A 142,121-nucleotide genomic window follows, 5' to 3' on the forward strand; every position below is an offset into this window, starting at 1 on the left:
GCAAAAATGTCAACTGTACATTTTGTCATCATCACTAATACAAAAGATTTCGGCCTTCATTCATTACAATAAGCAGAAAAAATAGAGCATGGTACTATGTATAGTATTTCCATATGAAATACAGAAAATGATAACAATTTTGAAGTACCAGAGAAGCATAAATATGGACGAAGTGAATGACCTATACAATAGACTCAGTTTTAACAAGAGATCTCAATTTAACATGAACCAACTACACATACACAGATTACAATATGATAAAAAATGAAGGACATGTGATAAAAAATAAGAGTTCTACCATCATTAAATTTTGGAAGTCGTATTTTTATGAATAAGTAAATTTTACTTCATAGGGTTACAAAGTGCATATACTCATAGTTGTGATATTAGTTAAAAGAGCAATCGATCTACCTTCGCAGCCACATGAACAAAAAAGTCATGCACATTTGTCATGACCTTGGGAAGAGATTGCAATAATGAGGATCCGTTACTGGAAGCATTTCTCTCAGAGTCCAAGAGAAGCAGCTGCTCCAACTCTTCAATCCACTGATGGCACTCGCCAAGATACTTCTCAAATCTTAAAATTGTTTGCTGTAAAAAAGGAGATGGTTTCTTTGGAAGACCACTGTAGAAGTCAAAAACAGGCACTATGGATGCATTTATAGGTTGGCCGCTCGAGCCAGGTGCCATAGTCACTCCAGGAGTCTGTGATGGGGCAGTGGCACTTGATGAACCCCCACTGGGATGATGGAACCTGGGGCGTAGTATCATAAAGGAACGAACAGCAACCTCTGTGTTGCGTAGCATATCCTTAACATTGGACATCAGTTCCTGTAGCAAAGTTTTCTGTCGTTCCATACCAGTGCTAATTCCACCAAGTTCCTATCAAACATCACAAGGAAGAAAAAAAAATTTGTTTCATGAATAGATTACATTAAGCAATAAGCACAATCTTGTGAGAGAAGGGACCAGTTGACCATGTCAGCATTAGTGATAATTCTTAGTTCATAGAAGAAAGTTGACTAACCATACATGAAAAGCAGATAGGAATGGAAAAATGGATTTAAAATTAACTTTAACACACATCATAAGAAGCATGCAGCATGCTTTAACATTTCTAAAAATAGGTTAGCATGTTCCTACAAAAATTGCAACTGCAACAAGACTTGACTTACCTACAATTTAAAATAACCCATTTATAAAGGTTAAAATACCTAAAACATTCACTACCTATATGTGACAAACAGAATACATGAAAAACTCCCAGATCTGGTGCTTTTGAGGTCACAATGTGACATGCTCTCATGGAAAAATAAAGCAAACCACATAATCCAAGTGTCAACAATCAACTGATTTTGCTACAACTTATTTTCACTTAATGTTGCAACTGTTAACAAATAAACCTCTTTCCCACTTTACATTGCAAACAATGTAACATGCTCTCATGGAAAAATAGAGCAAACCACATAATCCAAGCGTAATCAACTGATTTTGCCACAACTTCTTTTCACTTAATGTTGCGACTGTCAAATAAATTTCTTTCCCACCTTACTTTGCAAACAACAAACAATGAAAATTTAAATTTCTTATAGAAGTCAAGGATGGTAATGTTAGTTCTGTCTATAGGATAGTAACAGAAATTACCAGTGGCAGTAGGCCCTGCTTTTCGTAAAAACAGATAGTCCATTAATTGTCAGCTCATCACTACTAGAATATAAACTACAACAAAACCAGTCAGATGAAATCAAATATGCCTCAACTAGAAACATCAATCCACTTTTTTTTCTCTCTTGCAAGGAGGAGACTGTCATTTTACCATAAGTTCTACTACCGATGGAACAAGACTTTACTTGAAAAAAAAAAGTATTACATAACAAGAATGGAATAGATTACAGACAAATAATAACCAACAAAAGCATAAAGGGAGCACCTGAACAATATGGCCCGCGTCAAGCTCAAAGCCATCGTTGGAGACGGAAGAATCATAAAGACGACTACACTGATCTAGTCTCTGACTTTCATCTCTATACTCCAATATCCGCTCCCTAAGTAACAGATAACAACAGTTAATTAAGCAACTAAAAGTCAACAATAACCACATGGTAACCACTGAACACAAAACCTTCCTCTCTCTCTCTCATTTTTGCAGAAACATTGAGGAAAATTGGTGAAATTAAAGCATACTCAATCTGAAGGAGAATCTTCTGGGAGTCAGGATGTAGATCCGCCCAATTTGTACTATAACTAGCGGGTGTTCTATCGTTAGTGAACAAAAACAACTGCTGTTGCGCCTGCTGCGGCTGCTGCTGCTGTTGTTGTGGTTGAAACTGCTGCTGCTGCGACTGCGGAAGGAACAAACTAGTTTGTTGGGGTTGAAAAGGAGATTGCTGCGGTTGCGGTTGTTGTTGCTGCTGCGGCGTGGCGAACAACGAAAATGACATTGTTGTGTTGTGAGTGTTATTATCGGACTGAAGAAAACTCCTCCCTAAACCCTAGGCGACGACACATGCACAGGAATTTGGGGGGAATTTTAATTGAGTTTTTCTTGCGGAAGTTTCAATTTCATATTCACACACGGCTTGAATTGAATTGAATTGAACTAAGTTGTGTAGAGAGGGGTTTAGTGAAGAGAATCAGAATCTTTCTCAAGTCTCACAACACTCTCCACAACACACCTCATACCAATCGGTTTGATTGGGCATTTCTTTCTGCACCCCCATATCTCCATGTCTACCTTGTGGGGTGGTTAAGAGATTAAATTGTCCTAAATAGTCCTCCTTGCTTTTTTTCACTCTCTTGTCATCGTCCTTATCTTGTCTGTCATGAATAAAATTAAAAATGAAATTATATTGTATAATTGAAAGTTATTATTTTTTACATAAAAAAGTTGCTGAATTATGTAAGTTAGAAGGTATAAAATAAATGCATTTAAAAATTAATTACATCTATCCAATCATATAATTTGTGTATGTTGGATTAGACTAGATTAATTGTGTTTGAGATAATATAATATAATATATAATATAATGTAATAACGTAATATAATATAATGTAATATAATATTATATTATATTATATATATAATTATGTTTTAACTTAATTTTTTAATCACATGATTGAAACATTAATTTTGTTAAACTTGGGTAATATTGATGAATCATTTCCCTATATTCAAAGGCATTACATTAATTAATAATATTTGAATTATTTAGTTTATAAATATTTGATTTAAATAACAAATTTAAGTTATTGAATTTTAATTACTTTTTATATGTATAAGATAATTCAATATGAATCTCATATTTCAGCATCAAGTTTTATGGTTTAGTCATAAACATTTAAGAATTTGATTTGATTTTAATTACCAATCAAAAAATTTAAAACATCAAAACAAAACAATCCATTGGTATCTAATTTAGGATTATCAAAATTTCATAAACATTTTAAATCTCTCCAAATCTATTTATTTTCTTATGATCTCAAGCATTACTATAACTTTTCTATTCTTAAAAATATAATCCACATGTAAGCACAAAACTTAATTCATACAAACTAAAACAAAACTAAAAATAGTTACCCTAGTACTCTTCATTTTGTCATGTATTTTTTAAACCCTCGATTTTTTTAACATTTTATTGATATCAAATGGGGTTGGATCAATCACTTGACTGTATATTTAATTCTCCTTTTCTATTTCCACGGTATTACTAACAAGTAGAGTTTAAAAAATGTCTATTTGAATTTGATCAACATCTAAGTAGTAAAAAAATAATTTTTTTTTTGTTATTTAAAAAATTAAATTTTATTTTGATCTTTAATACTACTGACACTAAAAATAAAAACAGTAATTTAAACTTTGAAAACATTTTATAGAGATTAAAATTAAATTCAATTACTTATTAAAATTAAAAATTGTATCATCAAATTTTATAAAAATGAAAAAAATGGACTCATATTATGCAAACAAAAAGAAAAAGATTTTGTTAACATAATAAAAAGTAACATACTTGACAAACCAATAATATAATAATATTTTAAATTAAAAAATAAATTAAATATAATTAAAATATTAATTTACTTGTTATGGAGGATATGTTTATTACTCTGATATGAAAATATGAGCACCCAAAAAAAAAAAAGTATATTTAAAGTTATTGTTTAAAAAAAGTTCAAACTACAAGAAGAAGTTGTTGAACAAAATTGCTTTCTCGTGTCTGTAATTTCTGTCACTAAACCGTCTCTATCAACCCACAAGAAAATGAAACCATCTTTAAGCACTTGAAACGTGTAGTTTCTTTCTTTGGGCACTGCTTAATAAAGTCAAATAACAAAATCAAACTTATATATAAACAGGCCATGGGACAAAATTCATACATATTTGATTGTCTAACTTAAACAGTCAAAGACCAATGACCAACTCTTTCTTCGGAACCACACATCAATTATTTAATTAAGGAAACAAACTAGATCATGTTTGATTAGGAATTGTGCTACAATAAGAAATGACCAATACATAAGGGAATCAAAGAAAATCCTGACTAAGGCAAGAAAATGAATTAGTGTATGATCAAAGATCCATAAGTTGTCTAAGATTGATCGGAGATATGAATCTCTTGCCTCCATTAATAAGCTGTTTGGCAAGTATTACGTTGGCTGCTTCACTTGGGTGATACTGATCCCAGAAAACATGTTTTTCCCTATCTGAACACAAGCTAGATGTTGGTACACAAGGGATTATCCCTGCAACCTGACCCCCACTTCCAATGCCGCAGCAACCTCTACTTGCTGTCGTAAATCCTGCAAAAAAATATCATAAACATGCATGCATATATAGTAATTGATCTCTTGTGTAAAATGCTTTCAACACTAAATTATTACCATATTTTTTATAATTTACAATCAGTTCCGACACTAAATCGTAGACATTGGCGAGGACGAAGGTAGCTCCGGGGAGGTTGCCATTTAGCTCACCAACCAAATCCTTCAATCGAGCATTGTACTGGGTTGCAAGGTTATTAGCCAAATCCACACAATCTTCATCATCAAGCTCGTTTAAAATCCTCTGGTAAGGTATGCATCCTATTGGCCCAACGTTGCTGATGACAAACTTCCGAGCATCCAGTTGGTAAAGTCTCTAGCATACCATCATAAAATCATATTAACTTTCACGTGTTTCAAAGAGATAAAAGTTCAATAAGTTAATTTTAGATTGAGGTGTTTACGTAAAGTTGGATCCTGAAATGATTAATCATGTCATCCACAAAAGCATCTGGGTTTTGAGAAACTCTAACTCCAGTGGAAACCAAAGGAAGAAGATAGTTGTTTAAGAAATCGTTGGACCCAACAATGACGGAGAACAAGGATTTCTTCATTACGTAATCTCTCGCCTCCGATTCGCCAAGCAACTTGTTAATCTGTTTTCTTGTTATGTTGAAGTAATCAATTTGAATATCCATTCCGAGCCTATTGGTCTGAGAAAACAAATTCATGCAACGTAAGATGGAATAGTCACATACCAATCACATAAACAGCAGAGTTAAAAAATACTGACAAATAAGCTTCCTGTAGCATTTAGAATCCCTCCTCCTCCTGAAGCATAGTTCACTCCATTGAGTATGGTTTTCCCAGTTGTGTTTGGTGCCAAATATGGAACAGCATAATTTGCTTGTCCCAATTCCTCTCCTAAGAAGGTTAAAAAGCCAATAAAAAGATAGAAATCAAATGGTAAATAAAAGAAAAGGTTACAGCAGCATTTGTGACAGAAAATAAGATTTTACCTACAATATCACCAATGGTTCTTCCATTGGTGAAACGCCCAGTTGGGTTTCCTCCAGAGGCCTTGAAATCAATTCCATTGGGGGGAACGTTTGCCTTGGAAAGAGTTGAAAGATAGTTGTTGTTTCCTGCATCTGCCAGCGAGTCCCCAAAGATGAAAGAAGCTGCTAACTTACCATTCTCAGCAGCAACATTTCCTTGAAACCTCATAATGACAAGCAAAAGCAAAAGTGCAAAGCTGGTTTGATATTTCAACGCCATAGCTTAGTTTATGTTCCACCACTTCTTTTCAAGGCACAGTTGCAAAGAGGCAAAACTAAAGCTTCTAAGGAGCTTAGTTCATTATATTGTATATGGTTTGATCACTTTTATCATTTTTGTTTTAAATAATGGAAAGAAGTTGACAGAGAACAACAAATTTCATGTGGTAGGTGATCAACATATGTGGATGTGAGGATTTCTCAATATGGTGTTGATGCAATAAGCTACTCCAGCAATTCAAAGTCACAGGGGTGCCATATATGGTGATGACGTACAGAAGGTCAAGGAGTGACACTGTTGGTGAAGAAGATTGTAGGGATTAATTAGATTAGGTGTTGTTTGGTCACCATATCTAAAAGCAAGGTTACATTGAGAATTTAGAAGCAATGTGGCTATACCTTAAGTTCATGGTGTGTGGTATTTACTGTCCATCTGTATCCAACAACTTAGGACTTAAGAGACACATATTCTGCTGATAAGACAATGTATAAAATTGACGGTGTAATTTTTTTTATTACATATCATAAGTTACGTACCCCTATAGTATTGATTTTTTAAAATAGTTAATATATTTAAATAATAGTTTATTTTTAATATTGTTATTCCTTTTTAATATAACTTTATTGCACATCAAATAGACAATTCATAATATTTTTTCAATTTAACCAACCACCATACAAATATAGAGAGCCCAAACTATTTCCTAAATCACACCGGTAATTTTGCTTCTGCATCTGTCGTTGTACATTTTTTTTATTCTTGGGTGCACTCATATTCTCTGTCTTTTATTTTTTTTTATAAATTACGTTGGATAGTTTTTAATTATTTGTCTTCATACAATAACTATTTTTAATAGTACAAATGCTGTTGACACGATAAATAGAATTTTTAATTTATTATATATATATATATATATTAAACATTTGTTTCTAAATTTATTCTTAAAAAATCATTTACAATATTTAAAAATAGAAAAATTTAAGTGTGTTTTAAGAAAGTAAGTGTGTTGTTTCTTCTTTTATTCTTAAAAAATGATTTACAATATTTAAAAATAGAAAATTTTAATTGTGTTTTAAACGTGTGGGGATTTATTTCATGAACTGCATTTGATTGAATTAAATTTGATTTACAATTTTAATTTTTATATTTGAATTACCAAAAAAACTAGATCACAAAATTATGATTATAAATGGAATTTCAACTTAATTAATTTTATCAGTATATTATTCATATAGATATACTGTATAATTTTTTGAGTAAATTTTAAAATTTATATATTAAATTAACGAACAACTAAAATATTCGAGTTTAATATGAAGCTTTTATAAAAAAATAAAATAAAAAACTAAAACATTCGCAATAAACTACGTATCGATAAAACTATAATGCTACGAAAATAGAATTAGCTTTTTTTTTTTTAATTTCAGTTCTAATTATAAAAACATATTTTTAGATTCAGAATAATCTATGTTTTCCGCTTTAAATATTAAATTTTTTAGTAAAGAATTTTTTTGAAAAAACACTGACATGCCTTATGTTGTATAGAAATGGTATTCGTATTTTTTCGAAAGTATATTTATTTTAAGCATAATAAAAACAGAAAAAAAGTATAGTGAAAAAAAGAATAAGATATAACCATAGATGCCATTATAAAAGAAATGATAGATATAAAGAAACTTTTTTGAAGGATTAGTAAATGAATAAAATGCATAGAACATTTATTAAAATTTGTTTATAAAATTGTCTGAATATATTTTTCCTTTCCCCGTGTCACACATAAATTTTATGTTGACGTTAAATTAAATGATAATGGATAGATGATAATATAAGAATAAATATAATGAATAGTATAAATAATATGTTGAAATTTTGTTAAGTTGTTATTTTTATTATAGATTACATATATGATTTATTTTATGCAATATACTTTTACATTTTTAAATATTTGTATATAAAGTGGTTTTTATTGTTATTAATAAAATACCAAAACTGCTTTTGACTAATACAAATTCATAACATGGTAGCATAATTTTCTTAATAAGAAATATTAAGTACATCTTATCAAACTCCATAAATAGTTAATGTACATTCACTTACTTTCTTTTAGAAATAAATATACTAATAAGTTAAACCATAAATATTTTATACACGTTAAATATATTTTAAGATAATTTTAATTATAACTTAATGCCTCTTGTCTAAAAAAACATGCAAACTCTTGTATGAAATTTATAATTAAATTTTTTTATTTGAGAGTGACAACTCGTTTCAATTAAGTATAACCTTTTTATTTTATTTTAACTTTACCATTTGGTGAAGAGAAGCAATAATTGATATTATTATACTAGACTAAAACAACTCTTAATCCTTTATTCTATTGTTATGATTTTTATTTTATTTTTAACCTTAAATTTGAGTAAATTTTTATGTCTTCCTTGTTTGAAAAGTATATAGTTAGTATTTTATTTTCTAATACTGTTTTAAATTGCCAATAAACTAACAAAATCAAAATAACCCAATTTTAAGTGTCAGAGAACTAAAACATACTTTATAAACTTTTACTAAAACTTCCTCCATTATGACTTTTTTCAATTAAAAAATATGATTTTAATCAAATTTTAATTTTACTTTTCTAACCCATAGGCTAAGATGATAATAATAATTAATTACAATTAATAATATTATTTAATATTAAAACTCAATTATATATTTTAATTGTCAATTTAATGTTATATTTTGTCATTTCATTATGATTATTTTTCATATTTTATTATTAAAGACAGTTTTTACATATTTTATTGTTATATTTTAAATTTTTACCATGTTATCTCTATATTAAATATTTAATATCATGATAACATATTACTAAAACAATAAACAACTTCAAAATGATGATGTTTGGTAAAAAAATGTAAGAAAATTACATCTTAAAACATTCTTTGATCAACGTATAATAATTAATAATATAAAAATAAATATTTAACATTCAACATATAAAGTAAAATATTTTAGAAATAAAATTGATAAAATAAAAAACCACAGTATAAAGTATTGTGCTTAAGAGAAAGATTTAGATTTTGTCTTCAGTGATTTCCCTCTTTCTTCCCCGACCGTTGTGCTGTTTCGTGCTCTATTGTAACTCCAACTTGAATTCAAATTCTGGTAGCCATGCCCGCTCTCAGGAAGCAAACCCTAACGGCGGAATCCGACGCCGTGGCCAACGACGTCGTGTCTCACCAACCTAAGATCTCCGATTACGAGCTCTCCAGAGAGCAGAGAATCCGCGAAAACCGTGAGAGAATGGGAAAGTTGGGCATCTTCGACATTTCCCTCAGCCTCAAGAACAACAAATCCCACCGAGCTGCATCTAGATCCTATTCCTCCCGCAAACCCAAAACCCCACCTTCTCTCAAGCCTTCCGCCCCCATTCGCCGCTCTTCCAGGTTCTAATCCCAACCATCTAGCATGCAATGCATAATTTTGTTTATTTTTCCCTTAATTTTGAAACTTCTTTCCAGATTGCAGAATGTGACTCCTGTTAGTTACACTGAAGTTCCTGTCAAGAAAGCTGAGTTTGCGGAACGTAGAAGGGTGGTGATAGAAGAAGGTGCCAAGCCTGAGGTGTACACTGATGAACACCTGAAGCTCTTGGGGAACACCCAGAAACCCTGGACGCTCTTCGTTGATGGTTGTGGAAAAGATGGAAAGCGAATCTATGACTCCGTCCGTGGCAAAACTTGCCATCAGTGCAGGTTGGTTAAGTCACTAAATTAAATTGCTACTCTACTGTGTGAAGTCAATATTAAGTGGAGTGCTACCATCACATCCTCTAAGGAAGATATCACGCTCTTTATTGTTAGTTTGCATTTTTTAGAAATCACAATATCACTACAATGGTGTTCCAGAGTAAATTGGTAGTCGCATTGTATTCAAAGGAAGATATCTGCGGCTTTTACAGAAGTAAAAAAAAGAGAGAGTATATCGGTAGCATTTTTAGTTGTTCTTGAGTTGTTGGTTAAGAGGTGTACTGGCTGTCTGCCATGAATTTGTGTTTAGTATTTGTTTAAATGTTTGAATACTACTTTCCAGACATGCTTTTCAATTGCGGGTAACATGATGCTGATTTTTGCCTTAAAATAAAACACCACTATTTTTATTGTGCACTTGTGTATGATAGTGGTGGCACTTGGAACAGTAAGAGTGTGTTGTTTACTTACTGTATTTTTTCCAAACATAATCGAGTTTGAAAGACTTTTTTGATAGACTTTGCCTTTTCTCTTTTTGTATGATCTTTCTTTGCTAATAACTATTTTTGCCATGTTCTCATTTATGAGATAAATTTAATTTTAGGGTCTAGTGGTCTTCATTTTTTTTTTCTCCATGAACTTTCTCATTGGATTAAAATATTGTTTTGTAGGCAAAAAACACTTGGTTATCGGACATGTTGTAGCCAATGTAACATGGTCCAGGGGCAGTTTTGTGGAGATTGCTTGTATATGAGGTATGCCTTCTAACCTGAGTTTGTTTCCTCTAACATGGTGAGAGATGCCACAGTCTCTATCTACATTGTGCTGATTTGGTAGGATATTTATAGACAAATAAGGATAATGTTGAATGATTGATGCTGTAATATTGTATTGTAACCGATATCTTTTGCGTGATTTCTTATTAGTTAATAATGGGGTAAAATCTTTTATGACAGTGCACTGCATGCTTAATCTCTCATAATAAAGACTGAAGTTAGGTTAGATTTGGTTACAAACACAGGGTTTTCTTCTCTTAAACAGGGAGCAGATTCCCTAACATTCACAACACTAGGGTGCAGTTAGAGAGTTTTCATCCAATGGATGGATTCACTCAGGATTTTGACATGTGTCCTATTTTTTCTCTTTCATCATTTATCTATTGAGTATCACTTTCTATTAAATCCTTCATTTTTTTTAATCTTTGCCCAAGTTTTTACCATTTTCCAGGGATTATAGTCTGGAATATCCCGGAAGTCTCCTTTCATGTATCCAATTATATCTCTGATCTGATATCAATTACATCATAGCATTCTGTTCATAAATTAAAAACAACTTTATTTTAATTCAAGAAATTTCTGTGTAGACAATTTAGTGGAATTGTTGATAACAGTTTGTGATTTACGTATATATTATTGGAGATTGAATCTTGGTCAATCTAATTTAACAGAGAAAATGGCACAAGTAGTAAAACACTCATTTAGTTTTGTAGTCTAGTTGTTGATAACTAGTTGAGATTTTTCTATATGACCTTGGAGATTGAATCTTGGTAAATCTATGTAACTGTGGATAAAATGGCACAAGTAGAAAAGCACTACCGAAGAGCTTTTCTCAAGGATATCTGAATGTGGGCAGCTGCCGGAGTACATGGTGCTTTAAGCTGGTCTCTACCTTTTACCTCTGCACTGCAAGAGTTTTGCCCACTACAAACCTCAAACTACAGAACTTCCTCTTTGACGGAGTTGGCAACCTAATTCCCTTTACAAGTCTGTAACCACAACTCATATATCATTTATAACTGTTACTTATAACCAGTAACTTCCTATTCCAAAATTAGTATGTGACTGCCCGGTAACTTTGTAATATAGAATTAAATAACTGTCTAAATCAGGTGTTGGCCTATCGTTGCCCGATTTATATTATCTTCAAGATAGAGATTTGGGCTTCAGATGTTTGCGGTTGATCACTTTGTTAATTAAGCTACTGTCATAATCATTTGACAAATAATTGATAAATTGTTTTTATTGAAACATATAACTGGAGTTATGATATATCTACCAATGATTCAAGGTATTATCAAAGGCTAATCTTAAATGTGCATACATCCATACACAGTTGAAACTTTCAGGATTGATGCTACATGACTGCCCAGAATCATATCCAGGAAATTCTTCGATTATGCTTTGAATATTCTGTCTGGAATCTTTTATCCTTAAATATTCAGTAAATTATTATACTTCATATTTAAGAAACCATTCCTGGTAACCCGTTGTTATTTCTTGAAATTTATGGTTTCTCCTGATGCTCTGACCCCATTCCTTCTTTTTCATTATTCTTTTGTAGATATGGGGAGCATGTACTCGAAGCCTTACAGAATCCAACTTGGCTATGCCCTGTTTGTCGTGGAATTTGCAACTGTAGCTTATGCCGTCAAGCAAAAGGATGGGCCCCAACTGGCCCTTTATATAAAAAGGTTACTTCTAATTCTTGACCTAAATTTATATTACCATAAAGTTCTTTCTCCGGAGATTGAAATTGAAGCTAACCTCAAATTTCTCCCTATTTTAGATATCGGCATTGGAATACAAATCAGTTGCACACTACCTTATTCAAACCCGTCGAGCAGAAATTGACTTGGAGAAAAATTCAGATGCTTCCAATCCAGTTTCAGTAAAAAGATCACTACCCTTCTCTGAGGTCAATGAGAATAATTTGGGATCATTGAAGCCTCTAGCTGAAACTGAAGGTGTTGGTGCTGAGGTTTCTACAAAGAGACTGCTTTTCTCTAATGAGCAAGATCAGCTTGAAAAAATTGAGTGTTTGCATACTCCGAAACCTCTCCAGCTTGAAAAAAAGGAGTGTTCAGATACCATGAAGCCACTCGCTTCTTCCTCCAAACCCAGCTCGGACAGCATTGCCGGAAGACTTAGGTCCAGGTTCAAAAAATCATGAAGATTTTCTTTTTCTTTTTCTACCTGTAACCTGGGATATATGTGCTTTCCAGTAGAAAGCATTAATATTAAAATAGCTGGAGTTGGTAATTGGGATGGAAACCTTTTTTGTTGTTCTGGGATATATGTGCTTTCCAGTAGAAAGCATTAATATTAAAATAGCTGGAGTTGGTAATTGGGATGAAAACCTTTTTTGTTGTTGTAACACAGCGCAGATACATTACTGTAGTTTGAATTTATAACATGGTAGTTGAATGTTTTCAAATACCTCTTATGCCATAGTACACAAGTACTCTTTTATCATGGTATTTAAATTCCAAATACCTCTTATAATTTGAATTTCTTAGTTTTCTGTTTGTTGAGTTGCCTGAAAACAGATGTAGAAGATAATCCGTGTGAATGCCATTCGCTTCCTTTACTGATCTAAAAGATAATTTTTATTTAAATCATATTGTCACCAGTTTACGTCAAAAAGATAGTTTATAAACTGATAGTATTTTATTGTTTTTATGAAGTATTTTTTTCTGTTTCGTTTTTAGTGTCATTTAAGATTCTTTTCGTAAAAGAGGAACTAATATTTTCTTTTTGAACTTTTGAAAATGACATTTGAATAAGAACAAAATCTTTGAAAGATAAAGTTACTAGATAAGGTTGCTTAAGAAGACAGGAAATGTTAAATATTGTAAACATGCATTTGTTTTATTAATAAGTAATGATTTATTTCAAAAGTCATTAACAATAAATGTAAATTTAATACAATGATAATATTACTTTTAAAATTGAAAAATAGCAACTTAAGTTATTATGTTATAAATGCGTATTTTAAGGATTAAGGAGAGAAGGAAGTATAATTACTAAATTATCTTACCTTCTAGAGACCACTTGGCTTCTTTTAAAAAATGGTGGAAACACTGAATATTCTAATATTACTTTCTTCAGTGAGGCCTACGCCTAGTGCCTATCTTCTCAAATGAGAGAATAAAGACAAGATAATTAATATTTCAAAGAAAAAAAAAGTGGAAAAAAATAAAATGGAATCGATGAATACTTAAGCCAGAAGTATGCAGTAAAATGTTTATTCATATTCTGTAAAATATGCGGAACAAACTATAGTGTTTCTCACCAAATTGCTTTGAATCAGTTAGACGATTTGAACATTTCAAGACGCAGGGTCAATTTTGCTGGGAGGATCTTATCAGAAGTTTAGTGCTTGCATACTTTTAGAGTATATCATTACCAATTGAATAACAAAAAAATCAATTGAAACAAATTGTGTCATGAATTTTATAAATGGCAAATTTAAGAGCAACAAGTTATTGTGAAAAATTCCAGTACTGCAACTAAGCAGACTTCTGGAATTATTTGTTGAAGTCTAATCAGTGAAGCAGACTTTACATTAATCATGGACAAATAGTAAAAGTTTGAAACATTTGATTTCACGAACCTGATTCATCTAAGTCAAAAAGACAAATGGGGTGCACTGTTTTGCTAAGCTAAGCACAAGGAAAAAGGACATAAAACAAATTTGGGGTAGCCTACTCAACACGGTCATTGTCATGGTCATGGATGTTTAGCAGCTCCAAACACTATGCAAAGATCTGCGCTGTGCCTCAAGCAGCAGGAGCATGGCCTATTGTTGGTCATTTGCACCTCTTCCGGGTTCATCAACTTACACACAAGACACTTGGGACGATGGCTGAGAAACTATGGACCAATTTTCACAATAAAACTTGGTTCATACAAAGTTCTGGTGTTGAGTAGCTGGGAGATGGCCAAAGAGTGTTCTATGATAAAGCATTCTCCACACCTTCAACTCGGCAATGTTTGGCTCCGCTCCTCATGGACCCTATTGGCGTGAGATGAGAAAATTTGCCACTATTGAGCTTCTCTCTAACCAAAGGCTTCGATTGCTCAAGGATACAAGAACATCTGAGTTAGAGGCTGCAGCAAGGGAGGGGTTTTGGTGGACATGAAGCGGTGGTTTGGGGATTTGACGCATAATATTATTCTGAGAATGGTGGGCGGGAAGCCATATTATGGGGCTAGTAGTGATGATTGTGCTGAAGGTGAAAGAGGAAGATGTAAGAAAGCTTACTGGTGCAAAGAAAACACATACAACGACTTTCTAGGCCGGTCAAACGAGAATCACGATAAATAAAAACGTTTATATTTTTATAAATATTTGATACATATTACACCAGTTGAAGGTTCAACCAGAATAATATACTAGTCTAGGACTTAAATTTTTCTAATTTTTTTTTTAACACGATATATTACACCAGTTAATCTATCCAATTAGGTAATATATCACACTCTCACTTAAATTTTTTTAAATGTCTTTTTTAGTGGAGGATGGTGCTAGAGGGACTTTATGAGTTTGTTTGGGGTGTTTGTCTTATCCGATGCAACTCCATTTCTGGGTTGGCTGGATAACAATGGATACAAAAAGGCTATGAAGAAAACAACAAGTGAAATAGACACTTTGGTTGAAGGGTGGCTGGGGAAACACAAAAGAAAGAGAGAACTGAGTACAGATGGAAAGGAAGAACAGGGTGTCATGGGTGTTATGCAGAATGTTCTGCATGATCTTAAGGTTTCTGGTTATGATGCAGACACGATCATCAAGACTACTTGCCTGGTAAGTGTGTCCATATTTTTATATATAATAAATTCAAAAGGAACTAATTCAATACAAATCCATGACATATAGATAACATGACAGAGAACATTGGACTCACAAATTTAAAAGCCACCCCACTTGAAGTTCTTCTAATTCCACGTTTAGATACAAGTTTTACGAGGATTAGATTTTATTATGCTACTTTTCTCTAAATAAGGGCAAGAAGCCTCAACTCGAGGCTAATAAGAAGTTAAACGAAGCTACTATCTGTTGTTATAATAATTCTGCACTTGTGGTTCACATTCCTCAAGTTTTCCTTTTATATGTCATCCACAAACAGGATTATGCCAGAGAACCTAGTTTATAGCAGAAGCTTGATTGTATCGTCTATCTACTCTTGGCATTCGCAGTAAAGTTGTAATTGCAGGTTGAGTATATATGCTAACATCAGAGTACTAAAGATTTTCGATACAGATATAGATATTTTCATTCTTACCTTTCATTCTTTTCATACTTAACCTAAAGGTGGTACATGCATGCAACTGGGTCTCTAGATCTGTCCATAACTCCACGTTTAAAGGAACTCATGGATAATAGATTTTATTCTTTTAAATCTGTATAATAATAAAAAAGATAAGTAAAGGGTGATGATTAATTACATTTGCCTGTTAAAAAACATGATCCTATATTATTAGAACCACTAGTTGAATCAATGCTGATGCAAACATTGACTAAATGGTCCCTTCAAATCAGATTCGTGTATCATTTGCGAGCTTGAATTAAATCAGTAGCATGCATTTCATCCAATTCACATCCAGCAACTCTACCTCAACTGACATCCCTAGGCAGATGATAATGCACCATGAGTTAAATGGACAAATTCATTTTAATGTAATAAATTTATGTCCTTTTCTTTTAATTTAAACTATCTTTTATGTATGTTTTTTTTTGCAATCACATGTTTCTTACTCTGTATCATATTTTTCAAATTTATATTTAATTAATTATCCAATCAATACCTTGTTTTCTTTAATCAATATTAATAATAATGAAATATTTGTTCATCACTATTAGAATTATATTTTATTGATTAAATTCATTTTAAATTTTTTGAATTCAAAATTCCAATACCTGTATTTTTTATATTGTATGTTAATACCCATAAAGCAATCAACTTCCATGCATAAATAAGAGGCAATTCCTCTTTTGGGGTCATCAACATACACACAAAACACTTGGGAAGATGGCTGAGAAACATGGACCAATTTTCACAATAAAACTTGGTTCATACAAAGTGCTGGTATTGAGTAGCTGGGAGATTGCCAAGGAGTGTTTTACTGTCCATGACAAAGCTTTCTCCACCAGGCCCTGTGTTGCCGCCTCAAAGCTAATGGGCTGCAAAACTGTGCCATGTTTGGCTTGCTCCTTATGGTCCTTACTGGCGTGAGATAAGGAAATTAGCCACTATTGAGCTTCTGTCTAACCACCGACTTGAACTGCTGAAGAACACAAGAAGAACAACTGAGTTAGAAGCTGCAACAAAATATCTCTACAAGTTATGGTCAAGAAAAGGTTGTCCAAAGGAAGGGGTTTTGGTAGATATGAAGCAGTGGTTTGGGGATTTAACTCACGATATTGTTCTGAGAATGGTTAGAGGGAAGCCAAATTATGGGGCTAGTGATGATTATGCAGAAGGTGAAGCAAGAAGGTACAAGAAAACTATGAGAGACTTCATGAGTTTGTTTGGGGTATTCGTGTTATCTGATGAGATTTATACTGAAATGTTTTTATATGTTAGATCTCCAACTTTATAAGTCATAGTCTTGATAAATCTTTATTTGTTACTTAATTAAACACAACTAACTATTCTATCTAAAACGTAAAAACTTAAATACGTGTTACTTGATCAAGATCGTGGATCATGTGGTGGTAGTTTAGTATCATATAGTAGTTTCTAATTTCGGCATAAGTTAAGCCTTTGATAGTAAAATATTTAATGTATTTTGGTGCTTGAAATGAAAAAGGTTAAGCAACCTATACAGGAGAAGTCCTGTAAACCCAACCTATAAACCCATTGCTTTTAAGATTTAAGTTAGAGTTGGTATCTTAATTTCTTGCATGATTTTGTTCATGTTAAATGTCTCCTGTGTATCCCTCAAAAGACTCACTGCTAGAACACTTACAATAAAAAAAAATTCAAAAAGTAACTATTCCTAAAGTTCAGGATGATTGGAGGGAGAAGATTTATGGTATATTAAGATTAATAACTTTGTCAATACGTGTAAGTAAATCTTCTTATCTTATCAAACGAGTAGTATAGGAGTATATATATGTAATGGTGGTATCTCTCATGAATTATGTTGGCAGAGCCTGATTTTAGCCGGAAGCGACACCACCATGATTACTCTAATCTGGAAGGAAAGAAACGTGGAAGAATACGTGAAGAAAATTTTTCTACTATTAAAGAAATAATAATTATCAAATTATACATAATTATTTTATACAATATTGTACCCAATTATACACATAACGCAATAAAAACTTTTTCTTTCTTCTTACCATCTTCTTATATACTATTTTCTTATATCAACCTTCAACCCATTGTCAAGGAAACTATGTGCCTGTATCCACGGAAGACTGCACCTTTTCATGCGGTTTTAACGTTCCTGCTGGCACACATTTGATGGTGAATATGCCTGGAAGATCCACCGGGATGGTCGTGTTTGGAGTGATCCTCACGAATTCAAGCCTGGAAGGTTCTTGACAAGCCACAGAGATGTTGATGTGAAGGGTCAGAACTCTGAGTTTATCCCTTTTGGCAAGATTGTTACACTCTTTCAGTGTTGCTTTACCTTCAAACCAAGTTGTGGACATGACAGAGAGCATTGGACTCACAAATTTAAAAGCCACCCCACTCAAAGTTCTCCTAACTCGACGTCTAGAAACCAAACTTTATGAGGACTACATCATATGAAGCTAGTTTTCTCAAAAGAATCCTCTAGGTTCTTTCCATATATTAATAGCAATAACATGCTTAAAGGAGTTGCAATGTAGTATAATAATTGTGTACTAATAATGGTTCACATTTTAATGAAGCTGCACTGCATTATAATAACTCTATAGTCTATACTTTGTGCTTCACAATCACTAATTCTGGTTTTATTAATCATCCACATACAGAGAACCTATTAGATGCTTAAACGTATATATGATGATTTGCCATCAAGTTATAAATTGTAATTGCAAGGTGAGGTACCAGCTAAGTAACATTGATACTAAATGCTAATATAATAGATTCTTTACCATGATGTGGAAAATGGATTTGAACATAATAAGTAGATCTCGTTGCATAACAGCCTTCAATCTTCATGTTTAGTGCATCTTACATAATTTCTGACAGAATTTTTTTTCCTGTTATATATATACATATTACTGATAGAATTCAAATCGTAAAGACATTTGAAGGATTTTTGGGCCAGGAGGAGTGTGTCTCTGCATCAAGGCATGGTTGAAATGTAGCATTCTTCTATTCAAAATAATGTTCATGGATTCTGGCCCATCTATGCTCTCTCTTTTTGTGCAGGACTTTCCATTTCCCACATAACTGATTTGAGATAGCATGGTTAGGTCACTCGATCATTATATCTCAAGTGTTATTCATATTGAAACTAAAACGTTTTCCTATGTTAAAAGAGGAGAATACAATAAACTGCTACTGAAATCAAATAGAAAATGAACTCGTCTCAGTGCAGTGCATAGATTAATCACTTGTGCTAAAATTTGGTTTCTCATCACTACTTGATAAGAAATTATTAGGTGGTGTCGAATCACGGCATTTCAAGAAATATTTAAGTTACAAGTATTTAAGATTTTAAAATAAAATAATTAATGCTATTTAATTACTCATAAATTGCATAACCGATAAAAGGAGAAAAAGACTGTCCCAAGAATATCTTTTTAAATAGCAGAGAAATGAAATCTGATCCATACGAGACTACAAAATATCTGAACCCAGAAAAGGATGTAATCAAAATTAAAAGAAAAAGAAGATAAAATTTAGTTATAGGGCTCGTTTTCTTAAATATTTCAATGTTTTTTCTCATATTAAATAAATATACTTGATCTTTCAGTTTTTTCAAATTACCAATTTTAGTCCAACAGTAGACGGTAGACAGATACAATATTAATATTGACTTATATGTAAAACATTCTAAACGGTACTTTTTGGATAATTTTGTTTCATTTAATGTCGCATAAATAAGAAAAAACATGCAACTATATATAAAAGTCGTGTTAAAATGGCTTTAATTATCTTAAAATAAACAAATATTAGTATAACGCCAATTAGAGTGTCTCAATTGAAGTCAACAATAATATTTTAAATGTTAATTTATTAATTTAAGCAGTTCAATTAAAATAATTAATTTTAAAAAAATAAGAAACTAAATTTCTCTATTATTTTAATCACTCCTTTGTCCAGTAAGAAAGAGGGATTCAGTTTACTCTTCTTTTTTTCTCTTGGTCTGTTACAGATTCATATAGGAACAGAAGGGGCAAATATAAATCTGTCTTTTTCTTTCTTCCATCTCAGAAGGTTTAGCATCTTTTAATAAAGTTGATGGTGATAGAAAACATGTATAGAAGATAAGTGTTAAGAAGAAGAAAAAGTGAAGGTTGATGTAAAAATAAAGTTGGTGAAAGTAACGTTATTGTTAAGATGTATGCAATGCATTGTTGTAATCTGCTGGAAGAGGGGTATGAGGACCCTGTCCTAGGATTTCTCAGAAGCTGACATTTAGCATCCTACAGCATCACACCCTTCTGGCCCTCCCCTTATAGGGCACCAAACTCACCCTCCCCACAAACATGGACCCCCTATGCATCACTTCACGCAGCTTCCATTTCCATATAAAACTTCCAGTATCTTCATAAACATTCATTACAAAAAGGATTGATTGAACTCAACTTTATTCATAAATTGGAGTGACTAGACAGTATGATTTAGGATATTCACCTCTTGCCCTACCCCAAAGGACATGTTGTCTCAGTTCAGTTGACTCAATAAACTCGTTTCAATATTTCAATGATCTCATTCATAAGCTGCTAATGATGTATGTATGGTCCAAAATGAAAATCGTGTAAGCATTTACTTAGACAAAACCAATACATAATGGTATAAAAAAAGAACCGGTCTTCCACTCTGATAACATTTTATTTTAAACATGTTACTGCTACTGGTTATTTTAAAGTAGTGTTCGTTTAGAAACATGTTCTGGGTAGGAAGTTCTATTTTCAGATTCTTGAATTGGAGTGTACTTGGTCTCGGATGTGATGCATGAGCAAAAAAGTTAAGATTAACATAGAGAAATTGACGTGAGAAAAGTGGAGGTTGAAGGTGTTTAGAAGGGTATGAGGGCATGGCTTACATCAGAGACCACATATCAGAGACAGCAAGTTGTTTGTTATTACAGGTTTGAAAGCAATAAGGGGACATAATGTTCCTATAAGAAAAACACTGCTCTTAATCAAAGCTTAATTCATTTAGTCATCCTTATTAGACGGTTATTATGATGATAGAATAAACAGAAGGCAGAATAGAAGTCTTGAGATGTAATAATTGGTTATTGTACTGAAATGAAAAGGGAGAGCATTGTTGTAAGATTGGGGTATAGACGCAGTGGTGGTACACTTCAACACTCTTTCCACCGTCCACCATCAAAAACACAAGCCACATGGGAGGGTTCCAGATGATCGTGTCAATGTCACCTTTATTCAACTAATATTTATCTACCCATCCACTTTATTTCAATTCCTACAAATCCTAAAATTCAATCAAATTCATTATTTATTGCCTTAACATTAAATTAAAGTAGTAAATTCATAATTGGTAATAACTACTATTTAGTAAATTCAAATATTTTTTATTTATGATTTAAATTCTAAAGTCTATATACATATATGTATATATAATGTTTCTAAAACAAATAATTAAATTAAATTCTATTAAATAAATTAAATATTATTCTATAAACTAAAAATTATTAATATTTACAGTAATTTATATTATTAATAAAAAATAAAAAATAAATTTTTAAATTGATATCCAGTTAATTAAAATATTTACAAATTAGTTTACAAATTTTTATTAATAATAAAATTTATTTAAAATATTAATATTTTTTTTAATTTATAAAATAATATTTAATTTAGTTATTATAGTAATTGATTATTTTTTATCTTTAATTGATTTATATTTAGTGATTAATTTGTAGTTTATTTTAATTATTTTAAATTTAGTGACTTCTACCCTCGATAAGTTTTTGCGATTAGATTTTTCTTTGGTTTTTGACATTTTCATTGAAATTTATTTTCAAATAGTCCATAAACTCAGAAATAAGCTATTCTTATTTAATTACGCTTAATTTTCTGGTAAAATTTATTTATATTAATCATATATAATTTATTGTAATGAATTTCTAATATAATGTAAAACAGTTATTAAATTAATATCCATTTGAAAGTAAAGTATTATTGATTTAGTCTTTATAAGTAACTGCTATTCCTTATATATTATAAATGTTTCTCCTTATTATATATCATTAAGTTATCCTTATACATGTAATATTAGAGACTGATTTAATATAGTTTTATGGGATCAAATTGACTAAATTCCATGTTTAACAATCAACTAAAATATTAATCTTTTCTATGACAAATTACCTTTTTTTGCTAATTTAAGGAGATTAATGAAAAACAAGTTATCAATAACCATATAAGAAGACATAAACTCAGTCCAAACTATTACTATTAATGTATAGATTTTGCATGTATAATCATGTATGCTTATTTATATTTTTAATTCATGCAGTCAAAATAAGTAGTAGTAATAATAATAATAACAAATGGTTGGTGTTTGAATTTTAAAAGTAATATTTTTTTATAAATTTAGAATAAATAATAAAATGTGTTTACTATTTTATCATACTTATGTTTAAAACTTTAAATGAATAACTAATTATGGTACTTTTTATAAATATTAATTATATTATAGTTTTAGAGGAAAAAGAGTTGGATTTCCATATGAAAATTATTGGTGGTTAATTTATTTATAATTTTATAAATATAATTAACTTGAATTTATTATGAAAGATAAATATAAGTGAATGTATGACATAGATAAGAATTATTTATAATTTTATAAATATAATTAACTCAAATTTATTATGAAAGATAAATATAAGTGAATGTCTTATATAGATTTTTTTTAATCAACAATAAAAATTTAATAAATAGGAGTACTCGGGGTACTCCAACCCATGTACAAAAATCTTTTATGTTAGAGAAATAAGGTTTTCAAATATAATTCTGATAAGCTTAAATCTCTTTAAAAAAACATCAGAAAATATCAATACATAAATCAAGTTATCTATAAAAAAATCCAGCAACTTAGTCCAATTCCAGAATATAAGTATGTCAGCCCAAAAGAAAGATTTTGTCATTTTGCTCTACTGCAGTTTCCCAAGCATTCATTGTGATTATAGTTGTACCTCAAGAAAATTTCTCTCATGCAAACCAAACTGAGAAACCAGTCAAAAAGCAGAGAAAGTGCGTTAATCATCAATGTAGTGATTTTAAACATTCATATCCATTAATACACCAATCAAACACAAAAATTTCAATAGAATTCACCACTGCATTATTAAAAATTATTCTATTACTATAGTTCCAAAATCCCCAAATAATTTTCCAAACAGAAAAAAGAATATTTAATTACTGGTTTTAAGTATTAGAAAATGTTCTAACTGATAAGATGATTGTGTGGGAATGAAAAAAAAAACATAAATTACTTTCTTGCAGCAAGATAAAGATACTGAATGACAGGTAGGTAATTCTAAAAGAGATTAATATGAAAAACATAAGAAGTCGAAAGTTAAATATGGTGGATGCAAAGTAAGCCTCGGATCAAAACCTAATTATGAATTAGGAGAATTGCAAAAAAATCTCTCAGTAGTATTCAATATTCCAATATAATAATGAGATTGTCATCACAAACTTCAGAAACTTCTGAAGTCTATCAATTATAGCTTCCTTATGAATTCAAATTTATCAATGTTCTTGAAAGTTTTTATGATTGTGAACTTGAAGGAAGAGAATTTAATTGTCATGAGAATTTGCTCACCATTATTAATATTGCTTAAAGTTCTCTCACTATAATTAATGGGAGAGATAAAAGAACTTGAAAAAATCTTATTCAAAATAATACTCAACCTTCATATCAGTTATTATTTTTCCTATCATATAGCCATAAAATCACTCAAAACATTGCATGCCTAAAGAAGATAAATTAATAAAAAGGTTTTAAACTTCTAGAAGCTCGAAAAACTTGGTAGGGCCATTCTATTACTATTTAGTAATTAATTGTTCACAAATCCCTTTAAGTCTTCTATTTCTTTATAGGCTATGAACCATCATTCACATTTTGTTTTCTTTAAGCCTTTATTACCTCTATTTTATATGTCCACCTCAAGTAAAGCATAAATGAACAAATGGAAAAACAATAAATTTATACCTTATACAACCAGATATTATCTCAAGTTGAATTTTCTTTTTAAGTTTGGACCAAGTAAACTAGTCAAGGAAAATAATCAACCTCTAATTTGGGGCAAAAGATAAGTGATGTTTATGTCATACCTATTACATATTCGGTATATTGTTGGGTATGAAGTCAAAACCAATTGGGTTGAGTTGACTAAATACCATGTTTAGTGAGTGAACTTAATTATTGTGTCTCTTTTATAATCTCTATTTAAAGATATTATTGTACTTGTAATTGGATTGCAACATGACAGAAATAAAACCTAATAGTTCCCGTATGAATTTAGGTTGCAATTGGCGACTGAACCACGTTAAATCCGAGGTTGTTTATTTTTTTGTATTGATTTCTGATTATGTGTGTTGTTCTGCATACTTTTTTCCATCATATATTACATTTTTTTTCCAAGATCACATGAATGAATGAGTTGATTTACAACTTTGTCAAATATTTAAAAGTTATATTTTTAATTTAAAATTAATAAATTCATATAAATTTTATCAATAAATAATTTTTATATTGGGAAATATATTAAGTCAAGATATTTTTAAATTTTTGTTTTCATTTAATTAGTACGGTATATATTCTTATTTTTAATTTGGTTAATTAGAAAATTATATCCTGAATACAAATTTCAGAATTTAAAGTAAAACATGCTTTCAAACATGATATTTTTATACTTAATTTAATATTATATAGTAAAGTTTGTAATAATAAATACATACAACATACTTTTTCTAATAATAATTAGTAAAAACGTCACTTTGTATCTTTCTATATATATATATATTTTTTTTTTATTTTTTTTTTAAATAAATGATAATGGTCGTTAGTGGTTTGCAATTTGTTATGTTATAAGAGGGAAATAATAAAAGGTTATAGAAAAAGTAAGAAAGAAAGATGAATGAGCTATAAATAATAGAAAAATTCATAGAAAGAAGAAAAGGGTATAGATGATAGAAAAAGTCGTAGAAAGAATATAGACTTACAAAAGTGAAAATAAATATAAGAATAAAAAATAGCCAAAAATATACAATTTAGCATAGAATTGTATAAACATGTCACCTAAGGTTTTACAAATTGTCGTATTTATAGAAGAAGAAAAAAAGATCACCCCAGCTTCTAATCTAAAAAAACTATTCACATACTTACAACTTTAAACATTTTTCAATCAATAAAAAATAAATAAATAAATAAAATTGAATATTTAAGAGATATAATGAATAGTTTATTATAGAGAAGAAAATGTTCTGACAACTTCTTTTTGCAGGAATGAATATGATTTCTACTAAGAATAATTATTGTTGCATGTCCATATGATAATGCAAGTGGTGTATTTGGATTCTTTCTGACTCTTTCATTACCCTATTATAATAGAATCGAACTTTTATCACATATATTCCAAATGCTTTATTGTACTTTCAAATTAAACTCTTTGTTAATATAATAATTATATTACTTTGTTTGAATATTGTTATGGAAGAAAATAGTGTTGGAATCCAACGTCAACTAGAAATCAGAATAATTTATTGTATATAAATGAGTGCAAATCTCTGCTCATAAATCGATTTTATGGGATTGAGTTAGGTTTAAAGTTCACATCATATCCTTTAATAAGAAAGGCATTATCCACTGCATCAAGTTTTTCTTCAATTTTCCAGCATACTTTGTTTTAGTTTTTTTTTTATGTATATGTATTTGGAATCTTATATTTTTGTAAAATATTTTTTATTAATTTATCTCTACTTATTATTTTCAAATTTTTATTTTAATCTTAACATCATGGAACATTATTTCAAGTTATGCAATTTTGAGTAATTTTTTTTAAAAATTATTAAATAAAAAGTTGTTATCCTTTATAACAACTTTTTAAAATATAATAACTCGAAGTATTTTATTAATTGAGTATTTTCTTAATTATTTAATTATTTAAAATGTGTTTAAATATTATTATTATTATTTATAATTATGCGTAACAAATTTCTCACATTAAAATTGTTTATTAGAAAGAAATTATATTCAATTTTAAAAATATGTATAATACAATGAGGGATTTTTTTCAATAAAAGTTTGAAACTTGAACATTGATTATAAATATTTATACATATTACTTGAATAAAAAAAGTATAAATTATATCTTCATTTTAAAATTGAGATAAAAATTAATCAAATATTTAATAAAAAAATGTTAAAAATATATTATAGTTCAACTAAAAACACTTTTATCCAATTTCACAAAGCTTTGCTTCTTAAGTTAAAATATGTTAACAAGTTATGTTATGAGAATATTTTAAGGGAATTTCAAATTATAACTTGTTAACATATATTAATTAAAAAATATAAATGGATATATATACGCGAACCAAACTCATTTGTAAAATTATAAAATAATTTATTTAAAATGAAGAAATAAAAATATGGTTGTTGCGTTTATTTTATAAAGGTGAGATTAACACAAAAAATATAAAGGTATATAGTGGGTTGGAAAAGTAAAATAGAGTGCAACGTTCGGTTTTCCACAGCATTATTGAAAAGAAAAAAAGCGATTGAGAGCGAAGTTATTTGGATGAAATTGTTAGGTTTGAATCAATTATTGTTATTCTAAAGAAAAAGTGACCTTAGACTTTCTCACTCAATGCACTCACTAACGTCCACACACACACACCACAGATAGGAATTGGATGGCTCCACTACATTTAGGATTTCTTCAACAATTTTTTCTATTACAATTTTTAGTGAAAAAATAATAAAAATAGTTTTTTATGATTTTACAATTATTTGAATTTATTTTCTCTTCTGAAATTAACTTTTTGAAAAATATTTTCTTTCTAGAATTTTTTACTAAAAAATTTAGCCATATAAACCCTAATTATGAAGTCCAATTAAATTAACAAATTTCCAACCAAAATTGTAGTTAGATAATTTACTTTCAAATGTATTTGATTCACATGTTTAATTCTTCAAAAGGTTGAGAATATCGCAAGAAAATTCTCATAATAACTTACTCTTTCTAAAATATATGGAGACAAGTTAACAAATCCTAAGAATTTGTTATATATATATATATATATATATATATATATATATAGAGAAAGAGATGGATATAGAGAGACTAAATAAAGATACATTGCAAAGTTAGATAGGTTAAATATGTTTTTGTTTCTTGTATTTTTTTTTTAAAAGTACTTGTAATAAGGAAATAAAACTATTGAAAAGAGTTATTGTTGATTTTTTTTTTTTACGTGGTGACAATTGTATTTTCAATGTAAACTAGAATGTTAAAATATTTTATATTAATTTGTTTTTTTTATGTTGAAAATTGGTTTGTTACATTAAACAAAAAACACTCATTTTAGTAGTTTTCTTACTACAAATACTTAGTAGGTCTAAAGTTTAGATTAAAGATAAAAAATAATTTTGTGTTGTAGCACACAGATGAAAAAACATATTTAACCAAGTTAAATTTAAATCAATCATCAATAATAAATATATTTTTTAACTCATACTTCACTACAAGAAAATCATTAAATAACAATCAAATTTAGTGACAAAAAATAACTAGTCACTATATTATCTAAATTAGATATTAGTCTAAAGACTACAAAAATATTGATATCTAAGTGATTTTTATTATTGATAAAATTTATAAAATGATTTTTAAATTGATATCTATATTATCTACTAAGGTTTTAGCTATTAACATTTTAGATTCTAAATTAGTCTGTAAAAACTAATAGAGACTAATTTAGAATATAAACTAATTAAAACCTCAGTACCAATTTAAAAATTATTTTTTAAATTTTATTAATAATATAAACTACTTTATATACTAATAATTTTTTAAGTTTATAAAATGATTTCTAATTTAGTCAAATAGTAATTAATTATTTTGATCTTTAAAATTAATTTTTATTTAATAATTTCTATATAAATCTTAGAGTACTTGGGAAAATCATGGACACCTAGGTGCTAATTGACATTTTGAGTCTATTTGGTTTGAAAAATAAAAGTGAAATAAAAGAAAGTAAAAAAGGAAAAGGAAAGGAAATAGAAGGGAAGAAAAAGAATAGAAAAAATTAAAACTAAAATGAATTTTAAATTGTTTTGGAATGAAATAAAAGTTCTAAGAAAACATATATTTATATAAAATAAATATTCTAAATAAAAAATAAAATGCAAAAGTCATATAAAAAAATATTTTTGTTATGATTAATCATAATTTTATATTATTATAATAGGATTGTCAAATAATTATTAATACTGTTGTGAAATTGTTTCTTCCACTTCAAAAAAAATTGAGTATACCTAATATTCCCAAATAAAAGTTAGATGTTTTTTTTTTATCAGCCAATAAATTAAATAAAACGGGATACTTAAGGATATCTTTTTAAAAAAGGATATCCTAATCCTTTTAAAAAAAAACACTATTAAACCCTTCTATGCTTGAGACCCAAACATTATGACTTTAAGCCATAAGAGCAAAAAAGTTCAACCTGCAGAAGCAATTTAAAAACCAAAGCATAAATTAATACTGAGAGAAATCTTCTGGCTGATGTGTAACCAACACCAGAGTGCATATTATAATACTAGCTTATGCACCAACCACCCCATACTAGCTGCAAGACGTGGCCTTGCTCTCTTTGGTTCAATCCAAAACATACACTAGGCCAGTTTTTACTTCCCTATATGTTGTACTCTGCCTCCACACATCTGCTCCAGTCTGTTACGGTAACCCCTATTATAAGCCTAACTTCATTTGTTGCCTCACCTAATGTGCGTAAGCCTGCTCCAGCAACCTTGAACCCCCAGATGCCATCAAGTCTTATCAATAATAGCATCAACCACTGAGTTAACTGAGAGCTCTAAATCTTCAACGTGTAGCACCTACGTCCCTGCAATTTGATCACAGCTACAGATGAATGAAACTCTCATTTGGTAGATGTCTTTCTATTTGGTAGCTATGAAACTCTCAAGAAGATTAACTATCGCATTAGATGAATGAAACCAATAATAAAACAAAAGTATATGCAATAAATAATATGATAGAATAATAGAAAAAGAAATAAAAAAGAATTAATTAGTGATTAAAGTGTTTAATATATAATAAGGGTGTTTAGGGAGGAAAATTCTCGATGACCTCCATACCTTTTCATGCATCTTTATAAAGTACGGTGGAGAGTCTCATGCATTATTTTTCATTTTCAAGTGGTGGTGATGGTTGTTTGTAGTGGTTGATGATAAACGTTGGTGATTGAAACAATTTTGATGGTGTTTCTACTAATCGTAATTGTGTATTTTTTTATTTTTTTTAAATCACAAAACTCGGAAAAAAAATAATGAATGTGCAAAAAATGAATTGTGAAACTCCAAAAAAATTATGTCAAATATAATTAATCTTCTTTTCAACTCTCTCACATATATAATTAAAAGATGAAATTATTTTCTCAAAGTGATGAGATAAGAATGTAAGGACTGCAAGGAAGAAAGATAAAAAGATATTTATAAGTTATGGTTGATATATGATTATTTATAAAATGAAATAAATGTTAAAAGTGACTTTTAATAATTAATAAAGGTAAAAGAGAAAGTAAGAAGGTGGAGGGAGAATTTATTAGTTGAGGCCTTAACGGCACTGGTAATGGTGAAAAAATTGAAAAGAGGCAACATGAAGTGACACTCCTACACTATATATAGATGGTTGATGCAAGGCTAAGCAACTACATAAGTGACATATATTTTGTTTATAAATTCTTTAGCTTAATTTGGTATTCAAGAGAGTAGGGTCATGGATGCTTTTCTTCTTAAAACTCTTTTTTCAGGCATTCTTGCCCTGTTAGTGTGCACTTTGTTTTATCAACTTAAGAAAACACTTGGTGGCAATACAAAGATCTGTGGTGCACCTCAAGCAGCTGGTGCATGGCCTATTATTGGCCATTTGCACCTCTTCGGGAGTCATCAACTTACGCACAAAACACTTGGGGTCATGGCTGAGAAACATGGACCAATTTTCACAATAAAACTTGGTTCATACAAAGTGCTGGTGTTGAGTAGCTGGGAGATGGCCAAGGAGTGTTTTACTGTGCATGACAAAGTTTTCTCCACCAGGCCCTGTGTTGCAGCCTCAAAGCTAATGGGCTACAACTATGCCATGTTTGGCTTCACTCCTTCTGGTCCTTACTGGCGTCAAGTACGGAAGTTAGCAACCATTGAGCTTCTGTCTAACAACCGGCTTGATCCCCTCAAAAACACAAGAACGTTTGAGATAGATGCTGCAATAAGGGGGCTCTACAAGTTATGGTCAAAAGAAGGGTGTTTAGAGGGAGAAGTTTTGGTAGATATGAAACAGTGGTTTGGAGATTTGACACATAATATTGCTATCAGAATGGTGGGAGGGAAGCCGTATTATGGGGATGGCGATGGTTATGCTGATGGTGAAGCAAGAAGGTACAGGAGAGCTATGAGAGACTGGGTATGTTTGTTTGGGGCGTTTGTGTTGTCTGATGCATTTCCATTTCTGGGGTGGCTAGATATCAATGGATATGAAAAGGATATGAAGAGAACTGCAAGTGAATTGGACACTCTAGTTGAAGGTTGGCTAGAGGAACACAAAAGGAAAAGAGCTTTGAGTGTGAATGGAAAGGAAGAACGGGATGATTTCATGGATGTCTTGCTCAATGTTCTACAGGGTACAGAGATTTCTGGTTATGATTCAGATACCATCATCAAGGCCACTTGCCTGGTACGTAAATGTTTAGCTATCTTGTTTTCACGGTTGCTTCTTACTACTATAAACTCCTGCATGTTATCTCATAAACATATTGGAGTCCAAAAGAAATTTAGGACTTCGTGATATATATAAACCATGTAATTTAGGACTCGCTAATCAGGAAGGAGCCTTGGTGGTAAAAGAAAAGAGATAAATTATACCGTATCTGGAGAACCACTTTTATAGATCAGTATTCAAATTATCTCTGCCTTAACAAGTAATAAATTCAAAAGGAATTATTCCAAAAGAAACACAAGAGTACAAGACATAAATTTGGAAAAGATTGACATGTAATATCGTTTGAACAGTGATTCGAAAAATGCTAGAAGAGTACAATTTTGGGTTGACGAAAACCATTACCACTATCACCGTGACTTGTGTCAAATTTCCCTATCTTTAATTTATTGTTCCACCTTGCTTCTAATTATTTCGTAAGACAAAAAAAACTATTAATATTTCGGCTCGTCTATTCAAGTCTTTTCATTTAGACCAAATAACATGTCAAAAGCTACTAGTTTTGCAAGTCCAGTAGGGTCCACTTCCTTAGAAGAAAATCTCTCCTCTTTTAACATCCTTCTGTCTTGCAAATATCAAAAGCTATTAACGCACGTAACCAAATTCCACTTCTCCAAATTTTACGTTGTCTTACAATCTGATTCAGTATAACACCCTTCTTCTGTTCACAAGAAAATCTCAGCTTTTGGTGCACATCACCTTTTTGACTGACATCCAACTTTGAATTACATCATGGTCTTGTATATCTTTTGCAGAATTTGGTTTTAGCAGGAACTGACCCCACTATGGTCACGCTAACATGGGCGCTATCTCTGCTGCTCAACCATCCAACGGAACTTAAACGAACCCAACATGAACTGGATACTCTTATTGGAAAGGACAGGAAAGTTGAAGAATCTGACATAGATCAGCTAGTGTACCTCCAAGCCGTTGTGAAGGAAACTCTGCGACTGTATCCACCAAGTCCCATTATCACCCTTCGAGCAGCCATGGAAGACTGCACCTTTTCATGCGGCTATCACATTCCTGCAGGCACACAATTAATGGTGAATGCTTGGAAGATCCATCGGGATGGTCGTGTTTGGAGTGACCCTCATGATTTCAAACCTGAAAGGTTCTTGACAAGCCACAAAGATGTTGATGTAAAGGGTCAAAACTATGAGCTCGTCCCTTTTAGTTCTGGAAGGCGAGCATGCCCTGGGGCCTCACTAGCTCTGCGTGTGGTGCACTTGACCTTGTCTAGACTCTTACACTCCTTCACGGTTGCTTGTCCTTCAAATCAAGTTGTTGACATGACAGAGAGCTTTGGACTCACAAATTTAAAAGCAACTCCGCTCGAAGTTCTCTTAACTCCACGTCTAGAAAGCAAACTTTATGAGCACTAGATTATATTATGCTAGATGTACAGGGAGCCTCTAGGTTCTGAAATCGAGGCTTTCCATCTTTTAATAACAATGGCATGTTTAATGAAGTTGCACTCTGTTATAAAAGCTGGTGCAATTTGTAGTACTCTTGATAATTCTGAACTTTTTAAAAAATAAACGAAAAGTAATGTAAATCCTTCACAAATATGATGTCTTTTTTATGCCATTCACAAACAGGATAACGCCATAAAGCCCAGTTAAAATCTTAGGCTTGGATGAATTATCGCCATAGTACATGTATTGCACACAATCAGGTTTACAACTCAAACATAAGTTGACAGACTGACAAAATGTGATATACAACTTCTATCATGAAGATGTTACCTAACCATATGAAAAATAAAAAATGAATTTGAACATTACACATTGATCTGTGGTATGTGCTGACTGACTCACCAGCATACTCTCTAATTGCTGGAAACCTTACCTACATGTGTCTAACATCTACTGAATCCTACAAGTGGAGATAGATAGTACAAGAAACGATCCATTTTACTCCTAGTTAGTAATATGTACACGAACAGATGTCAAGGCATACACAAACATGACTAACAACTCCGGCCTGAATTAGCAATCAATGAGAGAATGAGCTCGCCTCAGTGCTATACATCGAGTACTCACTCAAGCTAAAGTTTGGTCTCTCGTCGTTCCACTTCAAAATCTCCTTAGCGTATTTAAGCGACGCATCAACACTACCAGGCTCCAACCCCTTCACCAGGGACACATACAACTTTCGTCCGGTAAGAGATGAATAAAGCCTTTTAAACTTAACCGCTATGTAATGGGAAGCCAGCTGACCAAGGGAGGGATTATTATTAATGCTGTTGCTATTGCTGTTGGGACGATTGCGACTGATTATTGGATGAAAATCAGAGAACCATTCACACTTGGTCAAAGGAACTTGTTCAATTTTCTCCTCAAACAGATCAAATTTGTTTAATATCAATAAGAAGTCCATTTGCTCAAAGGTTGGATGAGTGACAATGGTTTCAAAAAACTTCCTGCTCAATATCATCTTGTTAGAGGGACAACCGTTCCCATGTAAAGAAAACTGATCGTAGTCACTCAAGGCAACACAGAAGATAACCATTTCAACATCCTCAAACATCTCTAGCCACTTGCAATTTTCTCCTAGCCCCCTTGCATGCACTCTAATTAGTTGATATCTGTTAACCACCAAAAAAGTATTGAATCAGAAACACCAAATAAAGGCCCATGTAGGGAACACATAATAAATATCCTTGTGATTCAAATTCACAAATACGAAAATCAGCATCATCATATGATATTTCTGGCATAAATAGATATGCATGAGGGAACAGCCATATTCCGCCCATTTGAAACAAATATACAAAATGGTAACTCATCTTCTCATAAGAAACAGAGTTCGCTTTTAACAAACTAAACCTGACTATAAAATCTCCACAATAGCCATTACAGTAGTATCGGCACTTCTATCCATCTAATATACAGATTGATCAAAAATATAAAAAATAGAAACACTAAAACTAAGAAGTGGGAGCACTTCATATTCATATCCACAGTGATGGCAAAAACCTCCAGTGTGTTTCATAAACATCAGTGAAAATATATTTCATCAACGCCATAGGCTCCTTACCAAAAAAATTCTACCACTTATCCTGTATTTTGCTTATTTAGGTATTTTTCACTAATGTTATTATTTTCTTGTTTATTTTGGTATGTTCACTGATGCTATTATTTTCCTAGAGAAAATAATTATAACATCAATTTGGTTTAATCAGAGCCAAAACACATTTTGGGTGCATAACAACAGGCTCAAACATTTTCACATACCTAACAAAAGAATCATGGAGGTCAGCAGTGTCAACGGTTTCCTCGGAATCTGATTGGGGAAATGAAAACTCCGCACAGGCCACCCCATTAGATGAAGTAACTCCCTCGGCATAAAGGATGTCTATATCTGAGGGTTCATAGTCCGTCCTTAATATTTTAACAGCCTGAAACAAAACAACTTGTCATAGTCAGAGACAACAGTGTCCATGAACAGAACTTGTCAAGATACTAACCCAACCATTTTTTTTTTCTGAGATGAAATATAGAGATGGAAACTCATAAGAACACAAGGAAGTAAGATGGAGCAACAATAAAATAATATTGACCATGCATTCTAATAATGCTTAACAGCTGAGAAGCAGTTTTTTAACTTGTTCTCACTACTGCTGAATTTGGTAGACTGAAATTTATTTGTTACTATGCAAGTTTAATGCTTCTGTCCAATATCCATTGTGTTGCTAACTCCCTGAGAAATTATCCTTTACAACCAAACTTCACCCAACAGTCAAACACCTACTACTCTCGTTAAAACTAATCAAACCCCGTGTACAATAATTATAATTACCCATCCATTGTTTTCCCCATATTTGCCGAAGAAATTGACTATAGATAAAAATCCCTTATAAAAATGAAAAGTGGCTATTCCATAAAGAACTCCACTGCCTACGTTTAACAACAATTAATGGGTTACCCATACAAGGGTTTTACACAATTAATTTGACAACAGCATAAATGCTAAATAATACAATTAAAGAATTATCTTACCCGCTCTAAGAAATAACTAGCAACACTAGGCAGCATTTCCAATTCGCTTCTTCTTTCATATGTGGCCTTAATGGCAGCATCATTCCATAATTCCTCAATCAATGGTGCATACTCACGAGTAGCAGCTGGAAAGATAGCATCAAGTTTGCCAGATACCATAGTTTTCAGTAACCAGTCAGAGAACGCTTTTAATCTTGGGCCAATGGAATATACAGTCTTATCATCATGTTTTGGACTCTTTCCTGTAGAAAACCATAATTGTAACACTCAATCTTCAAGTATAAATGAGCAGAAGGACATATAAATATAATTGTAAACACCTCAAACAAACACAAGTATGCTGCAAGCCATTTTGAACCAACTCATGACAACTAAATGGGGCACAGTAGGTGCTTTAAAAGAAAGATAGCCAGGATAACAAATCAAACATCAATGGTACATATTTTTTAGAAAAAGGGAGATGGTAAATGCATCCTACCTGTGCTGTCAAGTACAGATGACTGCCTTTTTTTCAAATCCCCCAAACATTCATCTTCAAAACGCTCCCGTCCCTCAAGCAGTATGCCAAGGTACGCATAAACATTGCTCTGAATGGTCAACTTTATATTTTCATGCTCATCTTCTGAGAATGGGACACTTTTGTAAAGAATTTTTGCCTGCCACAGATATTTGCAATTCTGTCAATACATTGACTGTTTCCAGCCTCTCTATTGGTGACTTTAATTTTACATAGAGGAGGGGCTGGTCAAAGTCTTATTTAAACAATTCCTTAAGTACTACATCCAACTACGAAGTCAGTTGTCAATTACAACCAAAAATAGGCCTTTCTGAACAAGGAAATGCCAGATGACACAAAAGAGAGTAACATAATTGTGCATCCAATTAAAATTTATCACAACATTTGCAGAATTGACATTACTACTGCACACAATATATAAGGAAATACAAGGAAGTTTCTTTTCTTGCATTTTGTTAAGTGAATGAAGGTTAGTACTAATGTTTATTTCCGTAGCAGGTGCCTACAGACCATATTTTGTCCAATTTAATGTAACTATCAATTCAATTCAAAGAAAATATTAAAACATGCCTTTATTCACAGACTCAATTATGAAGTAAAATGTCACCTGCTTAAAAATAGTGCTCGTTCCAGATCCACTACAACCAACTAAGAGAAGCTTCTGAACCACCCCATGCTCCAGGTAGTCAGGAATTGTTCTGCTAGCTAGACTGGAGGGTTGTTCTCCCAAAGAATTAGAAGATTTAGAAGGAACAGGCAAAGACAGGAAAGCACATACAAGCTTCGTTCCAGCCTAACAAGCAGAAATAAAGAAGTGCATAGTAAATAACGTTTGGCAGGAAGAACATAAGAAAAAATACCTCCTCCACCCCAAAAAAGTATTAGAGGTTACCTTTCCCCATATATAACCTCTAGTATTCCTCTGCCCCTCTTCTTGGTAGGAACCATCCTCATTGACCCAAAAATGTGGGTTGCCCGCACACTGAACTCCTGCCAACTGCACAACCAAAACAGAATCCTTTCAACGATTTTGTTTAAGAATAAACAAGGTACGATTCTTAAGATTGAGCCTTTCGGTATAAATCTACGACCTGCAACATTCGAAGCTCCACTTTTGTTATTTCCCGACCATTGATGAAAACCTGAGTGTTTCCATTACTAGCATCCGGTTGGATGGGGCCTCCAACGTTAAGATGTGGACTTATAATTCTGGAAGGCTTCTGTCCCTCCTGTGAAATCATAAACCAGTCAGCATCCTAGATGACACTCAAAAACCAGAAATCTGTATAAATCACAAATGCACGTAGAAAATCAAATAGATAATAAATAATAAATACCTTCCCCCAAAGACCAGATACTTTATCATACCAATAGTTTCCCGGCTTCAGCTTCTTCGGAGGGTTCTGGCAGTTCTGCAACGTAACCAGTTCCTCATAAGAAAGTGGCTGGCCATTGACACAAACATACTCAGGTGGAAGCTGATTTGCTTCACAAAACCTCTCCGCTTTCATTATCTGCCGAACCTCTAATTCGTTCAGCAAACGCTTGAGCATCCGAGAGCACTTCCCCAGACTCCCTCGTTTGGTCTCATCAATCGGGAATCCAATGCAAGTCACACATTTCCTCCCCTCGGGCATAGACCCCATGGCTCTGAGCACACAATTACCACAGTATTTCGCATCGCAAACAAGGCAAACTTCTTTCTCAGTAAACCTATTCCCCCTGAAGCACCTATAACAAGACCCCTTCTTCCCCTTCGAGAGAGGTGCCCTTTTAACAGGTTTACACACAGTGTCCTCCACATCAAACTCCTCATCCAAGGCATCATCGTCGGAGTCCACATCGAACTTAACAACCGGGAGGCGCTTAGAATCGATATCCTCGGCCTTCAGAGAAGAAACCCGAGTTGACGGATACTCCAAACTCAACACTGACTCCGTGGATGCCCAATCTTGCTGATTCAACTCGTTGAAATCCAAACTCTCTTTCCCATCCAAAGCCCTCAGCACACCAGAACTTCTCCCTGACTTGTCCCAAAACTCAGCGGTACTGGAGCTTCTAGTTTCCTCCAGCACTCTCGAACTTTCACCCAAATCGGACAAATCACCGGAGCCGTCGTTCCCGGTGGAGAACTCAAACGCGCCGGAGCTACTCAGCTCGCCAGAAAGCTCCCCGGTGTTGCTCTGCAAAGCTCGGTGTTCGAATGCGATCACAGAAGTGGGAGAGACCGTCGTCTCCGACGCTAACTTGGAAACCCTAGGTTCGGAGCCAAGTGTTCGGAGAGGGTGCTGCTGCTGCGGCGGCGGCGGCAAAAGCGGCTGCACAACCGGCAATGAGAGAGCGTCGGAGAGAGGAACCTGGGAAACGACGGCAGCGACCGGAATACTGTCGACAGTGATCGGCACCGCCCGTGGAAGGTCGTAGGTTAGAGGCGGGCCATCGTACTCAACGGCGAATGAGTAGTCGGCAGCTTCTGGCGCGGCCGGCGACATGGTGGGAAATGGTGATGCGGGGAAACCCTAATCTAATGAGAATCCGAACATAAGAAAGGCATGAAAGGAAACAGAAGTATCGGTAAATAATGATTGAGAGAATAATAAGAATAATGCAGTGCTGAGTGATTAGATTAGGGAAGGAAGGAATGAATGTGTGTATGTGTGTGTATGAGTGTGAAGAAAGCAAAAGGTAATTTTAGGTGAGGAAGAGAGAAAGAGAATAAGAATGATATTATTATTATTAGAATATAATAATAGAAGAAGGTGGGTGTGTGATTGGAGAAGCCAAGGAGTGAAAAGGAAAGGAAAACAAAAACGGGACGTTAATTCGGGGAATCTTTCTTCCCTTTTGCTATTGGGAGGGCCACGTGGGGTCTCAGCTTTGTCCTTTTATTGTTGCCATTTCCCATCCTATCCAATCTCATCTTCCTTTTTACTCTTCCAACTACTCTTCCAACTTAATACATAATTAGCCAATATTTCATATTTACAATAAATACTCTTGCAATTTTAAATTACTTTATTATTAATGTTCATAAAAACATATTTCTATATGCATTAATTATGTTTTAATCTATATATAAAAGTATAGTTAATGCATGAATTGGTGCATAAACACTAAATTAGGTTGTGGAAAGCATATAAACAGATGCGAGAAGAGAAGATATCAGCAAATTTGTTCATACATGCTAACTAATTAACCAATCTATTATACATATGATAGGATATGTAACTAGATCAATCTCTTGGAGTTTGATCTCTTGAATGATGAGATTCTCGGGAAGTGATCAACGCTAAGTTTTGGTGGCTGGTGATTGTTTTGTGGAGTTGCATGTTCGGAAACCTTCCACATCTTAACGGACTTATCCAAACTACCACTGTACAAAATCCACCGTCGTTCGTTACACATGGCGTCGGGATCCCGCTCCGCCGCCAAACACTTAACTGGGCCAGCGTGGCCGGACAAAACATGAACGCATGTGTGCTCCTCACTCAGAGACCTCTTCCATACACATATGGACATGTCGGCAGAGCCACTGAATACCAAATTTCCTGCTGCAGCCAAACACAAAACCGCCAACTTGTGTCCCTTCAATACACCCCTGTGCTCCAAATTTGTCTCTTTCGCCCAGTAATTTACCAACCCATCGGAAGACCCGGCATATAAAAAACTCCCATCAACGCTCATGGCCAACGCCGTCACCGCACACTCTTTCTTCAACAACGTGTGCGAGAACAAATGTTTTGTCCCTTTCCCTTGTACATCGCGTTGCCAAATCTTAACCGTGCCATCTGCTGAGCCCGTGAAAACCAAGTTCTCCAACCCGACAACAAGTGCATTAACAGCATCATCATGTGCTGTCACAGACTCCAAACACTTAAAATTCGACGTTCGCCATACTTTGAAAGTTTTATCCCACGAGGCGGAGTATATATAAGAATGATCCTCCGTTATGCCCAGGCATGAAATGGCGTCGTAGTGCTTGATCCACAACACGTTGCGGTGTCGTTTCACTTCCACGTAATTACTTGGTTTCACCGAACATTTGATGTAGTTTCTTAACGTTGGCAATGTTGCCACACGCTTGTGTTGTTGGTCGTTTTTTCCTGAAACTTTCCACACTCTTATCCTTCCATCTTGGTGTCCTGTGAGGATTTTTTCTCCCGCAATCACGATCGCTTTCACCAAGCCACTGTTGGATTTGAACCCCGTGAACTCCTTTTGGTTCTTCCACACCCGAATATTTTTGCTATCTGAACCTGTGTATAACAGGTCCTTGGTTGCAGCGAGGGAGTAAATGTGACCCTCTTCTCGGACCAGGGATCCTATTAGAGCTTCGTTGTCGTTGGAAATTAGAGCATCTTCGTTCATGTGAGAGGACCATGGGGATTTGGACAAGGGAGAAAGGGAAGGATCGTAAGAAGTACTATCTACTACCATTTGAGGATCCAAATGAGGTGCTGCCAACGTCACAGGGCTATTTTTTCTTGGATGATTATCAGAGTTATAACCATCGAATTCATCTTTCTTTGGCTTCCCAAACCTTTTTCCATGTGAACTTCCTTCCTCTAACAATGCATGCCCCTTCAACGATGACCCTGTCATTCTTGTTTATTCCGTCCTTGTTCCCATGCAAGAGAATGTAACATTGAGGATTTTTGCTGTTAATGTTTGGTATTGGGATCTTGGTGAATTAATGAATAAACGTTAATGTTAATCAGCACTTGAGGTGCCAAACCGCCCAAAATCATTGAATAAACATTGGGAGGTTTGGTATTGAAGTTGACAAAGAACTTTTGTTCGGATGAAGTGGTTGTTGGTAACTTGTGTATCTGATGTTGTTGTCTAATTATGTTGTGGCACGTTTTTTTGTGTATAGAACTATGACTACGTGGGTTAACTTCCATGACAAACTCATCTTCACCTTTAATTAGGAAAAAGGTTTCAAGATTAGGTAACCAAGGAGCATGTGTTGTGATTAACTTACATTGCTAATATGAGGAATTACAAATCTTGGATATGTTGAACCAGTGAAGGAAATTATTCAACCTTTTAAAAGGAGTTTGATTTAGTCAACAAACTAAAATTGTAGTTTCAACCACTCCCAAAAAAAGACTACAATTGGTTTTTTTTTTCCCTAGAAATCTTGTGTACTTTCTCAAAGTTTGTCAAAACAAGAAAGTTTGTGACAAAGAGCTGCACAAGATTAGCGTGAAATTGTGCAAACATTCAACTCTTATACACTAGATATAGTTAGTTAAGTAAGCACTTGATTAATACTTGTAGGAATTTATTTTTAATTTATGATCACAAATGATGGTGATGAAATACAATAGGGGTATAATATTTTATAAAACAAGTACAACATAATTAAGTATTAATCCTGTTAGACTTAGGTGTTCTCAATTTAGGTTTTTTATTTTATTTGTCTTGTTTAATTTTATTTTGGTATAAAATAATCCATATCTTGAATTGCATCATCATTATTTATGTGTCTTTAGGTGAAAAAAAAATATACTAAAATGTTTTAAATTGAATTCGTATTAAATAGTTTTGTTCTGTTGAATATCCAATTTTTTTGTTTTTTTTTATTGTTTGATGTTGCTACCAAGTGAATAAATGATGTGACTGTCTGATTTTTCTCTCTCTTAAGTGTACTACCACAGACTTTGATAACAATAAAAAAAATCTCTAAAATCCTATTTATCTTTATAAAATATAACATTATTTTTTTTTAAATTAAACAGTAAAACAAAAATTAAATTAACCATGTATAAAACCATGTAATTTGTTAAAAGTAATTAAAAATCAAATGATGATATCACTCGAGTTAATGTTAGGAACTCAATTGAAATACATAAATTTTTTAAACGTTTAATAAAATTAATTTTTGTAATATAGATTTAATTGAAAAATATAGATTTTAAACATTTAATTGAAAATAGCTTTTAATAAAAACTTAATTTATTTTTTTATAAAAGCTTTCATGTTAAGAATTACTATGCAACTTAACATCTCACTTAGTCTAACACTTCAAATAACAACAATCATCTACTATCATATGAAAAAATATTATTATTAAAAAAAATAAAAAAGAAAGAAAATACAAAAATATGGGGGACTAGACCAAAACTCATATGTTAACAAAAACGATACAAAAGTAAACTATACATATTCATAAAAAAATCGAAGAATAGACTAGATGGAAGTCTATTATACCAATGAAATTATTCTCTATGAATAAATCTTAAAATAACCAACTTATCAGCAGAAACATTCCCTTCACGAAAAATATGAGTAACCCTAAACCTGATTTTCCCACAATAATTAAGATAAATATTTCATCGAATATGAAGCATCCACGAAACATTAGTCCTAGCAGTAAAGACAACACAAACCAAGGCAGAATTACATTCAAGTCAGACATTAGTAAGCCTCATCTTTTGAATTTCCTCCATAGCATGTATAACTCCATAAAACTCAACAATCATATCAGTTTGAACTTCAAGAAACGCAGAGAAAGCATCAATAAACTCTTTCATACTCCCACGAAAAATATCTCCATAAGTAGCAAAACCAAGATACCCTTAACAGTAGTGTTAATTTTAACCCAGTCTGGCGAAGGAAACTCTCATCTAACAAGAAGAGGACAAAGCACTTTACCACTATGAGTATTAATAGCAAAAAACTTAATCACGTTGAAATCTAACATATCATTCTTCATTGAAACTTTACACGAATTTTCCACTAGACAAGTTAAATCTTTAATTATCAAAATAGCCCTAGAAACCTCAATCTTATCCTGAAATCTAGCATAATTCTTCATACGTCATATCATCCAAATAAAAAAGGTTATCACAACAAGCTTAATCAATTTAACCAAGTGACTACCATCACTCTTAACAAAAGAAAGAAGATAATCCTTATTAGAGAAATGAGAAGTAAGAAAAATTTGTCGAACTCAACTCCAAATATGCAAAGCATTAGAACATTCAAAAAATAAATTTCAAATAGATTTCTCATGCTTTTCACAGAGCGTACACGTAGAACATATATGCAAACCTTTATTATGAATATGTTGATATGTAGGAAGTCGCCCATAAATTTTTTTCCAGAGTACTAGAGTTTTGGAAGGCGGAATAGATGAAGTCGAAATGAATTTACTCCAACCACAAGAACTCCTGGTTCCAAGAAAAAATTCATAGCCGATTTAAGAGTGAAATGACCAGACTCATCTAGAATCGACTTAGGAATATCCTGATCCTCCCTAACCATGATATGATTAAAAAAATGAGGTATTTGCTGTAAAGATAAGGAAATATTCCAATCACAACTTGTCTAAAATTAAGAGACTATATCCAAAATGCTAGCACCATCAAATAATACTGCAATATTTGCTAAAGAAGTAGTATAACATCATTTATCATTCTAGAAATTAATAAAAGAACAATCCAAAAAGTATAATCAAGTATAGTACAATAAAATTACTTAATTCTAAGCCAAATAGATGAGGATCTATAAATCATTCGAACTCGTATTTTTATTTAAGAACCCTAAGAAAAGACCAAAGTTTGTTGCTATAAGCAAAGTTCAGAGCAAGCTTAAGAAGATATGCATTATTTTCATGACAAAGATTAATAATCTTCAAACCTCCATTCTCAATAGGAGAACAAATCGTATTCCAATTCACGATGACTATGCATTTATTCATAATATCACCAGTCCAAATAAAATTTCAACACCACTTCTCAACTTGGTTAAGAAGTGAAATAGGTCATTTATACATATTAAAGTTATAAGCTAGAAATCCAGTAATCAACGTATTGACCAATTGAATTTGACTCATCATACTAAGAGATTTACCTTTTCAAGATGCTAACTTCATTTTGACGTTATTAGGAAAAGGTTGAAGAAATCGACACTTTAAAGCACCAACAAAGATAGACACTCTCAAATAATGGAAAGGTAAACAATCATGACTACAAAAAATAATACGTTGAATTTTGGTGACAAATCTTGCAAAATTATCTATGGTGAAAAAACTACTTTTAGAGTTATTAACATATTAACTAGAAAAATCACCATATGTTTTAAGAAAAATACTCAAATTTCTAATAGACTTAATATCCCACACATAAAACAAATATGTCATCACCATATAAAAATATGAGAGGGACTGAGATAACCATGAAGACTAGTCATATATAAAATTTTATCATTCACAAGCTTAGAGATACTTCTACTAAGAATTCTTCTGCAAGACAAAAAGTAAAGGAGACAAATGATTACCTTATCTGATACCTCTACTGCAAGAAAAAAAATTCACCAAACTACCATTTATTTTGATAGAAAGTATAGTTGAACGGAGAATTGTACTAATCCAACCGACAAACGATGGATAAAAATCAAAGTTTGTCAAAACTAATAATAAAAATTCAATTGAGAATATCTAAATTTATAGAAAACTTAAAATATGATTATGTTATTTGTATGTTGACACAGTAATGGATATAATGTAAGATATAAATTATATTGATTTAATTAATGAAAATTAAATATAAAAATGTTGTTGAAAATATAAAAAACTTAAATATTTAATATAATAAATTTTGTAACAAAAATAAATTAAGAACACTTGAAATTATAATAAATTTTAAATTTAATTAAGCTTATTCTTTAAATAATTAAAAAAAATGTCAGAATATGTATTCAATTCAAGAAGATGGAAGAGATAGATTTTTTTTTATTATCTTATTTTAGTTTAAAACTTTGAAGAACGAATGGAAATGTTAATAATAACTAGTATTTTTTTCTCGAGATTTTATCTTGTTTTCATATTTTCTCCAAAACTCACCCTAAAATAACCCAAATTACATAGAAGTTGATAGCTGTTCTTATTCCATGTTTTTTCAATCTACATCATCATTTTAATTAAAAATATATATTTTGTTAAAGCACTTTTTTGAACATATATATTTCTCAATGGTTGAAATTTATAGAAAATTTATTTTTTTTCTAGGACCACCCTTTATATAGGAATCTCTCTCTCAATTATAATTTTATGGTGTTTGAAACAATTTAGTCAATAATAAAATGTATATTGGACAAAATGCCCTACAATCATTGTTAAAAATATCCATTGACAGTGTGACCCACATCAACCGAAGACAGTTTACAAGAAGAGACAAAGAAAGAGTGTATGCTCTTTTTTATAATTTTTATTTTAATTAAATATATCAATTCAATATTTTAATATTAAAAGGTTGCTGTAATTTTGTTTTTTAAAAAAATTAATTAAAGTTTTCTATGACAACTATCAAATAAACATCCGCTTCACAACTTTATCTTAATAATAATATAATAAGTCTTAAATATGTGCGTTTTCATGTGATATACAAGTGATATTTTCAAAGAAATGTATGAAATTGTTAATAAAATATAAATAAATAAAGAAAAAAAATTAATTATATTTTATCAGTAAACTAAATAATTAAACTGAGACATAACACTGAAATTTTAAAAGACAAATGTTTTGTCCTAACTCTCGGACTTGTCGTATTACTCTCAATAGAAGTGTTTGTCTATATTTTACGGGTTAAATATATTATTTATCTATAAATTTCAATTAAAATATAATATCAGACAATATTTGATATTTAAAAATTGTATACCTCACAAACATGCTTGAGGAAACTACATCGATTTTGATCTGCAAAACTTGAAAAGATTAACCCTAATAATTATCATTAAAATCTTAAACTTTTGTTTATGTGAGGTGAGTTGTGAGAACTGACATAAATAAAGACAGAGCCATTAGTTTACTTGAAAAGGGAAAACTGCTAACATAGCCCATTGTTTCTCTGCAAAAACCTTTCTCTCAAAGGAGATCACTATCAACCACATCTTCAATAATTACAGCTCCTGCACTCTACTTCCAAATCCTTCTCTCGGTTTTCTTAATTTTTTTTAGAGGGAAGGTTCTGAGTGTCAAAATTTGATCTGAGAAAGATTACAATTTCTATATGACCATCACACCTTCATCTTAAAAATAAAGACAGTGAATTTACCCACAAATTGGTAAATGCAGTAGATATTACAACAAAGTGACAAAGTGGTACAATATATTGATGAGAGTTAAAACTATAATAAGAATTACTGCAGAACTGTTCTCACACTATGTAATAAACTGAAAACGTAATTTTAATTATATAATTGAATACATTGAGTTAAAATAAATAAAAATGAGTTTAAATTGAAATAATCATAAAAAAAGTTGCACAACCTGAGAAACACTCTTAAAACTTATGTGACTTTTATATCTATTGTTTGACATGACAGAATACAGCAGCAGAATATCTTTGGTGGTTTCATGAAAATGCGGTGAATGTATCAAAACCCTTTTATCAGTTAAGACGCAGTTTTTGTCTCTTGGGATACTTACGTCCGCATCCCTTGTTTGAGGAAAACAACAGGCTTACTAGTGTTGATTTCTCCTTTATATATTTCAACTTCTTCCACCATTTCAACACTCATGTCCTGGGTTAAGCAGCATTCTACTCAAACAAAAACCAAAGCCAGAACCAAAATCAAAATGGAGTTCGAGATTTCCAGACCCGAATCAGAGGCTGACAAGTCTAGCAGAAGACACCTGCAAGAGAAGGACTCTTATCCAGTTCACGGAGTCTCAAGCCAGCTCCAGTTGAAGTCCTCCAAAACATCATCACAAACCCTTAACAAACAAGAAGTTCTTCATCGCATTCGACACCGTAAGTCCCTGAACAGAGTCAAAGGCGCTTTTGAGGGTCTTCTGGGCAGCTCCAAGGGCAACACAGCCTCAGCTCAAGAGCATATTTGGCTAGAACAATTTGATATTTTCTCTGCTCCTTGAAATATATGCAACCCATCACAACTAAGATATTCCGATATTGTATAATCATGCTCAAATTACTAATAAGATTTAATTTGTAGGTCGAGCCATAATCAATATATATCAAATCTCATGCAGCTCAAAACACCTACCTTTATATGTGACTTTTTTCACTCTTGCTGTCCATTGAGACAGATATTTCAACCATTTTAAATTCTATAACATAAATTATTAGAGATTACAAATAGTGCAGGACAAAAGTACGAATTGGACAAAGTCCGAATTGGAAAGGGTGATAAGCATAAAAGGAATTGAAGATGATAAACTGCTTCTATTTTTAAGTTTCTAAACATTTAATTTGAAAACCATATTTAATATTTAATGGGTTTTTTTATAAGAAATTAATTATTAAGTACAGAAATATTTAAGAAAACAATTTTAATACCCTGGGTGATTAGGAAATCAAACAAGCCCTCGGTGTTATTCCCACATCTAAAACAAAAGAAAAAGAAAAGAAAAAAGGACAAATCTACTATTTGTTTCCAGCACTTCTTATGAGGATAAATAAATAATTTCTTTCTGTTTGATTCACAATTGAGAAATAATCCCTCCCCTTTTCTCTCCAATTGACATGAAACCAAATAAATAAAAACCTCTAAAAAAATTAAAACATTAAGAATTAAAAACATTGATTAGTAGCAAATTACAGAGGAAAGGAGAGTTTCAATTCTATTATTAATTAAAAAATAATTTTAATTAATACAACAATACGTTTCGTATATTCTTTCTTTCTACCCCTCTCTCTCTCCTATTCATCTACGCGAACAGAAAAGAGACACCCTCCATTTTTTTTTATTTTTGTCCCCAATGAAACAATTTTTTACTCAATTTCATTCTCATTTTATCCTTCCTAATTTTTTTTTGTATTTCCCTTCTAATACCAAAGAACATTAGAATATCTATAGATTACAATTCATTAGAGTGGGGCCAACAGCAGCACCAATCATGACAGCTTAAAAATAAATATTGCAACAATAATCTCACTGGCAAAAAAATGTAGACTAAGTAATGAACATTCTCATTTCCTGCCAATCACCCCTGAACTAGAGAGAAGACGGAGTGCTCGGTTGGAATTGTTCAAAACTGATGAAGATCTTGGAACTGACATTTTCCTTTCCTTCAAGAATTCCAAGGCACTGTTTGAGCATTGAGGAGGACCTATTTTGCTCAGAATAACAGGTTCCAAACTGCAAATCACAGTAGGTACACAATAAATACAAGACAAAATGCGACATGAATGCAAAGTAATAGAAATGAATGCAATTGAAAAGAATGAAATCTCTAACCCTAATTTCCTTGATTTTCTCCTCCTTAAAGTGGTAGACTTTGTTTCATCTTTCTCCTCCTTAGTGTCAGAAAATGAAACATGACTGCAAATGAATTATAGCCTCTTAGAGATTTGTTCCAATAAAATGCATATTTCGCACCAGAGAAAGAATTACAGATTTACATACTTCTCACGAGCAGCAAGCATTTGGACAATGTCCTCGGGGAGAAATCCATCAGCTGTGTTCGGTTTTTGCTGAGGTTCAGAATCAATTACATTTTGAGCTTTTTTACCAGCTTTCGATGGTCGAGGAGTTATGTTTTGGGACCATTTCCTCCTACGCTCTTTTGCTTCGCGTACAACCCTACCAGTCAAGGACAAAAAATCATTTAATCAGGCACTCAATGAATTTGATGGTTCTAAAGAAGACCAAGAATATATCCTACAAGTGACTTCAACAAAGCTTTCGAGCATACAATTAAATCTTAACCAGTAAATGTTAATCATATATCCATAATTTAACAAACAATGATAATGTCATATCTTTACATGAATTTGCAGAATCTCACATTTCACAAATGTAGAGCTGAATAGCCCTTCTCTATATACGCTGAACAGACCCAAGTGTGTTCTGATTTCTTTAATATTTTTTTCAAACCAATTTCGCACCTAATTGTTAAACAATGAACAACCTAATTGTTAAACAATGAACAACCTAATTGTTAAACAATGAATAACCTAAATGTTAAACAATGAACAACCTAATTGTTAAACAATGAACAACCTAATTGTAAAACAATGAACAACCTAATTGTTAAACAATGAATAACACTGAACATCAGAATGAGAAGCTTGCAAAATAGTGTCTCGCAATCAAAGAGTTAGTGAATCTCCGTAACATTCTTCGTCCTACTCCATCCTTCCCCAACCACCCCTATCCCAGAATCTATCTATATTGGCCAGTTTATATTCAACCGTGCTGAACCATGTTTCAATAATATTACGGAAGATGCACAAGATCAGTTTTTTATTAAAAAAAAAAACTTATTTTTCCAGTTTTACTCTAGACAAATTAGATTAATAAACAGAACCTTAACACAGAGTAAAGCAATACCTGGATTTATTTTCTCTTTGAACCCTTTGAATCTCTTCGTCTTGTTGTAGACCCTGCGATGTTCATGCTTGTGTTAAGAATCTTGTCCCCCATCAGGATATAAAATTGATTCGATTAATCGACACAAAAAAGAAGAAATCAGAGACCTGTTCTGTTGTGAATTCCTCAGGGGCGTCGGAATCGTAGTCTTCTCTGTTCGACATTGATGCTCTTTCGAGAAAATCTCTTTAATCGAATCAGAAACTCTTTCTAGGGTTTAAGCAAAGCATATGTTTTGTACGTCTATTTATGGACACTACATTCCGCACCCATGTTTTTAAAACTGCACCCAACGTGAGGAGTGAGATGACAAAAATATCCTTGCCAAATTATATATTCCATCTTTTTTTTAATGTAAAAAACTAGTTTTTTAACGGTTTTCTTCTTCTACTTTTGTTACTTTTTATTTATTTCACATTGTAATTCAATTTTTTATTGTTCTTATAAAAATAAAATAAATCATAATACTTAGCAATCTATTTCTTTTAATCTTATAAAAATATATAAATAATAAATAATAAATAAAAATTAAAAAATTAAAATAATTATGAATGATATATTTTATATCATTTGATTATTGTTATAATTTAATTAATGAAGATATTCGTTAACAATAATTTTATTTCTTTTAAATAATACCTAAAAAAATTCCCAAATATCAATTTTTATTTTTATTTGATCTTCCCTTTAAAAAATAATTTAATATTTAGGTTATATATATATATATATATATATTATTAATTAAATATATCTATATTTTATTTAAATATATCCGGAATTGAATATTAAAAGATTCAAATACACGTATATCTATATTTTATTTAAATAAATATAAATACATAATATATAATAATAATAAAAATAAAATTGTAATATTTGGCTTGCTCTCCTCTTCCGTTTTTTTACTCCAATCACTTTATATAGTTATGTGTGAATATGTGTTTTGATACTTAAATATGTTAATTTTAAATTTTGTAGTATCTTCATATTTATAATATTGATTAGAGGAAACAAATAAAAAAATAATGATAAAATCATTTTGTTATAAATAATGGGAGATACTAAAACTACTGAGTATTTGAGATTTTAATTTATTGAAATTGATTTTGGATAAAGAAGATTGAGAAATATTTATAATATTAAGAAAGATATTTACAATATTTATTTAAATATTTTTTTTAGGAAAGAGAGATTTAAATGATAATCAGAGAACAGGGTATTCCATAAATCGTGCATATTTTTTTATTTATTTTTTATATAACTGATTATACAATAGAATGAATGAATGAAAGATTGTGTAATACCTTTATATTTCAAAATATATTTATACATTTTAGATTGTATAGTTTTTCAATATATTCTGAAATATATTTTCACATCCAAAAATATATTATGGGATGTACATGAAAAAGTATATTTCAAAATATATAATTTAAAATTGTACCAGTGCATTCGAAAATTTTGTTGGACTATTGGACTAGTCCAGGTGAGAACAAAAGCCCACTGAAATCCTTTACAATGGCCCAATATAGCACCTAACTACTACTGAATAATGGCAGTTTCTTCCTGCACCCCTATATTTTTCTTTCTGCACCCCATAATTTTGTAAATTCCGAAACTAACCCCCACAATTTCGGGATCTGGGAGTGTGTTACGGATTTATTAATCCGGAAGTGAAACATGTTGCATTCTGGATGAGAGGGTATTCCAGAAGCAAAGTTTGTATTAATTATTGATTTTAAGATTATTGAATCTGAAAGTCTAATTTCTGTTACGAATTGGTGGATCCGGAATGATTTTTTTCAATTATGGATTTTTGAATCTGGAATGCATAGGGACACTTTTGTCTTTGCAGAACCTTGTGGGGGTGCGGGAAGAAACTGCCCTGAATAATGATCACCAAAATGAATTTTAGATCCATGGAGATAAAAAAAAATTACAATCTTAATAAATTAATATTATACTTATACATGTTTACTCACCAGTAATTGTAGGAATAATTTAAAAAAGTCTCTTCATTCTAACTATTTATTTTCTTCCTCTATAATGATCGTAGAAGGTAAAAAATACCTTAATTCTTAATATTCCTTAGTTTATTTTTATTTTTTTTATTAGTGAATTAATATCAAATTTTCGTTCTTCATAAACGCACATTATTATAGAAATAAAAACACCATTAGAAATTATAGATTCAAAAAATAAATTGCAATATCCACAATCATAAGAAATCTCAGTTTTGTTTTAGTAGCTAAGAATTATGCCAAAAAGGGTCACCATTGCTAAAGGATATTGTCCTCCACTTTCTCCATCTCATAAAATGTTGATAAGATTGAAAGAATTATTGAGTGGCTTCAAAGTCAATTTTGGCAAATAATGCTTCATAACACCAAAATGACACAAACACATGATACCAATTTTTTTTTTCATAATTATGATATAATAAATTTGGTTTGTCTTGACCAAACATAATGAAAAAATCGAAATAAATGAAACGAAAAAAAATGTAGTTGTAATTGACCGGAACCATTTAATAATAATCATATGGTTACGGTCTCTCGGACATGATAATAGAAGTGCAACATTTAATGTTTAGTTTTTTAATTATCATAATTATTCTTTTATATTTTAATATTCCATAAAAATTACAATGTAAATATTCTCCTGCTCTTCCATTTTATTTAATAAAGACGTTTAAAATTGAATTATCTGGCCTTCTGCTGCACACGTAATTGAATAAATGATTTTTGTGTCAACTTTAAAAATGAAAAGAAAACCTGTCTTCTAGAAAAATAAAATTAGAAGCTTCTGTTTTTGACTTGCTACACGCTTTCAATGGTTAAAAATCAACAAATTTAACCTAACGCTTGAAAAGGGAAATTTTACTTTGGCCTGTTTATTATAGATTACATTTTTTCAAGTAAAGTACACTAGAATCGCTTAATTTCATTTTGTAGTTTAATGCATGAGAAAAGAAAAAAAAAATTAGAAGAGTAAAACTATTTTTTATAGTACTTTTAGTAGTTGCATTTTTTTTATTCATTTTTAGAATAGAATATTAATTTTTACTTTTTTGAATTTGGGAAATAAGTATTGAATTTTTTTTCTGATAAAATTAAATTATTGTTTATTGTCAATTTTGTTCATTTTTTTTTATGCATGGGCTATTTTGATAGTAAGAGTGATATTAAAGTTGTTGATAGTATTTCATTATTATTGATGTTGAAATAATGTAGAAAACTTTAGTGTGTTTTAATTGTAGTTAGTATGATTTTTTTACATATTTTTTTGCTATCGATATAAAGTATAACAGTGTGAAAATGCATTTATGAGTTTTCCCAAATAAAAGTTTTGTCCATTATTCATTCATCTCTCTTTTCTAAGAACGTATGTATTAATTTCATAATTTTAATTTTTTTTATCATTACTTAAGTAAATAATATTATTCATAATCTCTAGTGTGTTGGATTCTCTCTAATATTTATAGTTTATGGATGAACTTCAGTGGACTTGTATGTGAGTCCAAAAGAGGCTCCAACTACGCCTTAATCATGATTTATTATTAAGTATAACTTAATTACAGTTAATTATAGGTTTATGGGTTGCACTCAGATTAGGAAAGTTATTCAGTCTTCTTGACTATTCGACATTCTCGATAATTCAGTAATACATTTATCCCCTAGACTCGAGTGAAGCGATTTGAATATTAACATAAAGTTTATTAAAAGATGAATTGTCTTATATGATCAACCTTCAGAATAGCATATACACCTTATAAGCATCAGTTCCACATAATCGTCCTGTCCTGTGCGAGTAATTGTGCGTATGTTTTGATCATGATAATTTATTGATATTGATCGTTCGAATAATTTATTTTTGTGCCATATTCTGTAACTTGTATTTGCAAACTCATTTTTCCCCTGTTAGCGTAATCAACTTAAGTTCTGATACTTGAAACTAATACATTGAATCTTCAGTTTTTTTTCTTTCTTTATGCATTATATGGTTTTATGAATTTCCAGTAATATATGATAATAGAATCTGTAACGAATTGAAACTTGACTTCTCTTATGCAGTTATATGCATGATTGGATTTGCCTTCATATCTTGAGTTTGTTTTTTAAAAACTTTATATGCCTAATTCTTTTATTCCATAAATTTATGCTAAAGGTTGCTATCAAATTACAAGCTAATTACAATATGAAGATGCATTTTGAATTTAATTTTTGCTAAAACTAAGATAGTTTAAAACCAAATTAATTCACGAAACACATATAAACACGTTATCCCTTTTTTCTTACCAGTGTTTGTTTTGTTGACTTCTGGATTGCTTTGTCTCTTGTTATCTTTGGATCAGAATAGATGTACTAAATTGAATTGACTTGGAAATAATGCAGCCTTCATTGTTATGGCTATGGCCTTTAACTACCACTTGACTTACTAACACCAATATTTTTTACAATAGTTTTTCATATTTCTTAATATGTATTACATCTTAAAGATTAAACAAAAAACAAAAAAGAGTGAAAGAGAAATGTGAATGCATCATATGATTGTTGGTTTGAGAGTTGTATGATGAAGCCGCAACTGTTACTGTTCTACAACTGGCACTTACAGACATTGAAATAATATCTTATTATCAACTTCCATTTATGTGCTTGCAAGTGGTAATGAATTCACAATTCATTTTACTTAATTATCCACTAAATATCTTATTTATTTATATAGATGGTTTCAAAACCTATTTTACCAAACAAAAGTCAATTATATGATGGTAAATATAATGTTTTATTTAATATAGACCTGTTATCAAGAATGATAAACATGTTTTTTTTAAAACCATGTAACTTGTACAAAAATATATCTACAAAGTTTCTGTGAATTGTTATCTCAACATGTAAATAACAACTACTTGTTATAATAACGTGATTCCACAAAATATTTAGCAGTAAGTAGAATTGGAAAAAGAATAATGTGTGTCGTAAAAGTCAAAGTCTTACGATTTGGCTTGTTTGGACTAACTAAAACTTGAAGTGCAGTGTGTGTAATTTGGCGTTGGGAAGAGGGGCATTTTGGGCAGAAGAAAATTAAGCGAGGGGTATATTCGGCACTTCACGTCCAAAAGAAAGATGTCGACTGGTCACATGTATTTTATTTCAAAGACAATGATCCACAAACAAAGTGTGAATGTGGCTAACTTTCTTCCTAGTACCTTTCAATTCACCACCAAGGCTCTTGCTGCAACTTCGTTTTATTGTTTTCCGTTGGAGAAGAACGTTACGCAGACATAACGCATCTTTTTTTTCTTCTTCTTCTTCTTCTTCTTTTTCACACTGTTCAACTTCAACTGCTGCAGTCATTGATTTCAACCTTTGCAGAACCTCTGAAGGTGCGTATTTATGTCTCAGGACAGTTAATTCATTTTTTTTCAGTTTTCTTTTTAATGTTTTTTCCTCAAAGCTGATTGGTTCTCTTGTATGAGCCCGCATTTATTGAGATAGATGGCTACCCAACGGCACCGATCACAACCTTTAATTCTCATTTAATCTATCATCTGGAAGATTATTCTGCTACCACGATTCTTCTAATTTCTTAAATCGCCAAAATTTTGGGAGGATTCAAGTTGAATTTGTGTTCTTGTAATTTTCAGCTAGGGAAGGGTGATGATTGTGATTGCCCATTTGAAGCTAGTTCAGTTTCATTTAGCGTCTAAAGATGTTTCTTCGCCGCCGTACAAATCTCGTTATAGTTCTTACGATCTTGATGGCGTGCACAGCAAGAGCGCAAAACGTCACCTGCAATAGGCAATGCGGGAAGCAGAGTCTTCAGTTCCCTTTCGGGTTCTCCGAGGGTTGTGAAATCAGACTAAACTGTTTCGACAACCAAGTCCAAATTTACGAATTTCTGGTCCAAAACGTTACCGACAGCAACATATTCGTCAACCTCCCTGGAAAATGCAACCGCAGAATGGAATCCATTGAGCCACTTTTCCAAAGCAATTTTGCTCCCTCGGTTAACAACAGCTTTTTGGTGCAAAATTGCAGCGAGCAGTTTGGTGGGTGCGTTATTCCTGCTTCGAATTTTGGGGAAAGCTGCGATAAGAAAAGTGGTAATATCAGTTGCTTTTCGAAACAAGATGGGGCGGATGTTGTGAAATACACAGATTTGAATGGAACTAAGTGTAAGTACTTGTTCTCTGCGGTTTCTTTTGGGCAGAGCCATGAGACTGTGCTGCAGTTTCAGATGGTCGAGTTGGGGTGGTGGCTTCATGGACAGTGTGATGAATGTTCTGACAACTCTACCTGCACACCGGTCCCTCTCCAAGGAGGTTTTCGGTGCCAGTGTATCCATGGCTTCACCGGCGACGGCTTCAGAATGGGCACCGGTTGCCGGAAAAGTGAGTTCACATTATATATATAATCATATATTTATCTGTGTATTGGTTTCATTATTTTATTATTATATGGTTTGGTTCTTGCTTGTGGAAAAATTGTGGGGTTTGACTGAGAATTTAACACCTGGTTGCGGCTTTATGTGCTGGACAACCATGTGGCAAGACCCCAATTTTGACCCGTTTGAACCAAATACTCATCTTCTTTAACTTGTTTAGAGCCTATCACACAACACAACTATCGAGAGACTGCGTTTTTTTTATTTATTTGTTCACATTATATTTGAAGAAAGCATGCAAATTCTCTTCTTAATCTGCTTAGTTTTATTATCACATAAAAGCATTGTTTTCCTTTTTAGCTTGAGAATGGCCTAAACGTGATGGATGGGATGGAAAAAACTTGGTTAACATGTTATAACAAGAAATCTCTCTCTCTCTCTGTGTTATATTTTTTAATTAATTATTTTAGATTTATTTCAATAAAATATTTTATCATGTTTTATAACTAAGATATACAATACTTTTATCTTACTTAAATATAAACAATGACTTTATCTACGAATATGTTAATATTCGCAGAATATTTGAGTGCATACTACTAAATTACTAATCATGTATTTAAAAAGTTAGAAGAACGAATATTTTTTAAAACAAAAAGTATGAAGAGACGTACATTATAATAGTTCACCTAAACCCTACCTGTAAAACCACGTTGACTTTTCCTTTCTGATGGTCGTGTAGATCATAAGGCATTACAGGACCCCTAATTTTGCATAGATATGGAAGTAAATCAGCTATTGATAGCTTTGTTTCTAAACCTTTTCAATTTTACTCATTCTAATTTTCGTGTTCCTTCTGTATAAGGAATCCAATATCATGGAATACTTTATTTGTTTTGAATGGTAACTTAACCAAACAGAATTCTTAAGAAATAAAAGTCAACATGTTTTGGCCGCACATGCGTGGTTGAATGGATTTGAATTTTCAATGTATTAGACGTGGTCAAACGGGAGATATTGGTCAACGTGTGCAATTAATAATGTGAACTTGCCAAATTTAAGGTAGTAATTACCTACTTTTAACATTAGGATTATGGACATCACCCACAATTTATTTATCACCCATTTGTTGACAACGCAAATTGAATGTGATACGAAGTACCCTTTCTACTACATACCTTATAGACATTTTTTGAATACAGATATCTCATATTGACATAAGAACCTCCGGTGGAACAGTTTCTGTGCCACATCTTGACGATTTTGACTATTGCATGTGTTTGATTTATTTTTTGATTGAAAAGGGTTTATAATTAAAACTTTACTGAAGAGCTAAACAAATCTTCAAACATTAATTAAAACTGAAGCAATTTCTGATAAATAACAATCATGTCTTCAACGAGGGAGATTTTAGTAGATACTGCATATCCAGAACAATATTTTTTTGCCATCTGATCGTGATATATTAGTTCTTTTAGCACATATTGTCATTGATTTTAATCTGTTCCTGCGGTTGCCTGGTCATCAGCTTCGGCTTCAAGTTGCAGTGCTTCAACACTAACTTCCGGGGGATGTGGAAAAGCAACCAAAATCGGTGTCGCTGTTGGAGGTATTATAGAATAGAACCTTAACATCTTAACTTCCTACTCTTTTCACTGTATATAGTCACATGTTGCAGATTTGTTTCACACGAGAATCTTTGTTAACCTGTCAACTATTATTGAATGCATATTTTTTCAAGTTCTTTTCCCATCTCCTGATACAAACATGAATACAAAAGAGAAGTTCTGAAATTTCATATTTGGATTAACTCTGCCTGATTGTCCACACTTTACAGCAATCATAGCTGGAGCTTTGGTGATGGCTGGTCTGTTTCTTCTATGCTACTGTGCTAGGCGCCGTTCTATTTGGTTGGGAAAACATACCAGAGTAAAGCGCCAATTACGTGAAGCTGCAGGCAACTCAAGCATACCTTTCTATCCCTACAAAGAAGTAGAAAAAGCCACAAATTCTTTCTCTGAGAAACACAGGCTGGGAACTGGGGCATTTGGTACAGTTTATGCCGGGAAACTGCACAATGATGAATGGGTTGCTATAAAGAAGTTAAGGCAAAGAGACACCAATAGTGCTGACCAAGTCATGAACGAGATCAAGCTCCTTACTTCAGTGAGTCACCCAAATTTAGTTCGCCTCTTAGGTTGCTGCGTAGAGAAGGGAGAACAGATCCTTGTTTATGAATTTATGCAAAATGGAACACTTTCACAGCACTTGCAGAGAGAGAGGAGTGAAGGACTACCGTGGACAGTAAGACTTACCATTGCTACTGAAACTGCTAATGCTATAGCATATCTTCATTCCGAAATCCATCCCCCAATTTACCACAGAGACATAAAATCTAGTAATATACTTTTGGATTATCAATTCAAATCAAAGATAGCTGATTTTGGGCTTTCTAGGCTTGGCTTGACAGAAACATCTCATATCTCAACCGCTCCACAAGGGACTCCGGGTTATGTCGATCCCCAATATCACCAGAACTTCCATCTTTCTGATAAAAGTGATGTGTACAGTTTTGGAGTTGTCTTGGTAGAGATAATAACTGCCATGAAAGCGGTTGATTTTTCTCGACCTCGGACTGAGGTTAACTTAGCTGCACTTGCCGTAGATAGGATTAGGAGGGGTGCTGTAGATGAGATCATAGACCCCTTCCTTGAACCACATAGAGATGCTTGGACACTATATTCTATTCATAAGGTAGCTGAGCTTGCATTTAGATGCCTTGCTTTTCATAGTGACATGAGGCCTACTATGATGGAAGTGGCAGAGGAGCTAGAACACATTAAACGCAGTGGATGGGCATCTATGGAGGAAACTGCCATGGCTTCATCGAATGGGTCCACTTGTTCATCACCTCGCAATGGAAGTGAGAAGTCACTGAGTGGTATAAACAAGGCGGGCCAAGGGAGTGCGAGATTGATAGTTCCGCAGAAGATTGAGAGATTTTTTCATTCTGTGGAGCTGAAGGACAGTTCTCCTGTATCAGTGCATGATCCTATTCATTGGTCGAGTGGACACAGCTCACCTTCGTCAAACAGCTTGTTGGTAAATGTCATCCCCTGAAATATACTTTACTTTGGGGTGGATAGCCTCCAGCAATGTGAATACTAAAGGCATAACACTTCCTTTTCTCTGTCGCAGTTGTTGCTATAGCTATTTTTGTGTATGATTTTGTCATTAGGATTCTGTTTTACTAACAACTTCCAAATATTATATTCATAAATCATCAATAATCAATATGCAGAATTCACTATTCAGGCAGGATCAACACTATGAATAGCTACTTTGAAAAACCACCTTTGGCTACACTTGTCACTCTGGGTATCTCTGAGTAGTCCAAGTTATGGCAAGGTATAAGCAACTAGAAGCATGTATGATTTCAATATATGAAAAAACAATTATTTGAACTAAATTTTAAAATTAAAGAAAGAATCTTTTCTTTTCCAAATAAAAAAAATAGTTTTTAATCGATTCGGAACCAACTTTTGAGCCAAAACCACTTTTAAACTAAAAATGGCTTAAATGCAAGAACAAGGGGCCTCTTACTTACTTTAATAAGAACCCCAAGGATATTGGGGGCATTGTTTCCAGACATTGATGGTGGAATTTGGAGTTAAAGAAGAGGCGAAGAGAGAAGGTTAACTTCTGAAATATTAATTTGGAAAGGTGAAAAACCTAATTTCATTTCATGCTATCGGGTCTTATAGTATGCAAGAAGAGAGCAAGTATGGTACTAAAACACAGCAAAAGAAACTGAAAAATAACGTAGGAAAATAATTAGTTGATCTTCCCTGTCATGAATAAAAAACTCCTTTTTGAAATCAATTAACTGAACTGTTAAGCAATAATAAACCAGCTTAATTTAAAAATGTTTTCATTATCTGATTGCTTAATTTAAAAATGTATTCATTATTTGATTTTTCAGACGTGATTTAGTTTGGATTAAGATTTTATGTGGGTTAAAAAGATTTCTTTTTGCACTTGATGCCACATGAACACACGATCCATGTCTATCTTAACCCTGCCTCGTGCAATTGTTGTCAGAATTCTAGATCTTTTGTCCGTGACAGGCATTAACAACAGGAATGCTTTTCGCATGCCCTATTTTGCTGTTTTTTTTGTTGTTTTTCATTTTGAACAAGAAAAAAAATATTTCTATTAAGCCGGTGATGTTTCAAAACACCAAATACATCAAAAGTTTCAGTTATGTTCTAAAAGGTCACGCTAAAATAGTTGAATCTTAAGTCATTAGCCATTAGAAGTCGAAGAGAGTCCAACGAAAACACAGATGTTGCAGAAAACAGCAAAAGATGAACCAAACTGGAAAATCCATACTGGCGTTATGTAATTATTGCAAACGACATGTATATGCAGATGTCTTCTAAATCTAGTGAACCGGGATAGTAGCAGATCAGTCATTATTTGCAATAAAACCATCACTTTCTGATGGACTAATTTTAATTATAACAGGACTGAAAGAATATAGACACATTTGAGCTGACATTTGTGTGATTAATATCTAGATTTTTAGATCCTAATCTACGACAGACTTATACAGTGTTCATAATAAGATTGTGGATAAAAAAAAATGTAAACAAGAGTAACAAGCTGTTTGCTCACTGACAGATGAAACCAGCTACTGTGAAACAGTATAAGAAGGTACTGTACTGTATGTCTGGTCATCTAACCATGACTTCTTGGATCAACAACTTGATGCACCTTCCTTGCTTCAGCACTTGAATATTGGCCTACAACACGAGCATGAGGAACGGATGCTTGTCCACGAGCAAGAGCATCTACATTTTCAAGCAGGTACTGTCTTGGAAGCCTACCCACAACATTACCCTCCTCATTCCCTTCTTTATCAAGGAATGCAAAATGAGGAATACCCTCCACGCCAAATTCGTCGAGCTCTTGCTCCCACTTTGTGTTATCAACATTCAACATAACAAAATTCACTTGATCCCTGTATTGAAAATTAAATGGCGTCAAGACTACGAATCAACACTAACAAAATGAAGGGCCTCTGTTTACTTTTGTTTCCATTTCTTATCTCCACTTTGAACTACAAAACTATAATCTTTGTTCAGTCTGTGTTTTTATTTCTCAAAATCTATACAGTAAACATAAAGAAAAAACATATTTTTACCCAGTGCAGATATTTGGAAATAGAAATCAAACTAAAGATAATAAAGTTTTGTAATTCAAAGGTAAAAAACAAAAAACAAAACTGAAAACTGCATATTTCCTCAATGTAAAATGGCCTTCATGGTTTACTTAACATGAGTAATCATAAACAGGGAAGCATGCGGTTTACTTAAAAGGTGATTACTTGTATTGCTGCTCAACTTTGTATACGTCAGGAGCTAATTCCCGACATACCTCACACCAATCCGCATAAAACTCAACCACAGTGGGTTTCCCATTGGAGAGAGCCTGGACCATCAAACATCACAGCACAAGTATTATGAAAAAAAAATGGTGGCAGATAGCATGTAACAACACCGCTTGAAGCCTGAAAACCTTGTGAACACTGAGATATACAATGAAATAATTAACGCAAGCTAATGAATTAAGAGAAGAGAAGCAGTAAACCTCTTCGTAAGGCACTGCAATGACAGAGAGATCCTTTAGAGAAACACCGAAATCCAGCCTGGCAGACAGGAAAAGTCCTAAAGCCGCTAAGGTAGAAACAAGTGCGATTTTGTTGTTGACATCTTTGTTTGGCAATTGAGGAAGTGAAGTTGTTGTTGTTGTCTTGGTGGTCTCAGCATTTACCGTTGTAGGTTCGACCAGCAGTTTTTCTTGTTCCTGAGCAGAGGTTAAAGGAAGTTAAGGTAGGAAACAAAGAACCTCGTTGGTTGTTCTGTTTTTGCAAAGGCACGGAAACATACCGATGGAGAGGTATCCTTGTGATCGAGGTTAGGATTTGTTTGGCAAACGAAGGTCTGGAATTTGCGGCTGTTGATGCGACGGCGTTGAGGATTTGCAGTGAAGCGAGGAATTGGAAAACATGGTTGGAATCTGTGCAGGGCGATGGGGTTTGGAGATGTGAGACGCGCCATCCACCGAACAAAAATCTTGTAGCCGCAGAATTTCAGACCGCAACCCCCACCGTTAACAATTAACTATGGAAGATTTTTTTTTTGGAAAAGAAACAAGATAAATTCAACTGCTATTTTTAAAAATAAAATAAAAACTTCGGTTGGAGAAATCTATAATTCCAGAGTCCATAATCACACACTCACACGACACCGATATTAGATATACTGATACGACACAAACACGAAAATATGCACAAATACAAAAATATGTATAACTTTTAAAATTAGGAAATAAGACACAGATCTATATATTATATAATTATAAATTATATAAATTGACAATAAAAATTTATGTACACAAGTATATGTTTTAGATTATTTTTTGGAACTGAAAGATATTTTTCATAACTGATTCAGGAGAATTTGTTTCTTACTTTTATAATCATAATAAAAATTTATACAATAAATTTTAGTTTTTAAAAAATTAATGTATTTTTTTTTTAAATTGTGTTAATTGTCATAAATTCAACAAATACTTTTTGAATTTGACACTTCATGTGTCCAACAAGTGTCGGTGTCCAATACGAATATCTGACACGCTATTTAAGAGGAGTATCCAATCTTCATAGATATTGGCAAAAAAGGATTCTCTCAATTGTTTAAAATAAAATAAAATATTTTTAATTTAAAACAGGAGGTCATTTTCTTAGTTTTAAGTTTTTAATACGAATCACTCTTATATTCTTTTTAAAGTCCATTCTTTTTTATTTTTTTAAAGACACCCTTAAAATAAAATAAAAAAGTAAATAGCTTCATCAAATATTAAAAAGTCCTAATGTATTAATTTGTTTCATTGTTGTTTTCAATTTAGTCATATTCTTTTTATTTTTTTTAATTAGGGTATTTTGTATTTAAATGTGTGAATTGCATTTCTTCTATTATATTGATTTTTTAATTTATTAACTGTGAAAAGAAAACATGTAACATGACATACATATACTGTTTATTTATCTGTTATATTTATTCACAAGATGAATGTGGATAACTCGTTTCAAAGTATAAAAAGATTCTAATATTTTTATTTTGAAAATTTTCATTTTATCGTGAGAAATGATATGATAAATATCAAGAGTATTGACCACGAATTTAAACGGTCTTAAAAAAGACAATCCAAGTTTTGGACAAATACATGGTGATAAATTGTTGTCCATGAACCAAGAATTGAGGAGAGTGTCAATTATGAAGTAATTCATACGGTAACAAACACTGTAGAAGAAGACAAAGACACGTAAATACGTACAAAAGAAATATGTATATAAATCGTAGCTATATTTTTCCTTCAAGGGAATGTTTGAGATATTAGTGGTGTAAAATTTGACAACTAAGTGTAATAAGAATATTTTTTTTTATTTATTAGTGTGATATAATTTTATATTTTAATTATTGATAACAAATTTAAAAAATTATCAAAAAAATGGCAAATTGTAATAATATAATACGATTTTAATATAATCAAATTTTAATTTAAAATTGTATTAAAGTGACACAATTTATTTGTTTTAATAATTTTTAAAAAATTTAGTTATTTTGATAATTAACATGTAAAACTACACTACATTAATACAAAATCCAATAAAATAGTAAACTTTGTGTGATTGGGAAAAAAAATTGAATTCAAAAGTATGAGTAATGAAAAGTAATTGTAGTTGAAAAAAATATCATGTAATATAGGAGAAAGGATAAAACCACCATTTCAACTTGATTTCTTTACAAATTTACAATCACAGACTATTTTTCAAAGAAAAATATGCTTATGATATAATGATTTTAATAAAATGAGGTTGAAAACATAAATATAATTGATTTCTTAAGGCCTGAATGATCAATGTTCATAAGGACTTATCTACAATATATTGTGTAAGTCTTCCAAGATACAACAAGTGATAACTTGAAACCTCTATAGATTGGCTTGGTTCTTCAATCGTAAAAGGGAGTGGTGGAAGCAATGAAGAATGAAAGGCAAGGAGGAGTTGCAAAGAAATCTTAGATCCTTGTAGTGTCGTGAGGAGTATGGAGAGTAATAGGTTAGGCCTAATCACTTGGAGAGAATGAGAAAGATCAAACAAAGTATCTACCTTAGAGAGAGGAGACAAGGAAAGCAATATTGACAACATAACTCTAATATATTTGATCTAAAAATTCATGAGCCAAACACCTCTATTTATAGGTGAAGGATACGACCAAATTACAAGCAAATTGGTTGGAGTTTTGAATTTGAATATAGTGACAAAGCTAGTCACATGACAAGTGTGAAAGCAATGTGAAGCAATGTGAACCATGTGTTTAACATAGGCATGCAAAGTCTCATGTGAACAACCTAAGATTTAAGATGAAGCATAATTGAGCCCAATGAAATCATAGGTAGATTAGAAATCATAACCCTAATCCTAGTTTATTTAAGACAAACACATGCAAAAAATATATACTATTTGAACAAGAAATTTAAATTATATTAGAATTCTTACAACTAGGCCATGACTTCTTAAAAAATATATAAGAGTATTCTTCTTGTCATTGATCTAGTGGTTGATTTTTTGTTGAGGACTCTGCCGTCAATAAGAATTTCTCAGATAGGATCTCAAAACTAGCAAGTAAACACACTCTAAACTCCTAAGAGTAAAAGAACTTAGGACACCAAAAATATAAGAAAAGAGGAGAATAAAATAAAAGTGTATTTTATAGATAGTATAAAGGAGAGACCATGAACTTGTTTTTAGAGCAAACTAGAGACTCTTGTTGTTCATAGATGTAGAAAGAGCAACAACCCAAACTTTCTTTTTGCTGCTCCATATCCAAACTAGTGGCAACCTGTTTCAGCAGAGGATATTCGAAAATCCAAGTCTTGCAAGCGAAGATCCAATCCTAGGAGAGATCGAGACTTGTGGAGGAAGATCTCGCACTCATGAAACGCTCCAGGAAGATCGAAACATGTGCATGGAGGTCGCCAGAAAAGATGCAGCAGTGACACTATGTTTGCTGTCGCTGCTCAACGTTCGTTTCAAAGGCCATATATTTTGCAATGTCTTTGTTCGAATTTACAGTGTTAGCGGCGGTTTATTGACTATAAATGACCTTTTCAACATAGCTTTGAGTGTGGCTACAAATGCAACTTTATATTCACTTTCAGTTAGAAGATTTAAATTTTTACAAACCTTAATGCAAACTTACTAATCCAATATTGTAGGTGCACATTTTCCATAAACTTGTTTTATGATTAAAAAACTTATTCTTAACACAAATATTCCCATATACACTCATCACTAACAATCAAACAAGTCCAAATACAATTGTGACAGTACTATCATCTACCATCATATGATTTTGCGAGGAACTCATGAACAACTGAAGCAGGCTATTGATTGTAGATGCATTCATTAACGGGATACATGATCACAAAGCTACATAGATAAGCAAGTAAAGATGGCAGAGTCTAACAGAGTGACGGATTCAAGTTCCACACAAACATATCCAACTGAATACTAAGATATCTATGGACACCAACAATTTAATGCTCATTCGTTATGTATCACCAACTCACGAGTCACGACTTTTGAGCTTCCGCTCCCAGAATACCGTTCACCACCGCCGTTGCAACCAAAATCCCAAAAGCCTCCGCTCCCGCCACCGCCCCCGCTTGGGCCAATCCTCCAAAACTCACCGCCCCTTCTATCTCCCTCTCCGCCTCGACCAGCTCCTTCTCCGCTGTCTCCAGCCCCTTCTCCGCCGCCACCAACCCCTTGTCCGCAGCCTCAAACCCCTCCTTCACAATCTCCTCCGCTTCCTCCTCCACTTTCTTCAGACTCTTCCGTATCCCGAACAAGGGAATGTCCTGCGCCACGGATTCCCTCGCCGTCAGCGCCGTCGATGCCGTCAGAAAAAACAGCAACTGCCTTCGGCCCGCGCTCGGAAGTGCCGACAATGGTTTCGCAACATGCGGCTTGCACGAAGACGATGTGGCATTGCGCACAACCAGACGACGAAACGAGAGAGTTGAGAACGGTGACGACGAGATTGCACAAACCATGGCCACTACCTCACTGATCCTCTACCTGTGGCTACTGGTTCTTCCCAAATTTAACTGATTTATTTAATTACCAGAATACCCCTTTCCACAACTAACCGCCATTTCCACGACACGTGTCACCCGGCAAAATTGGGTAATGAAACGGTTCGGGTATAGAGGCCCGTTTCGTATTCGGGTTCCCTTTTCATTTTCACCTTTTTTTGCGCCAGAAACGAAAACCTCAAATCAAAACCCTTGCAAATCGAGGTCACTTTCACTCTTCTCCTTCTGTCTCGTCCCTGAAGCGATATTCGAGAATGGCGGAAGAAGCTCCTGCATCTGAAACCTCCGTCACAATGCCTCCGCCGGCGGAAGCTTCCGTGGTGGACGAAACCCTAAACTCTTCTGAGAACGACAAGAGCGGAATCTCCGTCGATGCCGGTACAGCGCAGGGTGTTGAAGAGTCAGTGTCTAACGCTGAAGCTTCCGTTAGCGATCCTCAGAAGTCTCTGGAGTTGGCGAATGAGCTGATGGAAATAGGGAACCAGGCAATTAAAGAGAACGATTTTGGGGAAGCAGCTGATAACTTTAGCCGTGCTCTCGAAATCAGGTTTCGTTTATTTTACCGTAGAATACATTCTCCGTTTTCCTGTTTTAACGGAACACTCGTGCGTGGAGTTTAATCTTTATGCTAAAAGGTTTGCCGAAATTCTCATTTACGTTAGTATGGTTTATGAAGGAGTGAGTTTGTGTGCTGAACTAATAGAAATAGAAAATGATAGTTAATTTGATGTTTCGTAGCTTACTTTTTTTTTATATATAAAATGCTCTGAAAGAAGGTTTGAAATGAAACAGAGTGTCTCATTATGGTGAACTTGCTCCTGAGTGTGTGCACACATACTACAAATATGGGTGTGCTCTTTTGTACAAGGCTCAGGAGGAAGCTGATCCTTTGGCTGATGTCCCCAAGAAGGAGGATGGATCTCAACTTGGCTCCACAAAAGAAGGACCTGTAAAGAGTTCTGTGAACGCTGAATCTTCCACTGCTTCTTTTTCGAGCAATGCTGGGCAGGATGTGACTTCAACTGATCAGGGTGAAGCAGTCGATGATGGTCAGTGTGTTGCCTCTAGGGCTTACTGCTTAGTAGTTTTGATTTTTGTTTATAATTTATTGCTCTATTTGGTCAAGGTATTTTTAGACCATGGCTCTTTATACGATGAATTGGGTATATGTGTAAAATATGATGCAAATTTTGAAATTGTCTAAAAATTGTTACGTTTTACTTAGATTGCCTTAGAAAGCATGTTTTCCTTTTTAATGTTCTGTTGTGGTTGGCATTATCCCACGCTCCTCAACGGTCAATGCAAATTAGGGGAAGTGTTTCGAGACATTGATTCTGTGATAGTTTATATATGTGATTTACCTTTTATTTAGAGTTGCTAGAACATGCTTTTTGTCAATAGGTGTAATTAGCTTGATTTATGAACTGCTTAACGACAAAAAATAATAATTTGTTCTAAGTTGTTTATGTGTTTACTAATGAGATGTTCATGCATCGCACTGATGTTGATATTGAAAATGAATTCTCTCCTGCTAGGAATTAAGCCAGTGGGAAAAGAAAGAGCTCGTGGCTGATGCAAATTATATTTGGCAGGATATTTATGAATAGAAATATGTGTAAATGCCTCCTAAAATTGTTAGAAGCAGACTTTGTGTGTCAGAATATCAACCATAGTGGCCAAATTTGGAGAAGATAGCATACAATCACTTTTGCATATGCAGTGCATTATGTTATTCACCACTCAAGATGAATTGTATGATTGTATAACGACAAAAATTGTAGTCTGCGGATGAATCAATTTCTTAATGTTATTTCTGTTTTCAAACATGAAACAGGGTCCACCAAGAACGACCAAGAAGAAGGTGACGAGGATAGTGAAGCTGAGGACTTGGCTGAAGCTGATGAAGATGAGACTGACCTGGATCTGGCATGGAAAATGCTTGATATTGCTAGAGCCATTGTTGAAAAGCAATCTGTCAATACAATAGAGCAGGTGGACATATTATCAACATTGGCAGATGTTGCATTGGAAAGAGGTATTTCCATATTCCTATACTCATTTTAAACTTAACTAATTCTTTCTTCTCCAGAAATTCAAAAAAGTGAAATATGATTACATTAATAGCTGGATGCATTATTTCTTGGTTCTTGTATATGCAGAGGATTTTGAAACTTCCCTCTCGGATTACCAGAAGGCGCTGTCCATCTTAGAACAGCTGGTTGAACCAGATGATAGAAAAATTGCTGACCTGTATCCTTGGTTTAATTCTTATCTAAATGTGTGTTTTTTTCTGGTGTCTGTAAATTTTCTGGTTTCAATGCATGTGATAAATTTAAGAACATAAGTGGTTGCAATAAATTACTGAATTGACTGATTAACAGTGTCTGCAATTTAAGCAAAGTAGATAGCCAAATATGTCCTGCTCTGCTGCTAGACCACCTTAACTACCGAACATAGAAACTTTCGCATATGCTTGTGTTTGGAGGTTGGTTCTAAGCCTCAAGAAGCAATTGCTTACTGTCAGAAGGCTACATCTGTTTGTAAGGCACGATTGCAACGTCTTACAAAGGAAGTAAAGAGTTGTTCTGATTTGACATCTGCTTCCGACTTAACCCAGGATGTTTCAACATGCCCCAGTTCTGACTCTAACAACTCAAGTATGGATAAGCAATCAGAGATTGAAACTCTCAAAGGTCTATCAAGTGAGCTGGAAAAGAAGGTATACTTGATAAACTTTAAGATAAACTATCTATCTACCTGTATGTTGTTATTTCGATATAAATGGGAATTTATGGAATTGCAGCTTGAAGATCTGCAACAGTTAGTTTCAAACCCAAAGTCCATTCTCGCTGAGATCCTAGGAATAGCCGCGGCCAAGGCAGGCAATGGGAAGGAATCATCTCTGGGAATGGTGAGTTCCTCACAGTTGGCTACTGTAAAGAACAATGGAGGTTTTGACTCTCCATCCATTTCAACTGCCCACACCAATGGATCTGGTGGAGTCACACACCTTGGTGTGGTAGGAAGAGGAGTTAAGCGAGCATCAAATGCCAGTCCGGCAGAAGGAAGCACACCAAAGAAACCAGCGTTAGAATCAACTGAAGACAAAGGTGATGGCAACGGTTGCTGATGTAGTTCTAGGTTCATTTGTATGGTGTGTTTATTTTGAACTTTGAATGCAACCATACAGCTTGGTGACACTTGTGAACTATTGATAAGAGGATGGATATTTTAAGGGAATTGAATGTTTTCTGAGAAAGTGTTATACTATATAATCTCCTTATTGGCTTTATGTGCAGCTAATTGATATCGCCACAAATTTCTAAATACTTGAAATGACACTCTTACAAAAACCATGAAAATGTTTTTCAATTAAAATCACTGGATCTGGTTGAATAAATGATAGTTATGATTTTGGAGGCATGGTAATTAGTGAAACATGCTACGATTTTTGTTTAGCCAAGACAGAAGGGAGAAGTGGTCTCAAAGATGAATTTGAACCAAAGACCAAAATGTAAGGGTATATGATCTTTAGCAAATATTATAGATTATTTAATATTAAGTTTTCTTATCATGTATGTATTGGGAGGACCCATATAGGTTGAGTCAAGGAGGTTGGCCGAGGTCACGGCCACTGATATCCACAAAACCTTAATTCCGTTCAAAATTTTGGGAAACTAAAAGAAATTAACGATGGAATTTTATGGTTTCAATACAACTATGGAAGTATTTGACCTTGTTTCTTCCCAACCGAAAAAACAGGATAAAATAAATCATGCTTGCACGGGTCTTTCCACCGTTGTGATATAATGAACCTTTTTGTAGATCGAGGTTAATGTTGTTTCTTGGATTCTTAGTTAGTTTGGCAAAATTCATTTAGTTAAAATCTGCAAGCTTAAAAAGCTATTTGATTGACTTATGTTTGCTACCGAATTGTTTTGGTTATATTTCTGATAACTTATTATCGATTTCGATTTTCTTTCTGTATAAAGTATTCTCATTTTGATTTCTCTAAATAAGTTTGAACTTGAATTGAAGTGCCACCTGATGAGGCTTCTCTGCTATTTCTTTCACCTTGGACAAGAAAAAACATTTAAGATTTCGAAACAAAGAGACATAAAGGATGCGGCGACGTGAGGGGATTATTTTAGCATGGCAACCTTAAAGATAGTGAGCACCACCACTCGAAGTTGTAAGATCAATTACTATTTACTATGAAGAGATGAAAGAGACATAGGGAAAGAAGTGAGTGTGATGTATTTTGTGGAACGGTTATTCCTAAGAACGTGGCATAATGGTAGTCGTTGAATGCAATATCTGGTCCATAGAGGTTTCGAAAGGCAAAGTATGAATAGAAAGAGTGGCTTCTAAACAGAATCTCTGAAATGGAATAACCGAATAACTATGCGAGGCGTTATCTTCAGTATCGAGGTGGCCCCATCAGTGTGTGACACAAGATAAACTAAACCAAGAAAGCGTTGATGTTAACGAGATGATAGCATTAACAATTATCTCAATATATTCTTTATAAAGTGGGTTTGTTGTGTCATAATACCATACTCTGAAGCAACCCAACGTTGGAATTGCTACAAGAGTTTCAGAGTTTCAACTTTGAAATCCAAAGCCATGTGTTACAGGGTGGAGTGTAGAAGCTGCCGGAAGTACACCTGGGGAGGGTGTGGGAACCACTTGACCACCCTCTACGCCAGCATTGATGACGGAATGCACTGCACCTGCCGCTCATGGCCCGGCGTTGTCATACCCTCCAACCGCCCCAGCACGGCCACTCAGCAACCAACTCAATCCAATAACTCTTCCCAAGGTAAACCTTTTCAACTTCCCCTTATTCAAAGGTTTTGAAACACCTTCACTCAAACCCATAAAATCAACTCATGAGATTGAGGTTTGCACCCATTTATATTAATCTATAGTTGATTCAAACCCATAAAATCAACTCATGAGATTGAGGTTTGCACCCATTTATATTAATCTATAGTTGATGTGGGATCTCAACACCTACAAACTTTATTTTAAACTTTATGAAAATACCAATTGATTATGGAGATGGATTTACCTTTCTTGTAAATGTTGGTTTCTGTAGCAGGCACAGGAAATTCTCAAAGTTAATGGAGCTGCTGCGTTGGATTGTGATGGACGACATGCAGAGGGATAGTCTAAGGAGGTTAATATTAATAATGCAATGCAGCGTTGGTCATGTGAAACTGACCAACATGAACCTGCATTCTTTTCTATGTTCATGGATCCACTAATAAACAATAAATTCCTCTGCTCTAGTGCCCTGTGTTCTAAACTTCAAATCCTTCAAATTTCCTCAATTTTAAGTTTTGGATTTAGATATACTATTTTTTATTCTGTCACTCTTTAACCCATACTCTGTAAACGTGGCTCTGAGAGGGGAGGAATATTTCAAATATTTGGATATGATGATAATTGAAAGGTTAAATTATAGTTTTAGTTTCTATATTTTTGGATTTTGAGTATATTTTGCACCAATTTAAAGGAGAAAAATATTTGTCAGGAATGTAAAATCCTGGATGAAGTCTTTAAAAAGTTGTGTGACTATTTGTAAAGATTCTACTGCTCCAGTTAGTGAAGAAGTGAAAGATGAATGGAAATGAACGCAAATTCGAATGTACTTTCAATAGCTGTTCTTTAACGTTTTTTATCCTATTTTTTTACGCATTTAACGTGGGTTCTAACGACTTGATTATGTTATCTTTATCTGCGAGTGGATGGTATCACTCTGCAAGTTTTTACGATTTTCAAATGTTTATTGAGAGATATACTTTTTAATTTTTAATTGTCATGGTTTATTATCCACTAATTTGACTTTAATTTATAAATCTAAAAAATGTCTCTTAAGATCGCATGGAAATTTTCTATACATTGTCCTCCATTTAAAAATTAATTCTATAGTTTGTTAAACATAAATTTACAAGGGTGCTTAAAATTGTTTGGTGTAGACTCTGTAGTACACACACTGACAAAGACACTGACATGGATATGGATACGAAGATACGTACAATTTCTAAAATGTAAGATACGGGAACACGAATCTATATATTATATAATTATAAATTATATAAATTGACAATAAAGATTTATGTGTACAAGTATATTCCAGATTATGTTTTGGAGCAGAATTTTTTTTTTCATGACTGGTTCACAAGGATTTGTTTCTTATTTTTATAATCATAATAACAATTTATACAATAAAATTTGAATTTTTAAAAAATTAATATATTTTTCTTTTTTAAAATTGTGTTAGAACTGTACTAGAATTGTCAGAAATCTAACAAATATTTTTTGAACACATCACGAATACGTGTTTTACAGGTGTCATACGAGTGTCGGTGTCCGATACGACACACCATTTAAGAGGAGTATCCGAGCTTCATAAGGTGTAGGACCTAAAACGAAAAATTATATCAGAGAAACAATATAATTTCTTAATATGAAAATGAACTATTTTTGTAATACGACCACACAAATATAGTTTTATTAAATAGAAAACTTTTAGCTCAATTTTATAAAATTAATTTATAATATCAAATTTGTTTTTTTTCTTATATATATATATATATTATAAAATATTATTATTTTGAGTGCATGTAGAATTTATAACCGGGGTAAATAACAAATCTAATGATTAAAACTTAAAAGAATAAATGAACAAAAATAAAAATAATACTCAAGAACTATAATCTTTTATTTAATCTAGTTAAGATAACTAGTAGTAAGATTTAGTGATAGGTAATGATATATTAACGATCACAATTTTTTATATAATCACATTATAACTTTTAATACTATTATTTTAATACTTTTTCATATCATTTAATTATAAATTTGTTTTTTATTATATATATTTATTTTTAAATTTATAAAAACAAAATAATTGTATAGAATTGTGTGAAAAAACATAGCAGTGCAAATAGGTTAGATTATTGACAATTTAACTCGATCTCTTGTGCAAATCATCTGATAGAGAGTCACACCAAACAGTAATTGATAAAAGAAACTTCTACGCCCATAAACAAGTAAGGTAACCTGATCCATTCCAAGGCAATTGAAAAAGTAAGATACTTTGGATTTATTTGACTTGGCTAATAACTCTTATTGAAACCCTTCCTTTCCGGCATTTTTTCTATATTTGTGCGTTTCACGAAAATGATATATTCACAACATGATACATCATAGAATCAAAAAAAGGGTATTTTTATTAAAAGGATATTTTTATTATTTAATATAAAAACTAAAATTCTAGGTAAAGAAATAGGATGATAGATTGATTCAAGCTATCAATATATCAGTTTTCATCCATTTAAATTCTTCAATCATCTTGAAGGACTGCTTTGAATGCTGTATCCTACAAGAGGAATGCTAACTTCTTTTCTGGCAGAGTAAATATAGAAGAAGGCTTGATGAATTTATGGACATTCTCAAAAGAAAAGGTACTGTTAATAATTCCTGTTGTTTTTAGTCTTTGTAAGAGTATTTGTCATTAATTAAATTTAAGTTAAATGAAAAATACTAATTAATACAATCTAACAATAAAGAATATAGAAATTATCCTAATTTGAAATCTTTTTTATTGTTTTAATTCACTTTTTTATTTTATTTCAAACATTAACTGATTTTGTTTAATAATAAAGTTTGAAAAATAACCATTAAATGTTGAATCCTGAACTAAGTAATATTTTTACAGAAACTAAAGAAATTTGCAATTAATATTGCATTGGTTAATTACAGATGATAAAATGTAAGGTTAGTAGGGTTTAGAGGTCTCCCTGGGCCTTTTAGACATTTATTTGACAGGTTGTGTAAAATAATGATAAGATGAATCAATTAACCAACCAAAGCAAGGAGAAAAGAGAATTGTTATTCCTAAACTAAAATCCATCATTTGCGCAAAAGTAATAACCTGGTTGGCAAGCAATGCTATATGGGTAATGAGTGAATGTTGTCTTTCCAAAAGGAAAACTAATCAATGGCACCTCCGTTTTGTTGAGTCTATTTGCCATCTTAATTCATGAGTGAGAGAAACAGTGGGTGATAGTGAGATTCTGCTCAAAGTCAGAGAAGAAGAAAGAAAAGGAAGTTCTGATAAAGGAAGGAAAGGGATCCTATGGATCTCCTTTTTAGGAATTTGGTCTAGGTCTATTTGTCCGTTTTGAGTTTCTAGATTCCATACTGTTTCACCCACTGCTTTCTTCCTTTTTTCCTTCTTGTATTAAACTTTCATGTCTTCTTTTCCACTCAAAACCTCTAAAGAAACCACAAAAAAGACAATTTTTTTCTTCATTTTCATCTTCTATATTTTGCAATTGGTTGTGCTAGTCAAGTCTACTTTCTACAATTCGTCTATAATTCAGGGTGATAATAAAATCTCAGTCCCACATCCCCTACTGACTTTTATTTATGTACAATCTCTGATATATGCTTAGTTTTCAGTATCTTAAGAATTCAGTTCAACTGAAATCTGTTTGTATTACTACGAATCCTGGTATTTTTCTGAGGAAAATGGCAACAGGGGAACAGCTGAATTCCAGAGGGCAAGCATGGTTAGATTAATAGCTTCTCTCCCCAGCCACCTTTGAACCAACCAAGCTTTTCTTAATCCAAAAATGACCATATTCACAACAATTCCTTTATGCAGGTTTTGCACAACGGAATTGCCAAGTGACCTTGTGGTTGAAGTTGAAAATATGAACTTCCATCTTCAAAAGGTGAGCTTCCAATAGCACACTAAAACCAATATATCTTATGCATGCACACCCAACAATACTCTGCTGTACTTGGTTTCTCTAAAATTTGTCCTGTGTCGTGACATGTTTCAATTTAGTCCCCTGTGATGTCAAAGAGTCGAAAGCTTCACCGGCTAATAACCCACCAAGAAGAAAATCATTCCTCTGCTACCACAACAGAAGCAGAAGAGGGGAGGAAACACTCTCATTTGGTGCTCGCAGATTTTCCCGGCGGCTCCGAGACCTTTGAATTAGCCGCGAAATTCTGTTTCGGCACAAAAATTGACTTAACTTCTTCCAATGTGGTTCCTCTCCGCTGCGCCGGGGAGTTTCTAGAGATGACGGAAGGACACTCCGAAGAAAACCTCATCTCCAAGACAGAGACCTTTCTCTCTCAGTCAGTGCTCAACAGCGTCAAGGACTCTATCATAGCTTTGAAATCCAGCCAGCGCTTAATGCCTCTCGCGGAGACTTTAGGCATCCCGCGGAGGTGCATCAATTCCATCGTCTCCGCTCAAGCACTGTTTAGGTGGCCGGTGAGCGATTCCGCTTACACGCTGCGGGGAAGAAGCGGAAGAAAAGGCGTAATCGGTAGTGAAGAGGACTCTTGGTTTGAGGAGTTCACGCTTCTAGGTTTACCTATGTTCAAGCAATTAATTATCGCCATGAAAGGATCAGAGTTGAAGCCAGAGATGATCGAAACCTGCCTAATGCAATACGCTAAGAAACACATTCCAGGTTTGTCAAGGTCCAATCGGAAGGCCTTGACATCATCTTCTTCAGAAGCAGAACAGAAAGAGTTACTTGAGATTGTGATCTCGAACCTCTCACCCAAGCACTCCACGCAGGTGAGGTTTCTCTTCGGACTGTTGCGAACCGCTACTATGCTGAGCGCTTCCGAAGCATGCAGAGACGTGTTGGAGAAGAAGATAGGATCGCAGCTCGATGAAGTTACTCTCGATGACCTTCTCATACCTAGCTATTCATACCTAAACGAAACATTGTATGATATCGATTGCGTAGCGAGGATTTTAGGTTACTTTTTGGAAGAAGAACGAAACGTGGCTGCAATCGACGGCCGCGTACCGACGTCGCCGGCGCTTATGCTCGTCGGAAAACTCATCGACTGTTATCTTTCAGAGATCGCTTCCGATGCGAATCTCAAGCCTAAGAAATTCTACGATCTCGTTATATCAGTTCCTGATCAAGCGAGACTGTTCCACGACGGTGTCTATCGTGCCGTAGATGTCTACCTCAAGGTACCTACAAACTATTCCGATATTACGAGCTTCCATAAGAAGCACAATTTAGTTATTGAAAATGATAATTTCGGATCGCTAATTGCAGGCGCATCCATGGGTTTCGAAATCGGATAGGGAGAAGATTTGTGAAGTGTTGGACTGTCAGAAACTTACACTGGAGGCGTGCACGCACGCCGCGCAGAATGAAAGGCTCCCGCTGCGAGCGGTGGTTCGCGTGCTCTTCTTCGAGCAAGTTGAACTGCGACACGCCATCGCCGGAACGCTGATGGCAGCGGAGGAGCCGGCGAGGCATTCTGTGGCGTCGGCGGATGCACACGGCAGGGGAGCAGGGGAAGGATGCACGCACGATCGCGGCGATATCAACACGTGGCAGATGACGGTGAGGGAGAATCAGGTGCTTCGCTTGGACATGGATAGCATGAGGTCGCGGGTGCATCAGCTAGAACGAGAGTGTTCTTCGATGAAACGGGTGATTGAGAAGATGGACAGGACGGGCCCACAAGGTGGCGGGGCGTGGATGGCTCTGGGAAGGAAGTTCGGTTGCAAGTTCAAACCGCAGGTTTGTAATTCGCATGAGCCACCAATGGTTGTTGACAAGCGCGAGGGTAGGCCCCACCGGCGTCCGCATCGTGAATAATATGTAGAGTAGCACCCTAGTATAGAACCTCCTGATGACACGTGAGAATATCATTGGATTTTGAAATGCGTGATAATGGGTCCCACAGGCGCTGATGTGGAATGGTTTCGTGTCATTTTGCCCACACTGTGTTCTTATTGATGATATGATTCATTGCAATTGTTGAGTGTGTGTGCAAAGTCTACAATAAAATATTGGGTGGATCACAAACAAACAATATAAAGAGACAAGTTTCTTTAACATTATACAAAGAACACTCTTTAACAACCTATTATAATAATACTATAATATTTTTAATTAAAAAATAAAATAAAAATAATAAAATATTAATTTATTTGTTTGTTAATATTTTTTTACTGTATATCAGGGTTCCAATAGAAAATATACATTTCACAAATTAATAAAATAATATTTTAATTATATTTAATTTTAAATATTATAATATTATTATAATGTAAAATGTATACTTTTTAGGGCGTGTTTGTTTTCATGACGGAGGAAGGAGTGAATATTTTTTTGTGTTTGTTTCTAGGAGTGAATATTTTTTTATGTTTGTTTCTAGGTTTTGAGGGTGGAAAAGGATGAGGAGAGACTAGATGATTTTTTTCATTCTCAACTAAATGAAGAGGTTTGTGCATGCATTTTCTATTGTATTCACTCTTCAAATTGTATTTAATTATTTTTTCGGCTGAGTTCTGAATATATATATATATATATATTTTTTTTTACTCATAATTAATAAAATATTAAAAATTATAAAAAAATATGAAACTCAAATTCTATTTAATTATTTTCTATCTTAAGAGACGATTTTGAATTTTTTGAATTTAAAGTTTTGAATGCCACATGTAACACATTTTATTTTAATTATCGCTCCCCACTATTTTATTAACCTACTCTTTAACCTATATACTCTTTAACTTTTTATTTTAATGTTATGGAGAGAAATTGTTTTTGAAGTATAAAAAAATAAAGAAAGAAAAATAAAAAATACGGATACACAGACATGTCAGGAATCTCTTTTATACACAGGTATAGATATAAACTATTCATTATCGCTGTTTAAATATAAATTTATATTTTTATAATTTATTTCCTTATTTACTTACATTAAATAGTAAATTTTTTAATTTATCCTTTCAACTATAATATTTTACTTAAATTCTTATATTTTGAGATAGTAAAATAACTGCCATTAACTTTGTTTATATTTTTTTAAATTTACATCAGCGGACCACAGTTTGTCAAACTCGTAATTATATAAAACAAACAATATAATACACAAAACCCACTTTAACCTATTTTTCACAAATCAAACATAGGTTGGACCAAAAATCAAACATGTGTTGGCCCAAAAATCAAATTTGATAATTTTGTACCGACTCGTTTTTAACTAGTTATATGACGTGTAGAAAAACATATGCAACCTGATATATTTTCATTGTTAAAGCAACTACTTATCAATTGTGTTTTTAGAATATTTTTAAAATAAAACAATAGAAATTAGTTATAAAAAAAATAGATTTTTTCAATTAAAAACTAATACTTATGAATAAAAATATTAAAAAATCTGTTAATCAATAAAATTTCTCTACTTTACACGTTTTTGGTGCAATTTTTGACCGTAAATTTTGGTCTGATAAATTGCTTTTCCAAGATATTTGCACTGATAAATTATCTTGCCGTCTGCAATTATGCCGAACATTTCCTTTACACTGTCCATGTGTACCGCTAGGCCCAATAAGTCCCGTTCAAAGCCCATTAAACTCTAACGTTAACACGAAACCCTAATTCCTAAAAACGGAACCTGCTGGCCTATAAAGTCGAAGCATATTCAGCGTCTAAAAGGAATCATGACCACCGTTTCTTTCTACCAAGTCCAGCCTCTGCATTTGTGCTTATATTTGTGAGATGTTTTTTTTTCTTCGTGTTGCTTTTTGTGATTTTTTAGTGTATTCGAATTCGATTTCATTATTGTTGTTTGAGGGTTAGATTTTGGTAAAGGAACAGGATGTGATATGTGGTTTTCTCTGTGATGATGAAAATGATGACGAGTCCGATCTATTTTCCATTCAAAAAATTCTGACGACAATCGAGGCATTTGTCTGAGAGGTTTCCACTCTTCGTTCCATCCTTCGTTTTCAGGGTTTGGGGTGTTTAATTTTATGCATTCCTGTTGTTCAAAAAACGATTTCAGAAAAAAATTAGGGTTTTTAAAATATTGGCATGGTGATGATCTAACGATTATTTTCATATGATAATTCATATGATGAATACAATCCTCCTACTCATTCTGAATGCCTATCGTGTTTTCATTCGTAGTTTATTTTGTTTGTTTTCTGACTTCAGTTTGCACGAAGAAGTTAGAGAAAGACGATTAAGTAGCTGTGATGAGAATGAAATTTTATTTCTGTTGAGTTTGTCTATGATTGCATTTCAAGCACTTTTGAGCTACTGTCTTTCTCTGTGTTGTAATTGCATGATGTACATTGTTGATTTTATATTTGCTATATTAAACTATAATTATATATATTCTTTATGAGACTATAATATTGAATACTCCTTTGGCTTAATTCAAATTTTGTCTAATTGATTAAATTCTACATTCAAACCAAAATGAAGAAGTAATTTTTTATTTTTCCGTGATTTTAATGTTCATCTAAATATGCACTTAAGCTAACTCATTGACTGAGTGAAGTTGATTTGGAATTGTAATGATCTAGCATGTTCTGCAGCTGTTGAATATAGAAGGATGGGAATGAGATCGAAGTTAGAATAAATAATATCATATTAACAAAAATGGCACCTGATGAATGTATAACTTATTTTAAAGAGTCATGAAATTACTGAAAATGTCAGTCAGTAATGTTAATTTTTGGTACTAATATTAATAAGTTGTAGGGTTAAGGTAAAAAATACTATTTTGAAATTAGGCCAATGTTCTTTGGCTCAAATAACCCGAAGCTTATAATATACTTTTGTCTCGAACAATCCAAGATTATCACGCATATTATTTAAACTTGTATTGGATACATTAAGTTTAATTAGAAACAATCATTTACTATTGATTAATGAGTGTAAATTTTAGATAACTACACGGAATATTTTAGAATTTACCTGCTTTGACTCTCATTTTGTAGGATTAAATTGAGTAATGTTATGTTGTCAAATTTTAGTCATATTTTACTTAGATAAGGAGTAAAGTATGGCTCAAGTTTGGTAGTATAGCACTGCTTAATTTAATCTTACAAAATGATAGGATTATAGGGTTGAAATTTGAAGAGCCAAATACAAATGAAATGTTAAACAACACCCAACTCCCATGGAACATGGGTGAAGTCTAAATAGTGGTAAATTCTAGAAGTATTCTGTGTGGTTGGTCTAGAATTCAATAGGTCTAGCTAATTGGGTCAGACCTAAGTTTACATAGAAATGGTTATTCTAATTAAACTTAGGTTTAGTCTTTTAAGTATTACTTTGCATGTTTCATCACATTTACAAAAAGATTTAAACTATGCTACTTTAACTAGAAATGGAAAAGAAGAGCTATCTCACACTAGATGACATGGAAAAATGTAAAATGTTTCTTTGATTCCTCTATGACAGTAGTGATTGTCTTAAATGTAGCATTTTGGTGGACTTTTGATAAAATTGGTATTGGAATCTCTTCCATCACAAAATTTAGCATAAGTGACTACTGTCTTTTAAAGAAGAAAATGCACGAAGAAAATGCATTAAGTTTAGAAATGAGTCTATAAAAAAATAGCTCATCATTGTAAAAGGTGTTAACCACATCTATTTGATTTGATGAATGTTCCAATTTGTACTAAGGACAAGAATTAAAATAATATGGGTTTGATAACGGAACTAAACATTTTATGAATGTGATGAAAATCTTTGGTTGCTTGAAAATGTGATGAAAACATTTTAAAGATTTCAGAATTATATCAATTTGAATAACCATTTACATCCTATGCTATGTGAGGAAGATATAGGAGCACAAATTGCATAAACGGAGTACACAATCATCTTGATATCTTAAGATAAGTATGCATGATCATGTTCTTCTTAGGTGTTGCTAACAAAGTGCACTTGCAACTTGATCCAAATTTGTGTGGTAGAACATATTTAGATGCAAAAACTAAGCCACAAGAAGATTGTCTTGTACTTTTTGAGAAAGTCTAGATTAACAATGTTGTTGAGTTAGTAAGAGATGGTCTTGAAGACATGGGAAGAAGCTAAACTGTGATTACCATTTTAACAAAAGAACGCATGACGAACAAAAGCGCATGAGAGAGAATAAAGTATTTTTATTATTATTCAACGTGAATACAATGGTTAATATATAGTCATAGAATAACAGAATAAAGTAAGAAACATAATAAAATAATATATTTTATAAACACTAATCAAATCCATTGTCATATATTCATACTTGGGATCACTTTAATTAAGATATTGTCTCAATAATAAATTAAATAGTAACATTCTTCTTATAAAGTTGAATTTCCTCTCTCAAGATCTTCATTTTTTGGAATATTTGATTTCTCACTTTCTGGGTCAAATGAAGGTGGAACCTACAAAAAATAATCCAATGTTTAAGTTAATGGTGAATATGTCTAGGTTACAAATGTTGTGGTTGAAGAATTATTACCTTATACTTATACCAAGGCTCTTGCTTATTTATAATTTTTTCTTGAGTTGTTCTCTCTTAGATGGATTATTCCATACCCATGAAGGTGTAATGCTCTTTTACCATTACTTAGGAAGAGATTAGTTGTTTTGGTTATAATCATTTTTCCCGACAAATATATCAAATCAACTATAACATAGAACTATTTAAAATATAGATGTCGAATTCATAGGGAACAATTTTAATTAACATGTTCTGATATAAAATTCATTAAGTATAGAAAATAAATGTAGAAACTTGATGTTGTAATTTGAAGTCATTCACCTTGATGTTGAAATTCATAAGATAATTTCTCAAATATCTATCAACTCATCAACTTTATGAACATAATTTTGATGCATATAATAACCTGAAATTTATTTATAGCATTACAAGTTATCAAATATTTTTTGTCTATTTCGGATCCATAAAAGTATTTTCCAGTTAAATTTAAGCTTCCATTGATCAAATATAATCCAACAACATGAAACGAAAATACAAAAAATAAGTAGAAAAGATAATATTATATATATACATATATATATATATATATATATATATCACCAACAATACATTTGATCTGAGTACATTACATTCAATCTCAAGTTTGAAAGCATTTAGCCAATCATGATCTCTATTCTTGGTCTGGATTGCATAATAAGGACTAATTTGAGCAAATTCTTCTCCTAAGAACGAGTTTTCTTATTTTCTCCCAGTAATCTCTCTAATCTCTTACTTCTGTACAACTTTTTTTTTCTTTTAACTCTATTCCAAAATTGATTTAATGAAATCTAGCTCAAGCGAGCCAATCTAGCTTATGTTAGATCTTTCGGTGTTGTTTTAGCTGGGGCGAGCCATTTTAGCGTGAGCGACTTTAATACTGCACCATAAGCTTAATCTTGACCATTTTCGCATCATATTAGGGTAAATTTCTAACATTAAGCAACAATTAAGTAATTTTATCAATTATAAATACTACACATTAGTGGTTATGAATAATGAATCTTTGTTATGGATTCGTTTCGTCGTGCTAGGAAGCAGAGTCATTTCTTAGTGGATCTAACTTAGTTTTGTTGAGCTGAATGATTGGTATGTCAAATATTTTTCGATGTTCTGCAGTATAATGACCATAAGTTGAATTAGGGCATCATTTGAGACTAAAGGTGTTTAGTAGGAGTGCTTCAATAGATTGTCATGCATGGATTGTCGACCGAGATAAGTTCAAAGCCCTCAAAATGAGGTATGTCAAGCTTGAGGAAATGCTTGTGTGGCTGTTAGTTCAAGGGTGAGGAAAGAAAGAGTTCATGAAACTCCTAAATCGAAGGATTTCATACTTTAAAACTTTCTATGAAATATGAATGATAAAGAGGCAGGGTGAGTGCTAGTTTGACTATGTCATCTTCATTCTTCAAAGTAAAAGTTTAATCTCCATCCTCATACCCAATGAGTATGATTTTTTTGTCTTATCCCCTTTTCCATCGGAGAATAAGTATACTCGGAAGCATCCCTTTAGAGTTTTAAATATTAATTAATAAAAAGTAAAAATCGCAAAAAAAATGGTATCATGAAGTATTCAATATCAAAAGGATACCCATATTTTGTTATCTAATGTGAAATATTAAGAATTTCTTTTATTTTTATAAATATTAAATAAGTATAAATAATAATTAGATAAAAATCAAATAGTTAAAGAAAAGAGGGGAAATAATCAAATATATGACTTGAAAATAAATTAAGAATAAAAAAAAATTAAAAGGATTTTTAATAATTTAGAACGGAAAGAAATATAAGTATTGAGGCGAATATGAAAAGATAAACGGACTAATACATAAATATTCAATCCCATTTGTATATCCAATTTAAAAATCAAGTTTTAACTATAGTAAGTATAACCAATCAAAATAATTTTTCTATCAAAATTGAAAGGACCTAATAATACCCGTTGCGACAAGCTAATCTTTATTATATATTTACCTTTTACCTAATCTTTAATTATTTTAGAGAGACATCATAAGAGTGGAAACAACTATGTATTTATTTACATTATAAATAACAAAGACAAAATATGAAACTTAATAACTATTTTATAAAAAGTAATTAGTGATTTCGCAATATATGTGCAAAAACCTTAACGATATATCTGTTTCTGAGTGAGAGAAAGAGATTCGTGTTTGATTCCATATATTAGTTATAATAATAGTTACTCTCTTATATTTCATTCTAAAAATAATATTTAGAAGTGTTAAATAATATTTACTGTTTACTAATCATTTTTACACATATATAGGCCGAGTTAGTCCTGTGCCTCAACGCACCTCTCTATCACGGTTTAGAAAAAACGTGTTTATCCAAATTAGGTTTTTGGAGTACACTTCATGTTGAACTTTAAGAACTTATCTATCTGTATACCCTTAACACCATTTGAGGAACCAAACAAAATAAATTAAAAATAAAAAGTTTGTAAAATAAAAATTTGTTCTTAAAGAACGATATATTTTTATCAGTGAAGAAAAATGGATTTTGATAAAAATTAATGTACTATGGGATTAACGAGAGGCTGCATAAACTTAAGAACAAACAATAAACACATAATTAACTGTAATTAAACTAGTTTATGTATAAACTATGATTAACGTACAATTGGGTTCTTGTCTGAAATCCACGAGCAGACAAATAACAGTTGAGACCGATCCCAAAGTTATAAATACTAGAGACCCAGCGGTAATTTTTCACTCTTAACTCATCGGCATATTGTACTTGGACTAACTTGAGCGTCGGAGTGCCTTCGCAAGTACCTATCCCACCATTCTTGGAGAAGGACTTGCAAGACGGAGAGACGTCGAATACAAGAGTTGTGAGGACGAGAAGACGAAAACTACAAGAATCATTATGAAAGGAATCCGACCTTGCAACAACAATTAATATAATGAGTAAAGAAAATTTATTATATAAATAATAATAAAAAGATTAAAGAAAATTTATTGTATAAATAATAATAAAAAAAAATTGAGAAGGTTGGAACGTGGCAACAAGGAAAGCATTGACATTAGCTTGAGTGATCCAATTAGAGTTGGTCTTACCCTATCGGAAATCTTACTCGCACCACAGCCACCAAATACTTCTCTCCATTCTCTGCCATCCATCACTCACAAAAACCACTTACAAATCTTTCTATCTCAACACAACCACTTTGGTGGCTATACACCTAGCACCAGCATCAATGGCATCCTCACTACAAGCTGCAGCTACCTTCATGCAACCCACCAAGGTGCCTTTAAACTCCCGCAACCTCAAATCCACTCAATGCATCTCTAAGGCTTTCGGCTTGGAACCCTCTGCACCAAAACTCACCTGCTCTCTTCACTCTGATCTCAAAGACTTGGCTCAGAAATGCCTCGACGCCACCAAACTTGCAGGATTCGCTCTTGCCACCTCAGCTCTCCTTGTTTCTGTATGTTTTTCTTGCTTCCCCTTTCTCCCTTACCACCTTCAATTACTGCACTTTTATTCAAACAAATCAAACCAAATTATACAAGTAGTGAAAGAAGTATGAGAAGTAATAAAGGAAAAGTGTTTGTGAATGAATATTCAGGGAGCGAGTGCAGAAGGTGTCCCAAAGAGGCTAACCTTCGACGAAATCCAGAGCAAGACATATCTGGAAGTGAAGGGAACTGGAACTGCTAACCAGTGCCCAACCATCGACGGCGGAGTGGAATCGTTCGCCTTCAAGCCAGGCAAATACAACGCCAAGAAGCTCTGTCTGGAACCCACTTCCTTCACGGTGAAGGCGGAGGGTGTGGCCAAGAACGCCCCTCTCGAGTTCCAGAACACCAAGCTCATGACCCGTCTCACCTACACCCTCGACGAGATCGAGGGTCCCTTCGAGGTTACACCTGACGGAACGGTCAAATTCGAGGAGAAAGACGGGATCGACTATGCTGCTGTGACGGTTCAGCTTCCCGGGGGTGAGCGTGTGCCGTTCCTCTTCACCATCAAACAGTTGGTGGCCACTGGGAAGCCAGAAAGCTTCAGTGGGGACTTCCTTGTTCCCTCTTACCGAGGTTCCTCTTTCTTGGACCCCAAGGGAAGGGGTGCCTCAACCGGTTATGACAATGCTGTTGCTCTGCCTGCTGGTGGCAGAGGAGATGAGGAGGAACTTGCGAAGGAGAACAACAAAAGTGCTTCATCTTCCAAAGGGAAAATCACCTTGAGTGTGACCAAGACCAAGCCAGAAACTGGAGAGGTTATTGGGGTGTTCGAGAGTGTTCAGCCTTCTGATACTGATTTGGGGGCTAAAGCTCCTAAGGATGTGAAGATCCAAGGTGTCTGGTATGCTCAACTTGAGTCATAGACATGTTTTTTATGCTGTAATTCTATTTTCTTGTAACTTGTTAAGAAGCACTCAGAGCATTACCTTGTGTGTATATTATAACGACTTCGATTATAATAATGTCTAAAATTAAAATCTCTCTTTACCTTTTCGACCATTCATACTCACTTGTACAAATGTCTGTTTCTGGTTGCCCCTGAGTGCTTCTTGTTCGAACCTAGCTTAGGTTGTAGGAAACAATCGCGTTTTCTACAAAGCTGTGCAAAATAAGCGATTATTTCTCAAACATAAACGGAATGATATGTTGGAGAGTCTCTCATGAAACCCGAGGTTGGATCAGTGTCCTTGATCTTGATGTATGAAGTTTGGAAACTCATCTTAAATGGTGTCTACGATTATCTTATACTCCTATCGAACGCCGATACTCGCATGACACCGGTAGGACACGTATCTGGGAAGTGTCAAATTCAAAAAGTATTTGTTAAATTTCTGATATTTCTAGGATGGTTTTAACACAATTTAAAAAAAAAAAATTTAATTTTTTCAAAATTCAAACTTTACTGTATAAATTGTTATTATGATTATAAAAATAAGAAACAAATTCTTGTGAACCAGTCATGAAAAACATCTTTCTGTTCCAAAAAATAATTTGAAACATACTTATGCAGATAAATCTTTATTGTCAATTTATATAATAATTATATAATATATATCCGTGTTCCCGTGTCTTACATTTTAGAGATTTTACGTATCTATGTGTGTCCGTGTCGTATCAGTGTCCGTGTTACTGTTTGTCTAGGTGTTATTACTTTCCTACTTGGAATGATTGGGGGATTCACGACACGAGAAAACTCATTTCAACCTCTGCTCTGTTTTAGAAAAGAATGGAGAAAAGTAAAGCTGAAACCTGATTTTAGACTGAACCTTCCGCACTTTATATACTATATATTGTGTTATTAAACTGTTACGATTAAACTATTGAGTCTTATAAGCATTTTGGCGATACAGCAACTGAATTTGCTTGATAAACATGAATCAGTGGAAGAATGATAAAAGGTAAAGAGAGAGAGAGGTTCTATGGTGCTATTCACCGAAGTTCATTTTTTGAGTAATATTTTCATCGCAACTCAACTTGTATGTGACCTGTTTATTTTTATAAAACATTATCTCCTATTACATGATTTTAAGAATAAGAAAAAAAAAGAAAAAGAAATTTGTGAATAGGATTTTATTGAGTTTTAAAATTATTGTGTTGGGTTCATATTAAAGCTATTTTTTTTAAGAAAATTGACATTATTATTTATATTGATTACGAAAAAATTTGGTCACCATATTAATTAATGAGGAAATTAAAATGAATATAATCCTAAAATTTAAATATTAAACAAATTATTGAATTATATTATTTTCATATTAAATCTTTCTATTGTTCTTACTTTATAGTTTAGTAAAATATATAAAAAGTAAGATTCGGTTGATTCTCAGGAGAATTATTCATGATGAGTGAGATATTACTCACTTATAATGTACAAATACAAGTAATTAACTATGAATTTTTAAGGGAACTGATGGCAAAACGCACCTTGTATGAACATTTTAGTATTCACTTCGTTCATACATACTTATGTATGTATAGTAAACATTTAGACCTGCTCCTTTTACGCTTCAAACATGAAAAAGTTATAACAAATATTGCAATAATCAATTTATTTCAACTGTGATTGTGTTTGATTAATCATTAATTCTCATTTTATTATTTAGTTTTAAATGGTATTACGTTTCGAAAACAATATTTACTCCTGAGAGGTAGAATTAGTAAATTTTTCATTCTGCAATGGATGAAACAATCATTTGCAGTTACTTAAGAGTTATTAATCTTGATTTTACATGATTAATCAGTTTAGTGTAGCAATCTGAACCACTCCTTGTGTTTTCCCAGAGAAATAATTATGTGTTTTTTTTAATTAATTTTGAAATGTGGGGTTTGATTTACCCGTTTTCTAAAATTTAGAAGTTCAAAACGAAGCTGACACACGAAATGAGACCAAACTGGAACAATACCATATTTTTGAATTAAAAACAGAAAAATGAATACATAGGATTGACACAAGAACCTCGGGTAGTACTAGGTTTGATACTTCTATTTCATGTTATCCACTCTGAAACTGAAACCCGCGACCATTGGTTCCCGCCTTTTTTGCGTTGGCTCTCTACAAACACAAATCAGCAAAACCATATGGCACAAGTTGAAGTCACCCACTCACCAAACCCTTCACCATCTCCTGGATCAAAGTTCCTCCTTGAGACAACTCAAGATTGTGCATGCCCAGCTCATTCTCCATGGACTTGCTGCCCAAGTTGTCACCCTAGGCAAGCTAGTCTCCCTTTGCGTTCAAGAGGGAGATCTCCGTTATGCACACCTCCTGTTCGATCAAATTCCCCAACCCAATAAATTTATGTACAATCATTTAATAAGGGGCTATTCGAATATCGATGACTCAATAAACTCTTTGTTGCTCTACCGCCAAATGGTAAGGGCGGGCCTTATGCCAAACCAATTCACCTTTCCCTTTGTTTTCAAAGCTTGTGCTGCCAAACCCTTCTACTGGGAAGCTGTTATTGTTCATGCTCAGGCCATTAAGCTCGGAATGGGGTATAAAGCCTGTGTGCAAAACTCAATTTTGGCTGTCTATGTTGCTTGCCGTCTAATACCAAGTGCACGGCAAGTGTTTGATGATATTTCTGACAGGACTCTGGTATCCTGGAATTCTATGATAGCGGGGTATTCTAAAATTGGCCATTGTCATGGTGCAGTTATGTTGCTGGAAGAAATGCAACATCAGGGAGTACAGCCTGACGTGTTCACCTTTGTTAGCTTGCTTTCTGTTTCCTCAAAGAATGGTAATTTGGATTTGGGAAGATTTGTCCATCTTTATATCATTACTACTGATGTTCAAATTGATTCAATTGTGACCAATGCCCTGATAGATATGTATGGCAAGTGCGGGAATTTGCAATATGCTAAACGTGTTTTTGATCGAATGCTTGATAAAAACGTTGTCTCTTGGACATGTATGGTGAATGCTTATGCTAATCATGGTCTTATTGATAACGCTGTGCAAATGTTTAATCAGATGCCAGTGATGAACGTGGTTTCTTGGAATTCAATAATTTGGTGCCATGTTCAGGAAGGGCTTTACACGGAAGCTATGCAACTTTTCTACAGGATGTGTATTTCAGGTGTGATTCCTGACGATGGTACTCTTGTTAATATTCTTTCATGCTGCAGTCACATGGGTGATCTGGCATTGGGAAAACAAGCCCACAATTACATCTGTGGTAATAATATTACAGTGAGTGTGACGCTTTGTAACTCCCTAATAGACATGTATGCAAAATGTGGTGCTCTTGATACTGCTATGGACATCTTCTTTGGGATGCCTGAGAAGAATGTGGTGTCATGGAACGTTATTATTGGGGCACTTGCTTTGCATGGTTTTGGAGAAGAGGCAATTGAGAACTTCAGGAGGATGCAAGCTAGTGGGCTGTGTCCCGATGAGATTACCTTCACAGGGTTACTTTCAGCTTGTAGTCACAGTGGTCTTGTGGACATGGGGCGATATTACTTTGACACAATGAGTTCTACATTCGGGATTTCTCCTAATGTTGCACATTATGCATGCATGGTTGATCTTTTAGGGCGTGGGGGATTCATAGGAGAAGCAATGACCCTGATACAAAAGATGCCTGTTAAACCTGACGTTGTCGTTTGGGGTGCTCTGCTTGGTGCTTGCAGGACCTATGGAAATCTGGAGATTGCAAAGCAAATCATGAAGCAGTTGCTGGAGTTGGGACGATATGACTCTGGGCTTTATGTGCTTCTCTCAAACATGTATTCGGAGTCTCAAAGATGGGATGACATGAGAAAGATCAGGAAAATAATGGATGACGGTGGGATACAGAAGTGTAAAGCGATTAGCTGCATTGAAATTGATGGCTGTTGCCATCAATTCATGGTGGATGACAAAAGACATCTTACTTCAGCCAGTATATACTCCATGCTGGATCAATTAATGGATCATCTAAAGTCTGTTCATCTCTGTAAATCTTTTGATGTGGTTGACATATACTACTCTGGCAATCTTCAGTAATTCAGCAACAAGTTTGATGGATGGAATAGTAACATCATAAAAAAAATAAATTATGATATATTGATAATTTATATTTTTTCTACTTTTATAAACAACTCTTAATACTATTATTTTAATTATTTTTTATATTATTTAATTATAAATTTATTTTTATTATATTTTATTTTGTTAAAACTTTCACATCAAAGTTGTGTGATATTTAAAAAATATAATTTTTCAAAATTATCATTCCCTTCCAATTCCAATGACATCTTCTGTTGAAAAAAACAAACAAAAAGGTTAACTTTTTTTCATATATATAAATTATAAGCCATCATGATATTAGGAGACTTCCTTTAAGCCGTGTTTGTTTCCGGCTATTTCCGTGGAAAAGAAAGTGAGTACTCCCCCTATCTGTATCTAATGATTTACGAATAAAGAAGAGATCGATCATTTTTGGGAGAAAGGTGTTTCATCTCAACTTTTAAGATGTGAAGAAATTACGAGTTAATAGTTGGCATTGGAACCATAAGGTTAAAATTCTTCATAAGAAGGAACATTATGAAAATGTGAGGTTGAGAGGTGCATGATGATTACAAGACTTGTTAAAGATGAAGATAGAGAAACACCGAATGTAGAAGTTCAATTTGGATGGTTAATAGCTGTTTAGTTGTGAAAAAGTGGTGGCAATGCAAGTTAGTTTAAAACAAAACTATAAAGCAACTTCAATATTCTCTCAATAATGGTGCGAAATTGGAGTGAGAGGAATGGTAGGTAAAGAGGGAGAAACTATCTTATTGCATATTATTAAAAAGACGATATTGTTTTTCTCCTTTACCTGTGTAGAATGAAGGAATGTTAAAGAGCATGTTGCAGGTTTATTGAGAAGTGCGGTTAGTGTTGAGCAAATGATCAGAGATGGGTCACCAAATTTTACATATAAAAGGAGCAAACACACCTATCTGGATTTATGAGTTCTTGAATTTTGTTTATTATGTTTGTTAGATCTGGTTTGTAAGCATGTATCTGGCTGGGATGACTTTCATAACAACAAAATTAATATGTATAATATGTCCTGCAATGTGGGTGTAATGTGGGTCACCACATACTACCACCATCTAAGTTGAGTGAATTTTGTGCTTACTTAACTGCCCTACACATTTGGCCTCTAAAACCCTGATTTAACTCACTTTTTCCCTACTTCTTTGTATATTCTAATTCTATCCAATTGCCCTTCTTTGTGTATCCTAACATACTACTATGAAATAAAATACTACATTAACATAACAGTCAAATATAGAGCCACCAAGTAACCACAACATGAAATACTAAAATAGATTGTCTTAAGTGTGTGTGCAAGAAATTGACTTTGGCCCATACAAGACTCAACACATGGCAAATAACAGGGATCGCACAACACAAATCACACAACATGAATGTTTCATTTAATAAAGAAATTAATAGAAAATGTATTACATTTGGTCACTAATCTTTAAACTCAACCACCATGAAAAGAGATGCACAAGTGATGAACGGTAGAAGAGAAGGTAGAGAAGAAAGCTTAAGAAGAAGGTGGAAGAGTATACGCACAATACTAGAGAACTGAACGACAACAACAAGTCACTGAAAAATAAAAAAAATAGTAAAAGAAGATACTAATATGAAGAAGAAGAACAAAAAAAAGAAACAAACTGAAAAACAATACAACTAAACATAGTCTCAATTTGTTATACTCTAATTTCACATTATAACCCTTCCACCCAAATGTTAAATATTTTCAAAATATTTTCGCAGATCCCACCATTACAAATAAAATATCATTAATTTTGTCACGGTTGTACGTGGAGCAACTCTGTGACGTTGTTCAAATATCGGGACTCTTTACTCATACCAAACCAATGATTATTTAAAGTAGCATGGGAGGGAGCTTCAAGTCTTCAACATTCATATATTTATAAATCAAAAGGAACCCTAAAAAAAATCCTCCTGTCTAATAATAAGTGTATATAATATTGCAGTATATTTATGCAGCAGGACCAAATTAGTTGGATTTGGAAGCACCCAAGTGTCGGCAACCACAAATTAAGCATGATAATGTGGAGTGTTTTGTATTTGGACTTAAAAGCATACCATAAACAACAATACTAATCTTTGTTGTTTCAGTGTATTAGATTTTTAAGTCCCATGACATTATGACAATTTTTATATGCCTTTTTTTATATGTTTTGGGATATTCGATTCGTTGGCGTGCACAAATTTTGACCTCTCAAAATATAGGAGACTTTTTAAAATGGTCAATTGAAGAGTACAAAATGAGTACAAATGCCCCAATATGAAATCTGCGAAACCATGCATTATAATTTATATTCCTTCATTCAATGCATCCTTCGCACATGACCAATCACATACTAAAGGTACTTCCACGGATCTCTAGCTAACACCCTCCTAAGACCACCGTCGCCAAATAATAAACCAAACCAAAAGACAAAACCAAATTATTCAGTGCTGTTATCAAATATATTTCGCCAAAAGCTAAAAACAAAATTATGTTAAGGACCATTTTAAAATGTCTTCAAAGATTTTTTGTTGAAACACACAATACATATCCTTCAGGTACATGATTCTATATTCAAGATTATCAAATATTATTGTTTGCTTAATATTTTAACTCTTAAAAATATCTGTAAGCTAGACATTTAATAAAATGTGTCTCTTAATTAATTGAGGAATTTACAGAGATATAAAATAAATATTTCACCAGTTTCTTAAACTGTGGGCAAACATATAGTTTAAGATTTCCTATATTTAGGACATACGTAAGGAGTGATTTTCTCCAATCAAACCGCCAGTTTTCTAAGTTTATAGTTGAATCTTAATCAAGCATTCAATTATGAACGCGTTAAATAAATGAGAAAACACTTACTGGAAAATATGTGTTACATTAATCATTAAGGAGTTCTAGAAAAACAACATAAGAATCTAATTGCATGTATAATAGCAAGAGGGAAGCTGAAGAAGATCTCCATGAAAAATTTGCAGCAAAATTTAGGATGAAAATTTAGGATGAGTCTCTCTACACTAGTATATATTTCCTATACTTTATGATGTAAACACATATAAGAAAATAAAAACTTATTCTTTCGTCTTACCTATAAACCATAACCCTAAACCTAAAATATGTATATCTAACCTCATGTTAAAATACTTAGTTACATTCATGCTGATAAAAAAAACTTAGTTACATTCAAAAAGAAATCAATGAGAATATATAAAAATGGACCAAGGCAATGTTGTCATCTCAAAATCATCAACAAATAGCATATTCATTTGAAAAAATGATAGGAAAATGTAATTTAACGTAATACAATATTATTTAATTTAAAAAATAAGAAATTAAAATTAAAAAAAAAATCATTTAAAAGAATCTCTAAAGTCAGTTAACTTCATTAAATGATATTAAATGTTAAATAATTGAGGTAGGTAGCATTTGTCCTTTATAAATTTTGTGTGGCCATTGATTCTTCTCTCACTCCCCCACCATTATTAATTCATGCCGGAAACGTGCCACAATACTTCCAATTCAACCTTCAAACTTTGTAAATGGTGAAAGGAACACTGGAAATGGATTTTGCTCAAATGTGTACTTTTAGTAATTTGTGAACCACGTTTAAGCTCAGAATAAGAAATTGCAATATATCGTTATAAGCTCTAAAATAGAAGAGTTCAATCAATGTACAGAGCAGTTTCAATATAAACTAAGATTATGGTGACTGGGACACTATCAGCAAGTACAAGTCATTTTCAAGAATAAAAAAAATACACAATGCCTTTTCACAATTATTGATTGGATTCTCTTTTCACCTAAAATAATATCACAGTCTCAGTTACAGTATAGTTGTAACGCATGAAATTCCTTGCAAAGAAAGAGAAAAGACGCAACAAATTCTTCCACTTCTGTTTGTTGTGATGGGATGGAAGAGAACTGTGAATGAAATCTAGAAAATAAAAAATCGAGACCTGTGGTGTAGAATTTTTTCTTCGAGTCTAGTGAAAAAAAAAAAAAAGGAAACTTACTATTCATGTATATTTATGGTTGGTTTTCTAAAGAGTTTTTACAAAGCTTTATTAGTTGAAAGTATAATTAATCATGCTACGTGTATTTATGTTAATTGTTGAAGTACATATTAAATCTTATTTAATCAATGTAAAAACTCACACGCAACAATGCACCCTTAATTTGTTATGTTTTTCCATAATTGGTTAACTCCATGTTAAGTAATTCATTAAATTAACACGTACTTGTTTCTTCTTCTTTCTTTTCTTCTCACCTTCCAAATACAATGTTAGAGTGGTGCACAAAAGAAAAATAAAGAAGGAACTAAGAGTAATATAAAATAATAAAATTTAAAAACATAAGAGAATTAAGATAAAACTTCAATTGATAATAATTGTTGGATCTGTTGGAATCTCACGTCGACTAGAGATTAGAACATTTCATTGTATATAAGTGGGTGCAAAGCTTAACCTTATGGGATTGAGTTAGGTTTAAAGTCTACTTCTTAATAATAATCCTTCCATCGCAATTCTTTTTTAGAAGAATGAATATTTTTAATGAAAAGATTGAAATCAAATTTAAAACCCGATCTAATTGTGAACTTACATATTAAAAAAAAGTAAAAAACTAATAAATCAACGAATTTATTATGGGGTCACAGTTTTGAAAAAGGTGTAAAAGGAATAGGATTTTGAAAAAGAAAATGGAAAGTATTTGAAGTGGACCTTGTTTCACGATATAGAGCATGATTGAGTGGGGAAGGGAATTAGTGAAGAAGCTTCATAGTATGGTTTGAGAGTGGGTCATGTGAAGAGCATAATTATTAACATAACAACCAAATATTGTAAAGGAAGAGAAAGACAAGTCCTTTTGAACAACATCATGGACCTCCAATTTACTCACATACATTGGAAAAAAGATCATTTCGCTTTAGATCCCCACCGAGACCAACATAAAAGGAGGCACCAATGTACTTTCCTTTACTTCGTTGAGAAGAATTTCTTGATTAGATTAAGCATAACATTCAAGAAATAGTCAAGTAAATGAATGAAGGTAGTTGTTATTCTTAACTACTGTAGCATGTTTGCTGTCACTATGAAAAATAAAACATAATAACAACACAGGTTAATTACTTTTACATAAAATAAAAAATATTGGATCCTGATAAAGGAGCAAAAATAGTAGCAGGAATGGGTTATGGTGCCTGGTGAAGCTGCAGGGGGTTGGGGCCTGGGGGTTCAACCGAGATCATCTTACGCCAGATTCTGTCGGAGTGTTTCTGCTTCTGCAATCTTACTTTGTTGTTTATCAATTTTAATTTTTTTTTTATGTTACACTTTATTATCAATTATTGATATTATTGTTTTATTTGTCTGATTTACTATTCCCAATGCCTTTTTCCTTCACGTGGCTTCCTAGCTGCCTTGCAGCGAGGCACCATACACTTCTCCACCTGCCACGTCTTTTTCTCACGCCAATCTCCACACACTTGGGTATTCCAATTATATGTTACACACAGCTTTTGATACTGTGCAACTTCATCGACCATGAAATTACGTATTGGTGAATGAAGATGGCACTCAAATCAACATTAGGCACGAGGTAGTAGTAGTAATATGGACCAAGTGGTGTCTAATTTTCAGCATGAAATCGCAAAAAGCGGGGATCTCTTTCCTCTTACCACGAACTGTTTTGTTTTTTAACACCGAAGAAAAACAGAACACTAAAGTCGGTCTGCCAAATCTCTCAACATCGTCATTATGAAATAAAGTGGTCATAATGCACACAGCGACTAGCGAGAGAGGCAGAGATTTATTTTCACGTGTTGGAACAATAGCAAACGACAAAAGAAATAAAATAAGAAAAACACGATGCATAGTTTATTTAGGATTATCCTCCTGTCGAAAGCAATGACGTGCGATGCATCACACACATCTGAGTCCCCTTCTATACAGTTTATTTACGATGAAGTAATGATGTGATTCTTCACTAATGAAAAATTTGAGTGATTAATTTTGGTTGGAGGCGTGTGAATGGGAGCAACATTTAGCATATGGCATTTCTGAATATGGCAAACTTTAGCATCCTGTCTTTGTTACATTAATTTTTGGCGTCCCAGGATTAAGCTGAAAAGGGGGAAGATTATGGAAGGTTTGGTGAGTAAGTGAGGGTGAAAAAAACACCGCCCCCACGAGATTTCACGTGATGTGGTTGCCCTCACATTTTTATTCAACTTGCTTTCGATTCAAACTGAGCCAAAACAAAGGCAGTGGCATGAGTGGTAAATATATTGAGGATCTGGAGAATAGGGTCAGTTTGGCACACTAATGCGAGCAAGTACTACAACCTGTCAGCACCAACTTACAGCCTGGAAAGCCATTCCCACTGTTCCAGAATTGCATAATTAAATTAATTCCGGATCCGACGTGGCAAAGTACTCCATTTCGCTTCCTATATATATATTCTTCTTTCTTTTCCCTCTTTCTCCAAACAACAAATCACCCCAATTCCCGATTCCGCTCTCACCGAGTCACACCCACCGTGCTCACTCAGTCACCTCAATGGGAAACTGCAACTCCTCCGATTCAACGCAGGTTGCCACGGCCAAGCTTATTCTTCAAGACGGAAAGTTGCAGGAGTTCTCATATCCGGTCAAGGTGTCCTTCTTGTTGCAGAAGTACCCCGCGTGCTTCATATGCAACTCCGACGAAATGGACTTTGACGACGTCGTTTCGGCCATCGACGAGGACCAGGTCCTTCAACCCGGTCAGCTCTATTTCGCGCTTCCCCTCAGTCGCTTGAAGCACCGCTTGCAGCCTCACGAGATGGCCGCATTGGCCGTCAAGGCCAGCTCCGCTCTCATGAAAACCGCCGACAAATGCGGCTCTCGCCGCAAACAGATTTTGTTATCTAACGAATATGACTCTAATCCTAAGCGTGTTTCTCCCGCACTCGCTGTCGGCGCTGGAACTGTACATAGGAGAGGTAGGGCCACCGCCTCCGCCGGTAAGGGGAGGTTTGCGGCGTTGTTGAGTTCCATTCCGGAGTTGGATAGTTTCTGAAGAGAATATATGCTTCGGTGATCTCGTTGGTTTGTACATAAACAGCTTTATCACAAGGAAAAAAAAAAGTAATATAAAATTTTGGACATTGTAGAGTTGTTTTAGGAACAATGGAAACTATTGGATTCTGGAGAGTTGGACCAAGTCATTATGGATATTCATTCGTATTCCCTTTTATTCTGTCTCCTCATATTATTAACACGAGAGTCCCATTTTATGTTTTGACTGCAAAATCGCATGTCGCAGCATGAGAATACATTTTTGTAGACCTTTTCATTCTTCTTACGACATCAAGTTATTTAGGTCATGAAAATTATTTATTTATTATTTTTTTATTCACACGGTCAAAAATGTGTTCAATTAAGTTCAACTAGAAAATTTGTTTTGATTAATTTAGTTTCAATTAAACTTTTTTTTGACAAACTTAAATCAGAGTTTTTTTTATTTCAGAAATTGGTATCTTTTTAACTTAAACCAACAAATTGTTGGTTAAGAAACAAATTATTGAAGAACAGTAACATTGGTGTGAAGACTGAGACATATACTAACTGCCATGAGGAATTAATTTATACGGGACGTAATATATTTTTATTTAATGAAAGTAATGTGATTGTGTGTATTATTATGCAATGAAGATAAAGATGGGGTGTGTTGCGACAAAAGTAGAAGGTGGTAGTGGACAGCATAAGAAACAGAAAGCAGGAATGAGGTGAGATTATGAATGAATTTGAGAAGGATAGTGAAATGAAAGAAACGACGAAATAGATCTATTTGGGATGAAAGGGTTAAACAAGTTATGATTGAATGGGTTGACGAGTAACCTTATCCTTATCCGATCCTCAGGCATTTGTTATATGGTTAAATTCCAAAGAGATGGGACAAAGAAATATAATTATGCATGTAATGTGTTCTTTCCTGGTTTTGGACTTTTTCATATGGACCCAATTCCTGCAAGCTGAAAGAAAGTTGAGGCTATTATATTTAATACCACTATGTATATATAATTAAGTAAAGATAACAATAATTTGATGGAGGGTGAGACTGGGACGTGGACAATAAATAGACACTAGAGGGATGAATGTTGAAGAGAATGGAGAATTGAAGAAGAAATCTTGGTTGAGCCAATGAAATATCCCATTTTGTGCGTGGTGTAGGTGAAGAATCACGTAAGGAGTGTACAAAATGGCATAGAAAACACAGGGCATGCTGGACCCAACAAAAACGAGTCAGAGTGAGCAGGTGGGGGTATTGGGGTTTGGGTGAGTACTGTTTGTTTGTTAGGTTGTGGAATTGTTTACAGCTGTAACAAGCCTGGTCGTACTGTAATAATAACACCACCAGAAAAATCATATCAATTTGGCTTCAGACTCATCGTCACTCGTCGCATATGAGATGAGTAGTGTGCTCTACAAATGGGTCCTCAAACCAGCCTAGCCTCAGTCAATGTGACTCAATTCAAATTAATTTGAAGAATAGATGTTTCATAACTCTCCTTGTGTAAACATTGTTTGTTCATGGAGAGTGCAGAAATGTGCAGTTGCAGTGATGATGTGCAGGAGTTCCCAAAGAAAGTAGATGGGTATTGGGAAGGTGGTACGAATAAATGGTACCATGACGACCACCATGGGAAATGTGAGGAGTGAGGAACCGAACCTGATTATGGGTTAGTTTCGACTTTGGAACATGTTGTTTTTGTTTCGTCCATTCCATTTTTCTTCTATTTTGTGCTGATCTCATTCCAAAGTTTGGCTACGTTAATTACATATTAGGTTATCGCTAATTAATTTCACAACAAGTTTAGGTTATGGAGAATGCTCTCCCTTCTACAACTGTCATCTCTCATGATTTATGACTTCCCTACCCAAACGCCAAATCAAATTTAATTTCCAACAATATGTGCCCGCATACCATAAATATTTTCAACACTAAAAAATAATATAATATTAAAGATTCAATTTTCTAAATAACATTTCCTTTTCTTTAGAGAACATAAATTAATTAAGGAGAACACGATAGAAAACGGGACTCACATGGTCAGTGAAATCTAGGTAAATTTGACCTAGTATATAAAAAAGTGATGGAGTACATTGTTGCTGTTTCTGATTATTGGCTGTAAAGTTCCGTAGAACAGGTGAGATGAAGTAATTGTTTATCACATATTTGCAAACTACTCCAAGTTTTATTGATTCAATTTTCGAGACGAGTTTAAAGAGAAGAAGGCAACTTTTACTCTCTCATTATTAAGTCAAGTTTTCTATAAGTGATTTTTTATCAAAGTTTCTGGTGGGAATGCAAAGTTTTTAACTTTCTTTTTGGATTTGCAGCTGGCATCATGACAACTGTGCTTGTAAAATCAATTGACGGTGTGACCTATTTAGTTTAATTATATTTGGCAATGGATGTTATACTTAGGTAGAATGTTTGAATTTTACTTTAAATTAATAAATTATAAATATTCAGTTATGTCAATACTTTTTTCAAAAAAAAAATCATTAAATAAAAATTAATTTAAAAAAAAATATTATTTTATATATTAAATCTAAAGCATAAGTGAACTTTAGTTCTCTATAGAATATCTGGAATAACATGAATTTGAAACATCTGTAATTTTCAGTTGAAAGATAAGGCTCTAGTAGAGGTAGAGATATTGATGAATGCTGTTTGAAGCTAATGCAAGAGTATTATGATAAGCTTTGTCCAAAAGAATATTAGATTATATTTGTTTAGATTTAATAAATCCCCTGCATACTTTGAAAGAATGACGAAGTTGATTCATTTATCTTGAAAAGAGATTTATTGTTTATTGTTTATTATCATCCTTTTTTTTGTTTATTGTTCAAATGTTTGATAAATGTTATACCAATAAGAGAGCAAGAGGCTTCTTAAAAAGTTGGATGAAATGATCAACCAAAAGCAAAGAAGAAAATGCATGTATATAAATTAATTTTGAAGTTGGGGTTAAATAATTTTACAAAAGTTGAATTGAACATAAATTGAAATTCAAACATGTTCTTCAGGTAAACATGTTTAAGCCTTTATTATTTGCCTTTTTAGGGTTTAGGTTTGAGTGAAGGAGGAAAAGTTGAGGGCAACACCTATGGTTGGAGTTTTAGTATTCCAGCAAAGAAAGTATATATACATAATTATGATAGGTGGTGTAGGTAGGTTAGAGAAAGTTTCATTGCAAAGGAAAACCAGATAAATCATTAAACGGAACATAGTTAAATTTGTAGGGTTGCAGAGTTGGAAAGATGATGAAGAAAGTAGCTGTTTTCTGTGTCTCCAGATTCGCCCATAGTAAACCATACAACACTTTATACTTTATGGTAAATTCATTTTTAAACTTATGATTGTTTCATTTTAATTCTCTATTCTTTTAATTATACTTTTTACTACTATTATAAAATAAAATAAATAAGTTGTATAAAGTTAAAGTAAAATGAAAATATTACAATTAAGAACTGAATTAGGTTAACTTCAATTTTTTGATCTGTTTTCTGTCAGGTTACCAATACTTAACCCTGGTTTTCCTAATAGAAACAAACATGGTTTTTAAAAAGACATTTCTCTATTTACTTCGATCCAAACTTTTTTCAAATTCTTTTTTATTATATATTGGGTGATCTTCCAAGTTAATTCTAGAAAGACAAAATTAAGTTACAATGCAAGAAAAGATTGTGAAAACAACATTTTGATTGACTTGAGCTAGCATAGATTTAACTTTATATTCTATAAGGTTGCCACATGCCAAAGAAAAAACCTTAAAAGTGTAAGTTGAGAGAGTGAAATATGCCATTGGATGCTGGTCAAGTGGTTTGAATGTCAATTAACAGTTATGTGTAATTGGTCCAGAACATGATCAATGTTTAAATTATTAATTTTTTTACACTATCTTCTGAATAATGAAAATATAAGTAAAATGAAGTGAATTTATTATAATATTTCTTAATATTAATTATGATTATACTGGTCATAATTGAGAACACGATATCAATAATAATTATATAATCATTTCAGAATTTTTTTAAATAAATTTAGGAAAGTTCTTTCTAAAATTTATCAAGATATAAATAAATTTTAAAATATACAAATATAAGAATTTTGTGTATTAATTGTTTTTGGCATACATGCTTTAGAATGACTTTTTTTTTATGTGTTTTGAAACACCACTTTATATATACTTTTATATATATATATATAATTAAATGTGTTTTGACATACCATTTCTATATTATAAATAGTAACATCCCATTATATATAACATATATTATCACTAATAAAAAAAATCATAATAGAAACCAATTTTTAGAGACAAAAATAATTAGTTGCAATAGTTGCTATTATTTTGTATGTAATTTTTAGACAAAACCATTTTAGAAACTAAAAAAATGTTTATAAATTAGTTGCTATTATTGTTAAATAGTTTTTAAATTGGTATCTAAGTAGCAACCAAGGTTTTTCTACCAAATTTAGAAACTAAATAATTTGTAGTTAAAACCTTAGTTGTTAATTAGATACCAATTTAAAAATTATTTAACAATAATAGAAACTAATTTAGAAACCAATTTTTTTTAAATGGTCTCTAATTTAGTTACTATTGCAACTAATTATTTTGATTTCTACAAATTCGTTTTTATTTTAAGATTTTCTTGTAGTGTATAAACATTGGAATATTTTGTTTTGAAAATAATATGTAAATATTTAGTTCTAAAGAAAATAGAAATATTTGTTTTTTTATGTTGTTTCATACTCGTCATGTCATATAAATATGCTTATAATAGTTTATATAATTATAGGGTTGAGCTAATTTAAAGATAATTATCATATATAACTAGATATATATCATTCACACCATAATATTTACATAGGAGATATATGATAAATTACAATTAAATAATTGTCAACTAAAATGCATGAATTTAATCATATACATTCACTCGTAAAGAGCAATTCAAATTTGTATGTAATTTTATATTCTTATTATTTATTTTATTTTATTTTATTTTTATTATTATCATTATTATTACAAGAGATTAAATCCTTAATAAATAATGAACTAATCCATGAATAGACTGAATTTGATCATCACTTTCTTATCTTCTTAAATCTGAGAGTATAAGTATCTTAATTATTTTTTAAACTTATAGAGAATTAAATAACTGAATTTTAATCAAATAAAACTAAATAATATATATAATTTATTTTAAAAAAATATTCTTTATATATTTAAAATTTATCTTTGTTGTAAATGTTATATAAGTCATGTTTTAAAACAGGGCGTACAATAACATGTAGTTTTTAAAAGAAGTTTGACGATGGTTGTAATTTTTACCAAAAGAAATATTATATAAATAAAATAAAAGTTTGTATAAGAATAATAATAATGTTAATGATGACGAAAGATAAAATAAAGTTTGAATGAAAAAAAAAATATATGGATTTTCTTACTTTGTATTTTTCATTATAAGAACAATCCGTTCTTACCATTGAAAATTTATTCTCACTCCTATTGGTATTATTCAGTTATAAAACTTTGAGTATTTGCGAAGTATAAAACTCTTAAAAAAGTAAAGTTTGATGGTTGTTCTATCTTGAGGGACCATAACTATGCAACTTTTTCTAATTTTAGTTTATATATATATAATATAATTAAATACATTTAACTAATTTGATAGTTTAGGTACCCAAACACTTCTTCTTTCTTTACCATTTATCAATTTAACTTAATTTTATAAAATTAACTTATAAAATAAAATTTACCTCTATTTATTTATTTATTTTAAAATATTTTTATTTCTAATTATATGATATATCTTAAACAACTCTCTTTGTCTCAAATAATAAGAATGTAATATCGTTACATTTGCTTCTTAAAGCCTTCGAATTTGTAACGGCTTTTAGGTGTAGCTGCATATCAAACCGCTAAAATTTAATCCATAACATGCATTACTTATAATTACTTATAAGTATATGTTGTTACAAAATGTTTTTATCATTTGTAATAATATTACTCTTCTCCCAAGACTCCAAATTTTTTTTTTTTTATAAAATAGGATATTTTTTTTTATTTTTCTTAAAAGAGTGTGAAAAATTGGTATAAATATATAATGTTGAGATATTATTCACATTGTTCATAAGTCGAGGTTAAAGGTAGTTTAAATACTTCATCATCTCTCAATTTATTGATGCAAGATAAAACTGTGAAAAAATACTGACTTTCAAAAAAAAAAAACTTTAACAATATTATCTTTCCAACTTAAGTTTGAAACATAAAATGCTATCTCTCTTAAACTTATACTCCAAAATTACACTGATAAAAATGAAAGTTACACATTAAACTCTAAACCTAAATATTTACACTCAACTCTGAAAACAAACTTTCATCCCCTTTACATCTTTAAATAGGCATATACGTTTCTCATGTTTTTAATAAATTGTTTATGTTCTTAAAAATACTTACTTCCTTATTTTATTTATGAAAAATATTTATTTATTGAAAATTATTTTGTTTTTATATTTTCAAGTTTTAAGTTTTAAGTTTTAATTTTTATAATTTTTATTTGTTTTAATTATTATTTTAAAATAAAAATGTCGTTTTCTTAAAAATATGAGAAAAATCAGTTTTATTTATTAAAAAATATAGGAAGGTGGATGTTCATTTAAAAGTTAAAAGAAGTCATAAATTTGTATTGTAAACATAAAAAATAAAAGTTAGAAAAAATATTATTGTAAACATAAAAAATAAATTTTTATTTTAAATTTAGAGGATACACGAAATTTACTTAAAATACATGGAGGTAATGATTTTTTTTACTCTATCTTAATCCTCAACTAAAATTAAAAGAAAAAGTGAAGCACTGTTTTTATAATCAATTCAATTTCATAAATTCAACATCCACTTAAATTATCTACACCTATAAAATTGTTAGCACATAATCCTATATAAGTGCTGACCAAAAAAAATATTAAATATGAACATAAGTTTCAAATATTCTTAAAATGATGATTAAGAAAAGAGAGAGGAGTAATGATCCATGACGCAAAAGATGAATGTTACGGGAACATAAATAAAACTAAAATGCTATAATCTATAATCGTACGACTTTTAACAAGTCTCATGGTAGAATGAGCCTAACACTGTTGCACCCTTCACCACATAATTCCTACAATAATTGAGTGGTGCAATCGAGGAAGGTATTGCATCTCAGTTTCAATCTGATTTGACATTATAGGGACCTACTTTATCAATTTAGTCAAATCAATTTATTTTCTATCAACTCTATTTTTTTCCCAATATATGCATTTTTAATATAATACTTATATCACACAACAATATTTCAATATTTTTCTGTGGATTGCATCAAATCAAATATAATTATTTAAAAGTAATCAATCGAAGAATATAATTCATAATAACATAACTAAATAACAAGTTATATTAATTAAAGTATTCTGAATTTCTAACATAATTAAATAGTTTAATAACTAAATTTAAGTGATATGAAATTTAACCAAGTTGTTATGGTGTACAACCAAGTTTTGGATATTAATAATAATCGTTTTTATCGAGTTATTTTAAGATAAAAATAATTTTTTTTTAAGTCTTTAATGATTGTTTATCAAAACTTTTCAACTATTTGTCTTCTTAATATTTAGGCTTACTTTAATTATGTTCACAGGCTCACAATCTCGCACTTTCACAAGTAAGAGAGAGGTGTACCTGCAAAGACTATCCGATGATTAAGTTAGTTTCAGTGTTAAATGTATCATAAATTATTCTACCTATATGTTCATAAAGTTTCCTATTTATATGATTGAATATTGGGCTTTGTTGGATTTATTGGACCTATTGCTTATAATATTTTTATCATTAAGCTAAAACTTTGTTATTGTAAGTTATCACTGATTAACATAAATAATCTAGATTTGATTTTGGCTTTATCATGCTAATCTTAGATTATTTCTGGTTAATATCATGCAAACTATATTGGTCAACATCCGATAAGTCGTGAAGTCGAAACCTTGAGTTAAACTTTAAGTGAGTTGATAGGACAAGAGATCAAGAGGTTAAGCTAATTTAAAAAGCATAAATACTAGTTGGTTGAATAATTAATAAAAAAAATTATATATTTAATATCTATTTGGTAAATAATAAAATAAATACAATTGCTAAAGTCTTTTTTAAATACTGACCTTAAAAGAGGGAGGAACCTTATGAAAATTATTTAAGTAGGAAGTGCAAGGACCAAGCGACTCACAATGTATATGAGACTTATGAGAGTGTCAACATTCAATTGGAGACAAGATGGCTTTATGATTACTATCATTATAAGTGGATATAATTCATTGTAAGGTGGTGTCATTGTATGTTAGGAGGTGATATCATTATAGAAGTGACAAAGTTATTTGATGGGTTAAAAACTTGAATGAGATGAAGAAGATATTATAGGTGTAAGGAACCTTTTGGAAATGTAGATTGGGTAAACATGTAATAATGAATAATCACTAAACACTTGAGATAATTGAAAACAGTAATGACCAATATGTTGTTTTATATGTAGGCAAATATTGGAAGAAGATCCAACGTATTCATAAAAATAAAAATGGTTGTGATTGAACCGAGGTTATTAAAACTCCTACACGATCATAATGTTGAAAAGATGTTATTTAAGTATAAAAAAAATAAAAAATTATTTAAATAAGTTGACACTTATTTTGTTCCATTGTTTGATTTCACATTGAAAACACTTTCCATATACTTTATTTCTAATTTAAATAAATATATTTCAGTAATGATAAATTGGATTCAATGTATGTATATTTTTAGCTGATTTTAGTTTCATTATACATAGCTAAAGCTTCAAAAGTAGACATATAGTTTGGTAGATTTGAAGTCTTATATTATTCTATATTTTTTCCTGAAGTTCACTTTTTTTATTTTATTTAAAAAAAAAACTATATTGATTTGATGTTCCTTATATTAGTGTGGGCTTTTGTAAGTGAGTTTATTGACCTAATTATAACTAACATTTAGGTTCATTTTGTAGATAATTTTTTAGATTTGCATTTTATGATTATAATTCTTGATTTTAAAAATTAAATTAAAAATAATTAAATATGGATTAGATTGAATGATATTTTATTAAATTTGTATTTTGTTCTATAAAATTTATCAATTAAATTAATTAATTAGTTAATTGTTGAAATTTATATTTGAATATTTAAATAAAAATGATAAAAAAAATTATATGAATCTTATATATCTTTTTCTATTATCGTTTTTCCAAATCTCTTTCCGTTTTTTAATTGGATTTCAATCTCTAGGTCCCAAATTATTTTTGTATATAAATAATAGTAAATATTAAATAATTTATTTATATTGTTCTCTATAGTAAATAGATTTTATAGAAAGAAAACTTATTTATTATAATCTTTAAAACGACATTGAAAATCAATATTAAATAAAAAAAAAGTTCCATTATAAAGGTGGTTTATAAGCTACTAAATAAGTTTCCAAAGACACCCTATTTAATATTATAGATTAGAAAACCCTATAGTCTATACCTTAAAAAAGAATTGATCATGGATGTCTCTTCCTTCCAATACGTCATGCAAAAAGAAATAAAAAAAAATTAAATGTCCATTTAAACCCACAAAATAAAGGACCCTTGAGTGTTAAGAGATTATTTTCCAACTTGGCAACTTGGCAACTTGGTTATTGATGGTAAAAGGGAAAGAAAAGAAAGTTGTATATGCATCATCAAGTGGATCACTTTTCTCAGCCCATCTTTTTCGTTAGTGGAATTATTATTGGCTAATATCACTCGCTCACAACATATTATGGATCACAAATTGTGGGTTCATTTCATCACTTGCCAAACATTTTAAAAAATGTGCATCCTTATTTCCCATAAACAATGATTCTCTGACACAGATAAACAATGATTCTCTGACAGAAAAATGCATGCAACTGATTTTCATCAAAATTTCGCAAGTAGTTGAAAATCAGTGTCTAGTTGTAAGTTAGAATATAGTTTCTTCAAAACTAAGAGCAAACTTAAATGTCACTGTCTTTATTTGGCTTAGTTTTGAGTGCTAGGATATCTTAGAAAAAAAAAATGTGGATGTTTTCTCGACACCCTCATTTTCCATTCCGATTTAAATAGAGAAGTAGATCTAAAATTTTTATTGAATTTAAAAATTTTAGATTTTTTTAAAAAATTAATTACATGTTAAAATTGAGGGATATCATTAATTTCTTCGGTCTAGACAGTCACAGGTTTATACTATACAATATGTTTGGATAAAACAATATGTGGTTTGGTTGTGTTATTGATATTATCATGATGTTATCTGTATTTAGAAATATCATATCCTATAATTTTGTCTGAAGAGCAAATGGAGGCAACTTCTTAAATTCAATATTGCAATAAAAGAAAAACAAGTATTTTCACCAAAATTTGATTCGGCAAAACATATAGCATATCAGTATCAACCAACACTCTAGCTAAAAAACTTTTAGATTTCATGGTGTAATCATCAAGAGAAAGAGAAGTACCAATCATTCTCCCTATATAGAAATTGCTTTTGGTTGTCAATATTCCATAGGAAGACTGTGGATCTTGACCCAACATTAAGTTTTGCTCATGGAAGATGACACAAAGTCTTTAGTCCAAGCAAAGACTCTCAAAATATTTGGATTGAGATTCCAAGATCCCACTGCTAGGACTCTTCTCATGTTTTTAAGGGAAGAAAAATAAAATTCATAAAATCATTCTCCCAGAGGAATAACTTTCCAAAATCTCTCATAGATTTAGAGGCAAATTTCAACTTTTTGCACATGTTTGCAGAGTAAGATGTTTGTCACCTTTGAATAGTACAATTTTTCTATGAAGGTGATTTTTACAATCTTCAAGACATGCTAGATACACAATCTTCAATAATTAACTAGGTAACCAATTATATACTAATTTAAAAAATATTTATAATAATGTAAACTAATTTAGACATCAATATAATTTAGTCAATATATCAACTAATTATTTTTATCTATAAATTTAGTTTATATTTAATAATTTTTTTAGTGTATATTTTAAATTAATAATATCATTTAATTATATTAATTATATTCTATTTTTGTGGGTGTAAAATACCATTAAATACAACTTATTATAAAAGAACAAATAATCATTAAAAAAATTAATTATTTGAAAAAAACTGTTGAAAATATACTATTAAAAAAAAGGAAAAGTATCTCAACTTTATTTATATTTAATCAATTCAAGGATAGTATTGAGAATGTATTATAATACAAAGATAAAAGTAGTTAAAACATACTTATATTTAAATCTGTAACTTATTTATTTGTAATTGAGCATAAAAAATAGGGTGTTGAAAATGTATTATAATATAAGGATAAAAGTAGTTAAAACATACATATATTTAAATCGGTAACTTTTTTTATTTGTAATCGAGCATAAGAGAATATAACGTTGAGTAGATTTAAGTCATAGATCTACTAAGAGTTGAACTAAAAATAATTAACTTAAATTCTCTAGATGACTTACAATTTTTATAACTCAATTATACGGATTGGTTGGTAGTGATGTAAGTTGTGTTCTGTTTAAATATATTTTGTTATTCTAACTTGTTTTATATATTTATTATAATACTATAAAGTAGTTTGCGTATTTTATTAACGAATTAAAAAATGAGATGTTAAATATATAAATAAAAATAATAAATTAACTTATATAATTAAACAAACAAATTAATTAAAAGTTCAAATCATTCAACAATTATTAAATAATATTATTGGCTTAAAAGGATAAAAAGTGTTATTGTACATAATTGAAAATAATAAATATTTATAAAAATATATAAAATATTACTTGAAAATTAAAAATCAAATTATCTGCAAACCCTAAAGGCTAAATCCATATAATTTAGTTTAACTAAAATATTATATATAATCCAACTTAAACTCGGAGTGAGTGAGATTGAGTCCTTTAGAACCTATTTTAACATGACCTATAAGTTTAATATTCTAAATATATATTAAAAAAATAAGACATTTGAATGTGTACATTTATTACTAAGAATGAAATTATTAAATGCAACATTTAATACATTTTTGTTTCAATTGATTTGAATTGAGTGTGTAGAAATGTTATTTTGAGTGCACGCGCACACTTTGCGTCAAAGTCAAATGCTCAAGGTTATTATTATATTAGTGTTATGTGACAATTGCACCAACGTCACCCTAATAATCCCTCTTCAAGACGAAACCAAGATCCAAAATATATAAAGAAAAACAGGATAAGAAGCGAAGGAACAAATCTCGAAACACCAGCATCTACTCAGCGCAATGGGCGCGTGTGCATCTTCTCCCTCCTCCAAAACGACAATCACAACCGCATGGATCAAGAACGGTGGCGGCGGTGCACGTGCGTCGGAATCGTTCCGCAGACCGTCGTCGATCATGGTGATGGACATGGCGGGTCGAATCATGCACTTCAAGCAACCCATCCCGGCGAAAACCGTGCTCTCCGATAACCCCCATTGCTACCTCTGCAACTCCGAGTCAGTGCACATCGGCACGTGCATGCCACGCGTCCCGGACGAGGAGGAGCTTATTCCCGGCCGAATCTACTTCCTCGTCCCTCTCTCGCATTCTCATTCTCCCCTCTCCCTCACTCTCCTCTGTGATCTCGCCGTTAAAGCCGGTTCCGCACTTTCCAACCCAAAAATATACCACACCACAAATAGAGCCGCCGTTAGACTCGTGCCGTGACCCTGTAAGTTAGTTTTGTTAACACTGTTTCAGTTTTTTTTTTTTTGCGTTTGCTTTCTGATTCAATCGATCTACTTGAGTGGGACCTTGTAAGAGAATAATAATAGGTCATTAAAATTTGTACGAGTAAGGGCCCAAATGAGAGTGATTGGTTGTGAAAGAAGAACAGATTGTGAATTGGTGTGGCTGCATCTGAAGTAATTCTCTTTCTTTCTCACAATTCTCCATCTCTGTTTCCTTGTAATTGCATCAAATTCGGTTCAAAACATGTTCTAATATTATTAGGGTTCCAATTTTTGGATTTGGATGAATTTTTTGTTTTTTTCTTCCAAAACATTTTTGTATGGTTCTGAATATGCGATTAGTTTTAGAAAATTACTCTTTATATTGCTTTTATATATAACAAATAATTGATTGTAAAAACAGGGTAAAATGTGGCTGTTTCATTAGCTTTTAGTTGTTTTTGTTAGCTGAAAAAGTTTATTTAATCATATTATTATTGTTGTTTAGTAAGTTTACTTTATTATTTAAATTCAATTCAGATTCCGCCACTGTAATAAAAAGATCGTTTTTAAAAACCTAAGGAAGTGCTCCCTCTCTTCTGCCAAAAAAAAAACGCTTCATTAATTATTTTTTATTAATTATATATCCTTACTTTTGAAAATATTAAAGATAATTAAATTACTGTTTTTATAAAATTCTAATTGAAATGTTGTTTCTATCAACCAAATCGATAAGATTTATGTTGTTTTTTAATAAGAAAACATTAAAATGAAGTTACAAATATTTTTAACAAAACCAATGTGAATGACTTTAGTCCAATTGCATTACACTAGATATAGTGTTTACATAATTTAAAAACTTATTGCACTAATATTGTATTGTCCTTCATTTGAATGAGTAATTCTTCTTTTCTTTTTAGTATCACTTCATTAATATGTGGGACTTATATTTATTGGAATCTTTAATTTTAGTGATCTTCATAAGTTACTGCAACATTAAAATATGTGATTGGTCCATTAAAAATATATGATTGGATTTCACGGAATGAAAATCTTCAAATGATCTCACCACTGCTCAAAGAAGGTCATCAATATTTGTAGGTGATTCCTTGATGAACACATTAAACGAATTTTAAATTCATCTTTTATAGCAGATTGAAGTAACTCAATGAGTATGATTAATATGAGTTTTGCATGTCTTGCTAGATAAATATTGGAGATGTCCTCTTGACCACTTTTCTCAAATTGCTAGAACAATTTTTAAATGGTTAAATGTTATTTTATAAATTTATCTTTCCCTATTAAAAGTTTGTAATAATATAATGAGTTTTTTTAAAAAAAATAAACAACTTTCACATATTTCATAAATTTAAAAATTAAAATTAAAATTAAAAAAAAATATATTAAATATAAATAGATATAATTTAAAAAATATAATTAGAAAAAAATGTATTCAAAAAATTAAATAAAAAAAACTTCACTCTAAATATTAAACATGCATTATAAAATTAAAAAATAAATCAGATTTTATATAAATAAAAAAAAATATTTTTATTATTAAAAACCCTATAATAATGAAAAATAAATAAAAAATACTAAAAAAATATAACGTAATTAACCATAGAAAATAATTTCATAAAAAACTATTATAAAAAAAAATACTAACCCATAAATATAATTATTATAAAAAAAATATATTAATATAAAAGTAGCAACAAATTAAATAAAAAGAGAATTTTAAATAATTTCTTAAAATATTAAATATATACTGTAAAATTAGAAAATAAATCACATCATATATAAATAAAAAAAATTAATATTTTTTAATATTAAAAACCCTTGTAGATGAATGAGGATAAATTCAGAAATAACACAGGCTGATGTGGTTTTCCCTCTACACCTCTTCATTGAGGGGAGAGGATATTTATTGTTCACAGTTATATCATCTCCTCCTCTTTCCTGCAAAACTCTGGATCCAAACAAATGATATTCTCTCACTTCTTTCCTTGTGAACAGTACATCCATAGAAACAAACAGAGCCTTAAGGAAAGATGATATTTATTGTTCACATGTATCCTTCTTTTTCCCACAAAACTCTGATCTAAATAGCTGATATCTCCTCATTTTTTTTTCTGTGAACAATATACCCACAGAAGCAAACAAACCCTTAATACAAATAGTTGATATCAGTGCTCATCCCCTCTTGTGAACAGTCCTTCCATTGAAACAAACAGAGACTAAATGACTCTGGTACCATATTAAGAAGTGAATTTTAGGTATAACTCAACCTTATAAAATTGGTTCATAAGATGAGGTCTTCACCGACTTATAATCTATGAGATTTCCAACAACTAATTTTCAATCATTAAAAAAAAACATAAATGATAAGAATACACATTACTAGACAATCATTACATAGAAACTAATTTGAGAGACAAAAAATAATTAGTTGTATTGACTAAATTAGATATTATTGTAAAAACTAAAAAAAACTATTAGTATCTAAATTAGTTTACATTATTTATAAATAATTTCTAAATTGGTATCTAAAACTTTCGTACCTAATTAGATATCAATTTAAAAACTATTTATCTCTAATGGAAACTAATTTAGATACCAATAATTTTTTTATTTTTTTAGTGTATAAGATAACATATAATTTAGTCAATATAACAACTAATTATTTTCTCTCTAAAATTGGGTTTTGTTTAATGATTTTTTTTAGTCACAATAATAAAGATACTATTGAAAAATACTTAAAAAAATTATTATAAATTATAAAGTTAATATTTATTAGTTTGTACAAGAAACTTTAAATGACTCTTAAAAGGGATTAAGGAACTCCAAACACGTAGTGGGAAAATTGCATGAAGTTTGAATATACATGCTAGTATTTATTGAAGTTAAAAGTTCAAGATTAATTTTAGTGGCTTAGTTTCCTCTGATTTTTGTGATAATTGTATCACATATATTGAACTTCCTATTCGAATTTAAAGTTCTTTATTAAAAAATATGATAAATTTGGTTGACTTTGATAAAAAAAATTTATAGATTTTTTTATTTTACTCTATTTATTTTTACACCACAATAAAGGTGTATATAAGCTAATTAAAAAATACATGAAAGATAAAATATAAGTAAACACAAAAATTAAAATCATTTTAAACTTCAAAACTAATAATTAAATATACACACCATCTTTCAAAATAATATAATAATTAGCTACCTAAATTTAAAGGAAGCGCCGAAGTGAATGTACCGAAAAAAACTCGTGATCACTTGAGTATAAAAAGTCTTATTAAGGTTGTGTTTGGATTAAGGAGGAAATAAAGTGTATTTGTGGGGAGTTGAAAGGATGTGTGAAATTGTTTAGATAGAGAGATTTTAGAGTAGATTTGTGAGGGTGATTTATTAAAGTTCGTGAGTAATGGTTTACAAACTTACCTTTGTTATTAAAAAATATTTGAATAATAAGTTATAATATATTTTTTTTATAGTTTTGAGTTAATTATTTTTTTATAATATATATTATTTATAATTGTCATTATTTTTTAATAAAAAATTTTAAAAATATAATACAAAATAATTTTATATTTAATTGAAATAATATTATTTAATATATTAAAATTTATGAAAATAATAGTTATTATTATATATATTTATTATTTTGTATAACTATATATTTTGTTCATATTGTAATTTTATTTTATTATTTTTATTATTTATAATTATATGTTTTTATTAATAATATCATTAAATATTTGTGTTACATAAATTTATGTAATATTTCATATATTATTTTTTATATTGCATATATAATTATATTAATAATTATAATAATAATAAAAATAATTAATATTATTAATAGTTTAAATAATTAATATATTTTAAAACTAATGTTAAATTTAAATACAATAAAATATATAAAATTGTATAGTGAGTGCAAAGAGAATTTAAGAGTAAATTCATTGAAGCTTAGAAAACATCCTCTACCATTTCTCCATATCATAATAGACCCCAATTGAAGTTCCCTCTCTCCCCCATTTGCCAACCCTTTCAAATCAATAAAATCTATAATACTATTTTTTTTCTCAGTAATATTCTATTCTTTGATATCAATATACTTGTTATGATCTTTAAAATAATTGATAATATTTTTTTAAAATGATAATAAATATAAAAATTAAGATAATTTCATATTTATTGTTTTATTTTTCTATTAATTTGTTTCTAAAACTTAAATTATGTTGGATAAAGAGTGATAAGGGAAGAATCAAGCAGTGTTTTTTTTATCTCTTTTGAAAATTGATTTTAAAAACTGTGTGAGTAAGTTAATTTTTTAAATGAGAACATAATTAAAGTGTTACATTTTCTTTATTCTCTTTTTTTTTTCTCTTTACATTAATCAGCACACACCATATACCTTATGTTTGTTACAGTTGAGAAAAACTAAGACTGAAGAAATTTTAAGTTTTTTTAATATTTTTAAAGTTAACCATTGTTACACTGCTAAATTTCTCTCAGTATAGGTTGTGCAACGAGTCTGTTTCGGTAAACGAGGTTTGGGGAGTGATTTGGATCGCAGTCGTCAACGAAATCTGGAAATATAGAAACAATGTAATATTTAGAGGGGGTGTAATAGATGTATTGGAAGTATTCACTTTGGTGCAACTAAAGACATGGGCTTGGGTTACTTCCAAGTTCCAGGATGCAATTTTTCCCTTCTCTGATCGGTGTGTTGATCCTTTGGTCTGTATGGAGATGATGTTTTGATGTTTGTTTGGGTTTAAGAGTGAGGGTTGTAGGTAGTTCTTTTCGTATTTATTTAAGTAGTGTTTAGGTGTTGGCAGGGTTGTGTTATGTGAAAAAGGTTAAAGGTCGTGTGTTTTGTATAAGGGTTGGGTCACCCCTAAAGTGGCTCACATTTATTCATTGTTTATTGTTGATAAAAAAAAAACCGATCTCTAAAATGTAGGATACGATGACACAAATCTATATATTATATAATTGTAAATTATATAAATTGACAATAAAGATTTACATGCACAAATATGTTTAAGTTTTTTTTAGCATCATGACTGATTCAAAAGGATTTGTTCCTTGTTTTTGTAATCATAATAAAAATTTATACAATAAGTTTGAGTTTTTAGAAAATTAATGTATTTATCATTTTTAAAATTGTGTTGGAACCGTGCTAGAATGGTTAGAAATTCAATAAATATTCTTTGAATTGGACACTTCACAGATACGTATCTTATAAGTGTAATACAACTGATTGTCGGTGTCTCATACGTGTATCCGATACATTTAAAAGATGTGTATGAGCTTTATAACTGTGAAAGGCATGTTATACAAAATTGACCTTGAATACATTTATTAAAATTTAATTGAATAGTCAATTATCATCATCTTGTAAATTCTATAGTATAATTATATAATTATTATTGTAGATTATATCTATTGTCTCCTGACATAAACTAGACAACTTGAGTTGCATTTACTACGATTTTAATTAGAAAGAACATATTCTAATTACTAATTATAATATTTTACCTAATGAAAATACTCAATCTATTAATAATTATCTTCCAACCTATTAATTCCTTACAATTTATCCATATGCTAAATTGTAACGGAGTAAGAATATATCATTAAATAAAATAAAGTTAGATATTATTTTGATTTTTTTATTTGGATCCTCTTTTAAGGATTATGTTTAACAAGTTAAAACAATTTATTATTTTTATTAATATATATATATTTTTTGAAATAAAAGTTAACTTATTATTGTCACTTATGTTCTCCGTTATTTTATTGTCTAAGTTGAGTTTTATTTTAACGGTTATATTTAATAATAAACAAAATAAATTATTAGGATTTATTAAACATAACTTTGCTGTAAATTTTAAATAGTAGAGGATCAAACTTCGTTTCTTTATGACATATAATAATTTATTTGATGTTTTATGGATCGATAAAATGTGAAACAGTTGATAAATTTAATAGGAATGTATGCAGATTTTTTTTTATTGACATGTACTTTGACCTCCAATGTTACGCATACAATGGTATTGCTTCCGTTTAATGGACGCAAATGTGATGTGATTTCGTAAGAAACCGTCCCTTCAAACATGTATTGGAAAGTGAAAATCAAATAATGCAAACTCATCCTAAATTATATGCTAATTAATTTTCATGGAATAACGAACCAGAATGCAATATTATAAATTAATTAAAATAAAGATACACATTAATTATATTTAAAATGCATTAATTATATTTTAAAATGCGTGTTCGAATTATATAATCTAAAAATTACTTTATAAGATGGTATGTAAAAGATAAAAATGTATTTTCACGTTTTGTATAAAGTGACAGAAAAAAATATGGAGGTGCAGGAAGAAACATTTGGCGAAATGCAACGTTGCAATATTCTGAAATGGGCTTCAACCAACGCGACTTCAACGGTTTCATCCGGCCTAATTCAACTCATGTTACATTGAAGGGCTTTGTTATCGCCCACCCTTTTTTACTAGTGACACTCCCTTTCTGTTGGTTTTTTATTTTGACCAAAAAAACACTTTTTATAGAACAGCGTTACTATTGAGCATCATATAAATTTAGGTGTGCATTCCTAATATAAAATAGATGTTTTATATAAATTATTTCTAAAACTAATAAAAACAATGATATAAATAATTCGTTAAGAAGTGGACTTTAAGTCTAACTCAATCCCATAAAACCGACTCAATGAGATAAGGTTTGCACTATTATGAAAATATATTATGAAAGACGTAGAATCTCAAACATGATTAATTAATTAAATAAAATTAATTGTGACGTAGTTTAGTTTTTACCTGCTAATATGATCTTGCAATCCGCAACACACGCATGCAGCAGCAATGAGCAACAAGATATAGGAAGGAGAAGTTGGTAAATTCAAAGATTGGTGATCTTACGTTGTTGCTTGCTCATAAACAATTTCTAAGTCCGTGACTCAAATTTTGTCATACATAGCATAATCCAACCGTTGAAGTACCACACGTAAGCTCAAATGGATATCTTCCATCATTTTTCATTTTCGCTCGCTTCTCTACTCACCTTTGTTATCCTCGTCCACGCCGCCACCGCGCCGCCCAATTCACCTCCGCCGCTGCCGCCGCTCACAGCCGCGGCGAGTGAGTACTTGGAGGCACACAACGAGGCTCGCGCCGCAGTGGGCGTGGAACCCCTGAGGTGGAGCGAGAAGCTGGGCAACGCCTCCAGTCTGATGGTGCGGTACCAGCGGAACAAAATGGGATGCGAATTTGCCAACCTGACCGACAGCAAGTACGGCGGAAACCAACTGTGGGCGGGAGTGACGGCGGTGGCGCCGCGCGTGGCGGTGGAGGAGTGGGTGAAGGAGAAAGAGTTCTACGTGCGCGCTAACAACACGTGCGTGGGGAAGCACGAGTGCGGGGTTTACACGCAGGTGGTGTGGAGGAATTCGACGGAGGTGGGATGCGCTGAAGCCGCTTGTGTGAAGGAGCATTCAAGCTTGACCATTTGTTTCTATGACCCACCCGGTAACGTCATTGGAGAGAACCCATTCTGATTCATCCATCACCCATTCCCATTTCATGCATCAAATCAAATCAATTATCAAGTAAAGACATTTTTTGCTTAACTTTTTCTCACTTTTTTTCTTCTTCAAGTTTGTGATTGTTATTTTTCTGCTACTGTTGATGATTTTAAGTAGAAATTATTGGATGATGTTGGGCCACCATATATGTGATGTTCATCAATCTTTATGTGCAAAAGTAATTAAGTATTATTAATTATCTTACTTTAAATTTAAACCGTTAAAATTGTCACTTGATAAGAGTGCTGATATAATAACACTATCAAGAATAAAAATATACATTTCACACTTTCTCAAGTTTTTTTACACCACGAAACATACATTTAACACTATTTATAATAATATAATAATACTTTTAATTAAAAAGTAAAATGAAAATGAATAAAATATTAATTTATTAAATTACTCTTGATAATTTACAGTGTTTAGGTAGGTAAGTGCTGAGGAAAAGTAAGGAAAAACAGAAGTTGTGTTTTCAATTTGTCATCAACATGGTACTCAAATCCCTATGCCACGTGACACCCTTCTTTTCAATGCAAATTTGACTTTGCCTAGCAGAAATTGTGGGGTTGAAAAGTCAATAATAATATAAAAGGTCATTCGCCAGTCACGAAAATATAAAAGGTTCTGAGTTATAAAATGTAATTAAACAGTGGTAGTTGCCAAATAAATTTGTATGGGTTTGATTATGAAATAATAATAATATATGGATATTTTTATTTTTTATTTTTTTACTCATCTCACACATAGACTCTGAAGAGAAAATTGAATGTTTTCAAGGATTCATTCATAAGGGGATCACTCTTTCTTTCAGTCGGGTTTTTGATCAAATTTGGGCCTTGGTATAATTTGGTTTTAAGGTTTTAGCTATTGTATTTCAAATTTATTTTTCTGTTCTTAGATGCTTCGTTGAGTATGTTAGTCATTTAATTACTCTGTTCAGAGTTCAGGTCCACATGTTCAATTCCATTTGTTTTCCAAGCTTAGACTTTTCTGATGAACACTAACCTCGTTGACAAAAGAAACCACTCATCATTTAGATTTACCACCCACTTTCATTTTCATGCGTTCTTCCATTTGTTTTTGTCTTTAAGCTCAAATCAATTGTTTATAATAAGCAACATGTTAGACAATCACCAAACATATACATGTGCTGTGGGATTAGCGAGTGCATGCACAGTAGCAACACATTATTTACACCTCTTCAATTGTAGTAGGTACTACAATGCTTTCACATTGTAATATTATATTTCGCTGTACCCTTTCTACTTTGTACAAAAAGAATTAAGCACATCACTTGCCACACTAAGAAGCAAAGCTGCCAAGTAATCAATCATTTCATCATATCCTTAGATATAAGGTATCGAAAAGTGAAATTGTGTGGAATCCATTCTATGCACTTCCGGGATTTTGCAAGCTGACATTTCTTAACACTTTTTCTGAGGGATTCTGGTAGAGATTCTAGGATCATATCCATCACACCATTGGGGCACAAACCCGAGTCCTTGCTGAATGACTCAATAAGCTTTGGTAAAAGTATTTTTTGGTCCTTGCGTACTCCTAAGTTAGCTCGAATGTACTCATCCTTTGCAACTTCTAGTTCTTGAAACACCCTCTTTGGTGTGTATATGCGTACCTGTCAAACATCATCAGAGTTAAGCAAAGGAAAATTAAAAAATATCTGTTGTACACCTAAATCTATTTGTCCATATATCTATTTCTTAATCCCCTGTTTTGGATTTGTTTGGTTAGCATAATAACTAGTACATGGTGTCGTGATTTTACAACTAACATGGAATGATCCATTTTATCTTCTTATTGAAAGCAATGCATGTATGAAACAGAATCTTGTGTCCTTTTTTGGTTCTTCGATTCAGACCCCTCAATCTAAAACAAAAAAAGTAAACTAAAGAGGGAAGTTATTGCCAATTAAGAAAACGTTTGGTTGTCAGATTTTAATTGGGTGATAGCAAGAGGGCACATAAGGTGTGAATCCTCTGAGAATAGTCCACTTGTCACAGCACATTCCATGTTAAATGTTAAACACAGTTAAAAGTAATTTTCTTCCTGACATAGTAACACTTCCATGTCCCAAAACATTGCATATGGCGTTGTCAAAGCATGTAAACAACTTTTGCAACTGAATTAATTTCTATGTTATCCAGATGATTTTGCTTGAATACTAGCCAATGTATAAGGAAATTCCCAAATAAATGTCAAGAAGGCATATAATCAAGCTTTGCAAAAAATGAGAAAAGAAATTGCATAAAAATGATAATTGAGGGAATACCGCAGGATCAGAATGGTTTCCTGAACAGAGTGCAAAGTGTGAAAGAGGCTCAGGATGCTCCAGTGCATAGGCCTGTCGTCTGTCCCCAGTTTTGAATTTTGTCCTTGGAGAAAATAACAAGCGCAGCCACTACAAGAGGAAGCAAGTTCAAAGTACCATCCATTTAAATCGCCAGTGTCTAGAATAAAAAAAAAGCGAAAAATTCTTCTCATGAAGAAGAGAAATTTTAAAAGTATATCATTTGAATTTCACTTCAGTTGTATATTTCTCTCATTTGTTATTTGTTTTCTCTAGGGAAGTAATTGGGAACATAGGATTCACCTGTCCTGGACGAGACATCCGGCACTTAAGTATAGTACTCTGTATTGTGTCAGCACTAATTACATGACCCCCAACATTATATGCAGCCTGCAAAGACCAAACAAGCATATAGCCTTAAACTTTCATCCTTTACTAAATAACTTTGAAGTTACTACTCTCAATGTTTACCTTCAAAAGAAGAAAAGCTCTTTTCACATTGTTTTGTGGAATCCCATAAGCCAAAAATGCCTATTAGAAACGAAATAACAAATTATAACCCAACTAATCAAATGGGAAAATATTAAGCAACCATGTTGTTGATAGTGTAATTACATGCATCACTAATGCATTGTGTATGTTGATCCAAAAAGCTAGCTTCTCCTCGTGTTTCAGCTTACCGGCATCTACTTGTTCTAATCGACAAATAAGTGACCTGAAACAACATAAAAGGACACACTCATTAAAAAATTCTACTGTCTATTTTAAAGTGAGACCTTCATTATCTCAATGAAATATAACAGCCTCACCTGAAATTCTGAAGCAACTTCTCAGTATCACCAGACTTCTGATTCTCTCTATAAAGCCATGAGACTTCAACCATGGTGCTGTATGGACCACTAAACTCCTTGAGTCCTTCCACATGGAAAGGATTATCTAACCGTACCTCAAAAGAGGAATTATTCCTGAACCTTGGACTCCACATGTCACCTTGATCTCCAATGGAAAAGGCACTTGTTGAGGACAAGGATGAACTTGGAGATGAGAGGCCAGGATGAGTCATAGGAGGGTCTGCAAGCTTGCAATATATAGCCGATATACATTTCACCATATCCTCAGAAAGTTTATTAGGTGTGACTGCAACATGATCAGATATTCTGGTACCGAGATGTTCTGCCAGACTTATTATGTTTGTTGAAGAGCTTTGAGCATACTGCATATAATCATTCACTCAAAGTTAAAATCCAATGAAAGTCAATTATTTCATGATTGCTACGCTACAACTCAATACATAAACTAATTTTAACTCATGAGAGATACTGGATTTTAACTTACAGTTAAGTTTATTTTATTTTATCTTCCTATGTTTTTTATATGTTCATTGAAAACTCTATTCAAACAAGACTTAGATTTACCTCCAACATGGACAATGGCTGGGAATGATAAGCACGCAGAGATCTAGCTAAAGATTCTTCTGGAGGAGATTCTCTTGTAAACGCTGGACAATGGGATAACGAGGAATGGCAACGATAAACACTAGAATCTAAATGATTTTCTTCTAGTAGATTTTCGTTGTATTCTTTCCCTAAAGTCTCAGGCTCATATCTGTTTTGCTCCTTTCTCCGAGTCTCAAGCTCATGGTCTTTAGATGGTGTTGCAGAACATTCTCTATTGGTTAAGATCTCAGGCACAGAAACATTGATGAATCGTGCACTAAGTGTTGTAAGAGGGAACTTTCTACTTTCCTCTTTTGAAGTTGGAGATACAGAAGATAATTGTTGATCAAAAGCTTTACGGTATAATGATAGAAGATGTTGCTCCAAATACACAACTTCCAACTCTAACACTGCAATTTCCCTGATTAATTCTGTGGCTGGCTGGAACACACACAAAAAAATTAATTAAGACTACAGAAATGCATAACAATGTCTGTGTCTTATGATACAAGACACACATATGACAATGAGTTTGTTTTGTATATGCAATATTTATTGACCCGAAATTAGTTAAACTTGTTGGTACCTTGGGTATCATTATCTCATTTGAATTAACGAGAGATGAAGATCTGTTTCGAAGTGCCTTTTCTAACGTGCCTCTGACCTGAAATTGGTCTTGTAATCTTCTCTCCAGTTGTAGAATCTGTCACGGGGTAATTTAACAATAAATAAATACGAACGAAATATACATGATTAAAAGAATATGGTCCAAGTCCCACACGCGGGATGCACAAACTCAATAATGGATGTAGTGTACCAAAAAGGGGAAAGAACAAAACAAAAAAGAAATGGAGAAACGGGCCACAGTGCAATAAATATTATTGCATCAAAATCTGCATCAAAAGAATTATGATCAGAAGCATTTCTGCTATTGTACCTCTTGCTTCATAGTACTGTGGACTTCTTTTGGAGGGGTTCGGTTTTTCTCAGCTTTATCACATTCCGTGAGGTAACCAGTGTCCTGGAATCAAATCAAACCCATACTTAGGCATGAAAGATAATAAATTTTGTCGTGCATGGGGACTATAGATAATGAAATCAAAATAGGACATCAATGTCCAAACAGTATGGATGTAATTAATAAGTTTGGAATAAAAATGATACTGTTTGCCAAAACCAATTCTCTGTTCGCTCATCTTACATTAGACTTTTGGAAAGACAGTTTGTTATTATTAAATTTTGGGCCACCATTGACATCATTCATGATTAAAGATTTGCCCTAAAAGTCAAAGGAAGAATGATGAAATTGCTTTTCAGCATCATACACTCCTCTTCATGCCTGCTATGAATGTATCTATCTACATGCAGTGCCTTCAATTTCTGAGATTATTGAAAAAGAATAGAAAAAAGAGATTTCAGTTACCAGCTTCGTGGGATCTGAGGCCTGAATGCGATTATCTGGATTATCCTCCTCGATTTTTCTCTTATCAGGAAGACTGCCATGTAAAACACAACAAATATAAGAATAGCAATTCCTCTTGTATTGTTGGGAATCAGGATGTATATATATTATAGATATTCATGACTACGAATGACAAAAGAAGCCCTCTTTGGTGTTTGATTCCATATCCAGGTCCATGTTTAAAGCAAAATCTCGTCAAAGATAATGTAAAAGCAACTATTAGTTGTTCAACAGTACATCATGTGTTCTTAAGCACACTATCAAGCAACAGGAAAAGCTAAAGGCTAAAGCATAAGAAACAGATAGGAACCTCTTTGAACGTTTGTGCCTTGGAGTAAATCTCAGTCCCAGCATTTTATTTTCTCCACCCCCTTCAAGCCCCATACCTGAAAGCCACCCAAAACAGAGTTCTGCACTCAGTAAAACCAAAACAATTGACAGTTGACAATTGACATAAACAACAACTTCAACTGTGTTAAAACAAAGCAATAAAGATATCATGAACCATCCTACCTTGGAACTTCACAAGTCATAACTCAGATGAAACACACTTGAGAAACGAGCTAAAAACACCAGTAAAACTCTAGAGTCAAAATTTAGTTCCCAGTGAAGCTTCCTTCCTGCAAGTTCCCACAAAGTGATCGTTGGCTGTTAAGTGTCTATGACATGAGCATGAATGTGGAGAAAAGACTGCTATTTTGTGACCAAACACGCCTTCACCCTTAAGACTCTCCTGAGTTCTTCTCACTGCTAGTGCTAAGCCACTACTGGCCTTTGTAAAGGATGGCCTTTTTGCATTTGCATGAAAAGGAGTTATCGGAGTTGGCTTTAAGGAACAAAGTCTTTTGTAGAATAACTTTGACAATGGTGAACGAGGGGAAAATGTCAAAGCCTCAAAAAGTGGAGAAATCTCACTCTAAAGTCTCACTAGAGATCCAAAGTGTGACCAACGAGAAGAAGAAAATAAGTGGTGGATGCATTGTCAACTATTTGGGTCGTGAGTGGAAAGTATATGTATGAATAGCAGCGTATTTATTTTCAACATTCTCTTCTCTTGTTGAGAAAACAAGTGGGAGTTGGCCACCGTCCGTCCACCCTTTGTCTCATTTTGCACCTCTCATTTAACTATGCCTTAGACACTAAGCCACTTGATTTGATAGAATACAGTGAAGACAAAAAAAATTGGGTATTGTTTACATTTTTGGTTGAAAAGATAAATTGCGATCTAAGTAAATGGGTATTGTTTATTTTTTAGGTGTACTGGAGCAATCTGTGTACAGTATTAGAAAGCCTTAGTTGAAATTATTATACTATAACATTTAAACTCCATGTGTATTACTTTGTTTGATAAGTGTTTCTCCTGCTTTAGTGCTTAATCATTGTATTTTTATGAACGTAGTTTTGTAGTTTAGACTAAAGTTTTCCCGATGATTAAGAATGATGAGAAAATAGGTGAGCCTAGGAAAATAGATACTGGATTTGCAAGAAAGAAAAAGCATGGATTTACCTCAAAAGGGATGAAAGGTAAGGGGTAAAGAACATTGGATGCTTGAAAGGAAAAGAGGATGTGTGTGTTGTGGGGTTTCTCTTTGTCTAAATGACTTTTTGAGGGATAACAAGGGAGATACCCATATTGTCCTTGAGTATCAAATGGAGTAACGTTTGTCAAAGAATCTACAAATATAATAATATATGTACTAATATACTAATGGGGCTTGACCTTTTTGGTTCCAAAATCAATACAAAAAAGAAAAGGATTGGGGTGCGGTAAGGTAGCTGCTCAGTTCTTGCTTATCGTAATCATATGCACCCCTATTGGCAAAAGAGTTTCTTTTTTTCGTTGCACACTTGTTTAGACAAATGGAAGAAAGAAAAGAAAAAGAAAGACTGAAAAGAAACTGAAAGCTGAGGAAAGATACAAAAAGGAAGGAACGTTGTTCATACGATATTCTATTCTTTTCAAAATGAAAGTATTTTATAGGTTGAAAATTACGGAATGGAGAGGGATTCACCCAGTGATATTCAGTGCACAGAGTTATATCCTAACATAACTTAATATTTTTTAGCATAGTGGGTTGGTGGAAAGCAGAGCGAAGAAAAGCTACAGAAAAAGACCAGTAAACTTCTTTGATAGGCAAGTGTACGAAAGTTTTGCTCAAACAAAGTTATCTATTTTCCTGATGAAGGAGATTATGTATGTGGCATTACTAATATAAAGAGCTTTAATTTAACATTTTATATACAAAAAAGTAAAGTGACAAATTTGGTAAAAGCCTTGTGGAGTTATTCTCCTTATAGACTGATGAACTGAACAACACAAAGTGCGGGGTTTCTTCTTTGGACGCATCATATATTTTAAGTTTCACTGCAGAGTGGAAATTTCATTTCACGTCCCAACAAATAAACAAATGAAACTTCTATTTTATCTTATTATCGATATGGCTTATGTCAGAGGGACGATTTTCAATGGCAGGAAACACTGATATAACAAGAGAAATGTGCAGCTTAGTATATGATGATGGGTAAATTTTCAAATTAATCTGACAGACATGCTCCCTTGATCCATGTAATCATCGAAAAACATATACAACAGCCTCTTTAAATGAGGAACAGGATTACAAAAGTACAAACTACATGGCATCCCTATAGCATGGATATATATAAGTTCACATAGTTTTATGGAACTGAGATTCTCCTTGCAAGACCATTTATAAACACAAGATAAGATTAGGTGAACATGCTTAAATGGTAAAATTGTTGTTTTACGGAAACATTTTCTAATGATTTAGCTGTGTTTTATGTGTGAACAGTCAAATACTTATTTTAAGAAGGGTGGTTATTTTAGCTTAACTGATCAAACAAGACAACTTATAAGTTTTTGATATGCGAGTAAATTCAAAAGCCTATGCAGTCTATGGTACTTGTTATTTGAGATCTTTTGTCTTTGTTGCCAGCTATATTATATTAGCTAGTGTTTGTTTGTTTTCATATGACAACCAAAATAATTTTGAACACAGATCATTCAAAAGCAATTTAAAGTTAGTTCACATGAACTTGTGACAGAAAACCTGTTACAGAAGCACCTATTGTACTATCATACCTGTCACACTAATAAGTGGAACGATCATTGTCATTATGTTGGTGATTATTTTTTATTTAGTCATTAGTTATTGGCAAGTGATAACACTCCACGCTTGAACTTGCTATGGGAGGAAGAAAATTGTAAGAAAAAAGAAGAATGAAAGTGACTTCTCAAACAAATATCTTGCCCAATTGAGACCAGGAAGTGACCAAAACAAATCACAGGTGTTGTTTCCAAAATGTGAATAATTTTTTTGCTAATGCAGCATCATGCCTCCATTGGAAAAACAAAACCTACAACCAATAGTTGTGTCCATAAGTTAAAACACGTGGGAAAGAAAAGGGTGAAAGGGACAGTGAAGAACTGTTTGTGGAAAACCAGAAGAGGCTAATATGCACACATACTGGTTTTGGTTCTGGTTATGGGTATGGGGAGGTGTAGTAGAATCCCGTTTGTGGGACACAACAAATGAACTTTCCAAATAGGTTTGGACAAACTAGTCCATGCCAATCATATATATCCATCAAAGGGCATATTCTCCCTCCCTCCCTAACTTGCTAGAAAACAAAAACAATAATCAATATTTTGCAATAGAATCTAGATATGGCCACTATAGACTACTGAGTTCAAACATTGATCAACATCTTTAGTTCAACTGTTGTTTTTCCTATGCATATATGAACTTGTTCCTAAGTCTCTCAAGCACATATATTTAGTAACCTTTTGGTAAACAAAAAGATGTTGATATTTCTCATAAGTCCATAATTAATATGATCACAATTTACAATGAGACATCTGTGATCATAACCAAAAAATATAATTTTCATTTATATTATAACCAATCTTGACTAACTCTATGAATAAAAATATGAAGAAAGTGGTGTAAAACATGGAGTTGGTATAGGCAAATGAAATTTTGGGCATTAAATGACATGTGAAGGAAGAGGAAATTGGAAGAAAAGGGAGATTTTGAGAAAAAGGAACTGACATCATCGTGGTTTCTGCAGGCTTTATCTTTAGTCTAATCTTGGTGATAGAATAAGATAGCCTCTAACATATATCATTCAGGAAGCACCTCATTGTCTTCATGTCCTTTTTCCTTTTCCTCTTTACTTTTCTGAATTTCCACAACACTCTCTCCAAAATTTGCGCCCATAACTGTAGTTCTCACATTGACACCATGCATTCATGCACCTTCCCTATAAGCATGATGGCGAATTTCTTAACCTCTGCACTCATCATTCTTCACTTTAACATTATTAGGTACGTGTAACACTAAAACATAGAAATACACCATGTTTCATGTTTTTACCACAAATAATTGATGGAAAAAACGCACGCAGAAACAACACACAATCACGAATCAACTGCAGAAAAATAAACGACATAAGATTTAACATGGTTCGGTCGTCAATTGCAACGTACATCCACACGGACAATTATTAGATTTTCATTCTATCATGTTGCACACCAATTACAAGTACAATGATTTCTTTAAATGAATATTATAAGAGAAACACAATGATTAAACTTACTCACTAAACATGTGTCTAGTCAGCCCAACCCAATTGGTCTTGACTTCATACCCAACAATCTTCCACTTAAAGCCACGGAACAATGTTCACCTGCGCTTCAAGTGTACAATGATTAAGCTCACCCACTAAACATGGTGTCTAATCAATCCAACCTAATTGGTCTTGATTTCATTCCCAACCATAATTGTTCTTCCAGACTCAATATTGGAGAAGCAAAACTCATTCAACCATCTTCTCAATTATTACACGGGTTTTCACTAATACTAGCCCTGATTTTAAACCATCAAAGATAAAATTTACTCTAAAATATTCATCGGGTGAAAATTTAAAAAAAAATGTAATAAACATTATTCTTCTTAAATACAAAAAAAATGTTATTATAATATCCTATATTAACCCTTTCGAGTACAGGGCTTGCTAAAATAATTTTTTAAAGTAGTTTTCCAACACACAATTATCCTTGTCTTGGAGTATTTTTTTTCATTTCATTTCATCATTTTTTTTTCTTGTATCTTGAAGTATTTTGTTCAAGCTAAATATTTTATTTTCATAAATCATATTTCCGAAAATATTGTGCGTAAGAATGTTACTTTTAGTAAATATTTATTTGGTTAACATTTGTTAAACGTAAAAGAATAGAATGAAATACTTATAATTATTATGGAAAGTAACTTCTATTCTTATGAACATGTAAAATATCACTCGGCTTTCACTATTAAAATAAGAAGTAACATAAATATTTTATTTTTTAATAGTATTTTCAAAACTTGCTTTAAATTTGCGTAAGATATTTCTGAATTCACTTTATTAATTCTTATAAACACGATTTCTTGCTAGCCTAAAACAATAATAAAAAAGTACAAATGTTAAACATTTTGCGCTATATTTTGGTATGAACTTGAGAAAAATATAGTAAATAGGGAATTTCTCTGTGTAATCAATTATTTAATTAAGAGTGGGTCTCAAGCAAATCATAAATAATAATTGTGTTTCATGGTTTTTTTTTTTCGGAAGGTTTTGCAATGTTTTGTTGAAAATGAAAAATAGAAAAATAAGTTTAGCATTCATCCAATCAAGCTTTTGACTTAGATAAAGACTAAATTCAACTTGTCCTAACATATTACACAATATCACCAGTGACAACAGAAAAACAAGAGGAAATACAGAGTTTAAATTTTTTTATCATGAGGTATATAAAACTTTGCAGTTTTAAGAAAATAAATTAATTGTTGGTAATTTACTTTTTATAAAAAGATATGTGTGTCCTTTTCAAAGAGGAGAGTCTGCACAAATAATTAAGAGAGTATTAAAATAATTTCTAAAAAATTATTTATTGGATTTACTTCATAGTAGTTCTCATGCCTCTCACCATTGGACCTCACATTCCACCGTACTCCTTGTCTCTTCTTTTTTTCTATTTTTTAGTGTGAGGGGTTTGATGGAATTGCATTACCCACTTTTGTAAACAACTATGTTGCACCACACCCCATTAAGGAGGTGAGTATTTATGTTGTTTTTTTATTTGTAGTCATCTATTTTTTATCCATAAATAGATTATGAAATGCGCAATTTATAATGTATTTATATATTTAAGTGTTTTTTTATAAGAAATATTTTTGAGAATGTACAATGTATATATATTTTGAATTATATATTCTAGAATGTGCTTTTAGATTTGGATATATATTTCAAAATGCACAATCTAAAATATATTAATGTTATTGTCATTGATGTAGATGTGTTGTCATCCGTTATTGCAAAACACAATGAGAAAGTGAGATTTGTTTGGAGTCCTATTGATATGTCTTTGCTATTGAATTATGTTGACCATGTGGCTTGTAGACTGTGAGAGAATGAGGATCGAGGGAAATTGAAGTTGGTCTGCCACAAATGTAAGTTAAGTTAATTTGGGATCCCCCTCTCCAACTTGAAGTTACGGTGCTTAACACAAGATTGTTGTCACTATGCAACATTAGATATAAGACTAATGATAAATGTCTCATTTCAACCCTTGTGGAAAAGTGACACCACGACACTAATTTTCACCTCACTGTTGGTGAGATGACCATCAATTTGGATGATGTGTTAGCATTGTTGTATCTCTCATTGTGGGAGTAGTTTTGTCGTATGTGGTGTTAGATTTCATATTAGCATAATCATTTTTAATTGAACTCATTGGGATGAAGTTCGATGACGTCACAACAGAGTTGAACAAATATCCTGGTGCTCACGTGACTAAGTTGGTTGTACAAAGTGTACGAATAGTGCATCGTCCATCACATATGAAAGTACATTGCTTATGCTTATTTGTTACATTTGATATAATAAAATTACGACATCTACTAGAATTTTGTAATTATCGTTATTTTACAATTTGATGGTATATGGTTGATAAGCATAAGAAGCTATCATACTCAAACACACCGGTCTCACAATAAAAGCATTTGTCTAGTGAAATTTATATTCTTTCCAGAAAACACTTTTTAGAATACAAGTTTCAAATGTTAAATTGGATATTCAGATTATATGGAGTGTCTTTTTAAATTATGGAGGTGCAGAAAGTAATGTCCTACTTCACATTCTCTTACGAAAATCCTCACAGAAAGTTACATTGGACCGATCCAGCAGTGAATGACATAAATGATATTGTCTTAATCCGTAAATTTACAAGGTTAACGACGTAATAAAAGTAATCTTTAATTAATGGACTATGAAAAAAAATTTTAAAAATTCCTTCAATATTTATTAATATCAGGGTAGAAGGAGCATTATTATTCATTATTATTGTAAAAGAAGAAAAATGAGAGAAATCAAACTAAAACTAACTCTTACAAATTTGTAATAATATTTACCTGTATTGAGTTAAAAAAATATATATTTTAAGTGTCTTTATATGGATATTTCAGAGCTTGTCCAAATCTGATACCACCACTAATTTAAAATATTGACTCTTCTTATCCTTGAGTATTTATAACAATACTCAAAGAGATTCCATATTTGATGTATACATTTAGTTTTCATATTTTATCTTTTATAATATTAAAATATAATAAATATAAAAATTATTTATTTTAAATTAAAATTTGAATTAAAAAAAAACCCAATTTCTTATCATTTTACTCTTTCAATAATTATTTTTTAAATTCAAATAATTGTTCCTAATAAAAAACCACCTACACAATAAAAAAATAATTACAAAAAAAATTTTAAAAAAATTATTTTTACAATTACTTTTAATAAAAATATTTTATAATTTAATAATATTTTTTATTTTAATAGTTATTTATAACAATATATAAAATGAATTCAATTGTTGGTTGACACTTCATTTTTCAATTTTATCCTTTATAATATTAATATATAATAAATTTAACAATTATTTATTTTAAATTGAAATTTTGAATTTTAAGAAGTTTAGAGAAATTTGTATTTGAAAAAAAAAACACAATTTTTTACAATTTTATCCTTTAAATAACTATTTTTTTAATTTCAAATAATTATTCTTAATAAAAATCTACCTACGCAATAAAAAAACCTTTAAATAAATAATATACTCAATTATTATTATTATTATAATTTAATAAATAAATTCATTAAAAAAATTACTAAATTGTAGGTAAACTCAAATAAACATCGTAATTGTATAGAAAAGTTTAAATAGACTCGTGAAAACTATTTTTTTTTAAATATTATTAATTATAAGATTATCATATTTTAAATTAAAATTATATATAATAAGAATGATAAATTTACGTCATATATTAATTCAATAAAATTATAATTATTATAAATTTATAATGTAATATTTATCAACAGAAAGAAAATACAAAAAACTTTTAAAAGTATTTAAAAGATCGTATACACATACGGGGTTAAAATGTTTATACTTTTTAATCTATTAAATAAAAAATTTAATTTGCCAAAATACTTTTCATATGTGTTTAAAGTTTGTCGTATAATTTAGTTGTGAATAGAGTCTTTAAACGTAATAAGCTATTGAATTTATCACAATATATAAATAAAATTTTCCTTTTTATACATATAATATATTTCTATTATACTTTTAATTATATTTTAGAATTAAAAAATAAACTATTCAAATACTAAAACTAAATAACATCACAATACATTACAAATCACCCACTTATCTATTAATATATTTTTCTTGAAACATGTCACCACTTTTGTTATAAAATTAGTATGAAATATTTATTGGTTTTATATTTTAAATTTTTTGTTAGAATTATTTTTAATATAATTTCCTTCATTAATAATACTTTTTTCTTAAGAATTTATGATTCTGGTTAAAACACTTGATTCCCCAATTTTTACTAAAGAAAAACCTAGCAATCACATTCTTTTTATCCAAACTCCATACTTGTTTGAAAATAATATGAACTTAGGAACATTAAATCTTTTACCTTTTACTCAATTTAATACATTTAAAAAATTATTAAATAACAATTAAGTTTAAAGACAAAATTAATTAATTATTTTGACTAAATTAGCTATTATTTTAGAGATTAAAAGATTATTCAAATATAAATATTTTCTATTATTAATAAAAAATAATTTATAAATTAATATCTATATTAATTATTAAAGTTTTAACTATCTTATATAATAAATTAATTTAAAATATAAAATAGTAAATAACTAAAAATAGTTAGATATTAATTTAAAAATTATTTTATAAACTTTTATTAATAATAAAAATTATTTTAAATAATAATATTTTTTTAATTTATAAAATAATTTCTAATTCAATGAAATAATAACTAATTATTTTAATTTTTAAAAATAATTTTTACTTATTTTTCTTGTAACGAATATGTGATCTGATTTAAAAATTATAATAAAAGTTAATTTATTAAGAAAAAATTAAATATTTTTTAATTATTTAAAAGGTTACAGCGACGTGTTATTTGTTTTTACTAACTCCCGGAAAAGAAAAACATCCTTGCTTCCTAACAGCAAAAATATAAACTGAAATAAATCAATTTTTGTAAGGCCCTGATTATTTGTTTAGTTTTTAGATTTTATGATGAATCTTGGTTTCTCAAATTTTTAAAAGATTATTTATTTTAAAATAAAAGTTATAAATATTTTTCAATTCTTAAATACTGTGTTAATGAAACTAATGATTCTGGTTACAGAAGTAACATTAATAATTGTTACATGAAATTTACTATCACACCTTAATATGATTTAATTTATTTATCTAATTTAAAAATGACTTTTGTCTTCCCAATTTTAAAATATTTTGAATCCTTAAAAAAGTCGTTTTTCAAATTGAAAAATAACTTTTTAAACCGCGGAGTTTGTTAGAGAAAAATAAAACATAATGATAGCATTTCAATTTCAAGTTTAACAACAAACTAAATATATTAACAATGTAATTACTAATTTATATTACAATGTAATTACTAATTTATAATTAGTAACCATCATAAAATCTCTCTATCTTATTTCATCCTTACTCTTTATGTCAATTTTAATGTTTTTCGAAAATGTATTATCTCAATTAGTTTAACTTTTATGAGTATTTAGTTATTTCACTCGTTTTTTTTTGAATTATTTTGTGGTGCTTTTCACTTCTGGTTAATTCATTGTGCAAATGATGAATTGAACCTCCATCCAATTTAATTTAATTTTATAAAATTCTCTTTCCTTTTGGAATAAAAAAAATTATTACAGAAAAATAAATTTGCGTGTTATGGAAATATTTCAAAATAGAATTGAAAAATCAAAATTCCATCCTAAAAAAACAGTTTTGAAATAAAAAAATACATTTAAAAAAATCACAAAAAATTAATTTGGAGACGTTTTCCAAATAAGAATTTTGGAATCCAGAATTTTTTTATTTAAATATATTTTTATAATATGGTAGAAGAAGTAATTGTCTCAACTTTTTTTTTTCTGTATTTGGTTGACTATGATTTGATGGCTTTAAGACTCGTAGTTTTTGTTTTGAAATTACTTATATAATTGAATAATTGTAGTCTTTTGAATACAGTTTTGGATTTTGATTAGTCAAATTGAGATTGAATGGACATTTAAAAAATATGATAATATGGTACGTAATATAAAAAAAAATGCATTTGAAACATGGTAGAATGTATATAATTAAATTAAATTTATATGTTTAGAACTTATTTAGAAGTATTGATCTCTCAAAAATGAATTAAAGTTAAATTAGGTTTTGGGTTTTAAAAGAAGCCCAAGTAAAACATATGGGCCTTTAAAAAGCCACAATATATCTTCTCTCATTTGCAAAGCCGCCAGACAATAACCTTTCTCCTTTCATTATTCATCTTTTTTCTCACTCTTTTTCTTTTCTTTTCTTTTCTCTTTTCTTTTCTCTTCTCTTTTCTCACTACCTCACATTACTCACATTTTCATGAATAAAATATTTAAGCCTTTAGTTAGCAGAAACAGAATCCAACATCAAACTGGAGAATTTTAGTTTTGGTAAGTTCTTTTTCTGCCTTTTTTTTTTCTTCTTCTTCTTCTTCTTCTCCTTCTTTTGCATGCAATGGTTATCAATGAAAAGAAAATTCAAGTTAAAATCTAAGTTTGACCATTTGCTATTACTATAATTAGGGTTTTATCATCTTAAGAATTTACTGGTATGTTGATTTTCATCTTCGTCAAGAGATAAATTCTGCCAAGCACATTTGAGGTAAGAAAAACTAATGAATCTCTCTCTTTTTTTATCTTCTGTTATATTGAAAAATATCCCTCTTTTTTACTTATAATAATGGAATTTGATTTATTTAATAAATAAATAAAATATCATACAAATTGCATAGCATATATCCTCTTTTTACTGGCTTACAGCAAATAAAAGTCAGCTTAGTGCATCAGATACAAATAATAAAAGCATAGCAAGTAAAAAAATAGACGAAATTATTTACGAACATTTAACAAATTTATATATTTTTAAAATATATTAATTTTCCTTTCTACCTAGTTTATTATTAATTCGCTTTAGTTTCTTTAAAAAGTGTTTTTTTTAATTTGAAAATTTGAATGATAATTGTTTAAATTAATATTTAATGTTATTATATATGTGTGTGTGAAGTTTGTATAACGTGTATACAATGCATCGTGAGTATTAATTTTGTACAATGCTGATAAGTGTTAATACGAATTTTAAAAATAAATGTAGTAAAATATAACAAACTCGTTATATGAAAGTATTTACATAATTACTGTATATATACTATTTATCTTTTATGTGTAAAAACTTATCTCCCATTACTCTAGATTAATCCCAATATTTTTTTCTCTAAAATAAAAAATGATTTTTAGTAATAAAATTTAAATTTTATATTTATTATCTTTTACAACATTACATACAAGATTGATAAACGAATTTTTAATTCATTATATAATGTATTCAATATAAAACTGATCTCGATGCATAAAATATACAGTAAATTCCATAAAATTTAAATTTATTGTGAGCAGTAGTAAATATATTCTAACTCACTATATTATAAGCAGAAATAAAAGTGAAATATGAACAGACCAAATTAATTATAAAAACTTCAAACAATGTTAAAATCACATTTTAATATGTATTTAATTTGTTACTTTAAATGTTTCATAGAAAAACAGTAATTTAAAATAAGGAATTAATGATGTACATAGTGCTATAAATATATTATTAATATTATTATTTATGTTTAAGTATAATTTACTTATATATATATTTGTAAATATATTAATGTATACAAAAATGATGCGGAAGTGGTCCACATCATGAGTCCACGTTCTCAACTAATCAAAATAAATGTAACGGCAGACATAGGATACGACATCGTTTGGGTTGCGATGGCCACAGTAACAGACAAAGTCAAAGTACATTTTTTTTATACTTTTTTGCATTGTTTTGGCGTGACCTTTCTCTTTAACCGAAAACTCAGGCAATTACTGTTCGCATCTCGATACCCACCATGCCAACCTTACCCTTTTGCGTTCAAATCTTTTTATTTTATTATTATTATTATTATTATTATTATTATTATTATTATTATTTGAACCTTTATAGTATAAAATGATAGATATGGAAATTAAAAAATAAATTTATTAGTTCCTAAATTCGTACATAAATGATAAAGGTATAAGTTTGTTTAGATCTTTGGAAAATAAATTTGGGGCACGAAGCTGAAGAGACTCGCGTTACACACTCGCGTAAGCGTTGGATGCAGAAACGCTCATAAAACCCAGCCCCTATCCCTATTCCTATTCCAATTCTTATTCCTATTCCAATTCCTATAGGACCCCATTCCTTGTAACCCCACCACACACCTCTCTCTCAAATGTCCTTTTTCTACTATTTACCAATTTCTTCCCTATTCTGCCATTTGATTTGATTTGAACCTAAAAAAAATCCAATCTTTTAGCGTGTTTTTTTGAAAAAAAGGATTTTTAAAAATTGTTTGGGGTGTGATTTAATTTGGGCACGGGAGCTGACCCCATCCCCTCTTTCTTCGAATGTCTAAAACCTAGAGCCGCACTTGGTATATAGAAATATATAATTATGAATCTATCTATGAATGACTAAGAAGTAGACCCAGTGAGTGTGGGAAGCATCGATTAGGAATTAGGGAAAAAGAGGCACAACATTTTTTCACATAAAAAAACGAAAACCATTTTCACCCACTCATCCACCCACCACCACCTCTCTAATAGACCCAGCAAAATACTGACCCTGACCTTCGTGCGTAAACTTCCCCCACTCTTATTTTTAAGGTACATTACCACTACCCCTTTTCCTACCTTCATTTTTATTTTCTCAATTTTCGCTTAGCCAATGTTATTTATATTCTTTTCAATGTCACATATTTTGCAGTCAATTTGGTTATGGTGTCTGACCTAGCTCATCATCCCTTATATGCATATATTTTGTGTACGTTATATATTATATAGCCAAAAAAATTATAAAAATTTCTCTATAGGTAACAGAAAAAGACGTACTAGTAATGGCAGGAGGCAAGATCTTACCCCTTTTCGTTCAACGTTTTAAGCAGCACCTCTATTTAGTCGGGGGTATAATTGATTCATGTCCGGTTTTTCTTTTACGATTCTGCACATCTTTTTCGTTCTTCAGGCATGCACTTACATTACATGCTCATCATCTTAATAGAGTATAGACTATGGATTTTGATTAGGGTTTATCATCGTGTTACTAGCCTGCCCACAATAATAATGCCGGGATTTAGGCCAATTTCACTGTTGGGTCTTCGTCATTAAGGGTTTTGGTGGCGAATGTGATTTCATAAAGATCCTGACCTTAATCGGGTTTTGTGCCTGTTAAACCTGAGAACTTTAAAAGCTTTGTTTGCACAATTTTTTTTGCTGCTGCTATTTACACCTGTGATCATTTCATTCCTACCCTAACATGTTGAATAAAATTTGAAAATTAAATTAAATTTGGGGTGTGGGTTTAAGGGTTGAGCTTGGAGATATGAACTAACGTTGTCAGATAAAAATGATGCCAGACATAACTCTGTTTTGATCATAGCTTGGATTTGTTTTGGGGAATCTTACTTTGCTCCAATTAATTTTGGGCTTCAAGACTAATTATTTCGATCAGCCCTGAAATTCCATTAAGGAAGAATTAATTTCTCTAATGCTAATAAAGTACGAATCTACCTGAACTCAACACAATAACTCGGAATCACATAGTATTTCTGCAGTGCGGGTATTAATTCAAATTTCCATAAAAAATAATTCGCTAAGGAGTTAGGCGTGAACTATTTGTCTTTTCAAAATTCATTCATTGTCTTCTCAAAATTCATTCATAAATGATACTTATTTTTTAAAAGATGTTTAGCTTATTAAAGCCTGTTATTTATTAGACGACTTTTGTCATTGGGGGTCTTAATCAAGAAATTGTGGATTCTCCCTGTAGTTTACATTGAACAGAATGAAGCAGGGGTTGGATAAGCCAATTCAGAAAGTCGAGTTGCCAACCCCTACACCCCGAGAGTCCGGGAGGATAGTGGACCATATTATGTTATTTATACAGAGTTTATGCTGTTATTCTTATTATAATTCGTTGCATTTAAATTTTTGGACGGTGATAAAACTTATTTTTGAACCATCCTGCATATGTTCTGTTTAACTGATTTGAACTCGTTAATGTCATTGCCTTATGCAGTCATAAAAAGAATCCATAAACAAGTATTGTAATTGATGAACTAATCAATTTTTTATGTACGCACTACTAGTTACATGAAACTCCTTCAAGAAATTTAAATAATCTTGAATGATATTTAATTGAATATTTGAATGACGAAATTGGGATGCATTTATTAAGCTCAACTTTAAAGTGTTTGTGCTACATATTTTTAACATCAATGAAGTTTTTAAAAATTAATTATTAACAATTAAAAATATTATGACTATGAGATGTTTTTTCCCTCTAGAGTTTAACTCTCAGTCCAGTGTCTGAGAATAGTTTACAATTATATTAGATGCACAGTTATTTACTTCATCTACTGACTGATTTGTCTAGAGGTTATGCTCTGATGTTAATGGTTATTCAGGAACACAATGAATTGCCTTAATTTTCTTTCGAAGTTCAAATAATCATGCTACTCTTCTCTAGAATTATAGATAGTGATGAATACACACACATCCGCATACATGAGCACTAGACATTCAATCCCCTAATGCACTATTAGGACTGCAAAAATTTGATTCTCCTTCAACCTAAGAATCTTTTGGGATGGCCCCTGATTTTAGTACGAGGTAGCAATGTTATCTGAACTCTGATAGAAAAGCAAGGCTGAATTATTTATTTATTCCTGAATAGACATCAGCAAGTGAAACTAACATGTAGAAACACTTGGCATTAGATTAATCTAATAATTGAAGATTAATATAGTTTTAAATTTGCATTATTGGCAAGGTCATTATGGTCCTTGATTCTACTAGTATGGACTACAATGGAGTAGCAAGGTTATCATGGAGGTATATGACATTTTAATATTAACCTCTAGAAATATGTCAATAGGTGAAACTAATAATTACGGATTTAATATAAATCTTGTTGAATTTAAAGGAAGGGTGCTACTACAAAAAATTCTAATTCTTATGAAAACTAAATGGATATTGGCAAGGTAATCATGGTTTCTGTCTCCCTGATTCTATTATATTATAGCAAGGTTGTTTGAACTTCGATAGGAAATAAGGCATTTTTATTTATGCTCGACTGAATAGACCTCAAACAGAAATTAACTTCCAGATTCCAGACATATACCTGTCAGTAGGTTAGATTAATAATTGTGAGTCTGATAAATAAGCATTAATATTCTAGTCTGCAATCAACATTTTCCTTGAAATGGTTGTACTGATACAGATTCAATTCTTCTATGCTTCCAATTTATTAATATCAAAATTTAAGAGGGAAACTTGATATGTTAATTCTTTTTTTGGTTCTATCATGTTTATATCTCTTTATTTGTATTTAGAAATCATTGAAACTCCTAAAATGGATCTTCATAAACTTTTATTTTATTAACTACTTTCTGTTTCTTGAAATTTTAGACTAATCCAGATGAGTTTTAGTTTTGTTTTCTTCGTGTCAAAAGGACATATATGGTGTTTTTATGAATTCTACAATATATTGTCTGAATGAACACATAAATTTTCTGTAATATCTTTTAAGTTTGACGGCGCTCCTTGGTGCAACTAAGGTTACTGTCTTGTCAGAAGAAGATTCTAGTTATAGAAAGTAGTAACATTTTCTGTCTGTGTGGTGTGGGATAAGGTTATGTACTTCTATCGATCTTAGATAACGAAGTGGAGAGAGCTTTGTGAATTGAGCTACCTTTTGCTTTTTTAAAAAAAATAAAATTTGACCTGCTTGTGCCACAAAGTTTCCATATAATTTATTCCTCTTATTTTGAACTTTTTTTTTTGTAAATTACCATGGCTAAAACTTCATTGTCTGACTTTTTCACTGAATCTCATTCACTTTAACAGAGTGGTGAGATACAGAGTCATCAGGCATATCATGCAAAATATCATATACCAAACTCTACTCTAGAAATAGTCTCATGGAAGTGCTTCCTTGTTCTGGTGTTCAATATGCTGGGGAATCTGATTGCAATCAGCAGAGTTCAGGAACTGCTTTTGTATATCAGGAAGAACCTAATTGTGCTGAAAATAGTGAGCAAGTCAAACTGGCAGCTGCTGCTCAACTGAATGAATCATCACATAAAATGCAAGGGCCTCAGATAGAACGACAATGTGGTTTGTCAACTAATTCAGATTGTCAATGCATTGGAGCTTCATGTTGTGACTGTCAAGTGGATGATCAAAATGACTATTGTGGTTTACATGATTTTGAAGAAGACATTATAAATGAACCTTGCTTGACATCAGACAACTCTATCTCTGTTGTTGATACAATTGAAAGTGAATCACCAAACAACAGTCGGGAAGGAGACTTGTCATGTTCTGAACCCAAGTGGCTTGAGGGGGATGGATCAGTGGCATTGTGGGTCAAGGTAAGCATAATTCTTTTCCTGATGACTGATACAATTCTTTCTATTTATTAAGAAACTATTATTAATTCACTACTCTAATTGATCTTGAATGCCTGATCATGAGATCTTCGGTCACATTATGTTTCTGTTGGAAACCTCCTTAGGCATGTTTCATTTAAGAAAATTGTAAGATTTACACTGTTAAAAGATGGAAAATGAAAAAATGCAAGCCTTGTTGATTTCTTTTCTTTGTAACTTCTCCATCATTTTTAGTGGAGGGGGAAGTGGCAGGCTGGTATCCGGTGTGCAAGGGCTGACTGGCCGTTATCAACGTTGAAAGCAAAACCAACACATGAAAGAAAGAAATATTTTGTTATATTCTTTCCACACACAAGGATTTATTCTTGGGCTGACATGCTACTTGTTAGATCAATTAATGAGTTTCCCCATCCCATTGCATATAAGACTCATCAGGTGGGGCTGAAAATGGTAAAAGACTTGACTGTTGCACGGCGGTTTATAATGCGTAAGCTAGTTGTTGGCATGCTGAACATGGTCGATCAGTTTCCTTTTAATGTATGCGATGATGGTGACACTATTTCCTTTTTTCCGCTTCATTTCTTGCAGTCTCTCTTTTTCTCTCTCTTATATATGATATATATATATATATATATATATATATATATATATATATATATATTCATTCACATTTTAACTGGAGGTTTTTTCAATACATACAGGCTTTGACAGAAACTGCTCGTGATATGAAGGTCTGGAAGGAGTTTGCCATGGAGGCTTCTCGTTGTAATGGTTATTCTGATTTTGGAAGAATGCTTCTAAAGTTGCATAATGTAAATTCCAATTCTCGATGATAGTTTTTGGAGTAGGGAGTTTCTTTTAGAGCTTGAACTTTATGACTGCTCAATACTTGTTTTATTAATGTATTACAGTTGTTGAGTATAGTTATGTGTAGATGTTGACATGATTTAGCAATCAATACTGTTTTCTATTGTTTTGCTAAAACTGTAAGGATTAGTATAATTACTAGGAAACTTAAATTGCTAAAATTTGTTTTGTCGTAAAGTTTGAACTCCCTCTAGCTATCTTTCTCTGCCTGGTTTATACACTGAGTGTCAGAATAAACAAAAAATTGAGTGAGGTTTCAACTAGCATGATGAAGTGATGATATGCTTTTATTGGTTGCAATAAGTTTGCCCATTATTACATATTTTAAGTCCATTAAATGCGAAAATTTGTTATATTTTAATCTTGAACTTTATGCACAAAGAATGTGTTGAACATTAATTGATAGGGTTGCAATGCATTGAAAGATGATTTAATGGTTAAGATTTGGATATATGTTGGACATTGAAATAGTGAGAAGTAAGCATTAATCATTCTTTTGCTTATCTTTGGCATGTGAAGTTTGGGCATTGGTAAGTGCTTTATTAATTCTGTATTTGTTAATAATCTTTTGTACATGGTTTATAGGTCTCTCATTCTCTTATTTCGTATTGTTTCTGCAAGCTTCTGATCATTTTTCTTGGATAGTATTGGTTCTTTTTATGGCATGTTAGAGGATACGAGACCATTTCTCTCCCTCTCCTTTCTATGACATGCTCATGTGTGTAGGAGTACCTTAGTTTCTTGTTGTACAACCAGTCATGAATTAATTTATACTTTGCATGGTATATCATGTATTTCATTATATCATCACTAAATAAGTAACAATTCATTTTTTTCCGATGTTCTTATATTAGATATGTGCCTTTTCTTACTCTCTCTCTCTATATATATACACACACATATAGATAGATAGATAGGTCAGTAGATAAATAGGTAGAGAGAGGGAGAGCTTGACCTGGTATCTCCTCAATAAAGTACATTATCCATTTTTCTTTTTCCCTTTTAAGATTTCATTTTGTGTACTTGGCTTAGCATATTTTACCTGTAATTGATAATTTTATCAAATAAATCAATATTAGATTTGACTGATGGCTGAAATACCAATATTTTTGAAGTTGAATGCTAATAACTACAGTATGGTTTGGATAGTCTCTGCAATTTATGTCAGTTGGGCTATATTATTGCTATAAAGTTTTGTAAGTCCTAATGTTACTATTTTCTTAATATAAAGGCAACAATGATTGCTTCCATGAATTTTTGTCTATTATTTTCTTTGTGTGACTGATGAAGTTGAACTCATTATTGTTTCTTACAGAGCATACTACAGCACCATATAAATGTTGACTGGTTACGACATTCTTATCCCTCTTGGACTGAAAGATGTCAGAGTGCAAATAGTGCTGATTCAGTGGAGCTACTGAAGGAGGTACCTTGTGATTCTGACTACCAATTCATATATTAGAATCCAGAAAAATGGATTATGTTCGTACTGCATGATCACTATTGCAACTAGCATACTTTTGCTCATAAAAGATGAGACGAGTAAAGAAAGAATAGAATACTGCAATGCATATAATTTCTGAGTAGCTAAAGGATGTCTCAGGACTTTTTGCTCACATTTTATCTTGCTTCCTTTCTTTCATTAAGTGCATCGGATAAAATGACATTCAAGCTTTGCTGATTGACCAGTCTATAACCCATATAATCAATGGAGTTAGCAGAAATAGATCTACAATGTTGTTGACCTCTTAACTTTAGTAGTATTTTAGCCTCCTTTTGCGGCTGTCCTGAACCAAAGTGATAATAGTGGAATTTGGATCTCTTGCTACTTTTGAGTTAATGGGATGTGGTCGTGTTAACCACCATGATTGGTTGTCTTGTATGTCCCACCTACTATCTAGCTTCTAGCATGTAACAAATAAAGTCTTTGGCCCAACGAACCCAATAGACTGATGCCCTTTAAAAAAAGTGATTAGATCATGACAAATACAATTTTAATAATGTTCTGTTCTTTTGGTTTCAACAGAACTCCATAAAACATACTTTTGCCCCTTTAAATTATCTGCCATTTTATCTCTTTGAATAGAAGCCGAAAAATAATAAATATTTTTTCCAACTTTATCCTACCGTCTTGTTATCTCTACTAGCAGGAATGAGAGTAAACATTAATGAAGTGATAATGTTATGTTGAGTATTTCAATAGAGGTTAATTTTGTCAGATACAGATATATTTTCCTCCAGTTGGGATTATTTAATAACTTTCTCAATATGTATAAACCTTGAATGACAGATATCATGAAATAGTGGTAGTATCATGTTAGCAAAAATATGTAAAGAAGGCATAGGATTTGA

At 31.7% G+C, this 142,121-nt stretch overlaps 20 protein-coding genes, 2 long non-coding RNA genes, 2 other non-coding genes and 1 pseudogene across 27 annotated transcripts in view; 16 read left to right on the forward strand and 9 right to left on the reverse strand.

Moving 5' to 3' along the window:
- The window catches only part of LOC137810150 (hydroxyproline-rich glycoprotein family protein), a 4,948-nt gene extending 2,209 nt beyond the window's left edge, over window positions 1-2,739 (reverse strand). For both annotated transcript variants that reach the window (XM_068611297.2, XM_068611298.2), the window contains exons 1-3: window positions 2,185-2,739; window positions 1,931-2,045; window positions 412-882 (exon numbers count right to left, since the gene is read on the reverse strand). In XM_068611297.2, coding sequence (XP_068467398.2) covers window positions 412-882; window positions 1,931-2,045; window positions 2,185-2,441 — 843 coding nt within the window. In that variant the 5' untranslated portion in view covers window positions 2,442-2,739. The remainder of the gene's footprint in view (window positions 1-411; window positions 883-1,930; window positions 2,046-2,184) is intronic.
- Window positions 2,740-4,420: 1,681 nt separating this feature from the next.
- LOC137809581 (GDSL esterase/lipase At2g23540) lies at window positions 4,421-6,135 on the reverse strand. The gene is made up of 5 exons (XM_068610695.2): window positions 5,778-6,135; window positions 5,552-5,682; window positions 5,223-5,471; window positions 4,879-5,134; window positions 4,421-4,797 (listed from the first exon to the last, which is right to left on the reverse strand). Exons 1-5 carry the CDS (start codon window positions 6,034-6,036, stop codon window positions 4,568-4,570), a joined length of 1,125 nt encoding a protein of 374 aa, XP_068466796.1. The 5' UTR covers window positions 6,037-6,135; the 3' UTR covers window positions 4,421-4,567.
- Window positions 6,136-9,111: 2,976 nt separating this feature from the next.
- On the forward strand, window positions 9,112-13,011 carry LOC137810151 (Zinc-finger domain of monoamine-oxidase A repressor R1). The gene is made up of 5 exons (XM_068611299.2): window positions 9,112-9,479; window positions 9,555-9,788; window positions 10,454-10,537; window positions 12,123-12,252; window positions 12,348-13,011. Exons 1-5 carry the CDS (start codon window positions 9,205-9,207, stop codon window positions 12,729-12,731), a joined length of 1,107 nt encoding a protein of 368 aa, XP_068467400.1. The 5' UTR covers window positions 9,112-9,204; the 3' UTR covers window positions 12,732-13,011.
- Window positions 13,012-14,249: 1,238 nt separating this feature from the next.
- On the forward strand, window positions 14,250-18,324 carry LOC137809858 (strychnine-10-hydroxylase-like; annotated as a pseudogene).
- An 11,325-nt stretch (window positions 18,325-29,649) lies between these two features.
- Window positions 29,650-32,233, forward strand: LOC137810153 (cytochrome P450 CYP82D47). Its single transcript, XM_068611301.2, has 2 exons — window positions 29,650-30,682; window positions 31,480-32,233. The coding sequence occupies exons 1-2, from the start codon at window positions 29,729-29,731 to the stop codon at window positions 32,107-32,109; spliced, it is 1,584 nt and encodes a 527-aa protein (XP_068467402.1). The 5' UTR covers window positions 29,650-29,728; the 3' UTR covers window positions 32,110-32,233.
- A 126-nt stretch (window positions 32,234-32,359) lies between these two features.
- On the reverse strand, window positions 32,360-39,855 carry LOC137810152 (extra-large guanine nucleotide-binding protein 1). Its single transcript, XM_068611300.2, has 8 exons — window positions 36,583-39,855; window positions 36,337-36,474; window positions 36,138-36,242; window positions 35,853-36,038; window positions 35,207-35,384; window positions 34,729-34,970; window positions 33,964-34,127; window positions 32,360-33,314 (listed from the first exon to the last, which is right to left on the reverse strand). Exons 1-8 carry the CDS (start codon window positions 37,735-37,737, stop codon window positions 32,723-32,725), a joined length of 2,760 nt encoding a protein of 919 aa, XP_068467401.1. The 5' UTR covers window positions 37,738-39,855; the 3' UTR covers window positions 32,360-32,722.
- LOC137810155 (protein JINGUBANG) lies at window positions 38,406-39,847 on the reverse strand. The gene has a single exon (XM_068611302.2). It carries the CDS (start codon window positions 39,845-39,847, stop codon window positions 38,474-38,476), a length of 1,374 nt encoding a protein of 457 aa, XP_068467403.1. The 3' UTR covers window positions 38,406-38,473.
- Window positions 39,856-45,661: 5,806 nt separating the features above from the next.
- On the forward strand, window positions 45,662-46,625 carry LOC150028934 (uncharacterized). The gene has a single exon (XM_090298072.1). It carries the CDS (start codon window positions 45,774-45,776, stop codon window positions 46,128-46,130), a length of 357 nt encoding a protein of 118 aa, XP_090154198.1. The 5' UTR covers window positions 45,662-45,773; the 3' UTR covers window positions 46,131-46,625.
- Window positions 46,626-46,943: 318 nt separating this feature from the next.
- LOC137810156 (UDP-N-acetylmuramoyl-L-alanyl-D-glutamate-2, 6-diaminopimelate ligase) lies at window positions 46,944-48,834 on the reverse strand. The gene is made up of 5 exons (XM_068611303.2): window positions 48,697-48,834; window positions 48,551-48,603; window positions 47,624-47,800; window positions 47,456-47,539; window positions 46,944-47,356 (listed from the first exon to the last, which is right to left on the reverse strand). The coding sequence occupies exons 1-5, from the start codon at window positions 48,751-48,753 to the stop codon at window positions 47,188-47,190; spliced, it is 540 nt and encodes a 179-aa protein (XP_068467404.1). The 5' UTR covers window positions 48,754-48,834; the 3' UTR covers window positions 46,944-47,187.
- Window positions 48,835-53,717: 4,883 nt separating this feature from the next.
- LOC137810158 (wall-associated receptor kinase-like 14) lies at window positions 53,718-58,290 on the forward strand. The gene is made up of 4 exons (XM_068611306.1): window positions 53,718-53,975; window positions 54,237-54,983; window positions 56,505-56,585; window positions 56,814-58,290. The coding sequence occupies exons 2-4, from the start codon at window positions 54,302-54,304 to the stop codon at window positions 58,094-58,096; spliced, it is 2,046 nt and encodes a 681-aa protein (XP_068467407.1). The 5' UTR covers window positions 53,718-53,975; window positions 54,237-54,301; the 3' UTR covers window positions 58,097-58,290.
- Window positions 58,291-59,454: 1,164 nt separating this feature from the next.
- HCF164 (Thioredoxin superfamily protein) lies at window positions 59,455-61,264 on the reverse strand. The gene is made up of 4 exons (XM_068611308.2): window positions 60,928-61,264; window positions 60,629-60,844; window positions 60,366-60,469; window positions 59,455-59,999 (listed from the first exon to the last, which is right to left on the reverse strand). Exons 1-4 carry the CDS (start codon window positions 61,096-61,098, stop codon window positions 59,717-59,719), a joined length of 774 nt encoding a protein of 257 aa, XP_068467409.1. The 5' UTR covers window positions 61,099-61,264; the 3' UTR covers window positions 59,455-59,716.
- Window positions 61,265-64,472: 3,208 nt separating this feature from the next.
- On the reverse strand, window positions 64,473-65,161 carry YCF37 (homolog of Synechocystis YCF37). Its single transcript, XM_068611309.1, has one exon. It carries the CDS (start codon window positions 65,159-65,161, stop codon window positions 64,679-64,681), a length of 483 nt encoding a protein of 160 aa, XP_068467410.1. The 3' UTR covers window positions 64,473-64,678.
- A 101-nt stretch (window positions 65,162-65,262) lies between these two features.
- Window positions 65,263-68,462, forward strand: LOC137810159 (Tetratricopeptide repeat (TPR)-like superfamily protein). The gene is made up of 6 exons (XM_068611307.2): window positions 65,263-65,750; window positions 65,996-66,252; window positions 67,038-67,238; window positions 67,363-67,453; window positions 67,661-67,922; window positions 68,007-68,462. Exons 1-6 carry the CDS (start codon window positions 65,458-65,460, stop codon window positions 68,331-68,333), a joined length of 1,431 nt encoding a protein of 476 aa, XP_068467408.1. The 5' UTR covers window positions 65,263-65,457; the 3' UTR covers window positions 68,334-68,462.
- Window positions 68,463-69,751: 1,289 nt separating this feature from the next.
- LOC137810162 (uncharacterized) lies at window positions 69,752-70,497 on the forward strand. Of its 2 annotated transcripts, none has more exons than XR_016518343.1 (2): window positions 69,752-70,025; window positions 70,308-70,497. It is a non-coding gene; the product is annotated as an uncharacterized LOC137810162 (long non-coding RNA). The 2 variants fall into 2 exon arrangements; XR_011080847.1 differs by having other exon boundaries at window positions 69,760-70,025; window positions 70,305-70,497.
- Window positions 69,938-70,333, reverse strand: LOC150028935 (uncharacterized). Its single transcript, XR_016518345.1, has 2 exons — window positions 70,278-70,333; window positions 69,938-70,068 (listed from the first exon to the last, which is right to left on the reverse strand). It is a non-coding gene; the product is annotated as an uncharacterized LOC150028935 (long non-coding RNA).
- A 2,700-nt stretch (window positions 70,498-73,197) lies between the features above and the next one.
- LOC137810157 (BTB/POZ domain-containing protein At5g66560) lies at window positions 73,198-76,036 on the forward strand. Its single transcript, XM_068611304.2, has 4 exons — window positions 73,198-73,788; window positions 73,884-73,953; window positions 74,070-75,230; window positions 75,319-76,036. Exons 1-4 carry the CDS (start codon window positions 73,664-73,666, stop codon window positions 75,868-75,870), a joined length of 1,908 nt encoding a protein of 635 aa, XP_068467405.1. The 5' UTR covers window positions 73,198-73,663; the 3' UTR covers window positions 75,871-76,036.
- Window positions 76,037-77,897: 1,861 nt separating this feature from the next.
- LOC137813149 (small nucleolar RNA SNOR75) lies at window positions 77,898-77,984 on the forward strand. Its single transcript, XR_011081383.1, has one exon. It is a non-coding gene; the product is annotated as a small nucleolar RNA SNOR75 (small nucleolar RNA).
- Window positions 77,985-78,091: 107 nt separating this feature from the next.
- LOC137813092 (small nucleolar RNA Z105) lies at window positions 78,092-78,167 on the forward strand. The gene has a single exon (XR_011081333.1). It is a non-coding gene; the product is annotated as a small nucleolar RNA Z105 (small nucleolar RNA).
- A 5,575-nt stretch (window positions 78,168-83,742) lies between these two features.
- Window positions 83,743-85,017, forward strand: LOC137810163 (oxygen-evolving enhancer protein 1, chloroplastic). Its single transcript, XM_068611310.2, has 2 exons — window positions 83,743-83,993; window positions 84,135-85,017. The coding sequence occupies exons 1-2, from the start codon at window positions 83,763-83,765 to the stop codon at window positions 84,891-84,893; spliced, it is 990 nt and encodes a 329-aa protein (XP_068467411.1). The 5' UTR covers window positions 83,743-83,762; the 3' UTR covers window positions 84,894-85,017.
- A 1,860-nt stretch (window positions 85,018-86,877) lies between these two features.
- On the forward strand, window positions 86,878-89,067 carry LOC137810165 (pentatricopeptide repeat-containing protein At2g22410, mitochondrial). Its single transcript, XM_068611311.2, has one exon. The coding sequence runs from the start codon at window positions 87,020-87,022 to the stop codon at window positions 89,021-89,023; it is 2,004 nt and encodes a 667-aa protein (XP_068467412.2). The 5' UTR covers window positions 86,878-87,019; the 3' UTR covers window positions 89,024-89,067.
- A 6,457-nt stretch (window positions 89,068-95,524) lies between these two features.
- Window positions 95,525-96,295, forward strand: LOC137810167 (uncharacterized). The gene has a single exon (XM_068611312.2). The coding sequence runs from the start codon at window positions 95,618-95,620 to the stop codon at window positions 96,116-96,118; it is 501 nt and encodes a 166-aa protein (XP_068467413.1). The 5' UTR covers window positions 95,525-95,617; the 3' UTR covers window positions 96,119-96,295.
- A 12,190-nt stretch (window positions 96,296-108,485) lies between these two features.
- LOC137809860 (uncharacterized) lies at window positions 108,486-108,911 on the forward strand. The gene has a single exon (XM_068610923.1). The coding sequence runs from the start codon at window positions 108,486-108,488 to the stop codon at window positions 108,909-108,911; it is 426 nt and encodes a 141-aa protein (XP_068467024.1).
- A 6,899-nt stretch (window positions 108,912-115,810) lies between these two features.
- LOC137810168 (STS14 protein) lies at window positions 115,811-116,680 on the forward strand. Its single transcript, XM_068611313.2, has one exon. The coding sequence runs from the start codon at window positions 115,968-115,970 to the stop codon at window positions 116,505-116,507; it is 540 nt and encodes a 179-aa protein (XP_068467414.1). The 5' UTR covers window positions 115,811-115,967; the 3' UTR covers window positions 116,508-116,680.
- Window positions 116,681-117,638: 958 nt separating this feature from the next.
- Window positions 117,639-122,911, reverse strand: LOC137810169 (uncharacterized). Its single transcript, XM_068611314.2, has 12 exons — window positions 122,254-122,911; window positions 122,051-122,126; window positions 121,702-121,774; window positions 121,216-121,299; window positions 120,865-120,981; window positions 120,258-120,719; window positions 119,652-120,055; window positions 119,458-119,557; window positions 119,314-119,373; window positions 119,146-119,232; window positions 118,825-118,953; window positions 117,639-118,170 (listed from the first exon to the last, which is right to left on the reverse strand). Exons 2-12 carry the CDS (start codon window positions 122,122-122,124, stop codon window positions 117,868-117,870), a joined length of 1,893 nt encoding a protein of 630 aa, XP_068467415.2. The 5' UTR covers window positions 122,125-122,126; window positions 122,254-122,911; the 3' UTR covers window positions 117,639-117,867.
- An 11,703-nt stretch (window positions 122,912-134,614) lies between these two features.
- SUVR5 (histone-lysine N-methyltransferase SUVR5) overlaps window positions 134,615-142,121 on the forward strand; it is a 14,479-nt gene continuing 6,972 nt past the window's right edge. Inside the window, exons 1-5 of one of the 2 annotated variants that reach the window (XM_068611315.1) lie at window positions 134,615-135,117; window positions 138,358-138,884; window positions 139,137-139,439; window positions 139,604-139,714; window positions 141,085-141,195. In XM_068611315.1, coding sequence (XP_068467416.1) covers window positions 138,432-138,884; window positions 139,137-139,439; window positions 139,604-139,714; window positions 141,085-141,195 — 978 coding nt within the window. In that variant the 5' untranslated portion in view covers window positions 134,615-135,117; window positions 138,358-138,431. Of the gene's footprint in view, window positions 135,118-135,217; window positions 135,415-138,357; window positions 138,885-139,136; window positions 139,440-139,603; window positions 139,715-141,084; window positions 141,196-142,121 lie in introns of those variants that run through there. The other variant, XM_068611316.1, reaches the window with a different exon arrangement.

This window comes from Phaseolus vulgaris, chromosome 2 (assembly GCF_051622355.1).
Source record: "Phaseolus vulgaris cultivar YP4 chromosome 2, ASM5162235v1, whole genome shotgun sequence".
NCBI classification, from domain to species: Eukaryota; Viridiplantae; Streptophyta; class Magnoliopsida; order Fabales; family Fabaceae; genus Phaseolus; species Phaseolus vulgaris.

Coding starts and splice junctions, on each gene's coding strand:
- LOC137810165 (XM_068611311.2), top strand. CDS start 87,020: ATGTTATCCACTCTGAAACTGAAACCCGCGACCATTGGTTCCCGCCTT.
- LOC137810158 (XM_068611306.1), top strand. CDS start 54,302: ATGTTTCTTCGCCGCCGTACAAATCTCGTTATAGTTCTTACGATCTTG. Junction 54,984..56,504: donor GGGCACCGGTTGCCGGAAAA/GTGAGTTCACAT, acceptor CCTGGTCATCAG/CTTCGGCTTCAAGTTGCAGT. Junction 56,586..56,813: donor AATCGGTGTCGCTGTTGGAG/GTATTATAGAAT, acceptor CACACTTTACAG/CAATCATAGCTGGAGCTTTG.
- LOC137810151 (XM_068611299.2), top strand. CDS start 9,205: ATGCCCGCTCTCAGGAAGCAAACCCTAACGGCGGAATCCGACGCCGTG. Junction 9,480..9,554: donor CCCATTCGCCGCTCTTCCAG/GTTCTAATCCCA, acceptor ACTTCTTTCCAG/ATTGCAGAATGTGACTCCTG. Junction 9,789..10,453: donor AAAACTTGCCATCAGTGCAG/GTTGGTTAAGTC, acceptor ATTGTTTTGTAG/GCAAAAAACACTTGGTTATC.
- LOC137809581 (XM_068610695.2), bottom strand. CDS start 6,036: ATGGCGTTGAAATATCAAACCAGCTTTGCACTTTTGCTTTTGCTTGTC. Junction 5,472..5,551: donor ATGCTACAGGAAGCTTATTT/GTCAGTATTTTT, acceptor TTGTTTTCTCAG/ACCAATAGGCTCGGAATGGA. Junction 4,798..4,878: donor TGTAAATTATAAAAAATATG/GTAATAATTTAG, acceptor ATTTTTTTGCAG/GATTTACGACAGCAAGTAGA.
- LOC137810152 (XM_068611300.2), bottom strand. CDS start 37,737: ATGTCGCCGGCCGCGCCAGAAGCTGCCGACTACTCATTCGCCGTTGAG. Junction 36,243..36,336: donor TGGAGCTTCGAATGTTGCAG/GTCGTAGATTTA, acceptor TTGGTTGTGCAG/TTGGCAGGAGTTCAGTGTGC. Junction 36,039..36,137: donor GAGGTTATATATGGGGAAAG/GTAACCTCTAAT, acceptor TCTGCTTGTTAG/GCTGGAACGAAGCTTGTATG.
- LOC137810168 (XM_068611313.2), top strand. CDS start 115,968: ATGGATATCTTCCATCATTTTTCATTTTCGCTCGCTTCTCTACTCACC.
- LOC137810159 (XM_068611307.2), top strand. CDS start 65,458: ATGGCGGAAGAAGCTCCTGCATCTGAAACCTCCGTCACAATGCCTCCG. Junction 67,239..67,362: donor AGATGTTGCATTGGAAAGAG/GTATTTCCATAT, acceptor TTGTATATGCAG/AGGATTTTGAAACTTCCCTC. Junction 67,923..68,006: donor CAAGTGAGCTGGAAAAGAAG/GTATACTTGATA, acceptor ATGGAATTGCAG/CTTGAAGATCTGCAACAGTT.
- LOC137810155 (XM_068611302.2), bottom strand. CDS start 39,847: ATGACAGGGTCATCGTTGAAGGGGCATGCATTGTTAGAGGAAGGAAGT.
- YCF37 (XM_068611309.1), bottom strand. CDS start 65,161: ATGGTTTGTGCAATCTCGTCGTCACCGTTCTCAACTCTCTCGTTTCGT.
- LOC137810169 (XM_068611314.2), bottom strand. CDS start 122,124: ATGGGGCTTGAAGGGGGTGGAGAAAATAAAATGCTGGGACTGAGATTT. Junction 119,558..119,651: donor AAGTTGCTTCAGAATTTCAG/GTGAGGCTGTTA, acceptor ATGTTGTTTCAG/GTCACTTATTTGTCGATTAG. Junction 118,954..119,145: donor GGATGTCTCGTCCAGGACAG/GTGAATCCTATG, acceptor TTCCTCTTGTAG/TGGCTGCGCTTGTTATTTTC.
- LOC137810157 (XM_068611304.2), top strand. CDS start 73,664: ATGCTTAGTTTTCAGTATCTTAAGAATTCAGTTCAACTGAAATCTGTT. Junction 73,789..73,883: donor AATTCCAGAGGGCAAGCATG/GTTAGATTAATA, acceptor TCCTTTATGCAG/GTTTTGCACAACGGAATTGC. Junction 73,954..74,069: donor TGAACTTCCATCTTCAAAAG/GTGAGCTTCCAA, acceptor GTTTCAATTTAG/TCCCCTGTGATGTCAAAGAG.
- LOC137809860 (XM_068610923.1), top strand. CDS start 108,486: ATGGGCGCGTGTGCATCTTCTCCCTCCTCCAAAACGACAATCACAACC.
- LOC150028934 (XM_090298072.1), top strand. CDS start 45,774: ATGTCCTGGGTTAAGCAGCATTCTACTCAAACAAAAACCAAAGCCAGA.
- LOC137810153 (XM_068611301.2), top strand. CDS start 29,729: ATGGATGCTTTTCTTCTTAAAACTCTTTTTTCAGGCATTCTTGCCCTG. Junction 30,683..31,479: donor TCATCAAGGCCACTTGCCTG/GTACGTAAATGT, acceptor TATCTTTTGCAG/AATTTGGTTTTAGCAGGAAC.
- HCF164 (XM_068611308.2), bottom strand. CDS start 61,098: ATGGCGCGTCTCACATCTCCAAACCCCATCGCCCTGCACAGATTCCAA. Junction 60,470..60,628: donor TTGCAGTGCCTTACGAAGAG/GTTTACTGCTTC, acceptor TTGATGGTCCAG/GCTCTCTCCAATGGGAAACC. Junction 60,000..60,365: donor AAAGTTGAGCAGCAATACAA/GTAATCACCTTT, acceptor TTTTCAATACAG/GGATCAAGTGAATTTTGTTA.
- LOC137810167 (XM_068611312.2), top strand. CDS start 95,618: ATGGGAAACTGCAACTCCTCCGATTCAACGCAGGTTGCCACGGCCAAG.
- LOC137810156 (XM_068611303.2), bottom strand. CDS start 48,753: ATGTCGAACAGAGAAGACTACGATTCCGACGCCCCTGAGGAATTCACA. Junction 47,801..48,550: donor CAAAGAGAAAATAAATCCAG/GTATTGCTTTAC, acceptor CTTGACTGGTAG/GGTTGTACGCGAAGCAAAAG. Junction 47,540..47,623: donor ATGCTTGCTGCTCGTGAGAA/GTATGTAAATCT, acceptor ATTCATTTGCAG/TCATGTTTCATTTTCTGACA.
- LOC137810163 (XM_068611310.2), top strand. CDS start 83,763: ATGGCATCCTCACTACAAGCTGCAGCTACCTTCATGCAACCCACCAAG. Junction 83,994..84,134: donor CCTCAGCTCTCCTTGTTTCT/GTATGTTTTTCT, acceptor ATGAATATTCAG/GGAGCGAGTGCAGAAGGTGT.